A 144179-nucleotide genomic window follows, 5' to 3' on the forward strand; every position below is an offset into this window, starting at 1 on the left:
TTGTAATTATACATTCTATTCAGACAACAGTTTTGTTGATAGCACACTTTTGCATAAAATCGTACTTTTTCTTTAGTGAATATATATGTGTATGGGGTAGTTAAGGAAAACAAAGGTTGGTGAGTTTACAGTTGTAATTTGAACTACAGTCCTGAAATTTTGTTTAAGCATTCTACTGGGGATAATTCAGTATATTAAATGAAAATATATTAGATGTAAAGCATATTTGATATATGTAATATATAGCAATTATTATAAATTATGAGTAGTGAATCAAATGCATAGGGAAAGAATGTATGAATAATTACAAATATTTTCTATGGATAGTTTCAGATAACATTGTGGCTTTGTTGCCAAATTGTCTTTTTCTGCTTTTCCCTAGGTAAAACTTTATCACAAATAGGTCTTTTTTTTGATGATCCAGTCAAGATACAGAATGATTTAGAAGAGAGTCCACAATCTTATACAAGTTTGGTATTTACCTTATACTTAGGTAAATTGAAGGTAGCTTTCCTTATACATTACTAAAATTTGAATATTACAGAACATGATTACTTTAAAAATATTCTAATGGAATACTGTAGCCTTGAACCAGCTTTGAAAGGTCATTAAATATTCCATTATTTCAGAAAACTAACCACACAATCTTGGAAATGAAGGAATCCCTTTCCTGGTAATTACATTCCATAAAGCCTTCTTTACTTCCTTATTCCTGAGGCTATAGATCAGAGGGTTCAACATGGGGATCACCACTGTGTAGAACACAGAAGCCACTTTGTCTTGATCCAGGGAGTAGCTAGAACTAGGTCTCAGATAAGTATAGATGGCGGTGGAATAGAACAGAATAATAGCTGTCAGGTGAGAGGCGCAGGTGGAGAAAGCTTTGTGCCTCCCCTCCCCTGAATGCATACGGAAGATGGAGAAGAGAACATACGTATAAGAGGTGATGATAACCAGCAGAACCCCCACCATATTCACTCCAGCAAAAATGGAAAAGATACTTTCTTTCAGGCGTGTGTCAGAGCATGAGAGCTTAAAAAGTGGAGGGCTGTCACAGAAGAAGTGGTGGATGACATTGGAACTGCAGAATGGCAGGCTGCTTACATAACTTGTGTTCACCATGGAGTTCAAGAGTCCCGCTGTAAAAGCTCCTGCTGCCATTTTAAGGCAGACTGTCCTGGACATGACCAAGGGGTAAAGCAGAGGGTTGCATATGGCCACATAACGGTCATAGGCCATTAACCCAAAGAGGAGGCATTCGGTTGTGGCCAAGGTGATAAAGAAGTACATCTGCAGAAAGCAGCCAGCAAAGGAGATGGTTTTCTCTTCTGACAACAAGTCCACTAGCATCTTTGGAGTGATGGTGGACGAATAGCAAACGTCCACAAAGGACAGGTTAGCCAGGAAGAAATACATGGGTGTGTGAAGTCTGGAATCAGCCCTGATTAAGAGGATCATCCCAACATTCCCCAAAACTGTCAGAGTGTAAATCACAAAAAAGAGCAAAAACAGGATAATCTCTAGTTCCAGAGTGTCTACTAATCCCAGCAGGATGAACTCAGTCACCAAAGTATAATTTGTTTTGGTCATAGGTTACAAGTATAATTTTCTTAAGCTTGTATTAGATTGAATGCTTTATTTTATAAATGTTTACAACAAAAGTTAATCAGGACATTTTTCCACATAAAAATACCTAGGATAATATAGCATACTAAATAGAGGAACTGAAATCTAGAGGAAAGTTAGTAGACTAATGGGCAAGCATCTGAATTTATTAAGCAATTATCTGCATTGAACCTAGGTGGTAGCCTCTAACTAAGGTTCAAGTCCACTTTCTCCACCTATGTTTTTGAAAATGCAACCAACATACGTTCTATTTTTTTCCCCTAGTAATTCACATCCAAAATGTTAAGGATACCAATATCCTTGCTGAAATGTCTCCCAATTTTTAAACAGGTATGTAGTTTTAACTGAAATAAATTTTCTCCTCAAGACCACTCTGTTTATTCTTCAGCTCCCAAGTTAATTCATTGCCTCCTAAAAATAGTTCTTATGTACTCAGGCAGTAAAAATAGTAACCATTTCAAATAACCAATATTTAACACCCTTCATATCCTGAAGAATAATTTTGTGATGTTTTATCAAAATATTGTTCTAGTTACAATGCACATTATCAAAACAATGTCTCTTTATAGCAGTAGCTACTTGTCCATTGTGGTGACTAACAGCACCAAATCTTTACAACAGTCTTCCAATTGTCTTACCTGGGTAGTCTATCTTTTTTTTTCCTTCTTATCAGCAGCTCTCAGTTATAGGTACCAGATTTTTTTTTTTTTATAGAAAATGTTTGTTTTCAAATGAGATGAAATACAGTAAAAAATTGATGACCTATTTGTGAAAATCCGAGACACCTTCTGAATAAATACATGTTGCTCCACTTTTATTTTGTTTTCCTAAAAGAGAATTGGGTGACCATGGGGACTAGATAATAGTGTTTAATTGTGAAGTCAAATCTCCATAGGCAGAAAGTTTCAGTCTCAAAAGAAAAGAGGATATAATCAGTTGCAGATATGTGGAATCAAACCTTGCATCATAAAGTGGTTTCCTAATCTCTGTATTACTTTAAAGTCTTTACCAAAATAAAAAATAACTTAATTACCTACTTATCTTGCCTGTCTTTTTGTATTTTTAGCTTATTCTAAATGAGAATAGCCCATTACCAAATTCTTCTTCCTTCCAGTGTATATGGTGCATGTGTGTGTGTGTGTGTGTGTGTGTGTGTGTGTGTGTGTGATCCTCCCTTTGTCTGCATAACTTGACTTTTAATCCAACCCTGTTCTGGAGTTAAAAAGAGAAGAGAAAACTAATATCCACTGTACAATGTTTAAAGCAAAACTATACCCTGAGCAAATAGGACAGTGAATAAAAAATAAAATTTCTTTGTATAATTTTTAAATTGTGGGTGTTTTTGTAATTATTGTCTATGATTCTTATCCTATGCAGGGGATGAAATTACTTACAGATTTTCTAGACCCCAATTCACAAATAAACAAAGTGAAATAAACCACATTGAGCATCCAGATGCGCAGAGAGTCTATTTGCATAGAGAACTCATAATGCAATTATGAAGTACTGTATTCTAATTTCCCATTTGAATTTGCAATTAACCTCTACACCCGTCTTTGACATTGATATTATCATTTTACATATATTGTAAATGAGGAAAACAAGACATAAAACTATTATATTATTTTTAATAAACGAGCTGTTAGGAAATGGGAGAGTCAACCTGAATACAATCTCATATGAAAGAACGAATACCTAGCTACTTAATTTTCCTGTCCAGTTTAATTTAACATATTATCTTAGTCACTTAGATTATATACATACATATATGTGTGTATATCTTCTAGTAAATCCAATCTTCCAACCTTCAAAGTGGTTAAAGTATCTTTGCATCATGTTAGATACTCTTTGAAAACCTGATTTGCAAAGTTCTCAACATCAAGCCTTAAAACCTACCCCACTGACATCTGTCAAATACATAATATGTATTTACTAATGTATGAAACTTAACAATTTAAAATGTGAATAAACTTAAAAATAATTTGTAATTGAGATACCAGAAATGTGAATTAAGATAGAAAGAGAATCAACATAGTGAGTTATCATAGCAGGGGAAGGAGAGAATGTTATAAAGAAAGAAGAGATTAATATTATTTAACCATAAATAAAACAGGGCCAAAAAGGAGATTGAATTTACTGAACAAGAGATTATAATTGAAAGTCTTGAAAAAAAAGTTTCTTTAGGGAACCAGAAGAAAGAATATTAAATTTTAAAATTCAATTTAAAAATGGTCAAATAGCCCTGGCTGGTTTGGCTTAGCGGTTAGAGCGTTGGCCTGCTGTCTAGAGAGACCCAGGTTCGGTTCCTGCTAAGGGCGTGTAACTCAGTTGCAGTTTGTCCCGGGCCCTGGTTGGGTCGTGCTGGTGGCAACCACTCGATGTGTCCCTTTCACATCGATGTTTCTCTCTCTCTCTTCCTCCCACTCTATCTGAACAAAAAATGGAAAAAAATGTCCTCAGGTGAGGCTTAAAAAAAAAAAAGGTCAAATAAAAAGTTGGAAACTCAGTTTTTTAGTCAGGTTTATTGTGCCATAAGCTTCTTACAGTAAATTATCACTGCTTTTAGGTGTACGGTTGGGTGAGTCTTGACAAACACCTACTGTCTTATAACCACCACCATCAACACAGAATATTTCAAAGCTTAATAACTTCCATTATGCCTCTTTGTAGACAACTCCAGCCCTTCTGCCAGCTTCTGACAATGACTGTGAAAGCATTAGTGTGATTTACATTCTGTGTTTTCCCTGTTCAGAATGTGATCATCGTGTATGGAACCATACAGCCTGGCTTCTGTCCCTTGTTGTAATGTTTTCAGACATAATTATGTTGTTACTTTTTATCAGTTTTTCCCTTTTATTAGTCAGTAGTAGTCCATTCTATAGATGTGTCATCACTTGATGGCCATTAGGTATGTTTCCAGGTGGAAGCGATCATGCACAAAGGCCCTATTTGTGTGGACCTATGTGTTGATGGATCTTTGGTAAATAGGAGTGGAATTGCTCTCTCTTCCTTCCATTTTTTTTTATTCATCCTGTTTACCCCTGCAAAGGTGGAAGTGATCATGCACAAAGGCCCTATTTGTGTGGACCTATGTGTTGATGGATCTTTGGTAAATAGGAGTGGAATTGCTCTCTCTTCCTTCCATTTTTTTTTATTCATCCTGTTTACCCCTGCAAATTGATGCTCATCTGATCTACTACTATTTTTTTCATAACACTATCCTTTTTTAATAGATTTACTTTTTGTGTGAAATTTGGTTGACCATGTATGTTTGGATTAATTTCTAAAATTTTATGCTATTCTTGATTACTGTCATGATTACTGTAGCTTCATAATACATCTGAAATCAGATAGTGTCTGTTATAATGTATTTTCCAAGATTTTGGCTATTTCAGTTCTTTAAATTTACTATTTAGTTTTGGGTTGTAAATTTCTACAAAAGGACTGCTGGAGGTTAATCAGTGATGCTTTGTATTTGTAGATCAGTTGGCACACAATCAATGCCTTAACGAGTCTCTCAACCCATAAACACAATATATCACTTTATTTATATAATTTTAAATTTCTCTCATCATTATTTTGTTGCATATAATATTTTATTATATATACGGTTCTTATACGTATTTCATTAGACTTACCCCTATGTGTTTCATGTTTCGATGCTATTACAAATGATATTTTTTATAGTTAAATTTTTGAATTAATGTGCTATTTTTTTCTTTTTTCCAAACTTAATCATCTTTTTTCTTACTTTGTTTTCCCTTTTTGCCTTATTGCACTGGTAGACCCATCAGTACCATGTAGAATGGAAGTGGTAAGGACACACACATCCATGCCTTGTTTACTATATTGGTGAAAACATTCATTCTTTTTATCATTAAATATTATGTTAGCTATAAGTTCTTATATATTCCCTCTATCAAGTTCAGGAAGTGATACTCTTTTTTAGTTAACTGAAATATTTTGTTATGAATTAATGTTGAATTATATTAAATAATTGTTTCTCCATCCATTGAGATGATTGTTCGTTTTCTTTGTTAGAATGATAAGCTAGTGAATTGCATTGATTTATTTTTGAATGTTAAATATTTATTTACTATCTTCATAGGCAAATCCTACCTGTTAATGAATTTCTATTTTATCTAAGTGATATATATATATATATATATATATATATATATATATATATACACACACACACACACACACATATGTATTTTATTGCTTCAATTGTATAATGTCAAAAGAAAGTCAATAGTCATTAAATGAGTAAAATCTGCTGGACAAGTTATCTCAATCCTCACAAGAATCTGATTAGGTGGGCAATTATTATTCACAATTTCAAATTAATATAAGATGAAGTAGTTCAATGTCTCACAGTTGTAAAATGGCAAAACTAACATTCAAATCTAGGGGCTTCAGTCATAAACTCACTTATTCTTATATCTTATCATTCAGGACATATTTGCTTTGAGTCACTCAAATAATTGAGAAATAAACAAATATCAGGGTGCCTGGGAGTCTTCTTAATAGTACTGAGCTTCTATTTTAGGATTCTTTACATAACTAAATGCTTTAAAGTGTCTTTATGCATCTGATAGACATCATAGACTTCACAAGGTAAATCCTTTCTCCTTATTGTGGTATAATTTAAGGATTTCTGTTGTTGTTGTTGTTTAATTAAAGATCTCCCAGTGAAGGATACATATGTTATATTGTAACTGGCCACGTTATAATCAGTTATGTTACTGTTCTTTATCTTTCTCATTTAAAATAAATTACTCAAGCCACATCACTGGAACAAAAATAATTGTTTATTCAAAGTCCTCCTGGGGTTGGGGATTATCTTGGGGTGATGTCCCTCTTGTTACAAACTACATGATAAATACTCATTCCTTACAACATCTATGAGTAAAAACTGGTAAGAAAATGTTGCCAGTGTCTTGTACAAAATAAACTCTAGAATTCAAAATCCCAGCTGGTACCGAGGTAAGTGGCTGATTCTCTACAACATCAACAATCTTGTGTATCACAAAGGTAAGGATGTCTTAAATATGCATCTTCACTGACTCTCTGTGGGCTGGGGGGTGGGTAGGAGATGGGAGAGCACAATTCTCACTTACCTCAACCATGACAGTTTCCGAAACTTACTGTCTGATTTATCCCGTTCCTTATTATTATGAGGGGAAAGCCGACCGTGCCTCTTTTGGTTCTTGGGAAAATCCAATGTCTAATTAAATTGAGTAAGCTAAATTAGGTAAGCTAAACTTCATCGGTAGGATAAGTCTTCATTTCTGTGGGCACATACACATAGTCACATATAGAAAGCCTATTTTGTGTTTGTTTCATGTTGTGTCTGAAGCAAAAATATGCCCAGAGACTGAGATCGTCTTTGCCAAAAATTTATTTAACACAGGTTCACTGTGGGAATTGTAGTTTATAACAAAAACATTTCACAAGGCAATAGCATATAGGACAACATCTCTTAATGAGTCAACAAAGAAGTAACATACTCCAGACTAACCCTAGATTCATTATGCTATTGTTCCAGACAAAGGGGAAATAAAAGAAATAAAGTCCAACTGCAGTTGATATGTACCTTTCTACCAGTTGGCTCTCAGAAGAGTCAGTTTAGCCACCTAAGAGCTCATGTCCAGCTGCTTGCATTAACTCAAAGTCCTTAGTTGCCAGAGCATGATGCTGTTCTATCAGAACAGAGGTGCTGGTACTGGAAGGCAAGATGACCTCCTTCATGAGACGAGTGCACGTTTTCACCACTGCCACAAAGACTTGCCTTGGCACCATAAGACCTAATGTCTCAAGGTGTTTGGAGAGCTATTTAGGTCAGCGAAGGGTGGCCTTGCCCAGACCAAACACTGTCAGTCAGTCCTCATACACTTAAAAGTTTATTCATGTCATAGTTGCTCCTCCCTATGTTCATATTGATGAGCACTCAGTAGTACAAAGGTTTTGATGACACCATCCAGACCTGGCCTCCCCAAAATAAAGAAATTCACCTTTAGATCAGAACAATTTCACTTAAGCTATAAACAAGTACAGCCAATTCTCCAAGAACACTCCTTTGTTCAACATACTTTCCCAGTAATGTTGATGTGATGCTGTAGGAACTTAACCTAATTTATTTATATCAATTAGTCTAGGGTAAAACTGGTTTTGTTATACCTCATTTCTCCAAAGCTTCAAGAACCTATCTATGATGTTACATGAGGACTTATGTAGATCAAAATAATGTCACTTCAGCCATAAACAAGTAGATCAAAATGAGTTCACTTAAGTCATAAATAAGTGTATTGCAAATTACAACAAACCCCTCCACAACATTTCTGGAATTGTCAACTCAGAGAACTTATGATTTCCAAATCAGATGTTAACTTATCAATGATCATAATGGCATTAATGTAATAATAGATAATTGATATATTTTTATACCTCTGTAATATAACTAGCCCTATAAATTGTGCTGTGTTATCCAGTTTACTCTTGGTTTCAACATTATGGTATATTATTTGGCCAGTTAAACAAAACAAGGAAATTTAGCCATAAAGAAGTTCAGTGACCTGTAGAACATTAGATGTGGTATCTGCATTAAACTCAGTTTTGCCTATCTCTAAATTCTACGTTTTTAACTACTATAGCACAATGTCACTGGAAAACAAGAGCGAGCACATTCTGCAATGATACTTTAGACTGCGAAACAAAAATTTGTTCATGGGCACCAACAACAGCTTTGTCAGATGAGATTTCCTTGGAAACCAGTGGGCTCAACTTCTTTTAGGAGCTTACACTGATCTCAGCTCGAAGTAGTGGGACATAAATCCTTCAAGAGAAGTGGAACTCTTCTGGGGTTTCAGTCTCTTGCTCAGCAAACCCTCTAAACAGTTTTCCGGTTTCTTGGGCACCCAAAGAAGAAAAGTTAGAATTTGATCCCATAATCCACTCATGAAGATAAGGCACACAGAGATTTAAATCACTAGTGAACCTGTCACCTGCTGGATGATATGAATGTGACTTAGTCACCTAATATGAAAAATAAGAATAGATAACTGCTGAGGTTCTTTCCAGCATTAACATTTTATTTTTATATAATATCTCATAACATTCCTACAGCAGTAGAAAATATTTCAACACCACAGGCACCATAGTATTTTGGTGAAGAAGTGAGACCTGGACCCTGGGCAATTTAATTGCATCTCTGTACTTCAGTTTTATCATCTGTGAAGACAGAAATAATAATGCCCATCTCATAGGACAAGATGAGAGTTAAACACAATGAGGTACTTCAAGTGCTTAGAAATTATTATGCCCACTCACCACAATGTTAGCTATTCTTGATTGTTTTCATCACCACCACCACTATCATCATCATCATCATCATCATCATCATCGTTGTTGTCATCATTAATGCAAATATTGAGGTATTATAGCAGAATGTAAAAGTTTATAGAAACCCCCAGTGAAAACTATTCTAAGGAAAAATGTGATGATTTGCCTTTGTTGTGATGGTGCTGATGGTTTTACTTCATTTCTCTTTGGTGAGAGTTTGTGCAATTTTTAACATTCATGTCTGCTCTTTTGTTTGTGTTTCTATGGAAATAGCATGTTTTAATAAATTTGCCTGATTTTAACAACTATTAAAAATATCTGAACAAATATAAAAGTTTATTAAGCAATTATGAAGCTCTTGAATATGCACAGTCTCATTTGCCTCAGATAATAATTCCATATAATAAATACATAGAGTAGGTCAGACTGTGTAAAGGAAGAGATGATGACATAAAGATAAAATGATTTTTAGTAGTGGAACAAGAATTATAGGTCAGGTCTCCATACATTTACTACGTTGTTGATATTCTTTCTTGCTGTGGTCTCTTCTGTATCAGTGATACGAAATCAAGCCTGGTATGCAGGCAAATAAGATGTCCTGGAGGTCTCAGTGTCAGGTCTTGGTACTGTTATCATCAAAAGGCCAATGATGAGACTGACACCTTGCTACATGAAAATCTTTGAGGACCAATGGCATAGAATCTTCTAAATGTAGTATGCTTTTGTTATTTCTTGATTCCTAGAGGAAATATTTTTTATGATTATTGAATTCTTTATTAAATCTGTGCACATTTCTTATATAAGTGCCATATGGAATTTCCCATGTAGCAAATGAATTCATCACAAGTTCTTTAACCACTGAATTGATTTTTCTACCACAATTTTAAAGAGAAGAAAAGAAAGTTCCAAAGTGGGATCTTATATCTCATAAAAAGCTTAGAAATTACATTTGTGTAGCAGGGACATGTACACTTTTTTTTTTTCTCTTTTATTTTATATTGGGTTTCATTCACAATAGTTTAAGATACCCACTATTTATCATTTCCCAGTCAAGTTTTTTCTTTTCAAGGTCTGGTTTAAAAGAAGACTGATTTCTCTTCTCAGTGAATCTAGAAGATTGCAGGTTATTTTGGGGAGCGGGGGTTGAAAGTACTGAGCATGGCAGAGAGACTGGAACTCCATTGTTTATTATCTTCCTATTCACTGCAGTGTTTCTTACTTAAATGACTTCTAACATTACGTATCTTACATTATTTGCTGAATATTTGATCTCACAATAATTCATTTCTTATTTGTAGACATTTTATTTGTTTGTTTTTTCTTGATTATCTCTCCTTCTGGGTATATAATATATATTTTCCCATAAAGTCCCAATTTAGAAATCCATTACTAAGTGCAGAGATATAGTTCTTCAAAACAATGTTCCTGGGACTTCACACCAGGCATTGTCATACCTCAGAGAAAAGAAAGATACATAAATCTACAGAGATAAAAGAAATAATTATAAGGCAGGTTTAAAGGATATGTTGTTGCCCAACAATGCATTTGCACACAGCACACACACAAACAAAACCACAGTGGCTTTTTTTAGGGGGAGAGTCAGATCATATACCTATGATGCCGATGATTTAGGTACATTTTGAGACAACAATAAATATTTCAAACTATTGAGTAAGTAATTAAAAAGAAACACAAACATCACTTTATTTGTTTTAATAAAATTCATATAATAAATACTCATATTAGTGTTTATTATGTACCAGTTACATACATATTTTATAGATGTCTAATCACTTACTCCTCTAACCATCACAGAGTGGTTAAATAATTTCATGAAGATTATACAACCTGTAAGTAGCAAAGATAAGATTTGAACCCAGTTCCTCCATAATAACTGTGCTCTTAACTGTTACACTAAACTACCTTCCAAGATCACAGATGTTCTTCTGTAGAATTCTCTAGTTTACAGTAAAGCTCTTTTCAACCCTCCTTTACATGAAAGAATATGAATTTAGGATTCAAAAAACAGAGCTTTGCCTCTAAGCATTTTGACAAGTGTCATAATTGTAGCAGGTCTTGTCAACTGAGCCACTTTCATCCTCTTTATCTTGAAAGGAACCAATACCATATCATAATGAGCACTGCTTTTATCACGTGTTACTACATCTTGAAATACCACCTCTGAATAACATCCTCTGGTATCAACGATAACTTCTGATAACCTCTTTTAAAGAAAATGACAAAAAAAGAAACAAACCAAATCTTTCAGAGAGGGTGCCATGATTGTCCTTTTATTATCCTTCTATTTGTTTCCTCAGGAGGGAGCATAAAGATATCCTTGGTTCACCAGTCACTCAAGTCAACTCATGTCTTCTGACACCATCTATTTTGGATGAGAAGAACAGGAACACCAAGAAGATGCTGGAAAGTAATTGTACCATGCCAACCGAGTTCCTACTTGTTGGATTCACAGATTATCTCCCTCTCAAGGTCACACTATTCTTGGTATTTCTCATAGTATACACATTAACTGTGGTTGGAAATCTGGGCTTAATGCTTCTAGTTAACATCAATTCAAGCCTGCAAACCCCCATGTATTATTTTCTCAGCAACTTGTCTTTCTTAGACATCAGCTATTCTACAGCAATCACTCCTAAAATGCTGATGAATTTTTTAACCTCCAGGAAAAGCATCTCTCCCTCTGGCTGTGCACTACAAATGTTCTTCTTCAGTTGTTTTGCAGATGCCGAGTGCCTTATCCTGGCAGCAATGGCCTATGACCGCTATGCTGCCGTCTGCAACCCACTGCGATATCCTACACTCATGTCTAGGAGAGTCTGTACCTCCCTCGTTGTGCTGGCATACGTCAGTGGGAGTATGACTTCGATGGTGCACGTTTCCCTCACATTCACGCTGCCTTTTGGTGGCTCCAATATTGTCAACCACTTCTTCTGCGATATCCCACCTCTCCTGGCATTAGTGTGTGCAGACACCCATGTTAACGAGCTTCTGCTCTTTGTCCTGTGTGGCTTCATCCAGACCAGCACTTTTGTGGTCATCTTGATCTCTTACTTTTGTATCCTCAACACCATTTTGAGCATCAAGTCCTCAGGTGGCCGAAGTAAAACATTCTCCACCTGTGCTTCCCACCTCCTCGCAGTCACCTTCTTCTACGGAGCACTCTTGTTTATGTACCTGCGTCCTTCCACCAGCTATTCCCTAAACACGGATAAGGTAGTTGCATTGTTTTATACTGTCATTTTCCCCATGTTTAACCCGATCATCTACAGCTTCAGAAATACAGATGTAAAGAAAGCCCTCCAAAAGCTATTAGAAAGAAACTGGATCTTCAAATGAATGAGGATTTAAATCACAGAAAAATACTGAAGGCACAGCCTGCCCTTCCAAACTCATCATCAATGCGATAGTATGAACATCTTATGTGTCAACTATCCTAAATTTATTTCCAGAAATAAAGATACCTTTCCATCGTCACTTCTTCAAAATGGTTTTGTCCTCTGTTACAGAAATTATTTTACTCTGGGAAACATTCCTGAATTAAAAGAAATAACGTTTACTCTGGAATTAGTATTCTCATAAAGCTTTCTACACTAATACATTATATTCCTTATCATATTATACTGAAGGTCTACATTGACTTGTCTGTCAGCAACCCATGTTAGTAGTGTCTTGGCAGCAGGAAATATATATTGGTTTATTTTTCAATACCTGTGTAGCACCTGGCACAGGGGCTATTTTGAATTGTTCTTTTAATTTTAGTGTACTGTACATTTTGGAAAAACCTTGATGAGAGTGTGCTCAGATGAGCTGACTTTTACTATTCAGCCTTCCGTTGCATTAAGGGACATACGGTTGCACGAGGAAGCACATCAGCCCTTTTAATAGGGACCTATTTAATCTAAGAGTCATTTTTATTTTCCAAATAAATTAGTTTAAAATAAGTAAACTACAATGTATTTGGAAACAATTGATTATTTTTTTACAATTAAAAACATTTTTATTGAATTTATTGGGGTGACATTGGTTAATAAAATTATATAACTGTTTCATTTGTAAAATTCTGTAATACATTATCTGCATGTTGTAGGGTGTGCTCACAAGCCAGAAGTCAAGGCTCCTCTGACACCATTTATGCTCCCTTTACCCTCTTCTACCTCCCCCACCTCTCCTTCCCTTTAGTAACCACCATAAGGTTGTCCGTGTCCACAAGTATTTTATTTTTATTTTTTGCTGAATCGCTTCACCTTTTTTTACCCAACACCTCAACACTGCTCCCCTCAATGAGTTAATACTGCTCAGATATTCTAAAAGCAACACTATTGACATTTTGGGCCAAAACTTCTTTTTGGGGATTGGAGATGGTGTGAGGAGAAGCCTATCCTGCACATTTTAGGGTGTGTGGCAGCACCCCTGCTGTCTACTCACTAGATGCTAGTAGAATCTACCTGTTTATGACAACAAATTAGAGTGATGTCATTGTCTGAACATCAGTCAGAATAATAATTTGGTAACAACATCTCAGCTGTGGTTTTATTAATTTTGTTCTGCATTTTGTCCTTAATTTTTATGCATTTCCAAGATCTACTTTGATAATACCCATAAACAGAGAAAAGAAGAACATAATTTTAATGAAATAAATATAAAATTAAAGCTGAGTATATGTTTATGGAATAAACCACAGTGGAGAAGAAATGAGAATAAAGTAGGATATTTGTGACAATTACATAAATTTAATTAATTTTTCTGCTTCTGTCTATGAGGAGAGAGAATGCTGAGAAGCTTCATGGCATTTCAGTCAAAAAGTAATGCAATGCACAAACTTAAAAAACTAAAATAGTTGTTCCCTCTGTAAAAGATGTGCATTTAATTCAGGTCATAAATAAAGACTATGTGATAACTCTGCATCTTTATTTTCTTTACACTGAGCATTGGAGGACAGGGGAAATGAGTTTTATGGCATGAGTTGAATAATGCCAATTTTCCCACCGACATCAGACAAAAAAATTTGTAGATCATATTTAAAGAACACTAAATACTTATCTTCAAAGGAATACATTCATAAAATATTTCTCTCTGAATGTAAAATGTTTTCTTGAAACACATGAGATGTTTGCCATGTTGATGCCATAAAGATAGAGATTGGGAGTATTGGTTGAGAATCAAACTTGCTCTTAGCTGCAAACACTGAAGTGTGGTGGAGACAACTTGCCATAATTTAAAACTGATACATTGCTATTAGTTCACATCAAGTTTGTTCTCTTATGATATGGTCAGATCCTCCATTTTGTACCCAAAGGCATGCTGATGTTCTATCAATATCTTCACAAGTGTATAAAGTGGCCATCATTCTTTAAATTTTGTACAATATTAGATTGACATGAGAACACTATTTTATTTATCTATATATTATAACTTATGTTAGCTATATGTTAAAATACCTAAGACATGCTAATGACTTAACAACAGAACTGAACAAAACCATCTACTACCCTTTTCAAACACACAAATAACGTGTATATTATTTGTATGGTTGAAAAGAGCTAATATAAAATTATTTTAAAAGCTAATAAATGTATGTGAAATACATACAACATCTCCACACTGTTCACAGCTCTATGATCCCTATTGAATAGTTGAAGTTAAGGAAAGAATACATATTTATTTATTTATTCTATTTATTTATTTATTATTTTTATCTTCACCCGAGAACATTTTTCCATTTTTTGTTCAGATAGAGTGAAGGGGGCGGGGGGGAGAAACATCAGTGTGAAAGGGACACATCTAGTGGTTTTCACCCACACCACCCAACCAGGGCTGGGGACAAACTGCAAACGAGGTACGTGTCCTTAATGGGAACCGAACCCGGGTCTCTCTGGACTGCAGGCTATGCTCTAACTGCTAAGCCAAACTGGCCAGGGCAAGAATACATTTTTATATAAATACCCCCAAAGGATGGCACACGATTCAATTAAATCTCAGTTTACTTGTGTGTGTGTGTGTGTGTGTGTGTGTGTGTGTGTGTGTGTACACAATCATAAAACTTCAATGTGAATTATTGTTAAAATTTTGGGGGTATGATGTCATGCATATCTATTGAGAAGACTGGCTACTCTGATTAGTTTCAGTCCCAAGAGACTGGAAAAGATTCTAATGATCCAGCCTGTGTACACCTGAGATTTTATCTATCTACTCCATGAGACACAGTTTGTGTCCCCAAAAGAAAAAGAAGCAAACAATAAACATCTCTACCCTGTATGATAGGTCTTTCAAGGATGATGAAAATGTGGTCTTCTCTAGACACTCTCCATTCTGTTGACTTTTGTGAGTATGTTTAGAAGTGTTAATGTTGGTTTATTTAAGCTTTTGATATGTCTTGTTATCTCCACAATAAAAGAATGATATCAGCTGTTATGATTTCAGGACTTTTCCCAAATAGTCAGACAATTTCCTGACCTGTGGTATATTTATCTTTCAAATGTTCTTCATATTTTGTAACAAAAAAAGAAAGAAAAAGCACTATATTTACATAATATCTGCATTTAATATGTGTGTGTGAGTGTGTGCATTTTTATGGTATTTAACATTTGGTTTATATAGAATCTAAAGCTACTTGTGTATTTATGAAAAATTTCAGATATTCAATGGGAAATTGGATATCTGAAGATTGTACTTTAGCTATATTACAGGAAAAATGATTTCTTTCAAATCTCATATAATAATACTTTTTGGAAATCTTTTAGATTTGATTTAATTTAATTTAATTTAATTTAATTTAATTTAATGATTCAAATCGTGACATTTTAAGAACTGTGTTCATTTTTCCTGAGTCTGCCACTGCATCCCATCTGTAACAGACCTGGCGTGCACACGGACACTTGGACTGGTTTTGCTACAACAAGCTGCTACTTCTCACTGCAGCACTGGTGAGCCTGAATAAAATGGTCTTCAAAGCAGTGAGCTTTGTTTTTATTTTATTTTTTTATTTTTTATTAATTCACTGTTATTTTTTTAATTTTATTTTTGTTACAGATGTTTCTTCCTTTTTATCCCATTGACACCCTCCTCCCCATTTCCCCCTCCCCCGTCCCCCCGCCCTGCTGTTCGTTTCCGTGGGTTATGCATACTTGCATATAAGTTCTGTGGTTTTTAAATTAATCTGTCTAAGCTACATAGTTTTAGTTCCTTTAGAATGTCAAAGTTGGTGTTGATAGTGCATTATAATTTTTAAATCTGTGACTATTGTTTGCTCTGTGTGTGTGTGTGTGTATTTGTTTTTTTGTCTTGTAGACAAAACGTTTTAACACAAACCATTCAATAAGCACTATTTTAAAGTACAACTATATTCATATATTTATAAATGTATATGTATAACATGTAATATAATACTTGATCAGTTATATATTTATTTGCATATAATACTCTAAAATATCATGAGTATTACTATCAATGTTAAAGGATATATATTATATATAATGTTTTATAATAAATTCAATTATAAATATTATGTCAACATAATCATATTTTGTGGGCAAAGCTCTATGAAATCATATAGTGAGTTCAAGTCTGGTTAACAACTATGGACCTACAGTATGGTGAGATCATATTTTGAGAATCATTAACCCTTTTTAAAATATATTTTTTCTTTATTGATTTAAGGGAGAGGGAGAGAGAGATAGAAACATCAATGAGAAAGAACATGAATTGGCTGTTTCCTACATGTCCCCCACTATGAAATGGGCCTACACCCTGGGCATGTGCCCTGACTGGGGATCAAATCGGTGACCTCTTGGTGCATGGGTCAATGCTCAACCAGTGAGCCATACCAGCGGGGCATCATTAGCTTTTAACTTGAAAATTTTTCTCACCAACATCTTTATCAAGAACTGTGTCTTTGGTCACTAATTATTATTTATTTTCTAATCTCCTTTTGGAGCCATAAATCTAAAATAAATTAATGTGAAAGAATTACATATGCTTTATACAAATAATTGTTTTTTATCCTGACATTTCAAGATACTAATGTGAAAGTTGGAAAAAGTGCCTGTGAGCATACCATTAGGGCATTAAAATGTTATTCTGGTATTTGTTTTCCTCAGAGAATTCTCATGCTTCTTAGTAATAAGAAGCTGTCTCTTATTTTTTCAGGAGAATGACGCTGAGTGCTGTCAGAAGCTCTGCATTTGGTGACAGAGGGATCTGTGTTCTCCTGGTCATTCCAACAGTATGACAGGAAATCATAGCTCCATTCTTGGTAACACTTTTCTCTATTTATAGTTTTCTATTATGAGTTCTACAGACAAAAGTGTTATTAGACATTTTACTGCCAACTTTTTGAGCCACACTTGTTTTTCCCTGTGTCCTGGTGTTGAATCTTTCCCATCAATATCATGTCAGTTCACATCTACCACATGCAACCTACGGTAATTAAAGTAAGCAAAAACTCCATTTTCTCCACCTTTTCTCTAAAGGATAAATGGGAAGATTATACAAATCATTTTGTCTCTGTTTCTTTTTATGATTTGTTGTAGATAGGCAAAATATACAGCTGGTGAAGGTTAAATTATACTGGAAATCAAGCCTTCCTGCTCTCATCTACTCCAGTGATGTGAAGTTCCTCGTACACTGAAGAGCTTTGCAGAAGAACAAGTGTGCCATTAAGAAACACACAAATGCCCCTTCAGCTCCAAAGTTTCCTTTCTTAAATGGAGCTTATTTCCAGGTTATTAAAATCTGATTCTGTTGTACAATCTGGTTATGTTAACAGTTTTTTATAGTATTAAAATATTATATTATACTCTCAAGATTACATCCCAAGTCTACCCCTATCTTGAACTCAGTAGACTTCAAGTTCCATGAGCGCACATCTCATATATTCTTCTTGAGATTTCTAATGCCTAATAGAGTGCCTTGCATCAATTCATGGTTGTTACTCTAAGCCACTGATTTTAGGTGAGTTGCTATATTAGCAATAGAAAAGAAATACATTATATAGTAAAGTATTTACCATCTCTCATGATTCACATCCCCTTTTTTACTTTTCTTCACAATACTTATCATCCTTGTATATAGTATATCAATAGGTATCCATTGATTTCTTAAATAAAATTTTAGTTCTCTACAAGAATGATATTTTTCTTATTCATTGTTTCTTCTCTACCCAACATAATTGTTCTTGGCACAGAGTACTAAGTAATATATATTTACTGAATGTATGAGGGTATATATAAATGAATTGATTTGTTAATATAACCATAAATACTGTTGAATTAGTATTATGTCACATCAGAAAACAAGTGAAACGAAGTAGTAGCATGTATTTTTGAAAGCAGAACATATGTGATACAGTTATATCATGAGAGATATAATTTGGGTACCTGATAATAACATCTTGCTTCTCTTCACCGGGTTTTGGGTTTGTGTTTTAATGCTGATAAACCCCACAGATGTGAGAGAAGTTATGAAAATGAAAAAGAGAAGAGTGTTCAAATTTATTTGCACTGTTGTGTTTTGATAGGTCTAAATACTGAACAGCAAATGATAAGTTTGTTCTACGTTGTCTCTGACTCAGCTCTTTAGAAAGCACAGTCATTGATCTTTAAAGGGGGAAATCTGAGCTGAAGTTCAACTTTGGAAAGGACATGGGTTGAATACTATGGAAATCGGTTTCATTAGTAAACTGGGTGTGAAAAAAATAGATAAAGAGAAATTGCTGTCCCAGAATGTCATTCAGTTTGTAGCTCATAAAAGCAGAGAACTTGTGAATTCCATAGAATGAGTCAGATATCTGGCCTGAGGCATATCTGGGTAAGAAGGTCAGTTTTAACTATTAATAGTTTCATGATTTTAATAATTGTTTCTTTATTTCGATTGTATGTTGTGTGAACTGAAAAGTGAGAAAGAAAATAATCTCTAGTTCTAATAAGGTGAATCACTATAGATGGATAATCTAGTACACATAAAGTCTACTGCTGCAGTTAATTTCTTTTCTTTATCTAACTGCAGGGTAAACCTAATGCTCCATCCAGTTAGGGATACTGGATCATGGAGGAAACACCATTTATTTTTCGTCTGTTGATATTTTTTCCCTACAACTGAAGCCTTATATAAACCTTCAATCATGGCAGTTTGGAATCATACAGTTGTGAAAGAATTCCTTCTGGTAGGTTTGACTGAAAATCCTAATTTGCAGATTCTTCTCTTTTTGCTTTTCACCATTACTTATTTTATCACTCTGATAGGTAATTGGGGGATGATGATCTTGATCTGGTTAAATGTCCGTCTTCATACTCCAATGTACTTTTTTCTTAGCAACCTCTCCTTTTGTGATGTCTGCTTCTCTACTGTCTTTTCTCCTAAGATGCTCATCAATTTCCTATCAAAACACAAGTCCATCACTTTTTCTGGCTGTCTTTTACAGAGCTTCTTTTTTGCAGTTTATGCAACCACAGAAGGGGTCCTCTTGTCTATGATGGCATATGACCGCTATGTAGCAATAGCCAAACCTTTGCTGTATACCGTCATTATGACTCAAAGGGTTTGCATGCAGATGGTCCTTGCATCTTACTCGGGTGGGCTCATTAACTCAATGACACACACAGTTGGTCTGCTCAAACTAGACTTCTGTGGTCCTAACATTGTGAATCATTATTTCTGTGACATCCCCCCTCTTCTGAAGCTCTCTTGCTCTGATACACATAAGAATGAGATGCTGCTTTTGATATTCACTGGAGTCATTGCAGTGTTCACTTTCATTATCATCATGTCCTCTTATATCCGCATCATCATTTCCATCCTGAGAATTCACTCAGCTGAGGGGAGGCGCAAAGCCTTCTCCACTTGTGCTTCCCACCTGACCGCTGTGACCTTATTCTATGGGTCTGGAACCTTTAGCTACATCCAGCCAAGCTCTCAGTATTCCCTGGACCAGGAGAAGATCTCTGCTGTGTTTTATACTTTGGTGATCCCCATGCTAAACCCCCTGATTTATAGCCTAAGGAATAAGGATGTGAAAGATGCAGCAAAAATGTCAACATGGTGGAAAAGAACTTCAACTTGACTCCGTCTTGTCTATGGATTTTTAACATGACACTAACCAGCAAATAGATAATTTCTTTAGAATTGTGTTGCAGATATATGGTCACAAACAGAACTACAATCAAGACACCTAATTGTAGTTTGAGATTTAAATGATAGTTTACTGTTCTTGCATGTAGTATTTTCTTTAATTGTTCTTTAATCGCTTCTGTAAGTTAAAAATGTTTCAAAATAGGCAGGAAAATATAGGTAAATGTTCTTATAAAATGATAGAATAATTTTACTTCTGGATAGATGGAGTAGCTTGTGATGAAAACAGCGTTTGTACAAAAATAACAAGAAAAGCAAGAGAGATAAAGACTTTATCTGTTGATGAAACTGAGTAGCTATTACAGAAAAGAGAAATGGTGTGATTTAGAATTCAAGAAAATCTGCAAGCTCTCAGAGGACTCGGTAGAGCTTTTGCCAGATACTTTGCAGGTTTCAACACATATGGTGCATTTTTTTTTTCAGGGAATTTTCCATATTCTAGGTCTGAGTAGGCCTGGACTCAACACATAAATAGATATAGAGACAAAGAGACAATGGATGATAGATAGATGATAGAAAGATAGATGATAGAGAGGTAAGTGACAGATAGATAGATAGATAGATGATAGATAGATGATATATAGATAAATAGAGAAATAGATTGATAGCTAATACACTGTAGATAGATGGACAGAATAGAATGGAGAACTTGTGAAATCAGGGAGAAACTTCTGGTGGTGTCTTAACTAACACAAATATTTAAGAAGTGATCTACCAAAAGGAGGACCATCTAATTGAACTTAAGCCCAGCGACTGCTTTGGGGGAAAGAAAGAAGAGTGGAGCTGTATGTAAGCAGTTATGTAGGCTCAAAGGTTAACTGGATTGCATGGAAGCTTGAACACTGAGCTATGTTCCCCGACAGGAATATTGGAGGGAAGGGGGTGGGTGGAGAGTCCAGGAAGCAGGTTGGTCACAGAGGCAGTCTGGAATCTCCTGCACTCTTGCTCTGCTTAGAAGACACACAGTCCAGCTGAGGGGCGTCAGCAGCCAATGTAATGGAGGTGTCCTGAGAACATTTCCCAGACTTTGATCCTGCTTAAGTCAGCCTCAGAAGGGCTCTCGTTTTCTTTCTGACTCCCTCTGCAGAGCTCTAGACTGAGCTGGGAAGACTGAAACCTGTTGGGCTTAGAGCTTGGTTGATCATGTTCCCCCAGAGATAAAGACCTGGATCAAACACAAGGTGGCCCCTTCAAGGTGTTTGCTGTGTTTTGAAGATGCATAAAGAAGAGGCTAAATTCATACCTCCATAGAGTTAAAATGGAATTTTCCGCAGTGTTGAAGGTCTGGAGGTACAGAGGCCCACCTCTTGGCACGTTGGGAAGTCCACAACCCTGAAATAGGGACAAGTATAAGGAACATGAAATCTAACTCCAGACTGGTCTAGTCTCAGCCCAATCAATAATTGATTTAACAGTCAGCTCCTCATCCTTATACCTTTTTAGAGAGAAAGTGAAACCTCCCTCCATGGAAAGTAAAGTCATCACCAGTTTGTAGGATCCACTTTTCCCCAGCTTTTATTGAATTTATTGGCACGGCACTCACATTTAAACAGTCAGAAAGTAAACAGAAGAGGCAAAAAAGTGCAAAAAAAACCCCCACACATATAAGCAGAACAACAAAGGTACATGCTGGATTTAGGAAAACAGTTTAAAAATACCATGACTAACATATTAAAAAGCAGAGAAAAAAGTAGAGAAAATCGTTTAAGATAATATATTTCAAGAGATAATTAAATAAGTTTAAACAGAAACATTCTATTATCTACTTCTATGAATTTTCTATTTTAGAAACCTCTTCTAAGCATAAGCACGTGGTATTTGTATTTTTGTGTCTGGCTTATTTCACTTAGTATAATGTCCTCCAGGAGAATGCATGTTATCACAAATGTCAGGACTTCCCTCTCTTTTAAGTCTTCAAAATTCTCTACTGTATGAATAAACCACATTTTCTTTACCGTTCATCTAATGATGGGCATTTGGGTTGGTTCCATACCTTGCCCATTGTTAATAGTGCTACAGGGACCTGGGAGTGTAACTCAGTGGGGGTGGGGCAGGGAGGATGGACAGGGAGCTGCTGTTCCAAGGGTATAAAGTTTCAGTTAGGCAAGATGAGTAAGTTCTAGAGATCTGTTGTATTACATATATAGCATATACTTCACATAGTTAAAAATACTGTAATGTGTACTTAAATATGTGTTGAAAGCCTGGATCTCATGTTAAGTGTTCCTCCAACAAGAAAACAGACACATGAGGAAACTTTGAGAGGTGATGACTGAAGCTATTACCTTGATTGTGGGGATGGTTCACAAGTGTATTCGTATGTCTAAATGAATCAAGTTCTATGCATTTAATATTTGCTGTTTCTGTATGTAAAGTATAACCAATAAATCTGTTAAAAAACAAATGGTATTCTGAGAAAAAAAGTTAAATAAAAGCTGAAAATAAGAAGACAGAAGAAGAATTTAGAGTGAATTAGACTAACCATAAGACAGGATTAATAATTTCAAACACAAACCAATATAAATGATCTAAACTAAAGAACAGAGAGAAAAAACTTCAGAGAATACAGCAGAGCAGAAGAGACATGTGTGTGATTAACTACATGTATGAAATACATGTAGTTAATGTCTTAGAAAAGCTATAGACAATATATACAATACATATTTTAAGATGAAGGGATGAATGGACTAATTTTTTTTTTCAAAACTTATAAATCTTCAACAGACATGTTCAAGAAGGGCAGAATATCCAAAGTCAAAAAATGCAGAAAAGCTCACACGTAAAAGCTTCATGGTAAAAGCATCTACAGTAAGATGCTGGGTCACTTTTTCAAAGAAGTTATAAAATGCAGGGCAAATGAAAGGAAAGGAAGGGAAGGGAAGGGAAGGGAAGGGAAGGGAAGGGAAGGGAAGGGAAGGGAAGGGAAGGGAGGGGAGGGGAGGGGAAGGGGAAGGGGAAGGGAAGGGAAGGGAAGGAAAGGGAAGGAATGAAAAGGAGGAAGGAAAAGGAAGGGAAGGGAAGGGAAGGGAAGGGAAGGGAAGGGAAGGGAAGGGAAGGGAAGGGAAGGGAGGGGAGGGGAGGGGAAGGGAGGGGAGGGGAGGGGAAGGGGAAGGGGAAGGGGAAGGGAAGGGGAAGGGAAGGGAAGGGAAGGGAAGGGAAGGGAAGGGAAGGGAAGGGGGGAAGGGAAGGGGAGAGGAGGGAAGGGAAGGGGGGAAGGGAAGGGAAGGGAAGGGGAGAGGAGGGGAGGGGAAGGGGAGGGGAGGGGAAGGGGAGGGGAGGGGAAGGGAAGGAAGGGAAGGGAAGGGAAGGAAGGGAAGGGAATATGTAATATTCTGTCCTCAGGGGAAAATTTTTCAAGAATAGAGAGGTGAAATAAAAACATTGAAAAGCAAGAGCTGAGAGACTTTTTCAGACTGTATAATAAGAATGACATGGAAGGACCCAGAGAGCGTTAAGCTGAGCAAAATAAACCCATCAGGGAAAGTTATTTATGGCACATTATGAACAAAATAAGCTGTCTATCAAAATAGACCCAGAGTGGTGGAACTAGGGAACAGACTGACAAACCTCAGAGGGAAGGGGGATGAGAGGATAGGGAGGACTGGGAAGAGATTAACCAAAAAACTGTGCAAATATGCACAATTTATGGAGATAGACAATAGTGTGGGGAAGGCAGGTGGGTGGTGGGTGAGGGGAGAAGGGGGTAAATGGGAGAAAAAGGGGGGTAGACATCTGTAATACTTTCAACAGAAAAGATTTTTTTCAAATTCCAAAATGTTTTAAGCATAAAGAAATTATCCCAATGCAAATACAGAACAGAATGAAGCAAAATGTTCACAAGGATTAATTTGCAGAAATATTCAAGAAGGTTGACTGATTAAAAAGTATAAACTTCTAGTTACCAAAGAAGTCATGAGATGTAACATACATCGTAGGGAACAGAGTCAGTAATATCCTAACTATGTATGTTGACAGAAGGGTACTAGATTTATTGTGGTATGGAAATGTCAGATAACGTTGTCGTTAACACTGATATAATATTGTATGCAAATATAATTAAAAATAAATTTTACTAATTAAAGCCACACTAAAAGTGATTTTCGGAGGGAATTTTAACATAGAGAAGCAGAATGTAGGATGAAAATGACAAATGATAGAAAAGAATAAATAAACTGTTGAAAGTGTTTCCCAGTGTTAAGTGTGCTAAATTACTGATTTAAAAAAGATTCTATTCATAGGGAGGAGGGTGTCAAAGGGGGAAAGAGGAGAAACGTCTGTAATAAAAATATTAATAAATAAAGTATTAAAAAAGATTAAAAGATTGTATTCAGCTAGTCTCGGTTGGTTATTCGGTTGACTGTTTTATATTTTAGATGTAATCGAGGTAAAAATTACATTGACATTAAAAATCATCACTGATCTCTTCTTTGTCTTACCTCCCAAACCTACCTACTGTCAAGTAGATTCTGGCTTTTTTTAAAAAAATATTCCCAATAACCGTGTCTCAGCACACTGTGTTTCTGTGAACAGAAGAATGCCCTTCCACAGGTTCATGAGAGACATAAAGCAAAGAAACATAGCTCCTTTATCCACACAATCAAATTATCACCTGAGGTTCTGGAGTCTAAACAGACTTGCATGTAAGAGCCACTTTTAAATATACCTGGAAATTGATCTTTAGTATCAGGAATTAATGCACGATTCATACTGTTTTAATCTTATTTGCACTCTATCTCTTTTCAGAGTATTCCTTTGCTTTTTCATCTTGGATAAATCATTCTCAATAAAATATTTCAGGATTTTTTCACATTTTAATTTTTTCCACTCATATTTAATGAAACACTTAACATAATTATATACAGAGGGCACTACAATAGTAAGAAAAAAATTGCAGAAAATACTGCTACAGAGATGAATTACGTGATTGTCAAACTAGAATGGGGAGCATATGCTATATTTTCCTTGTGATGCTTTAAAATATTTATCAGCAAATGAACACATTTAGAGGGAGGTTCGTTTCAGGGCACAGTCAATGCAAAACACTCACACACACACACACACACACAATAGTAGGTTTTATAAAAGGCTAATGTAACACTGGTCACGGTGTATTATGAAATTTTAGTTATAAAATAAGGATTGGATACTACATATACAGCATAATCACAATTATGCAAATCTGTAGATACACAAATAAGCATTAATGAATGTAAGAAAACAGTTGTGAGAAATTCATCAAAATGTTATAACATGTTTTACTTGTTCTCATTTTGTTCTTTCACTTTTGTTGCATTCTAATTTCTTCTAATGAACATACTTTATTTCTATGATAGCATCAAACTTTTAAACATAAAAGGGTTTCCTTGTGAAAAATGAGTTATTCTAACCTTGATGGTTTCAGTCATAGTCTAATTAAGCATGTCTCTAGAAGTATTCTCCACCAATGCAGTTAAAAATCTAAGAATCACCAAAAAAAAAAAAAAAAAAAACTAAACCAGGCTCTTCCTTGGGTGGTATCTGAGGAAAAACGCAACGATTTCCTCAAAACATAACATGGCTGCATTTAGTCCCTGAGTGTTTGTCCTTGGAAACATGCCAAGCGATCTTCCCTGGAAACTGCTCTCCAGGGATGAGCACCTGCTGCGTTATCCTCCAGCCCCAGTATATGAGGTTCCCTGGAAGAGGGACAAGATACACTCTGCTCCATTTATGTTCACAGTTGCTTCCTGATGTCCCTTTTAGACATAACTTCCTGGCAAATTTTCCATTTGACCAGGACCTTTATCAAAATATCTGTTTATTTATTTAGTTAGTTAGTTATTTAGTTATATATTTATTTATTTACCTCAGAACAAAACAAGATGAATGCACCAAAGTTTACAAAGGATGTTTCTCAAAGAAAAGAATATATCACAGAGATTTTCAACTTGAATCGTTTTCATAGTTTATTTGTGAGAAACACTTGAGGTTGACAAACTTCTAGACAGATCATATTGGCAGACAGGACTTTTTTTCCTCCGTTTGTGGCTCTGGGTAAGTATTACTCTCAGATTTGGACAGTTTTAGTTAGGGTCAGATAAAATGGGGGCATTTTCAGAAAAGTATATACACCTGTATCACTTAGGTCTTATCTAAGTAATGCCAGATTTTACAGAACCAGAAATATAGAATTAATGAAATTATGGGCACTGGGCATGTTTTAGAAATACAATTTTTAAAATAAATTTGATTTTTATGGTCAACTTAGGAAAACATATCTTTTGAAAATTAATACTAATAGATGGTGTATAATTTTAGCCCCCTCAGTTTGAAATTTATCTGTGGTTACCATTAAATAAGTTTCAAAATGAAAGGACAGTATATGAGGCATTGAAACTTTTAAAATCATTGTTTATGATATAGCTAGCATTTTCCTTCAGTTTTGCTCCAATTACAAATAAGAATATAGTGTAATGAGCATGTTCTCTGGAGTCAGACTATCTTGGAGGAATGACAGAGCCAACATTTAATATCTGTGACTCTGCATAAGTTGCTTAAAGTGCCAGTACCTTTCCTCATTTTAAAACTGTGGCTAATAGTAGCACCTTTAGTATATTATTCTCATGTGGAGTAATTATATTAATAAAGGGAGGCATTTAGACCAGTGTCAGGCTCATTCTAATTATGCAATATGTTAGTTTTTATTATATCATGCCTAAGGGTCAATGTATACCTACTTCTATATTTGGCAATCAGATTCATTGTTCTCCATTTTCTGTATACCCTTCATTATTATCAATTTTAGAAATATTAAACTAATGTAAATAAACCCCTTTGAACTTATTCTTGCCAAATATCAGCTTTATTTCTCCACAGTGTGAAGCAGTTGAGCACAATGGATGGAAGGAATAACACTAACGTGTCTGACTTCATCCTTTTGGGGTTGACAGATTCTGAAGAGATCCGGCTGGTCCTCTTCACACTATTTCTTCTGATATACCTGGTTAGTGTGCTGGGAAATGCAGGCATGATACTGATAATCCGCCTGGATCTTCACCTTCACACCCCCATGTATTTTTTCCTCAGTCACCTGTCATTTCTTGACCTCAGTTACTCAACCGTCATCACACCTAAAACCTTAGAGAACTTACTGACTTCCACCAAGTACATTTCCTACATGAGCTGCTTCACCCAGATGTACTTTTTTGTCTTCTTGGGTACCACTGAATGTTTTATTCTCTCCTCCATGGCCTATGACCGCTATGTAGCTATCTGCAACCCTCTGCATTACTCAGTTGTTATGTCCAGAAGACTCTGCTGCTCCCTCATCTCTGTGTGCTATTTAAATGGCTTTATGGACTCCATCATCAATGTGCTTTGCATGAGCAGACTGCATTTCTGTGACTCCAATGTAATCCGTCACTTTTTCTGTGACACTTCCCCAATTCTTGCCCTGTCCTGCACTGACACACAAGATGTCGAAATAATGATATTTATCTTTGCAGGATCCACCCTAATGATATCTGTTATCATAATATCTGTGTCTTATCTGTCTATACTGTCTACTGTCCTGAAAATTACTTCCACTTCGGGGAGGCAAAAAGCCTTCTCTACGTGTGCCTCCCATCTTGTGGGAGTCACTATTTTTTATGGAACTACGATTTTTACTTATTTGAAACCACGTAAATCCTACTCCTTGGGAAAGGATCAAGTGGCTTCTGTTTTTTATACTATCGTGATCCCTATGCTGAATCCACTCATTTATAGTTTAAGGAATAAAGAAGTGAAAAGTGCTGTCATTAGAGTCATACAGAAGAGACAGGGCTCCAGGCTACTAAAGTAACAGTGATGCAAAAGACTTCTCTGTTCTTTTTCCTATTGGGCATTTCCTTGGTCTCTCCAAAAACAATGAAAAACCGTCATTTCTTTGCGTTTCAGTTGAGCCGTCCCTTTTTATTTATTTTTTGATCAAATATAATCTTGGACAATTCCAGCAATATGACTTTTGAAATCCACATTGTAATTGCAAACCATTAAACATGTGTTAAACCCATAGTCCATATATATCTGTTTTTAAGGGCAAGTGAGGAGCAAAGGAGAAAATAGAGATGGCATCTTTGTAACCACAGCATACAAATTATCACACGTAACCCAATGACAGAGCATTTTCTTATGAAAAGGAGATCTGTTTATGGCACAATCATGGCAGATTTAGAAATCATTTTCTTTGTTATATGGAGAAGAGGTCGTAATAGGGTACTTAAGAGCAGTCAGGGCTCTGCATTTCTGGCATAGCCAGCAGGCAGATCCAGAGGCACTCAGGGCCCACGGCAAACTGCCAGTCTCCGTAGAATAAAGTGTGTTAGCTGTAAAACTCCTTTTTGTGTGTGTGGTGTTTCTTCCACCTATTGTCTTTTTTTTTTTTTTTTTTAGTGGTACGTGCCCCTAGCAGGAACCGAACCTGGGACTCTCTGGTCTGCAGGCCGACGCTCAACCGCTGAGCCAAGCTGGCCAGGGCCACCTATTGTCTATTAGTTCCCCCCACTCACTGGTGAATTCTTTTTCCTAAAATTAAATTTATTAGGTGGTGGGTTAATAAAATTATATAGGTTTTAAGTGTATGATTCTATGATACATTGTCTATATATTGCATTGTGTTTACCACCCAGAATCACATCTCCCATCACCATACTTGAGTTTTTAAACATTTAATTTTATCATTAAGAGTATTACAGGTGTCCCCCATTTCCCCCAATTTTCTGCCCTCTACTCATCTCCCACCCCACCCCAGGCTTTCACCTGTCTATCGTCCGTGTCCATGGTCTATGCATATATGCATGTAAGTTCTCTGATTAACCTCATCCTGCCATCCATCCACCTTCCCACTGAGGTCTGTCACTCTGTTTCTGCTCTGTCCCACCCCAACTATCACAAAGCTCAATGGACACAGGACTTTTCTTTGTTCAATGTTACATGCTCAGCACTTGGAATAATGCCTCAATAAATGTATCTGAAAGCCAACTTTACAGGTGATGAAACTGAAGCACAAGGGATAAAATAACTGTTTCACAGTCAGTCCACTAGGTCATATGGGAACCCAGACAGTCTAACTCGAGTTCACTGTCTCCATCACCACTCTATGATAAGAATACTACTGTTATCAGAGGTAAAAAATAGAATTGATTACTACATTAAATGAGACATAAATAAAACAGCAAGGACCTCTGAAAGGTGTAGGTTGCTGGCAAATGTTCTCTGAGCTGCTGATAGAGGACCATGTGATTTTGGCGACATTAGCTCCATCTCCTCAAACACACAGGTGCAGTCTTCTTTGCTGAAAGAATGACCCTGTAAAGGAAAACACAATTTGGCGAGGGAAGAATGCCAGTCAGAGACTCTGTATTAGTGAGAGTGCAGGCTGTCCTGGTGTTACAAGGGGATTGAGAAACAGAGTGTGTCCACAAAGAAAAAAGTATCCTTGGCTATAACCTTGCAGAGTTTAGCTGACTAGGGTTTGTGGATGCTCTTTTTCATGATGAGGTCTCCCTGGAGACTAGGTTTCTTCTATGTTATTGATCTGTTATCTCCCGGATATTGTCCTCTTCTGCATTGTTGGAGAGGGTTCATCCAGCACTCTGCGCATTTTATTCTGAGACAAAAGTGACATTTTCACATTGACAAAACAAGTCTCAAACTTTTGTGCATACAGTGGGGAAAGACTTCCTGCATGGCTTTTAAGGAATATGTTAATGTATGTAATAGATAAAAGACTATCAGATCTCCCATTTCTTCTGATGTGAGCAATTTCAAGCAATTGCATAGTTCATTTCATTATCAAAGTATTGTTTATAATATTCTATTTTTCTTCTAATATTTGTGGGACCAAGTGATTTCCCTTCTTTCATTTTTGATATTGATAATGTGTGACTTTTCTCGATTCAGTGGTGACCTTAGGAATTATAATATTCATGTTAATATATCATTGTAATTATAACATTTATGTTTAATATATCACTGTCAACTAAAAATAATATATAGCATAACTTTTAATGTAATGAACTTAGAGTAGTAGGGACAAAATTCTTCTCTCTCATACTTTGTGGTATTTTTGCCATAAAATATATCTTTATGTATACTTTATACCCACAATGGATCAGCATAGTTTTACTTTAATCATGTATTTTTAAGCAATTTAAATTAAAAATTCAATGTTTGTTTTATGTATCTGCATTTCTATATTTTTGGTATTATTTATTTATTTTGTGTGTGTGTAGACCCTTGTAGTTGTTTCCTTATTAAGTCACATTAAACACAAGTAAAGAGCTAAAAAACAGTTTCTTATATAATTATAACATTAATTTTTATCTCAAAACAAAATAAATATTGAAGGGTAAAATATATTAATAAAATTACATCTTTAAAATAACTTTAAATATAGAATGTGTTGAAGTAGATTGTTTGATGGACTAACAGCTTAAAGAATTGTAATATTTCATGAGAAATTTTTAAAATTTCTAAAAATTTTCCAGTTTCATTAGGTTATTGAAAAAAATTAATCAACATTTTTTTAAGAACATGAACTATGATTTAATAGGAATTATATGACAGTTTATGTTCCATTCCATTTGTTGTTAAAATGCTTAGCATTATATTGTCCTTTTTTGGCAAATACTTGGTCACTTGTATTATTTTTGGACTTCTAAAACTTGACAATGTATGTTTTAATCCAAAAGGTTTGTGGTGAATACTGGAGAATGAGAAGAAAAATTAAAAAATATATAATTTTCTTTCAAAGTATTACACTTGACTGATTATCTATTGCTGATTTTGGATTCAGTTAAACAGCAGTTAGGTAAAAAGTTACAAGTCCATACTGATCACTAATTAAAAATATAACAATAGCAAGATTTAATCATTGTACCCAAACATAAACTTTATATTTAAGAGTAAATAAACAGCAAGAAATCAGTTAGCAATTATAGAAAGAAAAATTTTTTCTGTATAGTTATTTAAATTAGGGGTCAAAGTGAAACCTGAACCTGAATTCAAAGTTTTAGCCTGTAATTTAACACTAGTTAGAGGATAAATTTTATTTAAGTTAGTTATCATGGTCATTTACTTAATTTTTTATATATTCAACCATAGAATATTTGAGTCAGTGTTAAGGGAACATAATCTGCTGAAAATAATATTTGGTGCATTATTTTAATTCATAGTGCAAGTCAAGCTCCAGTTTCAATACATTAACATGATTCCATCAGTGAGAGAGAACCATTTGAATTAGAAATAGAGAATAAAACACCTACAGAAAATCTTGGAAGAACAAAGTCAAGATTCCTTAGAAGAATTGCCAATATCAGGAGAAAACATTTTCATAGAATTATTGGGAAGATTAAAAGCAGAGAAAACAGGAAATACTCATGATAAGTCAGAGAAGGCAGAATTAGGTTGAATCCTTTGTATTGAAAATAAAAGCTACAACAAAACAAATTTGGGCACTTAACTACTTATTTTTATTAACTGCATGTTTTTGAGCTGCTGTAACACAATACAATGCTTTTAAATATGTATATCATTTTCATTTAAGAAATCTTAACAAATTAATTTGAGAAACCATATATATAATTTTAAAAATACCATGGGGAAGGATGACATGACAATTAATCAAAGGGAGGGTCAAAAGAAAGAATTTATATAGATGAGGTCAAAACAAAAATGATAGAAATAACAAAACAAATTTGGATATAATATAATGAAATCAATCTGTTTTAATGCAGCATTATTGACATTTTGGGTCAAGACTTCTTTTTGGGGGATAGAGATGGGGTGAGTAGAAGCCTATCTTGCACATTTTAGGGCATTTAGCAGCATCCCTGGGGTCTACTCACTAGATGCTAGTAGAATCTACCTATTTATGACAACAAATTAGAGTGACGTCACTGTCTGAACATCAGTCAGAATAATAATTTGGTAACAACATCTCAGCTGTGGTTTTATTAATTTTGTTCTGCATTTTGTCCTTAATTTTTATGCATTTCCAAGATCTACTATGATAATACCCGTAAACAGAGAAAAGAAGAACATAATTTTAATGAAATAAATATAAAATTAAAGCTGAATATATGTTTTATAAAATAAACCACAGTGGAGAAGAAATGAGAATAAAGTAGGATATTTGTGACAATTACATAAATTTAATTAATTTTTCTGCTTCTGTCTATGAGGAGAGAGAATGCTGAGAAGCCTTATGACATTTCAGTCAAAAAGTAATGCAATGCACAAACTTAAAAAACTAAAATTGTTGTTCCCTCTGTAAAAGAAGTGCATCTAAAAAACTATGTGATAACTCTGCATCTTTATTTTCTTTACACTGAGCATTGGAGGACAGGGGCAAATGAGTTTTACGGCATGAGTTGAATAATACCTATTTTCCCACTGACATCAGACAAAATAATTTGTAGCTCATATTTAAAGAACACTAAATATTTATCTTCAAATGAATACATTCATAAAATATTTTTCTCTGAATATAAAATGTTTTCATGAAACACATGAGATGTTTGCCATAAAGATAGAGATTGAGAGTACTGGTTGAGAATCAAACTTGCTCTTAGCTGCAAACACTGAAGTGTGGTAGAGACAACTTGCCATAATTTAAAACTGATACATTGCTATTAGTTCACGTCAAGTTTGTTCTCTTGTTATATGGTCAGATCCTCCATTTTGTACCCAAAGGCATGCTGATGTTCTATCAGTATTTTCACAAGTGTATAAAGAGGCCATCATTCTTTAAATTTTGTACAATATTAGATTGACATGAGAACACTATTTTATTTATCTATATATTATAACTTACTTTAGTTATATGTTAAAATACCTAAGACATCTAATGACTTAACAACAGAACTGAAAAAAACCATCTACTACCCTTTTCAAACACACAAATAATGTGTATATTATTTGTATGGTTGAAGAGAGCTAGTATAAAAGTATTTAAAAAGCTCATAAACCAATGTGAAATACGTGCAACATCTCCACACTGTTCACAGCTCCATGATCCCTATTGAATAGTTGGAGTAAAGGAAATAATACATTTTTATATAAATACTCCCAAAGGAGAGCACACAATTCAATTAATTCTCACTGGGCTTTGTGTGTGTGTGTTAGTGTGTACAATCATAAAACTTTAATGTGAATTATTGTTAAAATTTTGGGGTATGATGTCATGCATATCTGTTGAGAAGACTGGCTACTCTGAGTAGTTTCAGTCCCAGGAGAATGGAAAGGATTCTAATGATCCAGCCTGTGTACACCTGAGACTCTATCTACACCATGAGACACAGTTTGTGTCCCCAAAAGAAAAAGAAGCAAACATTAAACATCTCTACCCTCTATGATAGGTCTTTCAAGGATGGTGAAAATGTAGTCTTCTTTAGATACTCTGCTTACTGTTGACTTTTGTGAGTTGTGAGTATGTTTAGAAGTGTTAATGTGGGTTTATTTAAGCTTTTGATATGTCCTGTTATCTCTACAATGAAAGAATGATACCAACTTTATGATTTCAGGACTTTTCCCAAACAGCCACACAATTTCCTGACCTGTGGTGTATTTATCTTTTAAATGTTTTTCATATTTGACTTTAAAAAGGGCTATATTTACATAATATCTGCATTTAATATTTGTATGTGAGAGAGTGTGTGCATTTTTATGGCATTTAATATTTGGTTTATATAGAATGTAAAGCTACTTGTATATGTATGGAAAATTTCAGATATCCAATGTGGAATTAGATATCTGAGGATTGTACTTTGGCTGTATTACAGGAAAAACAATTTCTTTCTCTCATATAATAATACCTTTTGGAAATCTTTTAGATTTAATTTAATTTAATAATTCAAACCATGACTTTTTTTTGTGGTACGTGCCCATAGCAGGAACCAAACCTGGGACTCTGGTCTGCAGGCTGATGCTCAACCACTGAACCAAACTGGCCAGGGCCAAACTGTGGCATTTTAAGAACTGATTTCATTTTCCCTGAGTCTGCCACTGTATCCTATCTGTAACAGTGTAACAGACCTGGTGTGCACACGGATACTTGTTTCCTGAGCACTGGACTGGTTTTGCTACAACAAACTGCTACTTCTCACTGCAGTGCTAGTGAGCCTGAATAAACTGGTCTTCAAAGCATTGAGCTTTGTTTTTAAATTAATCTGTCTAAGCTACATAGTTTTAGTTCTTTAAGAATGTCAAAGTTGGTGTTGATAGTGCATTTTAATTTTTAAACCTTTGACTGTTGTTTTCTCTCTGTGTGTGTGTGTGTGTGTATTTGTTGTTTTGTAGTTTATGTCTTGTAGACAATTTTAGCACAAACCATTCAAGATACACTATTGTAATATGTATTATGTAATATGTATTCACATATTTATAAATGTATATATAACATGTAATATAATACTTGATCAGTTATATATTTATTTGCATATAATACTCTAAAAAACATGAGTAATACTATCAATGTTAAAGGATATATATATATACATATATATATATAATGTTTTATAATAAATTCAAGTATAAATATTATGTCAACATAATCATATCTTGTGGGCAAAACTCCATGAGAGCATATAGTGAGTTCAAGTCTGGTTAACAACTATGGGCTTACAGTATGGTGAGATCATATTTTGGGAATCATTAACCCTTTTAAAAATATAATTTTCTTATTGATTTTAGAGAGAGGGAGGGAGAGGGAGAGAGAGAGAGACAGAAACACTGATGAAAGAGAACATGGATTGGTTGCTTCCTGCATGCCCGCCACTGAGAATTAGGCCTACAACCTGGGCATGTGCCCTGACTGAGGATCAAATCGGTGACCTCTTGGTGCATGGGTCAATGCTCAACCAGTGAGCCACACTGGGGGGCATCATTAGCTTTTAACCTGAAAACTTTTCTCACCAACATCTTTATTAAGAACTGTGTCCTTGGTCACTATTATTTATTTTCTAATGTCCTTTTGGAGTCATAAATCTAAAATAAATAAATGTGAAGGAATTACAAATGTTTTATACAAATAGCTGTTTTTTATCTTGACATTTCTAGATACTAATGTGAAAGTTGGAAAAAGTGCCTGTGAGCATACCATTTGGGCATTAAAATATTATTTTGGTATTTGTTTTCCTCAGAGAATTCTCATGTTTCTTAGTAATAAGAAGCTGTTTCTTATTTTTTCAGGAGAATGACGCTGAATGCTGTCAGAAGCTCTGCATTTGGTGACAGAAGGGATCTGTGTTCTCCTGGTCATTCCAACAGCATGACAGGAAATCATAGCTCCATTCTTGGTAACACTTTTCTCTATTTATAGTTTTCTATTATGAGTTCTAAAGACAAAACTGTTATTAGACATTTTACTGACAACTTTTTGAGCCACACTTGTTTTTCCCTGCATCTTGTTGTTGAGTCTTGCCCATCAATATCATGTCAGTTCACATCTACCACATGCAACCTACGGTAATTAAAGTAAGCAAAAACTCCATTTCCCCACCTTTTCTCTAAAGGATAAATGGGAAGATTATACCAATCATTTTGTCTTTGTTTCTTTTTATGATTCGTTGTAGATAGGCAAAATATACAGCTGGTGAAGGTTAAATTATACTGGAAATCAAGCCTTCCTGCTCCCATCTACTCCAGTGATATGAAGTTCCTCGTACACTGAAGAGCTTGAAAATCTGATTCTGTATTTACAATCTGGTTATATTAACAGCTTGTACTTTTATTTATTTCTTTTTAATCCTCATCAGAGGACATTTTTTCATTTTTATGTTGAGATAGAGTGAGAGGGAGAGAGGGATGGAGAGATGGAGAAACATCGATGTGAGAGAGACACATCCAGTGGTTGCCACCCACATGACCCCAACTGGGGCTGGGAAAAAACTGCAACCCAGGTACATGCCCTTTGCAGGAACCGAACCCAGGTCTCTCTGGTCCACAAGCCGACACTCTAACCCCTGAGCAAAACCGGCCAGGGCTAACAGCTTTTTTTTTTATGGTATTAAAAAATATTACATTAAAAAATAAAAATAATTCTTGCCACTTTCAACAAGTTATTTCCTCTTTTCCTTGGACATAGTATGATATGGATTCATTATGCTTCTCAAAGCTGCTGATCTAAAATATAGACAGGATCTAATGTATAATCTGTCTGTGAGGGATGACCTTGTATACTCATAGAATGAAGATTTTGGTTTGATGGATCCTTAAGAACTGAAGGACAGCCAAGGATGAGTTTCCTGTGTCATCTTGCAAGGGAGACATGCAGATTAAGGAACTGCAAGCAGTTTCCTGAAACAAATTCTTGAAACTGTCTAAAAGGTTCATGAGGCCCATTGTGTTTCCACTATAAACTACCATAAACTTAAAAATTAAATAATAACAGCATTGAAACTAGTCATTGCTTCATTAGCATTATTTGTGCACATATAGTTAAAGGTTAGATATTAATATAAAGATAATCTCTGTTTGCTATGCATTGTTTATGCTAATGTAGTTACTCACATACTTTGCAAATGTAATTTTTAACATAATAGAAGTGATGGTGAGCTTGAGAACAATGCTACATGCCAGAGCTAGCTGTGGCCCTCCCTTCATCTTGAATACATCTTGCCTGCTGATGCTTTCTTCCTGTCTCCAATCATTTTGAATGCAACATTGGTTTTGGTTTAGAAATACCCTCTAGATTACATCCCTATCCTGACCTCAGTCGACTTCAAGTTCCATGAGCTCACATCTCATATACTCTTCTTGAGATCTCTAATGCCTAACAGAGTGCCTTCTATAAATTCATGGTTGTTATTCTAAGCCACTGATTTTTGGTGAGTCGCTATAGTAGCATTAGGAAAGTAATACGTTATATAGTAGAGTATTTACCATCACTTACTATTCACCTCTCCTTTTTTACTTTTCTTCACAATACTTATCATCCTTGTATATAGTACATCAATAGGTGTCCATTTATTTCTTAAATAAAATTTAAGTTCCCTACAAGAATGACATTTTTCTTCGCACAGAGTACTAAGTAACATACATTGACTGAATGTATAAGTGCATAAATTGATTTGTTAATAATAACCATAAATATTGTTGAATTAGTATTATGTCACATCAGAAAACAAGTAAAATTAAGTAGCAGCATGACTTTTAGAAAGCAGAACATATGTGATAGAATTATATCATGTGAGACATGATTTGGGTACCAGATAATAACATCTTGCCTCTCTTCATGGGTTTTGGGTTTGTTGTTTTAATGCTGATAAACCCCACAGATGTGAGAAAAGTTATGTAAATACAAAAGGGAAGAGTGTTCAAGTTAATATGCACTGCTGTGTTATGATTGGTCTAAATACTGAACAGCAAATGATAAGTTTGTTCTACCTTGTCTCTGACTCAGCTCTTTAAAAAGCACAGTCATTGATCTTTCAAGGGGGAAATCTGAGCTAAAGTTCACCTTTGGAAAGAAAATGGATTGAATACTATGGAAATCTGTTTCAACAGTAAACTGGGTGTGAGAAAATGGAAACAGTTTTGGCACAGGATAAAGAAAAATTGCTATCCCAGAATGGCATTCAGTTTGTAGCTCATATACACAGAGAACTTGTGAATACCATAGGACGAGTCAGATATCCGGCCTGAGGCATATCTGGGTATGAATGTCAGCCTTAACTATTAATAGTTTCATAATTTTAATAATTGTTTCTTTATCCCGATTGTATGTTGTGTGAACTGAAAAGTGAGAAACAAAATAATCTCTAGTTCTAATAGGGTGAGTCACTGTGGATGGATTATCTAGTACATATAAGGTCTACTGCTGCAGTTAATTTCTTTTCTTTATCTAACTGCAGGGTAAACCTAATGCTCCTTCCAGTTAGGGATACTGGATCATGGAGGAAATCATCATTTATTTTTCATCTCTTGATATAATTATTTTTTCTGCAACTGAAGCCTTATATAAACCTTCAATCATGGCAGTTTGGAATCATACAGTTGTGAAAGAATTCCTTCTGGTAGGTTTGACTGAAAATCCTAATTTGCAGATTCCTCTCTTTTTGCTTTTCATCCTTATTTATTTTATCACTCTGGTAGGTAATTGGGGGATGATGGCCCTGATCTGGTTAAATACCCATCTTCATACCCCAATGTACTTCTTTCTTAGCAACCTCTCCTTTTGTGATGTCTGCTTCTCTACTGTCTTTGCTCCTAAGATGCTCATCAATTTCCTATCAAAACACAAGTCCATCACTTTTTCTGGCTGTCTTCTACAGAGTTTCTTTTTTGCAGTTTATGCAACCACAGAAGGGGTCCTCTTGTCTATGATGGCATATGACCGCTATGTAGCAATAGCCAAGCCCTTGCTGTATACCGTCATTATGACTCAAAGGGTTTGCATGCAGATGGTCCTTGCATCTTACTCGGGTGGGCTCATTAACTCAATGACCCATACAGTTGGTCTGCTCAAACTAGACTTCTGTGGTCCTAACATTGTGAATCATTATTTCTGTGACATCCCCCCTCTTCTGAAGCTCTCTTGCTCTGATACACATAAGAATGAGATGCTGCTTTTGATATTCAGTGGGGTCATTGCAGTGTTCACCTTCATTATCATCATGTCCTCTTATATCCGCATCATCTTTGCCATCCTGAGAATTCACTCAGCTGAGGGGAGGCGCAAAGCCTTCTCCACTTGTGCTTCCCACCTGACTGCTGTGACCTTATTCTATGGGTCTGGAACCTTTAGCTACATCCAGCCGAGCTCTCAGTATTCCCTGGACCAGGAGAAGATCTCTGCTGTGTTTTATACTTTGGTGATCCCCATGCTAAACCCCCTGATTTATAGCCTAAGGAATAAGGATGTGAAAGATGCAGCAAAAATGTCAACATGGTGGAAAAGAACTTCAACTTGACTCCGTCTTGTCTATGGATTTTTAACATGACACTAACCAGCAAATAGATAATTTCTTTAGAATTGTGTTGCAGTATATGGTCACAAACAGAACTACAATCAAGACACCTAATTGTAGTTTGAGATTTAAATGATAGTTTACTGTTCTTGCATGTAGTATTTTCTTTAATTGTTCTTTAATCGCTTCTGTAAGTTAAAAATGTTTCAAAATAGGCAGGAAAATATAGGTAAATGTTCTTATAAAATGATAGAATAATTTTACTTCTGGATAGCTTGTGATGAAAACAGCGTTTGTACAAAAATAACAAGAAAAGCAAGAGAAATACAGACGTTATTTGTTGATGAAACTGAGCAGCTACTACAGAAAAAGAGAAATGGTGTGATTTAGAATTCAGAGAGGACTAGATGGGGAGAGGTCAGCTGACTTTTATTTCACTGATTCAGGGCACTCTTGACAATGCAGGCCTGTGATGCATGGAGAGTCTGCAAGCTCTCAGAGGACTTGGTAGAGCTTTTGCCAGATACTTTGCAAGTTTCAACACATATGGTACTTTTCCTTTCAGGGAATTATTTGTATTCTGGGTCTGAGTAGGCCTGGATCCAACACATAGATATAGAGACAAAGAAACAATAGATGATAGATAGATAGATGATAGGGAGATAAATAGGAAAATAGATTCGTAGCTAAAACATTTTCGATAGGTGGAAGGAATTGAATGGAGAACTTGTGAAATCAGGGAGAAACTTCTGGTGGTGTCTTAACTAACACAAATATTTAAGAAGTGATCTACCAAAAGGAGGACCATCTAATTGAACTTAAGCCCAGCGACTGCTTTGGGGGAAAGAAAGAAGAGTGGAGCTGTATGTAAGCAGTTATGTAGGCTCAAAGGTTAACTGGATTGCATGGAAGCTTGAACACGGAGCTGTGTTCCCCCACAGGAACACTGGAGGGAAGGGGGTGGGTGGAGAGTCCAGGAAGCAGGTTGGTCACAGAGGCAGTCTGGAATCTCCTGCACTCTTGCTCTGCTTAGAAGACACACAGTCCAGCTGAGGGGCGTCAGCAGCCAATGTAATGGAGGTGTCCTGAGAACATTTCCCAGACTTTGATCCTGCTTAAGTCAGCCTCAGAAGGGCTCCCGTTTTCTTTCTGACTCCCTCTGCAGAGCTCTAGACTGAGCTGGGAAGACTGAAACCTGTTGGGCTTAGAGCTTGGTTGATCATGTTCCCCTAGAGATAAAGACCTGGATCAAACACAAGGTGGCCCCTTCAAGGTGTTTGCTGTGATCTGAAGATGTATAAAGAAGAGGCTAAATTCACACCTCCAAATAGTTTCTGCCATGTGTAAGATCTGGAGACAGAGACGCCCACCTCTTGGCACCTTGGGAAGTCCACAACCCTGAAATACGGACAAGTAGAAAGAAAAGAAACTCTGACTCCAAATTGCTTCAGTCTCAGCCCAATTAATAGTTGAATTAACAGTCAGCTTCTCATCCTTATACTTTTTTAGAGAGAAAGCAAAACCTCCCTCCATGGAAAGTAATGTCATTTCCAGTTTGTGTGATCCCTTTTCCCCAGCTTTTATTGAATTTATTGGCACGGCACTCACATTCAGACAGTCAGAAAATACACAAAAAAGCCAAAAAAAAGTGCAAAACATAAGCAGAACTACAGAGATACATGCAGGATTTAGAAAGAGAGTTAAAAAATACCCCGATTAACATATTAAAAAACAGAGAAAAAAGTAGGGAAAATTGTTAAAGATAAAATATTTCAAGAGATAATTAAATAAGTTTAAAGAGAAATATTCCATTATCTACTTCTATGAATTTGCTATTTTAGAAACCTCTTCTAAGCATAAGCACGTGGTATTTGTATTCTTGTGACTGGCTTATTTCACTTAGTATAATGTCTGCCAGGAGAATGCATGTTATCACAAATGTCAGGACTTCCCTCTTTTTTAAGGCTTCAAAATTCTCTACTGTATGAATATACCACATTTTTTTATCATTCACGTAATGATGGGCATTTGGGTTGGTTCCACACCTTGCCAATTGTTAATAGTGCTACAGGGACCTGGGAGTGTAACTCAGTGGGGGTGGGGCAGGGAGGATGGACAGGGAGCTGCTGTTCCAAGGGTATAAAGTTTCAGTTAGGCAAGATGAGTAAGTTCTAGAGATCTGTTGTATTACATATATAGCATATACTTCACATAGTTAAAAATACTGTAATGTGTGCTTAAATATGTGTTGAAAGCCTGGATCTCATGTTAAGTGTTCCTCCAACAAGAAAACAGACACATGAGGAAACTTTGAGAGGTGATGACTGAAGCTATTACCTTGATTGTGGGGATGGTTCACAGGTATATGCATATGTCTAAATGAATCAAGTTCTATGTATTTAATATGTGCTGTTTTTGTATATAAATTATATCCATTAAATCTGTTTGTTTTTTTTTATAAAAAAACAGTAACAAATGGTATTCTGAGAAAAAATTCAATAAAAGCTGAAAATAAGAACTCAGAAGAAGAATTTAGAGCAAATCAGACAAAGCATAAGACAGGATTAATAATGTCAAACACAAGCCAATACAATTATTTAAACTAAACCACAGAGAGAAAAACCTTACAGAGTAAAGCAGAACATGAGAGACGTGTATGAAATACATGGTGTGAAATACATGTCGTTAACGTCTCAGAAAAACTAAGGACAATATATACGATAAATATTCTAAGATGAAAGGATGAATGGATTAATTTTTTTAAAATTATAAATCTTCGACAAACATGTTCAAGAAAGGTAGACAGACTTTCCAAAGTCAAAAGCAGACAAGCTCACACTCTACAGTAAGATGCATGGTCACTGTTTCAAACAAGTTATAATATCCAGGGCAAATGAATTGACATTTTTAAAGTAGGAAAGGAAAGAAAATACGTTATATTCCGTCCTCAGAGGAAACGTTTTCGAGAATAGAGAGGCGAAATAAAAACATTATCAACAAGCAAAAGCTGAGAGACTTTTTTAGACTGTAAAAGAAGAATGGAGGGACCTGGAGAGTGTTAAGATGAGCAAAATAAGCCCATCAGAGAAAATTATTTATAGAACATTATGAACAAAATAAGCTGTCAATCAAAATAGATCCAGAGTGGTGGAACTAGGGAACAGACTGACAAACCTTTGAGGGATGGAGTGTTGGAGGCGTAGGAAGAGATAAACCAAAGAACTTATATGCCTATATGCACAACCAATGGACACACACAACAGTGTGGGGAAGAAAAGGGGGGTGGGGGCATCTGTAATACTTTCAATAAAAATATTTTTAAAATTCCAAAAAAGTTTTAAGCATAAAAAAATTATCCTAACGCAAATACAGAACAGAATGAAGCAAAACATCCACAAGGGTAAATTTGCAAAAAATATTAAAGAAGATTGACTGATTAAGAAGTATAAACTTCAAGTTACAAAATAATTCACTAGATATAAAGTACATCGTAGGAAATAGAGTCAATAATACCCTAACTATGTATGTTGACAGAAGGGTCCTAGACTTTTTGTGGTATGTAAATATCATATCCTGATGTTGTTAACTTAACACTGATATAATATTGTATGCGACTATAATTAAAAATAAATTTTCAAAAAGAATAGTTACTGATTAAAGCCACACTCACAGTGATTTTCTGAGGGAATTTTAACACTGAGAGCAAAATGTAGGATGAAAATGATATAAATAATACAAGAGAATAGATAAACAGCTGAAAGTGTTTCCCAGTGTTAGGTGTGCTAAATTACTGATTTGAAAAAGATTCTATTCACAGGGAGAAGGGTGTCAAAGGGGGAAAAAGAGGAACATCTGCAATAAAATATTAATGAATAAAGTATTTAAAAAGATAAAAAGATTGTATTCAGCTAGTCCTGGTTATTCGGTTGGCTATTTTATATTTTAGTTGTAATTGAGGTTAAAATGACATAGACATGAAAAATCATCACTGGTCTCTTTTTTGTCTTGCCTCCCAAGAATACCTACTGTCAAGTAGATTCTGGCTTTTTTATTTATTTATTTATTTATTTTTATTTTAAATAACCCTGTCTCAGCAGTACTGTGTTTCTGTGAACAGAAGAACGCCCTTCCACAGGTTCACGAGAGACATAAAGCAAAGAAACATAGCTCCTTTATCCACACAATCAAATTATCACCTGAGGTTCTGGAGGCTAAACAGACTTGCCTGTCAGAGCCACTTTTAAATATACCTGGAAATTGTTCTTTAGTATCAGGAATTAATGCACGATTCACACTGTTTTAATCTTATTTGCACTCTATCTCTTTTCAGAGTAATCCTTTGCTTTTTCATCCTGGACAAATTATTCTCAGGAAAATATTTCTGGCATAGCCAGCAGGCAGATCCAGAGGCACTCAGGGCCCACGGCAAACTGCCAGTCTCAGTAGAATGAAGCGTGTTAGCTGTAAAACTCCTGTATGTGTGTGGTGTCTCTTCCACCTATTGTCTTTTTTTTGTTGTGGTACGTGCCGTAGCAGTAACCGAACCCGGGACTCTCTCGTCCACAGGCTGATGCTAAACCGCTGAGCCAAGCTGGCCAGGGCCCCCTATTGTCTATTAGTTCCCCCCACTCACTGGTGAATTCTTTTTTCTAAAATTAAACTTATTAGGGTGGTGGGTTAATAAAATTATATAGGTTTTCAGTGTATGATTCTATGATACATTGTCTATATATTGCATTGTGTTTACCACTCAGAATCACATCTCCCATCACCATACTTGACTTTTTAAAAATTTCATTTTATCATTAAGAGTATTACAGGTGTCCCCCATTTCCCCCAATTTTCTCCCCTTCACTCATCTCCCACCCCACCCCAGGCTTTCACCTGTCTATCGTCCATGTCCATGGTCTATGCATATATGCATGTAAGTTCTCTGATTAACCTCATCCTGCCATCCATCCACCTTCCCATTGAGGTCTGTCACTCTGTTTCTGCTCTGTCCCCACCCCAACTATCACAAAGCTCAATGGACACAGGACTTTTCTTTGTTCAATGTTACATGCTCAGCACTTGGAATAATGCCTCAATAAATGTATCTGAAAGCCAACTTTACAGGTGATGAAACTGAAGCACAAGGGATAAAATAACTGTTTCACAGTCAGTCCACTAGGTCATATGGGAACCCAGACAGTCTAACTCGAGTTCACTGTCTCCATCACCACTCTATGATAAGAATACTACTATTATCAGAGGTAAAAAATAGAATTGATTACTACATTAAATGAGACATAAATAAAACACCAAGGACCTCTGAAAGGTGTAGGTTGCTGGCAAATGTTCTCTGAGCTGCTGATAGAGGACCATGTGATTTTGGCGACATTAGCTCCATCTCCTCAAACACACAGGTGCAGTCTTCTTTGCTGAAAGAATGATCCTGTAACGGAAAACACAATTTGGCGAGGGAAGAATGCCAGTCAGAGACTCTGTATTAGTGAGAGTGCAGGCTGTCCTGGTGTTACAAGGGGATTGAGAAACAGAGTGTGTCCACAAAGAAAAAAGTATGCTTGGCTATAACCTTGCAGGGTTTAGCTGACTAGGGTTTGTGGATGCTCTTTTTCATGATGAGGTCTCCCTGGAAACTAGGTTTCTTCTATGTTATTGATCTGTTATCTCCCGGATATTGTCCTCTTCTGCATTGTTGGAGAGGGTTCATCCAGCACTCTGCGCATTTTATTCTGAGACAAAAGTGACATTTTTATATTGACAAAACAAGTCTCAGACTTTTGTGCATACAGTGGGGAAAGACTTCCTGCATGGCTTTTAAGGAATATGTTAATGTATTTAATAGATAAAAGACTATTCAGGTCTCCCATTTCTTCTGATGTGAGCAATTTTAAGCAATTGCATAGTTCATTTCATTATCAAAATTATCATCAATATATTGTTTATAATATTCTTCTTCTAATGTTTGTGGGACCAAGTGATTTCCCTTCTTTCATTTCTGATATTGATAATGTGTGACTTTTCTCTATTCAGTGGTGACCTTAGGAATTATAATATTCATGTTAATATATCATTGTCAACTGCAAATAATATATAGCATAATTTTTAATGTAAGGAACTTAGAGTAGGAGGGACAAAATTCTTCTCTCTCATACTTTGTGCTAGTTTTCCCATAAAATATGCCTCTATGTATGGTTTAAACCCACAATGGATCAGCATATCATGTATTTTTAAGCAATTTAATTAAAAATCCAATGCTTGTTTTATTTATCTTCATTTCTATATTTTTGGTATTATTTATTTATTTTTTGCGTGTGCAGACCCCTGTAGTTGTTTTCTTATTAAGTCACATTAAGCACAAGTAAAGAGCTAAAAACCAGTTCCTTATAATTATGACATTGATTTTTATCTCAAAACAAAATAAATATTGAAGGGTAAAATATATTAATAAAATTACATCTTTAAAATAACTTTAAATGTAGAATTGTTGAATTAGATTGTTTGATGGACTAACTGCTTAATGAATTGTAATGTTTTATGAGTTAATCTCTCTAAAAAGTTTCCAACTCCATTAGATTATTGAAAAAAATTAATCAAGATTTTTTTAAGAACATGGATTTTGATTTAATTTAAAATCGTATGACAGTTTATGTTCCATTCAATTTGTTGTTAAAACACTCAGGATTATATTGTCCTTTTTGGGCAAATACTTGGTCACTTGTATTATTTTTGGACATCTAAAAACTTGATAATATATGTTTTACTCTAAAAGTTCTGTGGTGAAAATGGGAGAATGAGAAGAAAAATTAAAATATATTTTTTCTTTCTAAATATTACACTTGACTGATTTTCTATTGCTGATTTTGGATTCAGTGAAATAACAATTAGGTAAAAAGCAACAAGTTCATAAAGATCAGCAATTAAAAATATAATAATATCAAGATGTAATCATTGCACCCAAATGTAAACTTAACATTTAAGAGTAAATAAACAGCAAGAGATCAGTTAACAATTATAGAAAAAAAATCTTTCCTGTATAGTTATTTAAATTAGGGGTCAAAGTGATACCTGAACCTGAATTCAAAGTTTTAGCCTCTAATATAACACTAGTTGGAGAATAGATTTTATTTAAGTTAGTTATCATAGTCATTTATTTAATTTTTTATATAGCTAACCGTAGAATATTTGAGTCAGTATTAAGGGCAAAAAATCTGCTGAAAATAATATTTTGCACATTATTTTAATTCATAATGCAAGTCAAGCTTTGGTTTCAATACATTAACATGATTCCATCAGTGAGAGAGTACCATTTGAATTAGAAATAGAGAATAAAGCATATACAAAAAATCTTTGAAGAACAAAGTCAGGATTATGTAGAAGAATTGCTAATATCAGGAGAAAAAAAAATTTTCATAGAACTACTGGGAAGATTAAAGGCAGAGAAAACAAGAAATAGTCATATAACATGTCAGAGAAGGCAGAATTTAGGTTGAATCCTATGTATTGGAAATAGAAGTTACAACAACACAAATTTGGGCACTTAGTCACTGATTCTTATTAACTGCATGTTTTTGAGCTGCAGTAACACAATGAAATGATATACATATTTAAAAGCATTTTATTGTATTTCATTTTAAAAATCTGAACAAATTGATTTGAGAAATTATATATATATATATAATTTTTAAAATACCATGGGGAAGGATGACTTAACAATTAATCAAGAGGAGGGTCAGAAGAAAAAATTTAGATGAGGTCAAAACAAAAATGATAGCCCTGGCTGGTTTGGCTCAGCATTGGAGCATCAGTCTGTGGACCAGAGGGTCCTGGATTTGGTTTCCGCTAGGGGCATGTACCAAAAAGAAAAAAAAAATTAGAAATAACAAAACAAATGGATAAATATGATTAAATCAATCTGTGTTTTAATGCAATCAGGAATCACAAGAAAAATCTCAACCCCAATGTAGTTGTTGCCATCAGTTCAGTGATAATCTGGTACAAAGAATACGACATAGTGTTTGGGATCTGAAAGTGTGTGCTCAGCTGCATAATTAACAGTCATGTGTGAGGTTTGGCTTGCCCTCCAAATTTACTCTTCCTTCAAATAGTAGTACATTTAAATGACGAAGCAGACACAATAATGCACAGCTAGCAGATTAATTAAATATGTAAAACAATAACTATTTAAAGTAACTTCTTTTAAAAATATCAATTTTTGTTGTAAATTTAAGGTGCTTACATAAGTTAACTTTTTGTCATTAAATGTGTGTATGTGTGGGTGTGTGTATATGTATATATATTTTTTCACCTAAGGATATTTTTTCCATTGATTTTTAGAGAGAGCGAAAGGGAGAGGGAGTGTGAGAGAGAGAGAGAGAGAGATAAACATTGATGAGAGAGAAACACATGGATTGGTTGCCTCCTGAGATCCCTAATATTCAAAAATTTCCTGACTGTTTTACTTTATCCTGGTCTGTCTTCTTCCATCAGGAAAAACAGAACTACACTCTATTTGGAGCACTCTCTCATTTTACCTTGAGACATAAATTCAATATTTTCTATATTTTGTTTGTTTTATTCTAAGAAGTATCGTCTTTCAATTCTTTGACAAACTGCACAAATGCAGACTGTGATGAATTCACCTATGCAATAGGCAACAATTAAAGAGTTTAATACTGGAGATTTCATAACATATATTTTACCTTGATATTTTAGGTCTCACCTATTAAAATAGTCTACAAATTATCTGAAAATCTCTCTTACCCATAGAACAGCAAATGCATGTTTAGGTACATTATGAATATGGTTTATTTAGATCGTTTATACTAATTTATTCAACTTTGATAAAACCCACAGGGGATGACCCAAGGGGAACATGCCCAAATTACCTTCTGGTTTAAAATAGCAATATGATGATTTACACAATAATAAAAAAAGATAAATGATTCTGGAGTAATGCACTACATATTGATCTTTATAAAATGAATGAAGTTATTTGGTCTTTGGTTTAAAATGATGCCTTATGAAACACCTAAATATTTTTTAAATTTTTACTGAATATATTGTGGTAACATTGGTTAATAAAATTATATAGATTTCAAGTATACAGTTGCATAATACAGTATTTGTATATTGTATTGTATGTTCAACATCCAAAGTCAAGCCTCTTTTTATCACCCTTTATCTCTCCTTTACCCTCTACTATCTCCACTCCCCACCCCCTTTGGTACATTTACACAATGGAATACTAACAGCTATTTAAAAAGGAGGAAGTCTTACCTTTTGTGAGAGCATGGGTGGACTTGAGTATTATGCTAAGTGAAATAAGGCAGTCAGAAAGACAAATACAATATGATTGTACTTACTTGTGGAATCTAATAAACAAAACAAACAAACAAAATAGAAACAGACTCATAGATGAAGAAAACAGATTGACAGCCATCAGAGGGGAGGAGATTGGGAGGCTGGGTGAAAAAGATGAAGAGGCAAACTCATAGACAGACAACAGTATGGTAGAAACCCAGATATTGTGACATTAGATAAAAAAGCTTAAACTATAAGATATACTCATATCATGGCTCTGACGCTGGATTAGCATGAACTTCTCTAAGAACCAATGTCCTTATATGGCAAAATTAGCCATTTTATATTGCAACAATCAGCAAATATGGCAAAGTATAATAATGTAAAACCACAATATATATCGTGCATAATCTAACAGATACATCTATAGTCAATCAAATTCATTTCACCTTTACTCTGTTCAAAGTATAAAGTGCTGTGTCTAAAATATATAAAGCACATATTTGAACTTATTAGAAGATTATTATTCAAGTTGATAAGACCCCCAAAATGCCATAGAAATGTGAAGGAAACATCAAAAGTTTAATCTCTGTAGGACTTTATAAGTCCTGTCATTTTGTGAATCCTGAATACTATCTATAGTTGAGTTGGATTAAATGAAAAACATATTTTGATTAATCATAGCTATAGACACAAAAAACTATGTGCATGGATGCACTTAGGACTGAAATAGAAAAGTTTAGCATTGGAAGACAGCGAGGCCCAGTAAAAATTTTATTTTTCTTCAGTTTTCCAGAAGCTCCCTACTAAATCAGGCTAAATCACAGTGTCACAGAAGGATGGTGGGACTGGGAGCAACCCAAGTGTCTGGCGGTATATGGGTGGATAAAGAAGTTGTGGTACATTTGCACAACGGTACACTATGCGGCTATAAGAAAGAAAGATCTTTTACCCATGGAGACAACATGCAGGGACCTGAAGAGTATGATGCTGAACGAAATAAGCTAGACAAATACTACACAATCTCACTTACTTATGGAATATTATAAACAAAAGAAGGTATTGATTAAAATAGATCCAGAGACATGGAAGTAAGGACAGACTGACAAACCTCAGAGGGATGTGGGGTCTGGGGGTGGGAAGAGATAAACCAAAGAACTTATATGCATATTTGCACAAACAATGGATACAGACATTAGTTTGGGGAAAGCAGGAGGGGGGTGGAAGCAGGGAAGAGGGGGTCAATGGGGGGAAAAGAGGAGGGCATCTGTAATACTATCAACAATAAAAAAAAAAGGTAAATAAAAGGACTGTGACAGCCTAATATGACGTTATATGTCTCTGGGGAATCTCAGCAGTAGGCAGCACATACTGCCTGTCAACAATTCCTGTTCTTGTATTCTTATCTCCTCTATCAAATACTTATTAATGAGTTTAACTGTATCTCTCATACCACAGTGAAGTGTAGTACATTAACATTTAAATAGGTGTAGTAGCATTTGTTAAATTATTATGAATTCTGTCATAGCTTATGCTTTCAGATTATTTCATTATGTCCATGGTTAGAGGATTTTGAGAGATGTAGATTGGTTAAAGTCCCAGGAAGAGGAACCTGGATTTTAGAGAATTTCTTACTCAAGTTATCAACCCATGGCACACAGTTATTTAGTGTCAGAGCTAGGTCTCTGTTCTGTGTCATTCAATTTCTTTTCCAATCTTGCTCATATTCTTTTTCCACTGAAATGTCATTGTATACCAGAGGCCAAAGTGCACTCATGTAATCATTTTTAGCATATTGTTTATTGCTCCAGAAGCAATTTTGTTGTTTACAATGGAAAACAACAAAGTCACCTTGCTACTTTCTCTGTCCCAGAAGACAATTAGTATGTTTCCTCCTTGGAGTATCCCTGTGGACTTCCAATAAGAGCTTGAGAACCTGGTATAAGTCCAAGTCCTTAGTATTCATTGGATACTTTAGCTGAGTGAGCAGTTCATTTCCACAGGTAAGAGGGAAGGTTTTTCATTCTTTAAAAATATCACCTATTATAATCTTGAATCTCAAACTAGATTATATGCTTTAATATTTAATCTGAGATAGAAATTTTTAGTTAACTTAGAATTAAATTAAAAATTGAATGAGAGAAATCCAGGAAAATAGCAGGATAATAAAAAAAATAATAGATTTAGGTCAATAGATTTATAAATTAGAAATTTGATATAATTTCCTTGATGGAAGATAACAAAATTAAAGTAGTAGAAAAAGAGACTATGTAACAAATTTAGGAAAATTATTCAATAAAGCGAAAATTAATTACCAACCAACCCTTGAGTATATGCCATTTTGAAATCATAATTTTCTTCTCATGAAAGGATATACATGAATTTTAAAATTATTTTACTTGGTATCTATTGATCTAGATGCTACTTTAACTTGTGTGTGTTTTTTTAAACATATAATGCTCTATTTAAACTTGTGGCTTTGTGAAAAATGTCAGATACATGAGTATGTTACTTTGTGTTATTTCCTGGGGATAACATTTCTAAATTTATGGCATATCACAATGAGTCTGTGATGTGGTCTAGTGAAAAGAGCTTAGATTGGAGATGGAGAAACCTGGAATTGAATCTTGGCTCTGCTAGTAGCTACGTGACTTTGATCAAGTTATAGGTGAGGCTGGTTCTCAGTTTTCTCATCTAGGAAAGGGCGCTGAATCACTCTGCAGGTTGCTGTGTAGATTACATGAGATAATGTACACACGATTTCTAACACTAGTCGCTACTTAACAACATGCCCTAGCGGCTGCCATAGCTTTCCCTGCTTTCCAGCTCAGTGTTTGCATCCTGTTCTCAGGGATGTATGGTGCTTCATGACTGTATGAAGGTTGAGGAACTCTTCTGATTGCAGTTTTCCAGAATGGTCATGTTTTGATACATTTTAAAATCTAGTATTTGTCTTTCTAATTTCTATCTCTTAAAGTGAAATTAGTTAGGTGTAAACACAATCAGTTGTAATGTCCTTACGTGTTAATTGACAGAAATGCCCATTTGCAGAGCATCATCAGAGAAGTAGATGAACCCCATGCATTTTGTTCATCATTCCTGCGGTGCCCTACGGTGGAGTAGATGACTGCTCTAATGGGACACAATTTGAATTAAACATACCTTCATTCATAAACCACCTTCTTCAAGAGCTATGAGTAAGTTATTATGGTTAAAATTATCAGAGGGATTTAAGCCAAATTGTTATTATTTTACTGTTATGTCCAGAGTCATAGTGCAATGACAGAAATGTAGTTTTAAGGTTCTTGATACCACAGAATATTGAGATTCAGTGGATTTAATCTTATGAGAAAGGTATATAAAATCAGGGTGTCCCAAAAAATGTATACCCACTTTGAATATTTTTTAATTCCAATGGGTTAAATCTGAAAAGAAAGAAACTTCAATTGAGCTATTAAAGTGTATATACCTTTTTGGGGGAACCCCATGTATATCTGAAGTGTCACATAGCAAACATGTATAACTAAAAGAAGACACCTTAGTATCTGGTTAGGTGCTCATTTAGTGCTCAATGTTTTGAAGAAAAAAACTGATTTTATAACTTCCTACTTATATTTTGTAGTTAAATAAAATTTGGAAGTCATAGATCATTTGGATGTATCCTTTATGTATAACTAGAACACGTTAATTTAACAAACATTTAATGCATCTCATAAGTAAGCACTCTGCAGTCACACCGCATTCATGTAGTTAAATGAGATATGCCTGGAAATTTGGTTTATCTTAGCTTTCTTTTGGTTTTGAAAGATAAAGTTACTTTTTCAAGGTTACACACTGTCATTAGGTGCTAAATCTGAGATATTAGTAGTACAGTGTTTTAGAATGCAACTATAATGTTCTTAATCTTCCACAATTGTATTATCACAGACATTATCAATTAAGTTAGACTTGTAATGTTGCTGAAATTTCTCCTGTGTGTAACAGTCAACATGAATTTTGTTATGGATATCTTTAGTAGACTACATATGGGTATATTTTTCTAAGGTTGTTTACATATGTTCTTATTGTTTCCACTGTGCTTCTTCTTATCTGCCTGATTTACATTTTGTCCCTGAATGTCTTTCATAAACTTTTTTTTATATATATTATCCATGGGGGAGGGGGGAAAGAGAGAGAGAATGAAGGGACAGAGAAAGAATGAGACATTTTTTTTTAACAGAAATAAATTTGTTTTGATGCCCAAAGAATACATTAATACATACTTATATTATTAATTGATTGTTTCATGTTATTTTATCTGTTACCATTCAAACAAAACTGATAATTATTATTAGGGGTGTGTGTGTGTGTGTGTGTGTGTGTGTGTGTATTCTTCTTTTTTGTTTTTGTTTTTAATCCTCACCAGAGGACATTTTTCCATATTTTGTTCAGATAGAGTGGGAGGGAGAGAGAAAGAGAGAAATGTCGACCTGAAAGGGACAGTGGCTGCCACCCGCATAACCTAACCAGGGTCGGGGACAAACTGCAACCTAGGTACATGACCTTAGCGGAAACCGAACCCTGGTCTCACTGGACCACAGGCCTGCGCTCTATCCGCTGAGTCATATGGGCCAGGGCTGTTTTTGTGTATTCTCAAGAGTACTGTGAGTTGTCTGTATATACACAATAGTTGAAATTTAGCTTAATTACATATTTTTTACCCTAGAATTCTCTAAGGATTAAATGAGCTTTTTTTTTTGTGGAGGGTCCTGTTATCTCCACATTTGAAAAGCTATTTATTCTCTATATTTAAAAAGTCTTCTGCATAGCCCTGGTGTGTGTGGTTCGGGAGGTTGGGCAGTCCCCTGGCACCACGGGGTTGCTGGTTCACTACCTGGTCAGGGCACAGGCCTGGGTTTCGGGCTGGGTCCCTGGCGTGGGGAGAGCAGGAAACTCCAGATCAGCGTGTCAGTCTCACACGGTGTTTTTCTCTCTCCCTCTCCCTCCCTCTTTCTCTCTTAAAATCCATAAAATCTTATTCAAAATTATCTTCCTCGTAGATCAGAAATGATGTTTCTAGGATAACAAACACATGTAGCTTCCTTTTTTCCCCCCTAAGATTAGTTTTAAGCAGATTTTTCTCATTTCTTCTCAATGTGTGAACATTTCAATATGGCACACATGTAGTGTGTTTCATCTCACAAATATAAATCCTTGGTATGTCCCTGGCCCTGCACACTGCAGATTGTTCACTTCTACAGAAGGGACAGTCTGTGACAGAATGAAGGAAAAAGAAGAATCGTAGTCCTGAAATCTTACCCTTAAATATGGTAGAGGAAATACTTTCTTTTGCTTAAATCATGAGCCCCGGTCGGTTTGCCTTAGCCATTCATTAGAGGGTCGGCCTGCGGACCAAGGAGTCCCAGGTTCGATTCCCACTAAGGGCATGTACCTTGGTTGCAGTTCGTCCCTGTCCCCGTTGGGGTTGTGTGGGTGGCAGCAAATCGATGTGTCTCTCTCTCTCACGCCAGTGTTTCTCTCCTCTCCCTCCTGCTCTATCTGAAGATAAATTCAAAGAAACTATCCTCGGTGAGGATAAAAAAACCAACAAATCACAAAGACTTTCAGTCTAGATACAGGTGACACTTCAACTATTTTTATACATGTTCCTTTTTTTTTTTTTTCATATTTCACTAATTACGAAACAGTCTGGAGCATAGGGAAATATACCAAAAATAAAATACTACTTTATGGCTGATATTGTAATTTTAGTTTTCTAACAATAGCTTCTGTAAATTGCATTATCTACTAGTGGGTAATTTTTCTTTTATCACAATTGTAGCAACGTCTTAAGAAACTATAATGTATTAAAGAAATAGCCATAATTTATTTTTGACATACATAGGTCTTAAAAATACACCCAAGGATTGTGCAAGGACAATAAATATATCAATAGAAAAAAAAAACACCTTACATTGTTGCATGGGGTAACCTTTTCCATCCAAAACCTTGTATACCCTTGTTATTCTTCAATTGTCACCCCAAAGATGTTGGTTCGGCAACACTGGTGAACAGACAGCAGATATTAGGAAGTCTAACTGAGCCCATTTCTAGTCGTCTGGGAACAATGTCAAAATAAGTTACTTTTACATTGTTTTTCTCATTTAAAGACAATGCTTATTTATATACAATCTTGTGATATTAGTGTGGTTCTTTTCCCTCAACACTGTAAACATAAAGGAAGGGCATTTTATGCACACCTTAGAAACAGAATAAGTATTAAGATGTGTACTTTCTGTTATAATATTATTGGACAAAAATTTTCTATATTTATTAATCTTTGTATATTTTAAGTTGATGAGATATGCAACTAGGTGATACAAAATTTGACAGAAAATTAAGTGGAAATTAAAGCATTTGAATTGACATAATTTTCAACATGACAAATTTAGCCAACCATTTCATAAACATTTCTTTAATTTAACAGGGCAGTGCATTCATCGCTCCAGCTCCTTCATCATCGCCTCTTCCCTCAATGCCAAGGATTTCAATCTGTCCCTCTAAGAAATAAGTAAGAGGATATAATAGGGTGGATTCTATTTTCAAAAATATTGCTTTAAGATCTATAAATAAAAATAAAATGTCACAGCTGACATCAGACTTAGATTCACACAGAATTTACATGAACAATGTGACTGAAGTCACTGTGTTTATATTGATGGGCTTCACAAATAATTCTGAGGTGCAAGTATTCCTGTTTTTACTGTTTCTAGAAATCTACCTTTTTACTCTGATGGGAAATTTGGGAATGGTTTTCTTGGTCACTAGGGATTCTCGGCTCCACAACCCCATGTACTATTTTATAAGTGTGTTATCTGTCTTGGATGCTTGTTATTCTTCAGTTGTCACCCCAAAGATGTTGGTCAATTTTCTGAATGAGAATAAAGCCATTTCCTATCTTGAGTGTGCAACACAAATGTTTCTTCTTGTTACTTTTGGGACCACAGAATGCTTCCTCTTGGCTGCAATGGCATATGACCGCTACGTGGCAATCTACAACCCTCTCCTGTATCCAGTTAGCATGTCACCCAGAGTCTACGTGTCACTCATGGTTGCTTCCTATGCCGGTGGCATTGTGCATGCTTCTATACACACAGTGGCCACATTTAGCCTATCTTTCTGTGCGTCCAATGAAATTAGACATGTCTTTTGTGACATCCCTCCTCTCCTTGCTATTTCTTGTTCTGACACATACACAAACCAGCTTCTACTCTTCTACTTCGTGGGTGCAATTGAGATCGTAACTGTCCTGATTGTTCTGATCTCCTATGGTTTCATTCTGTTGGCCATTCTGAGGATGCACAACAGTGAAGGGAGGAGAAAAGTCTTCTCTACATGTGGCTCTCACCTAACTGGGGTGTCAATTTATCACGGAACCATTCTCTTCATGTACGTGAGACCGAGTTCCAGCTATGCCTTGGACCATGACATGATAGTGTCGACATTTTACAGCATCGTGATTCCCATGCTGAATCCCATCATCTACAGTCTGAGGAACAAAGATGTGAAAGAGGCAATGAAACGAGTGTTTTGGGAAAATAGATGTATCAATAAAATGTATTTTCCCCCTAGCCATTAAATTGAACCAATGTAAGACTAATGTTCATTGTCTCACTAACAAAATAATCATTTTTTTGTGTGTGTATTATTTTCTTTCCATTATTCCTCAAACTTTTATTGGAAAAATTAAAGTCTTACCTCCACCTGTACCATTTCCACACATGCAGAAAAACTGTGTCATTGTTTGCTTTTTACTTCACTCATTCTCAGATACACACACACATGCACACACACACACACGCACACACATATTTATGTATATGCTGATAGTGATTGTATTAGTTTGTCAGTTCTGCCTTAGCAAACCAACACTGATTGGTGGCTTAAACATCAGAAATTTACTTTTTAGTATTCTAGAATCTGGGAATCTTAGGTGAATTCAAGGCAGAGCTGATCTTTTCTGAGGCCATTTTCTCTCTCTCTTTTTTTTATTAATTAATTAATTTATTTTTGTTACAGATGTTTCTCCTTTTTCCCCTACTGATTCTCCTTTTCCCCACCCTCCCTCTCTGCCCTGTCCCCAACTTTGTTGTCCATGTCCATTGTTCATGCATACATGCATATGAGTTCCTGGTTTATCTCTCCCCCACCACCCCCTCTTCTGGGGATTGTCAGTCTGTACCTCACTTCCACGTCTCTGGGACTACCTCATTCCTCAGACTGTTGTGTTCATTATATTCCACAAATAAGTAAGATCATGTGGTATTTGTCTTTTTCTGTTTGGCTTATTTTGCTTAGGATAATACTTTCCAGGTCCCTCCACGTAGTCTCAAAAGATAAGAGATCTTTCTTCCTTGCAGCTGCGTAGTACTCCATTGTGTATATGTACCACGGCTTACTGAGGCCATTTTCTTTCACTTGTTGATAGCCATCTTCTTCCTCTGTCTTCACATCGTCATTTCTCTGAGTGTCTTAGCTCCTCTTCTTATGAGGACACCAGTCATACTGAATTAAGGGTCAAACTGAAGACCTCATTTTGTTTATTTTTATTTTCACCTGAGGACACTTTTCCACTCTTTTAATTGGATAGAGCGGGAGGAAGAGAGAGGAAGAGAGAGACAGAAACATCAACGTGTAAGGGATACATCAAGTGGCTGCCTCCCACACGACCCAACCAGGGCCGGGACAGACTGCCACCGATGTACGTGTCCTTAGTGGGAACCAAACCCCGGTCTTCTGGACCACAGGCCGACGCTCTCACAGCCAGGGTTGAAGACCTCATTTTAATTTAATTGTTGCGACGAAGACCCTATCACTTAGAAATAGCCACATTTTGAGGTCAGAATATCAACATATGAGTATTGGAATATAGGACATATACAAACACAGTTGCTGTTGCACTTAATCATTGCTTTAAAATATAGAATACAGACTTTTATCTCATATTAGGAATATGGTCAGTGATACTGAGAGACATAGGTAGGGGGCCAAATGCGTACTAGAAGGAGGTGGGGACCACTCTGTAACGTACATATTTGTCTAACCACTTTGCTGTACATCTAAAACTAACACAAGGTAATATTGAGTGTAAACTGTAATTAGTAAATAAAATAATTTTTTTGAAAAGAGAAAGAATTGTAGAAAAATCTTAAGGTAGCAAATGATACTTCACGAAGAATAGACATTTAAGGGACAGAATTGAGTGAATAGCAGCAGGGAGAGAATTCAAAACAGGAGAAAAGAAAAGCAGAAAGAATTGTTGAGGGGAGATATATTATAATAAGTGATGCTCTGTGTTTATACTACTGAAGTGTTAAACTTAATAATTCCACTTTAGAGAAATATTCTTAGTACTCTGTTCCAAAGAGATTTCTATTTGTTTTTGGAATGAAAAGTTTTTTACAAAATAAAAATGCAATAATAATACCAATAGAAGGAAGGACGAAAAGCAAGAAGGAAGGGCCATTGCCACTTAAAATTATTCTTAAAAGACACATGTTCTAAAATAAAAATTAGGGGGTTGTGGAGCAGCAAATCTCCTATGACCAATGCAAAAAGCCCTAAATTTCCCATCAGAGTAAACCGGTAAATTGCTAGGGAAAGAAGAATAAGAGGATCTGCAAATCAAACTTGTCCATGAAGCCCTTCAGTACAAACATAGTAACTTCAGTGACAAACCGGAGCCATTCATAAAATAATTTATATTGCTCTGACCAAAGTGAGCAACATTGTGAGTCAGTTAAAGTGAACTAGGTCTGCATATATTTTCCTATTCAATGAATATTTCCTCAGCTGCAATTCAGGGGCGAGGAACATGACCATGGGTCAAAGGTTGATACCACTCACTACAAAGTAAAATGGAAATTTTTGGTTTTAGCTCACAGGCTCAACTCATGTTATTTACAAAAACACGAAGTCAAATGATTAATTCACTATTGAATTCAATTAGTTGTTTTCTTATTAAGTCACATTAAACTCAAATAAACAGCTAAAAACAAGTTTCTTATATAATTATGACATTAATGTTCATCTCAAAACAAAATAATTGTTGAAGGGTAAAATACATTCATAAAATTAAATACTTAAAATAACTTTAAACATAGAATGTGTTGAATTAGTTTGATGGACAAGCAGCTTAATTAATTGTAATATTTTATGCGTTAATCTCTCTAAAAATTTTCCAACTTCCTTTTGACCCAGTGATCCCACTTCTAGGAATTACACTAAGAAACCTGAAACACCAATCAGAAAATATATATGTACCCCTATGTTCATAGCAGCACTATTTACAATAGCTAAGATCTGGAAACAACCCAAGTGTCCATTAGTAGATGAGTGGATTAAAAAGCTGTGGTACATTTACACAGTGGAATACTATGCAGCTGTAAGAAAGATCTCTTATCCTTTGAGAAGACATGGAGGGACCTGGAGAGTGTTACGCTAAGCAAAACAAGCCAAGCAGAGAAAGACAAATATGACATGATCTCACTTATTTGTGGAATATAATAAACTAATCAAACTGCTGAACAAAATTAACCCAGCAACATAGAGGTGGGGTACAGACTGAAAAGACTCATAGGAGGGCGGGTGTGTGGGGGAAGAGATAAACCACAGAACTTCATGCATGTAGGCATGACCAATGAACATAGACAACAAAACTGGGTATGGGGTAGGGGGGAAGGGAAGGAGGATGTCAATGGGGAAAAAATGAAAAACATCTGTAACAAAAACAAATTAATAAATAAAAAATTATAAAAAACAGCCCTGGCCAGTTTGGCTCAACGGTTAGAGCATCGGCCTGCGGTCCGGAGAGACCCGGGTTCGGTTCCCGCTAAGGGCACGTACTTTGGTTGCAGTTTGTCCCCGGCCCTGGTTGGTCGTGCGGGTGGCAGCCACTCGATGTGTCCCTTCACGTCGATGTTTCTCTCTCTCTCCCTTCCTCTCTCTCCCTCCCACTCTATCTGTACAAAAAATGGAAAAATATCCTCGGGTGAGGATAAAAAAAAAAAATTATAAAAAACAGAACAACAAAATAAAAACAGACTCATAGATGCAGAAAACAGATTGACAGCCATCAGAGGGGAGGGGGTTGGGAGGCAGAGTGAAAAAGGTGAAGGGGCAAACTCATAGACAGACAACAGTATGGTAGAAACCCAGATCTTGTGACACTAGATAAGAAACCTTAAGCTGTAAGATGCACTCATATCATAGTTCTGATGCTGGGTTAGCACTAACTTCTCTAAGAACCAACGTCCTTATCTGGACAAAATAAGCTGTTTTATATTGCAACAATCAGCAAATATGGCAAAGTATAATAATGTAAAACCACAATATATATCGTGCATAATCTAACAGATACATCTATAGTCAATCAAATTCATTTCACCTTTACTCTGTTCAAATTATAAAGTGTTGTGTTTACATTTTATTTTTAATTATTTTTATTAATTTGTTTTTGTTGCAGATGTTTCTCTTTTTCCCCCCATTGACACTTCTTCCCTATCCCCCCCACCCCATCCCCAGTTATGTTGTCTATGTCCATTGGTTACGCATAAATGCATATAAGTACTGTGGTTTATCCCTTTCCTCCCAACACCTCCTCTCTGAGGTTTGTCAGTCTGTAATAAAGTGCTGTGTTTAAAATGAATAAGATACATATTTTAACTTAGAAGATTATTATTCAAATTAGTAAAACCCCAAAATGCCATAGAAATGTGAAGGAAACATCAAAAGTTTAATCTCTGTAGGATTTTATAACTCATATAATTTTGTGAATCCTGAATACTATCTATAGTTGACTTGGATTAAGTAAAAAACATATTTTGATCAATCATAACTATGCACACATACAAAAACTACATGCATGGATGCACCTAGGACTGAAATAGAAAAATTTAGCATTGGTAGACAGCAAGTTCCAGTAAACATTTTATTTTTCTTCAGTATTCCAAAAGTTCCCTACTAATCCAGGCTTAATCACGGTGTTACAAAAGGATTATGGGACTGGAAGCAACCCAAGTGTCCATCAGTAGATGAGTGGATAAAAAAGCTGTGATACATTTACTCAATGGAATACTATGCAGCTGTAAGAAAGATCTTTTAACCTTTGAGATGACAGTGGAGGGACCTGAAGCGTATGATGCTGAGCAAAATAAGCCAGTCAGAGAAAGACAAGTACCATATGATCTCACTTATTTATGGAATATCATGAACAAAAGAAGCTGTCGATCAAAATAGATCCAGGGACATGGAAGTAGGGCAAAGACTGACAAACCTCAGAGGGATGTGGGGTCTGGGGGTGGGAAGAGATAAACAAAAGAACTATTTATATGCATATATGCACAAACAATGGATACAGACATTAGTTTGGAGAAAAAAGGAGGATTGTAGGAGCAAAGAGGAGGGGGTCAATGGGGGAAAGGAGGAGCATCTGTAATACTATCAAAAAAAAAAAAAAAAGTTAAATAAAATAAAAGTACTTTGAGAACCTAATGAAATATTGTAGGTCTCTGGGGAATCTCAGCAGTAGGCAGCGCATACTACCTGTCAATAATTCCTGTTCTTGTTTTCTTACCTCCTCTATCAAATACTTATTAATGAGCTTAACTGTATCTCTCATACCACACCAAAGTGTAGTACATTAACATTTAAATAGGTATAGTAACATTTATTAAATTATTATGAATTCTGTCATAGTTTATGCTTTCAGATTATTTCATTATATACATGGTTAGAAAATTTTGAGAGATGTAGATTGGTTAAATTCCCAGGAAGAGGAACCTGGATTTTAGAGAATTTCTTACTCAAGTTATCAACCCATGGCACGCAGTTATTTACTGTCAGAGCTAGGTCTCTGTTCTGTGTCATTAAATTTCCTTTCCAATCTTGCTCATATTCTTTTTCCATTGAAATGTCTTTGTATACCAGAGGCTAAAGTGCATGCATGTAATCATTTTTAGCATATTGTATATTGCTCCAGAAGCATTTTTGTTGTTTGTTTACAATGGAAAAAAGCAAAGTCACCTCGCTACTTTCTCTGTCCCAGAAGACAATTAGTGTGTTTCCTCCTTGGAGTGTCCCTGTGGACTTCAATAAGAGCTTGAGAACCTGGTATAAGTCCAAGTCCTTAATATTCATTGGATACCTCAGCTGAGGGAGCAGTTCATTTCCACAGGTAAGGGGGAAGGTTTTTCATTCCTTAAAAATATCACTATTAGCCCTGGCCGGTTTGGCTCAGCAGTTGGAGCTTCGACCTGCGGATCAGGGAGTCCTTGGTTCAGTTCCCGCTAAGGGCACGAACCTCAGTTACAGTTTGTTTCCACCCCAGTTGGGGTTGTGTGGGTGGCAATCACTCGATGTGTCTCTCGTGTCAATGTTTCTCTCTCTCCCCCTCCCACTCTATCTGAAGATAAATGCAAAAAGAAAAAGTCCTTGGGTGAGGATTAAAAAAAAATTATTTAAAAAGTATCACATATTATAATCTTGACCTCAAACTAGATTATATGTTTTAATATATAAATCTGAGATAGAAAACTTATAGTTAACTTAGAGTTGAATTAAAAATTGAATGAGAGAATTCCAGGGAAACAGCAGCGATAATAATAATAATTAAAAAATAATAGATTTAGGTCAATAGATTTGTAAATTAGAAATTTGATATAATTTCCTTGATGGAAGATAACAAATTAAAAGTAGTAGAAATAAGAGACTATATTTCAAATTTAGGAAAATTATTCAATAAAGAGAAAATCAATTACCAAGCAACCATTGGATATATGCCATTTTGAAATCATAATCTTCTTCTCATGAAAAGATATACATGAATTTTAAATTTATTTTACTTGGTAGCTATTGATCTAGATGCTACTTTAACTTGTGTTTGTTTGTTTGTTTTTAATATATAATGCTCTATTTAAACTTGTAGCTTTGTAAAAATATCAGATACATGAGTATGTTACTTTGTGTTATTTCTTGGGGATAACATTTCAAAATATATGGTATGTCACAATGAGTCTGTGATGTGGTCTAGTGAAAAGAGCTTAGATTGGAGATGGAGAAACCTGGATTTGAATCTTGGCTCTGCTAGTAGCTACCTGACTTTAATCAAGTTATAGGTGAGGCTGGTTCTCAGTTTTCTCATCTAGGAAAGGGCGCTGAATCACTCTGCAGGTTGCTGTGTAGATTACAGAAGATAATGTACACACGATTTCTAACACTAGTAGCTACTTAACAACATGCCCTAGCGGCTGCCATAGCTTTCCCTCCTTTCCAGCTCAGTGTTTGCATCCTGTTCTCAGGGATGTATGGTGCTTGATGACTCTGTGAAGGTTGAGGAACTCTTCTGATTGCAGTTTTCCAGAATGGTCATGTTTTGATACATTTTAAAATCTAGTATTTGTCTTTCTAATTTCTATCTCTTAAAGTGAAATTAGTTAGATGTGAACACAATCAGTTGTAATGTCCTTATATGTTAATTGACAGAAATGCCCATTTGCAGAGCATCATTAGAGAAGTAGATGAACGCCATGCATTTTGTTCATCATTCCTGCGGTGCCCTACGGTGGAGTAGATGACTGCTCTAATGGGACACAATTTGAATTAAACATACCTTCATTCATAAACCACCTTCTTCCACTAGATAAAATCAGAGAACTCAGGAGCTATGAGTAAGTTATTATGGTTAAAATTATCAGAAGAATTTAAGCAAACATGTTATTATTTTACTGTTATGCCCAGAGTTATAATGCAATGACAGAAATGTATTTTTAAGTTTCTTGATAGCATAGAATATTAGGATTCACTGGATTTAATCTTATGAGAAAGGTTTTTAAAATCAGAGCGTCCCAAAAAATGTATACCCACTTTGAATAATTATTAATTCCAGTGGGTTAAATCTAAAAAGAAAGAAACATCAATTGAGCCATTAAAATGTGTAAACCTCTTTGAGGGAACCCTGAACGTTGGGGGTGCCATATAACAAATATGTATAAGTAAAGGAAGAGTACTTAGCTTCCAGTTAGGTGCTCATTTAATGCTCAATGCTTTGAAGGAAAAACTGATTTTATAACTCCCTATTTATATTTTGTAGTTAAAATTTGGAAGTCATAGATCATTTGGATATACCCTTTACATATAACTAAAACATGTTAATTTAATAAACATTTAATGCATCTTATAACTAAGCACTCTGCAGTCACTCCACATTCATGTAGTTAAATGAGATATGCCTGGAAATTATGTTCATATTAGCTATCTTTTGGTTTTGAAAGATAAAATTATTTTTCAAGGTTACACTGTCATTAGGTGCTAAATCTGAGATTTTAATACAGTATTTTAGAATACAAGTATAATGTTCTTCATCTTCCACAATTGTATTATCACAGACATATCAATTCAGTAAAGGTTAGAATTGTAATGTGGCTGAAATTTCTCCTGTGTATAACAGTCAACATGTATTTTGTTAGGGATATCTTTAGTAGACTACATATGGGTATATTTTTCTAAAGTTGCTTGATATGTTTTTGTTGATTTCACTGTGCTTCTTCTGATCTGCTTAATTCATGTTTTGTCCCAGAATCTTTTTCATAAACATTTTTTTGTATATAAACCAGAGAGAGGTGGTTAGGGGAATGAGGGACAGAGAGATAGAATGAGAATTTTTTTAATCAGAAATAAATTGTTTTGATGCCCAAAGAATACATCAATATATATTCATATTATTAATTGCTTGTTTTATGCTATTTTATCTATGTTACCATTCAAATAAAACTGAAAATTATAAGATGTGTGTGTGTGTGTGTGCGTGTGCATGTGTGTATTCTCAAGAGTACTGTCAGTTGACTGTATTTACACTGAAGTTGAAATTTAGCTTAATTACATATATTTTACTCTAGAATTCTCTAAGGATTAAATGAGTATTCTGCGTGTGGGGTGCTGGCATCTCCACATCTGAAAAGGTATTTATTCACTATATGTAAAAAGCCTTCCTCATAGCCCTGGCAGGTGTGGCTTAATTGGTTGGGCTATGTCCCAGGCACCAAGGGGTTGCTGGTTCAATTCCTGGTCTGGGCAGGTGCCTGGATTTTGGGCTGATCCCTGGTGGGAGGCAAGCAGGAAGCACCTGATCGATGTATCACTCTCACATGGTGTTTCCCTCCCTCTCCCTTCCTCTTTCTTTCTAAAAATCAGTAAAAAATCTATTTAAAAAATGTCTTCAAGCCCTGGCCAGTTTGTTCAGTGGTTAGAGCACCGGCCCGCAGATCAGAGAATCCTGGGTTTGGTTCATGCTAAGGGCACGTACCTCGGTTGCAGTTTGTCCTTGGCCCGGTTGGGGTAGTGTGGGTGGCAACCACTTGATGTGTGTCTCTCATGTCAATGTTTCTCTCTCTCTCTTCTTCCCTCTCTCCCTCCTGCTCTATCTAAAGATAAATGCAAAAATATCCTCAGGTGAGGATAAAAAAATATAAAAAGGTCTTCCACATAGATCAGGGATGACCTTACCAGGAAAGCAAAGAATGTGGCTTTCTTCTTTTTGTAAGAATAGTTTAAAGCATATTGTCTCATTTCTTTTTGATGTATGAACATCTCAGTGTGACAAACATGTAGTGTGTTTCATGTCACAAATATAAACCCTTGGTATGTCCCTGACCTTATACACTGCAGATTTTTTACTCCTTTAGACTGTGACACAATGAAGGAAAACAAGAATCTTTGTCTTCAAATCTTGCTCTTAAACATGGTAGAGGCAATATTTTATTTTGTTTCAATCACGAAGACTTTCAGTCTAGATATAGTTGACACTTCAATTTTTTTATGCACTTTCCTTTTATTTCATATTTCACTAAATGCAAAACAGTCTGGAGGCATAGGGAAATATACCAGAAATAAAATACTACTTTGTGGCTTATATTGTAATTTTACTTTTTTAACAATAGCTTCTATAAATTGTATAATCCATTATTGGGTAATTTTCCTTTTATAACAATTTTAGTGACTTCTTAAGAAACTATATTAATGAAATGGCCATGATTTATTTTTGACATACATAAGTCTTAAAAATACACCCAAGGATTTTGCAAGGATAATGAGTATATCAATAGAAGAAAATCTTACATTGGCATTCAGTTAAATTTGGGGAAACTTCAATTGTATAACAAATTGTGTAGGTCTAAGTAAACAACTTGGTGATAGGCATATCAAGAACGAAAACTGAAAAACCAAACCAAACCAATTCTCTGTTATGATTTGCATACAAGATGTATCTGCCTCCAGAATTATATCTGCTGTCTCTTCACCAGTGTTGCAGAACTGCTAGGGGAAGGGACACTAACCAAAAGGAAGGGATACAAGGGTTTGGTTGGAATAGGTTGCCCCATGCAACAAGTTGAAATGCAAGTCTAACTTAGCCCGTTTTCTAGTCATCAGGAAACAATGGGAAAAAAAAGATAGACTGACAATCCTCAGAAGAAAAGGTGTGTGTGTAGGGTAAACCACAGAATTATATGTATGTATGCATAACCGATGTAGATAGAAAACAAAGCTGGGAATTGGGAGGGGTAGGGGATGGGGAGTAGGGTGTCAGTGGGGGAAAAAGGAAAAGCACCTGTAACAAAAGTAAATTAACAACGAATGAATGAATAAATAAATAAATAAATAAATAAATAAATAAATAAATAAAGTAACTTTAACACTATTTTTCTCATTTAAAGACAATTATCATTTATATACAATCTTCTGATATTAGTGTGATTCTTTCCCTTCAACAGCTGTAAACATTAAGGAAGGGCAATTTATGCACACCATAGAAAACCCAGAATTAGTATTCAGATGGATATCTTCTGCTATAATATTATTGAACAAAATTTTCTATATTTTTTCATCTTTGTAAATTTTAAGATGATGGAATATGCAACTAGGTGATACAAAATTTGACAGAAAATTAATTGGAAATTAAAGCACCTGCGTTGACATATTTTTCAACATGACAAATTTAGCCAACCATTTCATAAACATTTCTTTAATTTAACAGGGTAGTGCATTCATTGCTCCAGCTCCTTCATCATCGCCTCTTCCCTCATTGCCAAGGATTTCAATCTGTCCCTCTAAGAAGATAGAAGAGGGTGGATTCTATTTTCAAAAATATTGCTTTACAATCTATAAATAAAAATAAAATGTCACAGCTGACATCAGACTTAGATTCACACAGAATTTACATGAACAATGTGACTGAAGTCACTGTGTTTATATTGATGGGCTTCACAAATAATTCTGAGGTGCAAGTATTCCTGTTTTTACTGTTTCTAGAAATCTACCTTTTTACTCTGATGGGAAATTTGGGAATGGTTTTCTTGGTCACTAGGGATTCTCGGCTCCATAACCCCATGTACTATTTTATAAGTGTGTTATCTGTCTTGGATGCTTGTTATTCTTCAGTTGTCACCCCAAAGATGTTGGTCAATTTTCTGAATGAGAATAAAGCCATTTCCTATCTCGAGTGTGCAACACAGATGTTTCTTGCTGTTACTTTTGGGACCACAGAATGCTTCCTCTTGGCTGCAATGGCATATGACCGCTACGTGGCAATCTACAACCCTCTCCTGTATCCAGTTAGCATGTCACCCAGAGTCTATGTGTCACTCATGGTTGCTTCCTATGCCGGTGGCATTGTGCATGCTTCTATACACACAGTGGCCACATTTAGCCTATCTTTCTGTGCGTCCAATGAAATTAGACATGTCTTTTGTGACATCCCTCCTCTCCTTGCTATTTCTTGTTCTGACACATACACAAACCAGCTTCTACTCTTCTACTTCGTGGGTGCAATTGAGATCGTAACTGTCCTGATTGTCCTGATCTCCTATGGTTTCATTCTGTTGGCCATTCTGAGGATGCACAACAGTGAAGGGAGGAGAAAAGTCTTCTCTACATGTGGCTCTCACCTAACTGGGGTGTCAGTTTTTCATGGAACCATTCTCTTCATGTACGTGAGACCGAGTTCCAGCTACGCTTTGGACCATGACATGATAGTGTCGACATTTTACTGCATCATGATTCCCATGCTGAATCCCATCATCTACAGTCTGAGGAACAAAGATGTGAAAGAGGCAATGAAACGAGTGTTTTGGGAAAATAGATGTATCAATAAAGTGTATTTTCACCCTAGCCATTAAATTGAAACAAAGTAAGACTAATGTTCATTGTCTCACTATCAAAATAATAATTGTTTTTGTGTGTATTATTTTCTTTCCATTATTCTTCAAACTTTTATTGGAAAAATTAAAGTCTTACCTCCACCTGTGCCATTTCCACACATGCAGGGAAACTGTGTCATTGTTTGCTTTTTTCTTCATTCATTCTCAGATACACACACACACAAACATGCACACACATATTTATGTATATGCTGATAGTGATTGTATTAGTTGGTCAGTTCTGCCATAGCAAAGCACCACTGACCGTTGGCTTAAGCATCAGAAATTTAATTTTCAGCATTGTAGAATCTGGGAATCTTAGATGAAATTAAAGGCAGAGCTGATCTTGCCTGAGGCCATTTTCTTGTTGATAGCCATCTTCTTCCTCTGTCTTCATCATCATTTCTCTGAGTCTTTCTGTGTCTTAGCTCCTATTCTTATGAGGACACCTGTCTCACTGGATTAAGGGCCAAACTAAAGACCTTATTTTAATTTAATTATTTCTACAAAGACCCTATCACCAAAAAATAGCCTCATTTTGGGGTCAGAATATCAATATATGAATATTGTCATAGGACATATATAGTTACACACAGTTGCTGTTGCACTTAATCATTGCTTTAAAATATAGAATATAGACTTTTATCTCATATTACTCAAATCAGATAGGTTCTAGTAACCACAATTATTGGTAACTTTATAAATTATACCTGACTACCTAGAGTAAATACCACCCAATCAATAGCAAAAATCACTGCTCACATATTCCCAGACTACTTTTCATAGAATTACTGGTTTTGATCCCAGTTCAAAGCACTGTGCTCCATACTTGGATCTATGCCTTGGCAGCAATATGTACTCACAGACCACAGACGAGTTTAAATTTCTGGCGTCATTACATACTGATTTACGAGGTTGCTTTTCTCTCTTTTATTATTTCATCCTGAACATGAATACAAATCCCATTCTTTAATTTCTCACAGAATACAAAGACTTCTGGCATTTATAAAGATTACACATAAACTCAAAAATGATCAAAGAGAAGCATAATTCTCAGAGTCAGTACTTGGCTGTCAGGTTGGCTACTTCCACACCTTAGCCACAGCCCATCTTCATAAACAAAAAACAACAAACTTGTACAAATATTTGCTTTAATATTTAAGCAAAAGAGAACTCGTAACTAGAATATATAAAGAACTCTATAACAAAATGTAGAAAAAAACAATTATAAAAGGGCTTACACTTAAACAAACATTTCAGCACAGAAGACACACAGGTGGTTAATAAGTCCATGACAAAGTGCTAAATAATATCTTATGTTAGGGAAAAAATGCAACTTAACAATGTGACCCCATACTCCTAATACAATAATTAAAGTTTCCACGTATAATAATGACTGACCATATGAGGATGCAGAGTAACTGGAACTCTCATCCACTATCACTAGGAATGCAAATGGTGTAGGCACTTGAGCAAACACTCACAGTTTCTTATGAAATGAAACATACACTCATCATATGACCCTGTGACCTCATTCTGCCATTTACCCAAGTGAAATGAAAATATAGATGAACACAAAGATCTTGGTTTCACATTTTATAGTGGCTATATTCACCATATTTCCAAACTGAAAGCAAGCCAAATGTCCATCAAATAGAGAATAAATAACTGTGGTACATCCATAAAATTGAATACTGCTCAGCAACTTAATAGTATTAATACCATTGCTGTAATCAAGTACACAGATGAATTTAAAATATCGTGTGCCCATTGGAAGAAGGCAAATTCAAAAGATGACGGACAATGTGATTCCACGGATATCGCATTCTGCAAAATGCAAAAAATCTAAAAATGGAGAACACACCTGTGGTTTTGCCAGACTGATTACATAGTGCATGATGGGATTTTTTGAAATAATGGAAATAGTCTAGAATTTGATTTTAGTTACATAAGTCTATGTGTTTGACAGTCACATAACTGGCACTATAAATAGTGGGTTTTTATTAATTTATATTAAAATTTAACCTTAACTTTAAAAACTAGATATTATATAAATTAATCTTTGCTCAGAATAGAGATTTCTTTTGTAGAGGAGATATGACTAGAAATTAGTATAAGGGAGGTATCTGTGTACCATCAATATCTCACTTCTTAGTCTTAGTTTTGTTTATAGTATTATGGTCAGATTGTGGAAATTTATCAAACTGTATACTTCATACAAGCACTTTTCTATATGTCTATTTTATCTGTTGAAATTTAAAGGAGAAGTCAAACTCATATTTGTTGTACATTTTCTGGTAAACTCAGTAAGCCTTTGATACTTAAATGTTCTTTTAATGTCGTATGTTCTTATTGATAGTCCTGTTTTTGAGAAAGTTAATACATTTTTGCTATGTGTCATTTTATATTTGTATAAATGTTTTGGGTATTTTGAAAATTATAGTTTATGATTTTTCCCAGTTTCTCTCAAGTTCTTAACTGTCTTATTTCAAGTAGATTTTTCTCCTACCTCTCTTTTCCATCTTCTCTTCCTTAACTCTGCTTTCAGCAGTTGCAGGCACCCTCATTCACTGCTAGTGGGAATGTAAGTTAGATGGAGGCTCCTCAAAAAATTAAGAACAGAGTTACCATATGACCCAGGAACCCCTCTTCTGGGTATCTACCCAAAATATTTGAAAACATTTATTGGCAAAGATATATGCACCCCTATATTTAGTGAAGCACTATTCATGGCGAAAACATGGAAACAACCAAAGTGTTCTTTGACAGATGATTGGACAAAGAAAATGTGCTACAACCCTGGCCGGGTGGCTCAACCAGTTGGAGCATTACCTTAATACATCAGAAGGTTGTGGGTTTGATATCAGGTCAGAGCACATACCTAGGTTGCGGTTTTTATCCTTGGTCAGGGAGTGTACGGGAGGCAATCAATCAATGTTTCTCTCTCTCTCTTTCTTTTTACCCTACTGTCTCTCTCTAAAATCAATAAACATATCCTCAGGTAAGGATAAAAAAAAAGAAAGAAGATGTGCTACATATATACAATGAAATACTTCTCAGCCATAATAGGAAATGAAGTACTGTCATTTGTGACAACATGGACCTTGAGAATATCATGTTAAGCAAAATAAGTTGTCAGAAAAAGCTAAGAATCATACCATTTCACTTACATGTGGGATGTGAAATTAAAACTCATAGATACAGACAACAGAATGGTGGTTATCAGAGGGAAGGTGCGTACGGTAATAAAGGGTAAAGTGAGCCAAATATGTGGTGACAGAAGATGATTTGACTTTGGGTGGTGGGCATACAATGCAACATGCAGATCACATATCATAGAAATGTAAGCTTGGAACCTATGTAACCTTATTAATCAATGCCACCCCAATAAATTTATTTTAAAATAAAATAAAAATAAATACAATAAGTATAGATAAAAAATACTTAATGTCACTAATTATCAGGAAACTGCAAATCTAAAGCATCATAATCAGAGGACTAAGAACTCTGATTATTTAATAAACATCAACATGTAGTAAAGTATTACATAACCATTTTAATTATTGAGTAAATCATCATGTTGCTAATTTGAACCAGAAGATAATTGGGGCATGTTCCCGTTGGGGAAACTCTTGTCGTTTTCATCAACAGTTGAGTAAGGGGATATAAATAATCTAAATTAATCATATTCATAGTATATCTAAACCTGCTTTTGCTGTTACACAGGTAAGAAGAGAAAATTTATGCCATTTTTTAAATATTTTATGAGATGGGACCTAGAATGTCAAGGTCGACTGTTATAAAATCCCCAGTCTAAACTCTTTAGTTGTTGCCTATTGCATAGGTAAATACATTCAACAAAGAAAATATAAACTATTGCATTTCGATTTGTAGAGTTAAGTGAGATTTTTCCAAATTGATTCTATGTTTTCATTTTTCTGATGGAAGAAGAAAGATCAGGTTAAACAAGAACTATAAAGAAAATTTATCAGTGGTATGCAAGAAAACATTCGACCAATTCAATTATCTGAGGGCTTGAATGAGGAAACAATCAATTATCCTTTATTTTGCTAGTTTTGTGATATAGAAGCCACTTCAGGATAATGCTATTTTTTTAACGTTTCTCTAGTATTAATGTTTGAAATTTATCTAAATATACATCTAGAATCATGTTCTATTTCACTGGGAGCAGCAAGTGGGGAGGTCAGTTACAGAATAAAGCCATGGTATTAAAGAAGGTAGGGTAAAATTGTGAAAAGTTCATGCACTCTGAGGAAGACCCAGGATTGAGTCTTGGTTCTGGTACTTGTTAGCTGTGAGAGATGCTAGAAAGGTGAGTCAAATCAAGGTACACAAAAGCCTCCTTCTGCTGCATGTGCTCAATACCCGGCAGTTATTCTCCTTCTCCTCCTTTGACAACTTAGTGTGTTTCAATGTTGAGGCAAAGACGTCTTTTAAGTCTGTGCTTTTTATTAACACTGCACTTTTTATTTTTTTTATTGATTAATTTTTGTTACAGATGTTTCTCCTTTTTCCCCCCACTGATTCCCCCCTCCCTCTCCCTCCCAGCCCCTTCCCCAGATTGTTGTCCATGTCCACTGTTCATGCATACATGCATATAAGTTCTGTGGTTCATCCCTCCCCCACCTCCCCACTTTTTAGGGGATTGTCAGTCTGTACCCCACTTCCGCGTCTCTGGGACTACCCCATTCCTCAAACTGTTATGTTCATTATATTCCACAAATAAGTGAGATCATATGAAATTTGTCTTTCTCTGTTTGGCTTGTTTCACTTAGGATGATACTTTCAAGGTCCCTCCTTGTAGTCTCTCAAAGGATAAGAGATCTTTCTTTCTTACCGCTGCGTAGTACTCCATTGTGTATATGTACCACATCTTTTTGATCCATTTGTCTACTGATGGACACTTGGGCTGTTTCCAGATCTTAGCGATTGTAAATAGTGCTGCTACAAAGATGGGGGTACATATATTCTTTCTGATTGGTGTTTTATGCTTCTTAGGGTATATTCCTAGAAGTGGGATCACTGGGTCAAATGGAAGATCAATTTTTAATTTTTTGAGGTGACACCATATTGTTTTCCATAGTGGCTGCACCAGTCTGCATTCCCACCAGTGCACTAGAGTCCCCTTTTCTCCACACCCTCGTCAACACTTGTTGTTTGATGATTTGTTGATGGCGGCCATTCTGACAGGTGTGAGGTGATACCTCATTGTTGTTTTGATTTGCATCTCTCTGATGATTAGTGATGATGAGCATTTCTTCATATGTTTCTTAGCCATTTGTATGTCCTGTTTGGAGAGGTGTCTATTTAGTTCCTCTTCCCATTTTTTAATTGGATTTCAGGTTATACTACAAAGACACTGTGATCAAAACAGCCTGGTACTGGCACAAGAACAGGTATACAGACCAGTGGAACAGAATAGAGAACCCAGAAATGGACCCAAGGCAATATGCTCAATTAATATTTGACAAAGGGGGCAAAAGCATACAGTGGAGTAAGGACAGCCTCTTTAATAAATGGTGCTGGGAAAATTGGACAGCTACTTACAGAAAAATGAAACTAGACCATCAACTTACACCCTACACCAGAATAAACTCAAAATGGATAAAATACTTAAATGTAACTCATGAATCCATAAAAATCCTAGAGGAGACTGTGGGCAACAAAATTTCAGACACCATACACAGCAGAATTTTTACTGACACATCACCTAAGGCAATAGAAACAGGAGAAAATGAACACATAGGACTACATCAAACTCAAAAGCTTCTGCACAGCGAAAGATACAATCATCAAAACGGAAAGGGTACCCACTGTATGGGAAAGCATAATTGCCAATGATATATCAGATAAGGGGTTAATTTCCAATACATATAGAATGCTCATACAACTCCACAAAAGGAAGACAAAGAATCCAATTAAAAAACACTGCACTTTTATAACTAGCTTTGCATTAATTTTAAAATCTCAAGTTATACTATTAAATTTTTAATATTTGTTTGTTATTTAATACTTTAATTATAAGTATTTTCCTTGATCTCTACAATATGATTTAGAAATCTAACTTTTTATTTTTTAAATTAATTAATTTAATTTTGTTACAGATGTTTCTCCTTTTTCCCACACTGATTTCCCCCTCCCCTTCTCTCCCTCCCCACCTTGTCCCCAGCATTGTTGTCCATGACCTTTGTTCATGCATACATGCATATAAGTTCTGTGGTTTATCTCTCCCCTACCACCCCTCTTCTGGGGATTGTCAGTTTGTACCCCACTTCCACATCTCTGGGACTACCCCATTCCTCAGACTGTTATGTTCATTATATTCCACAAATAAGTGAGATCATATGATACTTGTCTTTTTTTGTTTGGCTTGTTTCTCTTAGGATAATGCTTTCAAGGTCCCTCCATGTTGTCTCAAAGGATAAGAGATCTTTCTTTCTTACAGCTGCATAGTACTCCAGTGTGTATATGTACCAAATCTTTTTTATCCATTTATCTACTGATGGACACTTGGGCTGTTTCCAGATCTTAGCTATTGTAAATAGTGCTGCTACGAATGTGGGGGTACATATATTCTTTGTGATCAGTGTTTCAGGCTTCTGAGGATATATTCCTAGAAGCGGGATCACTGGGTCAAATGGAAGTTCAATTTTTAAGTTTTTGAGGTAATACCAATTTGTTTTCCATAGTGGCTGCACCAGTCTGCATTCCCACCAGCAGTGTACTAAATTACCCTTTTCTCCACACCCTCGCCAACACTTGTGTGATGATTTGTTGATGGCGGCCATTCTGACAGGTGTGGGATGATACCTCATATTTGTTTTAATTTGCATCTCTCTGATGATTAGTGATGTTGAGCATTTCTTCATGTTTTCTAACCATTTGTATGTCCTGTATGGAGAGGTGTCTGTTTAGTTCCTCTGCCCATTTTTTAATTGGGTTCTTTGTCTTCCTTTTGTTGAGTTGTATGAGCACTCTATATATTTTAAATTCTTTAAGAATCATAGACATTTCCTTTTTATACGTCTGAGTTTATTCAATATATTTTAATATTGACTTAGCTATACCCAGTATAAATTATTTTTGAATCTAGTAGAAATAAGTAATTCAAGTAAAATTTAGCTGAATGTTTAGCATTTTAGTCTTGCACTCTCTTATCTAAGTAAAATTAAGCCCACAGCAAATGGAATCATGGTGAGCTGTGTGTGGTTAGAAAAAAGAATTATAATCAAAATATGATTCATTGGATTTAATCCTGATAGAATAAGTTTCAGTGTGTATTAATAATCACAAAACAAATATATTAAATATAGTTACAGAATAAAACATCTGGCTCAAGTCTCTGGTCACAAATAGTTTTAAATGATTACTTGTAATAATAATTTTTTTGACCCAATATTTGCTAATGTTTTAAAAATAAACATATCTGATGAAAAAAGTTTAATTATATAATCAATTTAAATTTGAAACAAAAAATTGACATATTTAAAGGAAATTGCTTTATGTATTTATTGCTTTACACATTTAATTAGTCAGCCTGGCTATATACTAGCTTGGTCATTGAAACATATTACTATTTTATTTGAATTTATTTCTCTTTTTCTTTATTGATTCTAGAGAGAGAGGAAGGGAGAGAGATAGAAACGTTGATGAAAGAGAACATTGTTTGGCTGCCTCCTGCATGCCTTCCACTGGGGATAGGGCCCACAATCTAGGCATGTGCCCTGATCAGGAATCAAACTGCAGACCTCTTGGTACATGAGCTAATGTTTGACCACTGAGCCACAGTGCTCATGCTATATTACTATTTTAAAGAAGAATAACTAAGAGAGGGGGAGGCAGCAGTGAGGGAGGTGTGCTAAGGGGGGAAGAAAAAGGGGACACATGCAATATTGTCAACATTCAAATTTTTTAATTTAAAAAATATTTTAAAAAATAAAGACATACTTTCAGATCTGAATCCTGTTATTTGTCTTGAACAGGTTTATCATTGAACTGATGTCAAGAATCTTTTTCTTGTGACTCTTGTTCACATTTAAAAAAATAGATTTCACCATATTTATGAACGTTTGTATTTATTTCCTAATTGGCTTCATTCAATCATGGGCCATCATCTTTAAATAATGTTAATTTGTTCATTCAGACACAACCAAAATCTAATAGAGTTTTTTAAAAATTTAGAGATTAGCTCATAAAATGGTGCAAGGTTACTCTGTAGAGCCAACCTAATTCAGCACATTCTCTACTGAACAGCATCATCAGGATTCAACTTCATTAACATATTTTGTCTATTCCAATATTGTAGAATATATATTAATCTTCTCATTCTACAGGTGAGTAGATTATAGCAAATCATTTTATACCATAATGGAAAGGTCTAGAGTGCTGGAATGTATCATCAATGCTTCATACATTGATGTACTAGATGTACTAGCTCATGTGTATTTATGTCAAAAGGAAATTCTTTTTTAATCAACCACTTGGTGTTTTACTGTGATTGAATATGAAAATAGCTAGTAGAATGCATTTGTAAATTACTCAGTTAGCCCAATGGTTTTAGAAATGACATGAATTCATAAAGTGAGTGGACATCTGTCTTTTCTACTTGATTTTCCAGTGAGTGCACGGACACTTGGCCCATTGTGTTGTCGCTGTCTCCTGAACTGCACTTGGGAAATTTTACATTGCCAACAAATAAATATGAGGACATAATTCATGTTCCCTAGTGTCACAATGTTGACTGAGTCACAGTTCTGTTTATTCATGTTGTAGTAAATGAATTGTAACTTTACAAATACTTTTATGTTTGTTTCATGAGGTTTTAACATGAAGAATGTCACTGAAGTTACTATGTTTGTACTGAAGGGCTTCACAGACAAGCTGGAACTGCAGATCCTCTTATTCTTCCTGTTCCTAGCAATTTACCTGTTTACTCTGATGGGAAATTTAGGGTTGGTTGCATTGGTGATTGGGGATTCCCAGCTCCACAACCCCATGTACTATTTTCTGAGTGTGTTATCATCCGCAGATGCTGGCTTTTCCTCCGTAATTACACCGAATATGTTAGTAGGTTTCCTGTCAACGAATAATGTCATTTCATTCCTTGGATGTGCAACACAGATGTTTCTCGCTGTTACTTTTGGGACCACAGAATGCTTCCTCTTGGCTGCAATGGCATATGACCGCTACGTGGCAATCTACAACCCTCTCCTGTATCCAGTTAGCATGTCACCCAGAGTCTACGTGTCACTCATCGTTGCTTCCTATGTTGGTGGCATTTGGCATGCTTCTATACACACAGTGGCCACATTTAGCCTATCTTTCTGTGCGTCCAATGAAATTAGACATGTCTTTTGTGACATCCCTCCTCTCCTTGCTATTTCTTGTTCTGACACATACACAAACCAGCTTCTACTCTTCTACTTTGTGGGTGCAATTGAGATAGTCACCATCCTGATAGTCCTGATGTCCTATGGTTTCATTCTACTGGCCATTCTGAGGATGCATTCTGCTGAAGGGAGGAGAAAAGTATTTTCTACATGTGGCTTTCACCTAACTGGAGTGACAATTTATCACGGAACAGTTCTCTTCATGTATGTGAGACCAAGTTCCAGCTACACTTTGGAACATGACATGATAGTGTCGACATTTTACAGCATCGTGATTCCCATGCTGAATCCCATCATCTACAGTCTGAGGAACAAAGATGTGAAAGAGGCAATAAAAAGAGTATTTTGGGGGAAACAGGTGTATCAACTAAGTGTCTTTTTACAGTAAAATATAGATTGAGAAATAGAGAGTGATGTTCTATGCCTCAATGTCTAAAAGATATGATGAAAATGTTTTGTTTCAGTTTATTAATGTATTTCTGTTTCCCTGAATATTTTAAAACAAAGATCATAGTCAACCCTCTACCTATACTGTCTTCAGATATGACAATATTGTTATCAACTTACTTCTTAATATGTTCTCACTGATACATGTATATAGACATATATGTATGTGGATGCAGATAATGATTGATATATTGCAAAAGCACACATACAGACTTATATATATGTAATCAATATTGTAGAATGTTGTATATTGTTTCCTTTTATCTCCATGTAATATAGAGGCCCTAATGATGGCAATTATAAATAATATTATAAGTTTACCTGACTAGTTTGATCACATATCACCTAATCAATAACACAACCACAGCTCACATTAGCCCAATCCAATTTCTGTGAAGACGTTGGTATCTGATTCCAGTTCAAAGCACCCTGCTCCATCCTTAGGTCCATGCATTGGTAGGATCTATTCACAGCCTGTATTTTGGGGACCACAGAAAATGTGTTTAAATTCCTAGTGTCATTCATTACCTTGCTGTTTGTGAAGGTGCTTTCTCTCCATTTTGTTATTTCACCCAGAGCATGGATATCAAATTCATTTTTATGTCTTACAGAAAACCAACTCTAGGCATTGTCATTTATCAAGAATGACATAAGAAAAACACAATTCAGAGAAAGGTATAAATGGCTGGCAGATTGGGCTCTTCCCAGAACTAAGCCCCAGCCCATCTTTATAGGATTTTTTACAGGCCTGGTTCTGACTCAACTTTTAGCTCTTTTTTTCTTTGACCTCTGCCCTTCTGTACATGTCACCACTAGTCAGTGTCCAGGCTCAAGAACCAATGTACAAAAAAGTCTCTCCTATGCTCCTTTTTGGCCCAGCTTCCAACAGACCTCATTTGCATTGCAAAGGTATGTCTACATAAAAAAAAAAAAAAATGTTTTTAAGTTGTAGTGTTCTTTCTTCTTTCTTTACTTTAAAATTTTTTAATTTAATTTTAATTGTTATTTTATTAAAACTTATTATCTTCCTCAAAGAGCGTCTTCTTTTTCAATTCAACAAGATGACCTCCTTAGAATTAGAGTCCAACATAAGAATGTGTCCCTAAATTGGAATTATTATGTTTAAATAACACCTCAACAAGTATGCAGAATACCTCTTACTATCATATATTCCTAACACAGTATCCCTGAATTTATTTTCTCCTCTTTAGAAGGTTTACTCCTCCATAAATCCTTCCTTAAAATGTCAAAACTAAACCATAGTTACTGCTATTCATTATCTTTGCATATCCAAACCAACCAAATGAGAATAAGGATTGATTGTGTGTGTGTGTGGTGTGTAGTGTGTGTGTGTGTGTGTGTGTGTGATATACTATTGAAGGGATCCTTAAACACAGCTAAAATCATAAAGATGGATATATTTTATGCTTTAAAATTGTAAAGGTCTGAATGAAAAAATAATCACAAATACGGTGAAAGAACTAGCCATAAACAAGTGAAAATAGATACATTATGCATTTATTAAATTAAATAATAGGCCAGAATTTTGTAGAACTATGGGCAAAGAATGTATATGGGCCCTGCCGATGTGGCTCAGTGGTTGAGCATTGACCAATGCACCAAGAGGTCACCAGTTTGACTCCCAGTCAGGGCACATGTCCAGTTCGTAGGCCACATCCCCAGTAGGGGGCATGGAGGGGGTGGCCAATCAGTATTCTTTCTCACTGATGTTTCTATCTCTCTCTTCCTCTCCCTGCCTCTCTCTTTCTGAAGTCAATAAAGAAAAAAATTATTTGAAAAAAAATAAGTGCACATGGACACTTCACAAAAGAAGTAACTTCTAGGCCAATGAATACACTAAACATTAATAATGATCTGGAAAATGTATGTGTAACATGATATAAAATGCTTCTAACACTCATAACCCTGGAAGAAATAAAAAAGTCTGGCACTGCCCAATGAGGAATAAAAATATGTAAATAATATTATTGTTTGTTACAGAGTCAATTTAGAAGCTATTAAAATGCTCATCTACTCTAAATGCTTGAACCAAATCCATAACAATCAAGATAATTAAATCTCAAAATATGATGGTTGAGCAATTTACATATATATGTGTGTGTGTATATATATATATATATATATATATATATATATCAAGTACAGAATGATGTAAACATTTTAAATCCACTTATAAATTTTAAGACCACGTAACTAGCAATTATAAGCATATATAACATAAATATATATACATATAATAATGTATATGTATATATAATGTGTATATTTTTATATAATGTTCATGTGTGTATATGTTCTGTGTGTGTATATATATACATACATATACATATATATGTGTGTGTGTATCAAAGAACATAGGAGTAAATGAATTATTTTTTAAAGAACATGATAAACCTTGAGAACATTAAACTAAGTGAAATCAGCTAGTCATAGAAGGACAAACACTGCACGATACCATTTATGTAAGGTATATAAAATAGTAAAACACATAAAGGCAGAGAGTAAAATGGTAGCTGCCAGAGACTAGGGGAATGGGGAAAATGAGAATTGCTACTAAATAGGTATAAAATTCTAGTTATGAAAAATGATTACATTCTAGAGATATTTTATACAACATTGTGCCTATAGTTAGCATTACTGTATTTGTATACTTAAAAATTTGTTAAGAGGGTAGATGTCACACTAAGTATTCTTACCACAAAAAAACTAAGTACAAATATTTGGAAAACAGGAAAAGGTTGAAATACTTAATAGTTGTTGCCTCTAGATGGGGTGGAGGGAATGGAAATGGGAGAGGTTGAATCAGTGGAAATTTAGCTTACATGTAATATGTGTTACTCTAAAATGCCGAATCTCATAAGATAAAACTATTGTTTAATGAGGGTAATGAAAATATGGTATTTATAATGCCATTTTTCTTCATATGTATGTGTGTGTATGCATGTAGACATGTATGTGTGTTTTTTACAAATTCTGAAAGGTGAAATCTTGTGATCCAATGATGGTGTTGTCTTAGAGTTCTGTCTGTTTGACCAAGGTAAGTTTATTAAACAGCCTAATCAAGACTTAGGAGATGGGAAATACTTGTGTATAGTAAATAATAAGACTAGAATGAGAGATTAAGTTGTAAAATAAAGCATCAATAACAAGAGAAAGGGAAAAGTAGTTTTTTAAATCTTTACAATGTTATAGGAATGCTAAATAGATGGGGAAGTTGACAAAGCTGATGAGGAAATGAAAGTCTTGTTAAGTGAGCATAATACAAACTGACTATGTCTTTGTTGGTGTGAATGACAATATATAATGGACATTACAGAGGAATCTGTCCCATAACCTTCATGGGGCTATTTGGACTCTGGACAGAACCTCAAGGATTTATTTTTATTATTTTTTTTTTATTGATATTAGAGAGAGAGGAAAGGAGAGGGAGAGAGAGATGAAAACATCGATGAGAGAAAATATCGATTGGCCACCTCCTGTATGCCCCCCACTTGGGACTGGGACCACAACCTGGGTATGTGCCCTGACTGGCAATTAAACCAGCGACCTCTTGGTGCATGAGTCGATGCTCAATCACTGAGCCACACCAGCCAGGCGAAACTCAAGGATTCAAATCATTGTAATGATAACATGAAATTGGTAAATCTTTGTAATTTCTTCTTTATTGTTCACAACATGTCTGTTACTTCATTAATTTTAGAGTTTAGAATGTGTCATAACTTCTTAAATGTACCAGGATGAAGAAACCATTGTGTCCTGCCTAAAGTAAAGAATATACTAGAGAATGATATGCAAGTTATCACTGTTTCTTTACAAAAGTTAAAATTATATTAAAGGGAGATTATGGCACTGGAAACAAAAACCTCCTATTTTACCTGACAATTTCAAAGTGGATATTGGATTTACTCATTCATTTATTCACCATTTTATCAGCCAGTTGGTCTTCTGAAATCTTTTGAACATGTACCTTTTCCTCCATATTATTTTAGCAGCTCTTAATACAAAGGTGAACTATATAGACATGTCTTTTTCACATACAAAACATAAAGACTAGCTCTTTCACTACCACCCAACACCTGTAAAGACTGAGAGTCACCTCCCTGGAAGTGGAAGTAGGGGGTAGAACAAGCTACAAACTGCCTTTCTAGCTTACTTGCCTTTCTAGCTCAGACCCCGGCCAGCTGAAAATTCCAAAATGGCAGCAGAGTAAATGGAAGCTACAAAGACCATCTCCCAGGACCAAACTGGAATTACAACTAAAATAAAGACAAATCGTCAGGGAACAGCAACAGAAAAGCAGCTGGAGAGGACCCATATAACCAGGGAAAGGTAAAAAGGACACTGAATCAAGCCTGGTAGGATCTGTGGAGGCATGGAAGGGTGAGCTGGGAGCCTATAGACAGCATCTGTTTTAGCTGTGAGCAGCTCCCTCAGGGTTAAAATCCCAAGCCAGCTCTACAGCACAGAGGGCTGAGACAGAATACTAAATTCGATAGAGCCACTCAACCTGGGACCCGGCAGAGGAAGGGCAGACTGGACTGGAACTGTGTGGACACTCGGGAGCTTGGAGACCTTGGAGGGCACTGGGAGTTTTCTGCTGAATCACTCCCTTGTGGGACAGTAGCCATCTAACTCAAAGAGCCCATTCCCAAAGACACTAGAATAAACAACAGCCCCTCCCTCAGAAATTTAATTCCACCCAGCTAGGCCAGAGGAAGGCAAATTGAGGCTCATTAACAGCCAGCATCAGCCCCACCCTCTAGAAATCTTCTTACCCTGAACACCTGAAAGATATTTTTATTCAGCTAAGGGCTACAACTCAAGGCTTATCAAGTAACTGAGACTAATAGCCTCCAGGCAAAAAGCTAGAAGAACTGAACCTTTCCTGACCTTGTAAATATACCCAGGGAAGTACGACTTGACAGTGATGTTTAACATGGGTCCTCCCACACTCATCCAAACTTAGTAGAGGGATCCACAAACAGAAGAACACCAACACCCACAGGGAAAATTTGGCAGGCTGCAAAAGCCACTGAGATAGCCAACATGGTGAAACAAAAAAAAACAAATCCCAAATGAAAGAACAAGAGAACTCTACTGAAGATGAGATAAATGAAATGCAGTTAAGGAAGCTATCAGAGGTAGAGTTCAGACTGATGATAATGAGGAAGCACAACAGCATGAGTAAAGAGCTCAGCACCATGAGCAAAAATATAGAAATGTTGAAAACCAACCACTTGGAAATGAAGAAAGACATAGAAGAAATAAAGAACACATTACAAGGGCCCTGGCTGGTTTGGCTCAGTGGTTAGAGTGTCAACCCATGGACCAGAGAGTCCTGGATTCAGGCATGTACCTCAGTTGCACTTTGTTCCCAGCCATGGCTAGGGTTATGTGGTTGCCAACCAGTCAGTGTGTCTCTCTCACATCAATGTTTCACTCTCTCTCTTCTTCCCTCTCTCCCTCCCACTCTGTCTGAAGATAAATGCAAAAAATATCCTCAGATGAGGATTAAAAAACAAAACAAAACAAAACACACATTACAAAGCATAACCAGCACAGTAGAGGAAGCTGAGGACTAAATCAGTTAGAGAACAGGGTAGAAAAAAATCACCCAATCAGAAAACCAAAAAGGAAAAACAATGATAAAACAGGAATACAGCTTAAGAGAACTGTGGGACACCTGGAAACATAACAACATTCAAATTGTAGGAATTCCAGAAGAAGAAAATAAGCTAGGGCTAGAGAATATATTCAAAGAAATAGTGACACAAAACTTTCCTAATGTGGTGAATGAAGAAGGCATTCAAGTTCAAGAAGCACAGAGAGCCCCAAGTAAGAAGAACCCAAAACAGGCCCACACCAAGACACATAATAATTAAAATGCCAAAAATTAAAGACAAAGAGAGAATCCTAAATGCAGCAAGAGAAAAGCAACAGGTTACCTACAAAGAAACCCCCATAAGGCTATCAGCTGACTTCTCAACAGAAACACTATAGGCCATAAGGGAATGGCATGAAGTAATCAAAGTAATAAAAGAAAAAGATTTGAATCCAAGACTACACTATCCAGCAAGGTTATCATTCAAAATAGAAGATAAAATAAAGAACTGCTCAGACAAAAAACAGGCTAAGGGACTATATTAGCACTCAACCAGCACTGCAAGAAATGTTAAAAGGACTGCTATAATTAGTAGAAGAATAGAAAGAAAAATATAACCACAATAAATAAAAATGCCAACAAATAAGTACATATCAATAATCATCATAAATGTAAATGAATTGAATGCTCCAATCAAAAGACACAGAGTAGCTGATTGGATAAGAAAGCATGACTCATATATATGTTCTTTACAAGAGACCCACCTCACAACAAAAGACTCACATAGGTTGAAAGTGAAAGGATAGAAAAAAATCCACCCAACAAACGGAAAGGATAAAGAAGCTGGGGTAGCAATACTCATATCTGATAAAATAGATTTAAAAATGAAGGCCATAACTAGAGACAAAGAAGGCCACTACATAATATTGAAAGGATCTATCCAACTGGAAGATATAACCTTGGTAAGTGTATATGCATCCAATACAGGACCATCAAAATATATTAAAAGTCTTCTGGAGGACTTCAAAGGAGAAATCAATAGCAATGCAATCATAGTAGGGGACTTCAACACCCCGCTGACATCACTGGATAGATCCTCTAGATAAAAAAAGTAACAAGGAAACAGAGACTCTAAATGATACAGTAGATCAAATAGATTTAATAGATTTCCACAGAGACTTACATCCCAAAAGTGCAGAATTCACATTCTTTTCAAGTGCATATGGGACATTCTAAAAGATAGACCACATGTTAGGGCACAAACTAAGTCTCTACAAGTTCAAGAAGATGGAAATCATATCAAGCATCTTATCAGATCACAGTGGCATGAAACTAGAAATCAATTACACCTGAAACACGCAAAAACATTCAAACACATGAAAGCTAAATAGCATGTATTAAACAATCAATGGGTTACCATGGAGTTCAAGGAATAAATTAAATACTTCCTGTAAACCCATGAAAATAAACACACAACAGCACAAAATTTATGGGATGCAGGGAAAGCAGTCCTGAGAGGGAAGTTCATAGCACTACAGGCCTACCTGAAGAAACAAGAAAAATTTCTAATTAACTATCTAACTTTACAATTTAAAGAACCACAAAGCAAACAAAAAGAAAACCCCAGAGCAAGTAGAAAGAAAGAAATAGTAAAGTCATAGCTGAAATAAATGACAAAGAGACAAAAAACAAAACAAAACAAAACAAAAAAACAATTCAAAAGCTCAATGAAATGAAGAGCTGGTTCTTTGAAAAAATAAACAAGATTGATGGATCCTTAGCTACACTGACCAAGAAACAAAGAGAGAGGACCCAAATAAACAAAATTAGAAATGAAAGAGGAGAAGTAACAACTGACACCACAGAAATACAAAGGATCATTAACAAATACTATAAACAATTATATGGCAACAAACTGGACAATCTAAGCAAAATGGACACATTTCTAAAAACACATAGTCTCCCAAAACTGAACCAGGAAGAGAGAGAAAACTTGAACAGACCAATAATAACTAAGGAAATTGAAGATATAATCAAGACACTCCCAGCAAACAAAAGCCTATGCCTGGACAGCTTCACCGGGGAGTTTTACGAACATTCAAAGAAGAAGACCTATTCTCCTTAAACTATTCCAAAAAAATCAAGAAGAAGGAAGACTTTAAACCTGTTTTATGAGGTCAGCATAATTATAAAAAAAAAAAAAAAAAAAAAAAACAGAAAAAGACACTACAAAAAAAGAAAACTACAGGCCACTATCCCTGATGAACATAGATGCCAAAATCCTGAACAAAATACTAGCAAATCAGATCTAAAAATACATCAAAAAAATTATTCACCATGACCAAGTGAGATTCATCCTAGGGATACAAGCCTGGCTCAATATTTGCAAATCAATAAATGTGATACACCACATAATCAAAATGAAAGATAAAAACCATATAATTATATCAATAGACGCTTAAAAAACATTTGACAAAATCCAGCACACATTTCTGATAAAAATGCTCAGCAATGTGGGAGTAGAGGGATTTTATGTCAATATAATGAAGTCCATATATGAAAGACCTACAGCCAACATTATACTCAATGAGCAAAAACTAAAAGTATTTTCTGTAAGAACAGAAATAAGAAAGGGATGCTCACTTTTGCCACTCTTATTTAACATAGCACTGGAAGTCTTAGTCACAGCAATTAGATATGAAGAAAAAGTAAAAGATAGCCAAATTGAAAAGGAGGAAGTGAAACTGTCATTATTCACAGATGACATAATATTGTACTTAGAAAACCCTAAAGGCCCTGGCTGGTTTGGCTCAGCAGTTAGAGCGTCGGCTTGCAGACCAGAGAGTCCTGGGTTTGGTTCTTGATATGGGCATGTACCTCGGTTGCAGTTTGTCCTCAGCCCCAGTTGGGGTTGTGTGGGTGGCAACCACTCGATGTGTCTCTCATTGATGTTTCTCTCTCTCTCTTTGTCCCTCTCCCCTCTTGCTCTGTCTGAAGATAAATGCAAAATGTCCACGAGTGAGGATTAAAAAAAATTTTTTTTTAAAGAAAACCCTGAAGACTCATTTAAAAATCTTCTAGACTTAATAAACAAATTTGGCAAGGGAACAGGATTTAAAATTAACATCAAGAAATCCACTGCATTCTTATACACCAATAATGAACTCACAGAAAGAAAAACTAAAAAAAAATCCCATTTACCATTGTCACAAAAAAATTAAGATACCTAGGAATAAATTTAACCAGAGAGGTAAAGGACCTCTTCACAGAAAACCACAGGATATTGAAAAAAAAAAAAAAAAATAGAGGAAGATATAAAAAGTGGAAGCACATAACTTGTTCATGGATTGGAAGAATTAACATCATTATAATGTCCACACAACCCAAAGCAATATAGATTCAATGCAATCCCCATCAAAATACCAAAGACATATTTCAAAGAACTAGAACAAATACTTCAAAAGTTCATATGGAACCAAAAAAGAATAGCCACAGAAATCTTGAAAAAGAAGGACAAAGTAGGTGGGATCACAATACTGGATATCAGGTTATACTACAAAGCCACTGTATTCAAAACAGCCTGGTACTGGCACAAGAACAGGCATATAGATTAGTGGAACAGAACAGAGAACCCAGAAATTGACCCAAGACATTATGGTGTGGAGAAAATTGGACAGCTACATACAAAAAAATTAAACTAGACCACCAACTTACACCATGCACAAGAATAAACTCCAAATGGATAAAAGACTTAAATGTAAATCGTGAATCCATAAAAATTCTAGAAGAAAATGTAGGCAACAAAATTTTAAACATCGTACGTAGCAGAATTTTCACTGATATAATGCCTAAGGCAACAGAAACAAATGAAAATATGGACACATGGGACTAATCAAACTCAAAAGCTTCTGCACAGCAAAAAAAAAAAACAAAAAAACAACAAAAAAGAACAAAACAAAAAAAATAACCATCAAATTGGAAAGGGAACTCACTATATGGGAAAGTATATTCGCCAACGATACATCATATAAGGGGTTAATTTCCAAAATATATAGAGTACTTATACAACTCAAAAGGAAGACAAAGTACCCAATTAAAAAATGGGCAGAGGACGGACCTAAATAGATACCTCTCAAAAAGGACACACAAATGGCCAAGAGACATGTGAAAAAATGCTCAACATTGCTAATCATCAGAGAGATGCAAATTAAAACATCTATGAGGTATCACCTCACACCTGCCAGAATGGCTGCCTTCAACAAATCATCAAACAATAAGTGCTGGTGAGGGTGTGGCAAAAAAGGGACTCTAGTACACTGCTGGTGGGAATGCAGACTGGTGCAGTCACTATGGAAAGCAGTATGGTGTTGCCTCAAAAAATTAAAAATCGATCTGCCATTTGACCCAGTAATCTCACTTCTAGGAATATATCCTAAGAAGCCTGAAACACCAATCAGAAATAATATATATACTCCTATGTTCATAACAGCACTATTTACAATAGCTAAGATCTGGAAACAGCCCAAGTGTCCATCAGTAAATGAATGCGTTAAAAAAGCTGTGGTTCATATACACAATGGAATACTATGCAGCTGTAAGAAAGAAAGATCTCTTATCCTTTGAGATGATATGGAGAGACCTGGAGAGCATTATGGTAAGCAAAATAAGCCAATCAGAGAAAGACAGATACCACATGATCTCACTTATTTGTGTAATATATTGAACAAAATAAGCTGATGAACAAAATAGACTCAGAGACATAGAAAGGAGTATGGTTCAGACTGACAGACCTCAGAGGAGGGGGTTGGAGGGGATGGATGAGATAAACCAAAGAATTTATATGCATGTACTCATAGCCAATGGACATAGACAACAATGTTGTGTAGGGAGGGATGGCGAGGAGGGTGTCTAGGGGGAAAAATGGAGAAATATCTGTAACAAAATTAAATTAATAAAAATTGAAAAAGTAAAATAAATATAAATGGAAAAAGCAACTTAAAGACTAGACAACTCTACATAAAAAGTAAAATAAAAAATATTATTATATTTAATGACAATATTTATATATGCTTGCGTGAGGAATGATCACAGGATTGTACTAAAAACGTATTTTTCATTTAAATAATTTAAATTAAAAACTAGAAATAGGACTAAGTTTTTGTTGGGTGCCTTATTAATTCTAATAAAAAAACTTATATTTAGTCTTCTTACAACCATTCATAATTTGAATGTATGTTGTATATCACCTGATACTTAAGGCAAATCCACCAGGACTTACTCTTGATACATGAACAGAGACTTTATATTCAGTCTACTCTCAAATATTGCCATTAATATTGAACACTGGGGCTTGAATCCTGTGCTTTCTAACTGATTGATTCCCTCCATTTCAAGGGCCAGCAACACTCCCCAAATATGGGGTGCAATTCAAAACAAACAGAGAATGGAATCATTATACGTGGTTGTTATTCAATGCGATTATCTAAAGAGTCCCTAGGTTAGCTCCAAGACTTTCATTCTTTGGGTGAGATTTTTGCATAGAGACGTGATTAATGAGCATTTAATTTGTCTTTCTTTCCAGGAGGAATTAGGACTTTATCTGGGAATTCTGATCCTCGTGTTTGGGGACTGGGACGACATACCACCGTATTTCAGTATGAAGGCGTTCAGGGACTTCAGACTCTTGTAAAGCTCCTCAGCACGCTTCCTGCAGCAACCTTAGGAGGGAGTCTTAGCTGATCTCTGTGTTCAGGTAGGTTAAAACAAACACTTTACTTATTGCTAATTCTAGAGGTGTGGACCAGGCCTCTTGGAAGCTGATGAATTCAAATCAGACCTGGGACTGAACTAATATCTGCTCTGCTGTCTTTTCTCAGCTCTGCCCACTAACTGCTAAGTGAAAGTGATGAAAATATAACTTAAACAACAGTGTCCAGCATCCGTACTCGTAAATGAGGCTGCTTGAGCATTTATACAGAATAATGAATAGTCATTACAGGGAGTATGTTTCACCTTAACATAAAAAGGATTTTTTTTACAATGGAACTGGCAGAATTGATGGATGTTTTAGAGGGCACTCTACACTGGATGGAAACTTCTTAAGTGTCTTTGTCATATGAGGTCTATGTCTTCAAGAAAGACCTGCTAAATTACTTGACATCAATAAAAACAAGTTTTTCTCCCCTTCCTGCTTTTGGTATTGCCTAGGAGGACAAACCTGAGGATGAAAAGTGTCCCTGATGTCAACAGTTAGTCTCTGTGTTGGTGGTGGACCTGAGAGCTCATATCAGGATGCAGTGTTTGTTCCTAAAACAACCAATGTGTAAACAAATTTAAGACAGTCTACATTTAGAGATTCATGAAACATAGTCCTGAAATCATACCTGAAAATAATTAAAAAATGAATATGCACTATCATTTATTATTAAAATTATAAGATAAAATGATTAAAATCAGGTACATTTTAAATTTTTTATTTGCTGAGAATGTATTATCTTGGTAGACCTATAAAATATTTATATTCAAAAACATTTTAAAAATTATTGGTAAAAATTTTAAATTGCTCTTTTCAGGAGCAATGCTAAATCAGACAAGAGCTGAAGAAACAAGAGAAAACAGAGGCTGTTCTGGAGAACTTTTTTCAGTGACTATATGTACTGAACTAAAAAGCAATCCTAGCTTTACCTTTAGTTATACTGCAGTAGAAGAGCAAATACAGAATAGGTAAGTATATTTTCATATACTCTCCTTTTCAAAAGCTAATTGCACAGATTCTTAGTAGATAATCAATAATTGCTATGGTTGATGCTCTTTTTTGTTCTTGTTAAGTGAAGGATAAATTTATCAAATACTTTATCTTGGAGTAAAACATGCACTGAGTCACTTGGTGTGGAGCAAAGAAATGGAATTATTTGGTCAGTGACTGTTGCCTCCATGTTTTCCACCGAAAGCTAACCGATGCAATTCTTTTACATGTAGTGCAACACCATCAGATTAGCTCACCAGACGCACACCCGATGTATGGAATTAAGCATCTTTAAATGAAAACAAACAAACCCAACAGTTTCAAGAGCTGTATGTTGTGGGAGAGCCCAGCCTGATTTGCTTGTTAAGTACATAGCTGGAATCCTGTGTCTAGGTTTCTTAAATATGCAAAATTATAATGCACTTGCTGTTTCTCTGTTAACTATAAAAGCCCTCAGTAAGGTAGATAGGTTACCAGGGCTGAAATAATAAACCACATTTGAAAAATCATCCAAAAGATGCTAACAAGATTAACTACTGGTACCAATTATTTTGCATTCATTGTTATTAGGAGCTGTGCTAATTAACCTATACATATGTATTATCTCATTTAAACCACACACTATAAAAATAGAAATACTTGAAAAAATTCACACAGCTAGTAATTAGTGAACTAACAAGCAAACAACCAACTAACCAAGCAAACAATACACATAAAAATATAAAACCATACTATTAACCAATATCTTATGCAGATTCTGTGATTAAATTAATCTTATTAAAACTCAATAGTCTCATCAAACACAGAAATAATTACATCTTCTAGTGCTTTCTTGCAGAATAATGAGATCATGGTTTCCAAATGCCTAGCACAGCTCTGAGCACAGAGTGGGTACACACTAAATAATATTAGGGCTCTCCCCCATTCACTTTTCTATCCAGTTAAAACAAGGTGATCAAGCTTTAACAAATCAAACCTGTAAGTCATAACTTAAAAAAATCAAAACAGGCTTTAAATAATTTAAAGGAAGGCAGTATAAGCTGGAAAGGGAAGGAAAGGCGACCAGAACAAAACAATAGAGACAAGTCTGAACAACGAGAGGTCAGAGCAATAGGGCAGGACCGGCTTCATTGGTCAAAAAAAGGAAATGTTTCTGAACAATCTAAGATGGAACAGTGTTGAGGTGTGGTCTGTGGGAAACTGAAGTATAACTGTGAGGTAGAAACTGATAGGAAAAACCCAGGATACTGACTGTTTTCCATAGGAATATTGAAATTCTCAAGAACGATGATGACAAGATATGGGCTGGAAAGAAGGCCTGTGGCAGCGTAAGAAAAAATTACTGGGCCCTGGCCGGTTTGGCTCAGCGGTGGAGCATCAGCTTGCAGACCAGAGAGTCCTGGGTTCGGTTCCCTCTAGAGCTACTTAGCAAAAAGAAAAAGAAAAAATTACTGGAAGCGACTCTGGCTCATCTGTTTCTTATAGGTAACTCTGTTTTATCATAGGAAACATAAACACAAACATACACACACACAGAGTTATGTGTGTACACGTAAATATATGCATGCATGTACATATATTAAAACAAAAGTAAATATTAATGTAATTAATATATGCATATACATCTTAATACATCTAATAATATAAGAAATTAATCTATATTCACCCAATGCAAACTATATCCACCAGTGAATAAATAAGTTAGTATCTTAGTCATGAAACAACTCTAAGATTTTGCAATTGGTTTCTGGAGAGTTCGGATTTTTGAATTTTGTGAAAAGATAGGGAGAAAACAAGATCTGAACAAAAATAAACTGATCGATATACAGATGATATATCATAGAATCATACACTCAGAACATACATAATTTTACTAACCAATGCCACCGCAATAAAATTAATAAAAAATAAATTTAAAAATAAATAAAAGGCAATAAAGAACAATAAATAAATAAATACACTGATTTTAAATGAAACTTGTAACAATCTGGCTTCAAACAGAGAAACCATTTTATTGTCTATTAATTTCTTTTCCTTTTCCTCATTCATTGATGAAAGCAACAAAATCAATGGCTCCAGCAAATCTCTCCCAGGTGACTGAATTCGTCCTCAGGGGCGTCTCAGACCGTCCGGAGCTCCAGATTCCACTCTTCTTTGTCTTCCTGGTCCTCTATGGGCTGACGGTGACAGGGAACCTGGGCATCATCACCCTCACCACTGTTGACACTCAACTGCAGACTCCCATGTACTTCTTCCTCCGGCACTTGGCTATCATCAACCTTGGCAACTCTACTGTCATTACCCCTAAAATGCTGGTTAACTTCCTGGTTTTGAAGAAAACTATATCCTACTATGGATGTGCAGTGCAAATGGGTGGATTCATAGTTTTTATCGTGGCTGAGATTTTCATGCTGGCCGCAATGGCCTATGACCGCTACATGGCTATTTGCAACCCCCTGGTCTACATGGTGGTAGTGTCTCCACAGGTCTGCCTTTTGCTGGTGTCCCTCACGTATGTCTACAGTCTGATCACAGCACTGACAGTCGCTTCCTGTGTGTTCTCTGTGTCCTATTGCTCTTCCAATGTAATCAACCATTTTTACTGTGATAACGTCCCCTTGTTAGCATTGTCGTGTTCTGACACCTACGTTCCAGAAACAGCTGCGTTTGCCTTTTCAGGAGTCAATTTGATTTTCTCTATGATTGTTGTTCTCATATCCTACCTTAACATCATCCTTGCCATCTTGAGGATACGTTCCTCAGAGGGGAGACAAAAAGCCTTTTCCACTTGTGCTTCTCACATGATGGCGGTCACTGTGTTCTATGGGACTCTTCTCTTCATGTACCTGCAGCCCAGGACCAACCACTCATTAGATACTGACAAGACAGCCTCTGTCTTCTACACCCTCGTGATACCAATGCTGAACCCCCTCATTTACAGCCTACGTAACAAGGATGTGAAGGATGCATTGAAGAGATTCCTGGATAACCCATGTCAATCATTCAAACTAAAGTAAATTTAAAATGACAACTACCTTAATTTAAGGATTTTCTTTTGCTTCTGAAAATTCTGCTATTGAGAAGCAATAAATAGTTTAAAATTCCATTAATTTCAGTGGGGAAAATTCTTAATCCCTTTGATCCCACCCCCAAATACCCATTTTCCCTTTAGAAAAATGCATTAGTTGCAGAGTTACATACGTAATAAACAATAATATTAAAATAAACACACTTTTAAAATGAAGTTTAAGTTATTAAAGGGTTTTTATAATTTATTTTATTTTAAGATATTTTTATTAATTTTTTTTAAGAGAGAGAGGAAGGTAGAGGGAGAGAGCAACATCGATGTGAGAGCGAAACATCAATCAGTTGCCTCCTGTACACCCTCTATGGGGGTTCGAGCCTGCGATCCTGGCATGTGTCCTGACCAGGAATTGAAACGGCAGCCTTTTGGTGCACAGGACAATGCCCAACCAACTAAGTCACATGGCCAGGTTGAGTTTTTATAATTTCTAAATAAGAACAGTAAATCCTGATGGTTGAAGGTGAAGACATGCACGATGCATTTCTGGGAAAGTGGTTGAGTGAGCTCATCTTTCTGGCTACAGATACCTTTTTTTGTCTTGAGCTTAAAATAAATTTATATCACAGAGGAAAAAAATGAACCATTAAAGGAAAATAAAAACTAAACAAAAAATGCTTAGGTAGACATGAAAATAAGAAATAGGACATCGGGTAAAACAGACTGCAAAAAATATGTAAAATGGGATTCTACTTTTTTTAATCCTTTTCACTTTGTCCCTTTCACTTGGCTTATATATATACAGCAAAATGTTGCTATTCATTCAAATGCAATGTATATTCAATTTTTCCAAATTATAGTCTTATACTAAAAACTATTATGTGAGTTGTTGTTGTTATGCAATCATAACAATAAACACTTCTTTTAGCATTTTTATTATTGGGTTTTAGAGTGAAATGTTAGACAAAAAAAAATGTTGTCCTCAAAGTGACACCAATTCTTAAGGGCACTCATAGCCCTTCCCCCCAAAATGTTGACAGTCATCACGTTGCCATGTCTTTGTCTGTCTGTGTAAAACATCCCTAACATTTCATGGAGTAAAGGAGGGTGGGCGTGACATGCAAAGTAAAGACAATAGAAATTGGCACAATTCAGAATTTTTTAAATTCAGAAGCAAAATTGAGAAATTTTAAGGTTTGCGATGGAGATTTTCTGGTCCCTGAAGTTCCAGATGAGTTTGGTTTGAGCAGCTAACGCTCTCTCAGTGGAAGTCCACAGGCCTTCACACCCGGCACCCGTTGTCCCAGGTCACATCTATCATCACTTTCTGAAGGGCAACCTGCAATAGCCACGTCCATGGGGGGAAAAAAGCCCTTTCAAAGAAATCCTAAGAAAGTGAACTCACTGCAGACATGGGTGGAGGAGGCCAAAGAAAGGTTATGGTGTAGCATCAAGCCTCCTCCTCACAGTAACTTAACTACTGGGTTCCCCACTTGCCCTCTGTATTCCCCAGCCTCACACCATTATGATGACTCCTCTCCTACCCCTTCTTCTTGCTCTTCCTTTCTTTTCTCTTTATTTCAATTAAAGGTATACATTGTTTCCTTCCTTCTTGTAAACAGAGCTATTACTTTATGAAGCTTGAGAGCCTTCCATAAAGCATGCCCCCAGATGTCGCCTTCTGTTCCAAGCTTCTGTCCAGGATTGCTTTTGACCCTTTCAATACTTGTAAAGTATTTTTATATTATCTTGGAGTAATTGTATTGACAAAAAGAGCCATGAACGTAAACTCTTCACTTCCTCTCACAAAATGTAGGTGCATTGGGGTTAACTAAAACATTAAACTAAATATTAAAATATAAAATTTTTAACTAAATATCGAAATAGATACTTCTTATAAAGTGATCCTAACCACAAAAGAATTTTGAGGTAGAATGGTCAGAAGAGGTTATTAATGATTTTTAAAAAACACTTTATAACATTTATACCTCAAAGATCCAATAGAATATATTACTGAATGATAAAGATTATTAATGCTTCCACAATCATGAAACATGATTATTTTATTTATTTATTTTTTTCAATCCTCACCCAAGGACATTTTTCCATTTTTTGTTCAGGTAGAGTGGGAGGGAGAAAGAGAGAGAGAAACATCAACGTGAAAGGGACACATAGAGTGGCTGCCACCCACACGACCAACCAGGGCCAGGGACAAACTGTAACCAAGGTACGTGCCCTTAGGAGGAACCAAACCTGGATCTCTCTGGACCACAGGCGGATGCTCTAACCAGGGAGCCAAACTGGCAGGGCGCAACATGATTATTTTAAGACATGGACTCATGTGACTATATAACACATTAGTTTAAAACACTTTATGAAATATCGAGTAAGAAACTTTTTCATTTTATTTTAACTTACCTTTATTGTTGAATGTATTACAGATGTCCTCCCCCTTTTTCCCATTGACCCCCTCCTCCCCAATCCCACCCCACTCCTGCCTTCCCCAGACTATTTTCGGTGTCCATTGGTTATGCATATATGCATAGAAGTTCTTTGGTTTATCTCAACCCACCCTCTTTCCCTCCTTCCCTTTGAGGATCATCAGTCTAAAAACCAAGTTGTACTTCCTAATCCTTTCATCTTTTTCACCCAACTATTCTCCCATCTGGCAACCAACAAAATGTTCTCTGTATCTATGAATAAGAAACTTTATGTTATGATGTGGATGCACAAAATATTGCTTCTTAGTCACTGAATAATCTAAATAGCTGTCAACACATCCTTGATCGAGGTGGCATCTTCACTTCTGTTGGAATCATTTTTCTTCCTCTCTCACAATGTTGCAACATGTTACCAACACTTTATGACTTGACAATAGAAAACCAGAAGCTCTACAACAGAAAGTCACTCTGGAAAGTCACTCAGGACAAGTATACCACCAGGCTTATGAAGAAGAAGGTGCTGTGACACCTCCCATGAGTTAGGCTGCAACCCAGCCTACAAGGAAGACAAGCAACAGCCTAGCCATGTGCTTAACAGGAAAAGGAAAAAGATCTGGTGGTCATCCAGCCCCCTCTGCTACTGGGTGTCAGTGTTCTGGGGCACTTCGATGGCTACTTCATCAGCATTACCCCAAAGTGTCAATCTTGTTCCTATTATGGACATTCAAATATTAAAATATTGTGTTCATTCATCTGTTATAATTTATGAACTTTTGTGTTGACATAGACTGTGCTTAACGCATCTTTCTATTTCAAATCCAAACCCCAGTTATTTTTTAAAATTATATTTTAAGACAAGTAAAACAATTTTAGTCTTAAAGCTAAAATTATTCAGCTCTCAAATTAAATCTGATGTAATTGTTTATTGTAATCCCTTACTATATGTACAATCAATATGTATTCATAAATTTCCAGAGTATGAAACTCTAGGGGTATTGATGGTGGAATGTATATTGACAAAAGAAATATTGAAGGAGATCTGTGTTTATTTAAGTAAGTTAAATGTGCAATTTTTTTCCCAAATTGGGCACCCACTTCAGGAGATATTTCACAGAGATATTCATTTATGCATCAGTGGGGACCATACACACAATTATTAATTTTTTTCACTCACTCTTTTGTTTTATTTAGTGAAATAAAATACAGATATGAACACAGTAGCAACAGAGCATACCTTTTGAAAAGTAGAAATAGACTTATACAGTGTTGTGTCATTCTCTGGCACTACACTTAAAATATATATATATATATATTTTTATCTATCAACAATTACTTTATTTATTTATTTTTTATTAATTAATTTATTTTTGTTACAGATGTTTCCCACTGATTCCTCCCTCCCCCTCCCCCCTCCCTGTCCCCAGCTTCCTTGTCCATGTCCATTGTTCATGCATACATGCATATAAGTTCTGTGGTTTATCTCTCCCCCACCACCCCCTCTTCTGGGGATTGTCAGTCTGTACCTCACTTTCACATCTCTGGGAGTACCCCATTTCTCAGACTCTTATGTTCATTATATTCCACAAATAAGTGAGATCACATGATACTTGTCTTTTTCTGTTTGGCTTGTTTCGGTTAGGATGATACTTTTCATGTCTCTCCATGTCATCTCAAAGGATAAGAGATCTTTCTTTCTTACAGCTGCATAGTATTCCACAATTGTTAATTTTGATGATGCTTAAAAAAGACAAGAGTTGGCACTTAATAAATGCCCATTACTATGGAAACAAACATATATGAAATGAGGGTAGACCCAGATAATAGCAATTTTATTAAACAGAAATCAGCCAAATATTGGTTTGTATGTAGTAAATGAATGTACTTCAAAACTATATAGTTGAGTGAGAACTTTTAGGTACAAGTTATATAATAACATATTTGCACATTAAAATGTATATTACATTTACTTTAGAAGTCTGTATTCTTTTTAAGGACGTATATCAACTTCTGTAGAGAAAATTCCTGTGTGTGGTAGAGAAATTGAAGATAGGAAATGAAAACTGATGATCATTATGAGTATGGAATTAGGGTATCATTAACTCAATGTAGTCCCTTATATTAAGAAAAATAAAAGTAAGGGTTATACACATATTCTCAATTTTTATTTTTTCTGAATCTTTTAAAACACTATAGAATATGTTTAAAGAGTTTTGTCTTCATTCGCAGACACAACATTGGGAAGAACTCACTGTGGGAAATATAGTGATAAAAGAAGATAATAATGAAGAAAAGCAGGTAAATTGTAGAAAAAAACACCCCCAAAATATTTTCTCAATAAAAAAAAAATTAAAGGTACCCTGAGTAATTAACAAAAACCTTGGAATAATTGCCAGGTCTCTGATACTTTGGGAATAACCAAGAAAATGCAATCAAGCTCCCAGGGGAGTGTCTCAAAGGAGAGAGACGATCATAAATTCTTCTGACTTCAGGTAGGTTTGTAACTACATCGGGGAATAAAAATTCATTTCCCGTTTGAGGTGAGAATATGGCACTTAATCTCTGATTACTAGATTAGCTGTGTGATTTTTGATGACTGCCTTTAATTTAAATTTTAGACATGAGTATAATTACCAATGCCAGACTCAGTACGTATACCATACAGATTAGTAAGCTCTTTCTATAAGTATGTTTTCTGGAGTAATGATATGTTTTGACCACTATATTTTGTCCTTTAAGGATAGAAAGGGCCCTCATTTCTATTTGTTATGACTTCTATATTTATGCTGGGATTCTAATGAACATTTTCTAAACTGTAAAATGCTTTCTCTTTTCTGAAGAAAGAGCAAGTATTTTTTCAAAGTTTCACCTGGAATGTTGTCTAAGCAAAGACACTGATGGTCAGGTCAGGGTTATGGGTGCTAAGTGAGTGTCTGTGTCTCAAATACTAACACTTTAAGGATCTTGCTGTCAGGACTGGGGACCTTAGCACTCCTTAAACATTTCAGAGTCCTAGGCTTGGTTACTCTTTCTCCTCTCTTATAACATACCTATATGCATTAAGGGAGGTTTTCTTCATGATCTGTTGTTCTATGTGTTAGAAACTACACCTTCCCATACATCCCCACAAGTCCCAGTTGTATGGCACAGGTACAACATGAACCATGTTACTCAGCTCATAGAATTTTGTCAATAAGTTAAAGAACCTAGCATCATGGGATATAAGAATTACTGTTTTGTTTTAATCTTCAACAACTATGACAGGCCACATAATAGTGGTTTGGGGATTGGCACTGAATCACAGAGCTCTGGTGAGTAAATACTGCATATCTTTGGCTACAAAATGTTGGTATTTGCTAAGTAAGATGTGGCAAGCAACACATTTTGTCAGATTCCAAAGGTGCAATTAGGAAAGATATATATGAACTTTATGTCCTTCACAGATGCCACATTATTACAGAGTTGTATTCCCTTATTGAGATGATGCAGTGTATTTTACACAGTAAGGAATGGACACATACATAAAGGATGTGTTGGATAAGAGAAGTATGGTGTCCGTCCTTTTTAATAATTTTAAAATAAATGTGTGTGTATTTCTGTTGATATTGACTTACCCAAGGACTGCTGAGCCTGACATTTTAGAACTATTTAAAATTCTTCCCTTGTTGTATTTCCCCCCTTTTTTTCTCTCCCGTTTATGAATGGTAATACAATGTTCACAGTTTCACCAACCCATTCAACTCGGTTCAAGTCATTTGCACAATTTTATAGTTAAGATTGGATGTTTGCATTTGCAAAAGAAGACATCCTTGGGCTTCAGCTCCATTCCCCAAGTCCTGGTGCAATTCTGAAGACTATGCCTCCATCAGAGAAAAGGTCACGCTTGTTGCTCAGTTTCCTTGTTTTCTGTTATTCCAAATCAATGCTTGAGCAGGAGTGGTGGGGGACAAGTCAGATAAAAATATCAACTCAGTTGAGCTTCAGAACTCCAGAGATTTGTAAAATAAGGCAGATGTTGGAACAAAGAGGCTTGCCAACCTATACAAACTGCTGTGGGATCTTCCTTTCCTTGGGTATAACTTTTGTTGCTTAAGGAGTTAGACTTGGCCATTTTTCTTGTTCTGTTGTTTCTAATGAATGTTTATATTTACTTTTTGGAAAATATTTTGTGAACATTGTGAATAAATTTTTGGATAGAGTGAGTTTTGTGAGGTATATTTAATCTTCCAAATTCATTTTGAATGTCTATGCTGATTGTCTTGAAATGTATGTTTATTTAGTTAGTGACATTCAGAATTTCTAGTTTTTAAGACTATAAGAGTTTGAACTTATTTTTCACATTAATTTCTTGACCAGTAGAGGCCTGATTTTTTATTTTGATGAGCTAAACATCCAATTTCATCATCTTCTATAGAGATGATCAATTTCTCCAGCTCTATTTCTTGAAATGACCATTTTTGTCATATTTTCCTAATATGACAGTTCTACACAATTGTGGATTTTCTGAGTTCTCTATTTCTCCATGAGCATATTTTATTTGCCCATTGTGCCTATGCATATTGTCTCAGCAGCTCTAGTTTGATGTTTTAATATCAGACAATATCCTGCTTATTCTTTATAATTTACATTTTATAAATACATGCTAAATATAAGTCAAATTCTACAAAATCTCCTAGTGAGATTCTGATTAAAAAGTCATTGAACAAATAGATTAATTTGAACAGAATTGACATTTTTACAACACTGAGTAGTGCAATCCAGGAACATAGTATTCCTACCAATTTACTTAAGACTTCCATATTTCTCAAAAAGTTTTAATTTTCTTTCTTTCTGTCTTTCTTTTTTTTCTTCCTTTTTTTTTTTTCTAGGGAGAGAGAGATAGAAACATTGATGTGAGAGAGAAACATCAAATGGCTGCCTCTTGCACACCCCCCAATGTGGACCAAGCCCACAACCTGGGCATGTGCCCTGACTGGGACCTCTCAGTCCACGGGACAATGCTCACTCCACTGAGCCACACCACTTGGGCTAATTTTTCTCCTTTTACGGGTGTGTTCAATCTAGTTTTTATAAGATATTTTATCAAGTTATGGAATTTTTCTTTTAGTCTTAATTCTATTGTTTTTTGTTCATTCTAAACAATACTTTTTATTCATCTGTACTAATTTTCATATTTTTCTAATTCAATCTAATAATGTGGAAAATTATATCTATAGATTTTTCTAAACTCAACCATTCAGCCAAATTTGGGATCAACATGGTTTGATCAGAGTGAACTATATTATTTTGTTGCTGTTGTTACTCCTCACCCGAGGATATATTTCCATTGATTGTTTTAGATGGAGTAGAAGGGAGGGAGGGAGGGAGAGAAAAAGAGAGAAAATTGATGTGAGAGAGATGCATTGATTGGTTCTCACTTCCACGACCCTGACCTGGGCTAGGAATTGAACCTGCAACCCAGGTACATGCCCTTGACAGGGAATCAAACCCAAGACCCTTCGGTCCATAGGCTGATGCTCTAATCGGTAAGCCAAACTGGCCAGGGCAGAATTGTATTTCTATACATTTTTCGAATTGATATCAATGATATGTTAATACTGTTTAGAAAATTTACATCTCTGAAAAGGAAATGGTTGTCATAGATATCTTACCTTTTACTTTTAAATCAGAATTTTGTTGCCCTCCCAGGATGAGTTGCAGTGTGGTGCTCATTTTTTATACTCTTGAAGGGCATGAAAAAATTTAGATAATAATTTTCCCATGAAAGTTTGGAAGCACCTGCCTTAAAAACAATCTGAAGGGGAAAGAAGTTGGGAAAATAGAGGTAAAGAAAATGTAATCTTTAAATTAAAATGTGTTAATTAAAAACATTTGATATATACTTGATGGAAGATGAAATAAAGGAATAAGACTAGTATTCAAAATATAATAAATATACTCCATTTTTATCAATGTCATGTCCAGGTGGTTTTATCTGCATTAAATAGTTATCTGACCTACCCACATAATTTTAAACAAGTTTGAATACTTAAAATCATGCAATCTTATTTCCCCCTGTTCCCTGTTATATTATTTATCTTTCAACTCTTATACTTCATGCAATGATATTGCTTCCAGCCCCTGAATCATTTAAGATAGCATTCTCCAGAGTGATGTTTCTTTTTGTGGATAATAATTATATTCATAGTATTTATTAGATAATTTTAGGTGGTATGTCATCAAATGTGTTTTGATATTTTTTTGCTTGTATCAAAATATGCTAGAAAAATGTAACTACAATATTAAATCCGTCATTTTAGAGATATTAGTGCTAAGGTCAAAGCTAATGTGGGAATGCCAGCTAATTGTTTTTTCTAGGGTTTAGTAAATTACAGATTCAGGGCTTGTTTGGTATGGAACACAGGAAAATCAGAAACTTAAAAAATCAGCACACAATTGCCAAAGTTTTAGATACACTTTTCTAGAGAAAATAAATTATTTATGTGCATTAAAGTGAACATGTTGGGCACCTTTGTGAGGTAACTAAATTATTTTCTATCCTTGGAAAAATCATTAAATAGTGTTTAAAACTCATGAAAGAATAGTGCAATGCAAATACAATTTTAAAAAGTCAAACATATACTAGAATGAGAATACTATTTTGATATGGGTGTTATAAGGAAGAGACATAAATCAAAGTCTGTTAATATAATTAATACTGCTTTTCTTTGGAGATTGACACTGAAGCTGCAGGGTCAAGAAGCAGAGGGCTATCTTACTTCTTATTCCAATTCCTGCTCAAATTTGATATGTTAACATAATTAAATATATTTTAAATGAAAAATATTACAAAAATATCAGAATTTCCACTGTAGGCAAAACTTTTCTAACAATACATTGGTGACAGTTCACAAATTGTGCATACCTGGTAATGATAACCAGTTCATGACACATACACACACAAAGTGTCTACTATATCAGTTAGGTTGTAATGGTTTCTATATTAGGTTCTAGGTTTAACAATGGGGGTAGGTCTTACTTTAAATTATTGCATCTAAAAGCCTGGAGTTTCTGTTACATGTAATGGCTTTACCCACTAAAAGTTTACCAGATGATGTCTCCTGAAATCTACTGACTCTTCTCATGGTTCTTCCCACAGTAATTTTCCTTAATGGCCTGGAGGGACAAACAAAACCTAACAGTGCTAAAAGAATTCATTCTAATGGGAATCACAGACCATCCTGTGCTGCAGGCTACCTTCTTTGGGGTGTTCCTCGTCATCTACGCAGTCTCCATAGTAGGCAACTTGGGCATGATCATCCTCACCAAGATGGACTCCAGGCTTCAAACACCTATGTACTTCTTTCTCCGACACCTGGCTTTCATTGATCTTGGTTATTCAACAGATGTGGGACCCAAAATGTTGGTAAACATTGTAACTAAACAAAAGACTATTCCCTTTCACTGGTGTGCAGCCCAGCTAGCTTTCTTCATCTTGTTCATCATTAGTGAACTTTTCATTCTGTCGGCAATGGCTTATGACCGCTATGTGGCCATCTGTAACCCTCTACTCTACACTGTTATCATGTCACCAAAGGTATGCTGGATGCTGGTGGCAGTCCCCTATCTCTACAGTGCTTTTCTCTCTCTGATAACCACGATAAAGATTTTCGTTTCATCCTTCTGCGGCCATAATGTCATTAGTCATTTCTACTGTGACTCTCTTCCCTTGATGACATTGCTATGCTCAAGCACACGTGACATTGAGTTAATAATACTGATCTTCTCAGTGTTTAATTTAGTCTCATCTCTTCTGGTAGTCCTTGTGTCCTACATACGGATCCTTCTGGCCATCCTCAGGATGAACTCTGCGGAGGGCAGACACAAGGCCTTCTCCACCTGTGGATCTCACCTGACAGTAGTGGTTGTATTGTATGGGACTCTATTCTTCATGTATGTGCAGCCCAAGTCCAGTCATTCCTTTGATAGTGATAAAATGGCCTCTGTATTTTACACTTTGATCATACCCATGCTGAATCCCTTGATCTACAGCTTGAGAAACAAAGATGTGAAAGTTGCCCTGCATAGGACATGGAAAAATCTGAGCAAACTCCCCAGGTGAAGTTCAATATAGAATGCATATACAATAGATTAGGTTATAGAACCTGTTTATGATATAAGATAAGCCTTAGAAAGTAGTGATGTGTAAAAGACATGAGAAACTGAACACATTTTTTTATTTATTTTCCACTTATAGATGTTCAAGTACTGATTATACATCTGGTATCAACTCTGATTTGTCCTCAGATTTTGCTGTAAGAGAACCAAGTTCCAATAACTGTCCTGACATTGCCAAGTACTTATTTAACTTGTGTCAAACACATCATTTAAATACAGGTGCCCATCATACTGCCACAGTGACATGCAGTTACTGTTATCTGTGCTCAGCATACATACAGCAATGAATAACATATTTAAAAATTGCTTTTCCCTGGCCAGTTTGGCTCAGCTGTTAGAGCATGGGCCTGCGGTCCAGAGAGACCAGGGTTCGGTTCCCACTATGGGCGCGTACCTCAGTTGCAGCTTGTCCCCGGCTCTGGTTGGTGGTGCAGGGGGCAGCCACTCGATGTGTCCCTTTCACGTTGATGTTTCTCTCTCTCTCTCTCACTCTCTCCCGTTCCCACTCTATCTGAACAAAAAATGGAAAAATGTCCTTGGGTGAGGATAACAAAAAATAAATAAATAAATAAACAAATAAATAAATAAATAAGTAAAAATGGCCTCAATGACACTTTAACCCTATCTTCCTTTTGCTGGGTGGCATCTCAGATTCCGTTTAAGACACATGTGAACATACATATGCTTGGGGAAGCAGAAAGAATAGTGTAATTATTTTCAATTGGCAGTATTGTGTACATTAAAAATCCAAAAGGATTTTCAACCTAAAACATTAGAAACAATAAGTGAATTTTGCAAGGTTTGGTGGATATAAGGTCAGCATGTAAATGATCAATTTCCTGTATACTATTAAAAAACAGATAAAAATAAAATTTTAAACTATCCATTACATAACAAAGAAATCAGTAAAATATTTCAGGAAAAATATAATGAGTTCTTTGCATTACTTCATTGCTAGAAGCTACAAAAACAATACTGAGTTATTAAAGAAGACATAAATGTAACAATACACCATGCCCATTGGTTGGAAATAACAAATGAGATGAAATTAGTTCTCCCTAAATTTTTCTATAGATTTACTGCAGTAACAATTAGGATTCCAGTAGTATTTTTTAATACTTAAGTTAATGTCAAATTTATGTGGAAATTAAAAAAATCTAGAGTAGATAGGGCAATATCTTAAAAGAAGAAAAAAGACAAAGTGCTTTTAATTACAGATATTAATACCTTTAATAAACTGTCATATTTTAAAATTGTACCATCAGGCCCAGGCTAGTGTGGCTTGATTGGTTGGATATTTGCATGAGCACTGGAAGGTCATGGGTTTGATTCCGGTTGGGACACATACTGGGGTTTCAGGTTTGATCCCAAGTTGGGAAACTTATGGGAGGTGACTCATCAATGTGTCTTTCTCACATATATGCTTCTCTCTCTTTTTCTCTCTCCCTCTTTCCCCCTCTTCCCTCTCTCTCTCCTTCTCTCTCCCTCTCTCTCTCTCTCTCTACCCCCTTCCTCTCTCCCCCTCTTCCTCGATCACCCCTCTCCCCCTCCCCCTCTCTTTCTTCCTCTCCTTCTCTAACATAAATTTTAAAAAATGTGCATCAGTGCAAGTAGGTAGATCAATAAGAGCAATAAAAATAAATAGTCCAAAAATTGACTCTCATGTGTAATTTCACTTGATTTAAACAAAAGTTCCACTGCAACGTAATGAAGAAAGGGGGGTTTCTTGATAAACTGACCTAGTTCAATTAGGTTTCTTATATAAAAAATAAATCTTGGTAATTTACTTGCATAAATTATAAGATTAATTGAGATGTATTATGAATACAAATGTGAAAGCTAAAACTATAAAATCTCTTTAAAAAAAGTAAAATAATATCTTCATGACTTGGGATACACAAATATTTATTTTAAAAGGTATAAAAATTATAACAATAATAGATAAATAGCACTATATCCAAAATAAAAACTTGTATTTATCAAAATATACCCCAAAATAAAATCACCAGAGAACACATTTGAAACAATATACTCTACAGAGCACTGACATCAGTAATTTTTTAAAAACAAAAGAAAACAACAAACTGCCTGTTAAAATTAGTATGATCTAGAAAATCAATGTGCTGGGGAAAGAGGGAGAGGGCAGGATGGGTAACACATCTGAAGAAATAAATCACAAAAAAAGATATGAAAACAGCCCCAAATTCACAAAAATATTTAAAATATAATTAATCATTAGATAAATGCATTAAGACCATACTATGATATCACTACACACCCACCAAGATGGCTAAAACGCAAAAGTTTGTTTGAACAATAGTTCAAAATGTTGATGACCATGTGGAAAACTAAAATTATTTTACTTGCTTGAGAGAGTGTACAGTGTTATAAAAACTTTGAAAAGCTAAGGGCAGAAATTACTAAGTTTTACTCTGTGTATTCTCTATGACGCAGCCATTTCACTCTTGAGTAATTATGCTCCTTGGAGGATAAATATAGAATGTGTTTGGCAGACGTGGTCATTGTAGATGTGAAATGCTTACTAAGGGTAAAATGGGTGCATATACATAGGTTGGCATAAAGGACATCCACAGTTTTGATTGCATGAAGAGTTTATTCTTGTTTTTAAAAGATTATCTTTATCAGGTAATTATGGTATGTATGGGGCAATAGTTTTATAAATAATAAGTGATTATCTTTAATAAATCTAAATGTTATTTGATAAATACCCAAGATGTGAAAAAGGTTTATTTTCAAAGCATAGAATGGAATACAGTGTTAAAAATATCACTAATCCATAAAACTTCTAAATTGGAACAGATTCTAATATTCAAAAATAGAATAGTGGATAAATAATTTGTGATATACCTATGAAATGGAATTGTACACAAAATAAGAATGAGCACTCTCGAAATACCTATGACAATATATCAAGTGAAAGAGCCCAGACACACAAAAAACAATGTGTAGGATTTCTTTTATATAAAATAATTTATGCTGTTAGAAGTCAGAATAGTGTGTGCATGCATGTGTGTGTGTGTGTGTGTGCGTGCACACACGTGTGTTAAGGGTATAGTTCATAACAGAAAGGAGAATGAAAGATTCCTTTGGGAACCCTGATAATATTTTATTTATTTTGGTGGTTGTAATTGCTGTTTAATCTGTATTTTGGCTGTACAACTGTGTTAATTTTGTAAACATTTATTTAGGATTCATGTATTTGTTAGCATGTATATTATACTTCAATAATAATTTTAATAACCACAATAAAGGGAAAGAGCTACACACACACACACATATATATATTTCCCCAACACCCCCACCCTGAGAATTTAAAAACAATGCAAGAAACATTGTTTTAACTTTTTTCCATTATGTCCTCAGCCGTAGAATCATAGGAAGATACTCCTTTTAGAGAAGATGAATAAGGCTTGCAAAAACAATAAAATGTTTCTTCTACAGAAGCAATGTTTTGATTCCAGATGTCTGGGTGCACTGGAAAAGACTTCACCAAGAGAAACTGAGGAAGGGGAACTAACATAACTTTATTTGATGGAAATATAAAGATAGCCTGTGTCATTAGCGGATATCCCATTGGCTTTGTTTGAGCTTTCCAACGCTTTAAGCCTAATTAACTAATTGTATCTTTTCTGCTCAGGGAGGATCTCAAAGGACCAAAGAAACCTATAAATTCCTCTGTTGGATTATGTTCGGAACACATGGGGAGCACAGAGAGATTCCAAATTAGAGGTGAGTGGACTGTGCCTGCTTCTGTAACCTGCTCTGGGAACCAGGGACTCTTCACGAACCTTCTCCCATTTTAACTGTTAATTTCCAATACCTTTAACCACCTGCTTTAATAATTGAAGTTTCAAGGGCTACCTGATGTTGTAAACATCTTTATTATGATTTGTGATGAAAGCTAGACATTTACGTTGATGTCCTAAGTTTACACTCTTTGAATGATAAAAAAAAAAAAAGGAACCTCTAAAGAGTGAATTAGCATTAAAAATGTCCACCCATAAGACCTTAAAACTTGTTTTAACTTGGTTTCTTAAACCAGATATAAAATATGATGATGTTATTTGGAGTTAATTAGATGTGTTTCCAAATGTTTAATCTCAAATAACAACATATATTCATAATGTTTATCAGTTAGCTCTAAATTAAAAGTATTTTTTCAATATTGTTATAAACCGTGTAATTTCTCTATTTAAAATTTCCCATGCGTAACCCAACTTTACAAATATTGTTGAAAGGATCAATGTCATTTGAAAGTCACCACCTTTAGTGGGAGGTGAGGCCAAAGAAAACTATTAAAGCATAAATTGCACTTCATTGTACCTCTGTCCAACCTGTCTGATAAGAGGATTTTCCCTGCCCCTCATATGCAAACCTTGGAAGAATCTTAGACATGCCATAAAATTGTATCTTGAGTAACTAAATGCACATCTAATGCAGATTGGAAATAAAATTAAAGTGTACACAAATACATGTTTAAGTAAAGAATAGTCTTTGCAAAATGATAAAGCAGGAATGTGCATCATGCCTAAAACAAGGATTTCTTTTCCACACTTTATTTAGTAGTTCTTTCTAAAACTTTCTTCCCACTCAGAAATAACGTGGGTGTTTAAATAGTTGTATTTAAATTAATATTTTGTTGCTCTCTCATTGTAGAATTTATTTATTGTCACTTATTTTAGTGTTGAAAGCTGTATTTGGTACAAAAGTTGGGGAATAATTTAACTTGTCTGAACTCCTAGGATAGCTTTATAGTGAAGGTCCAACGCTAAGCTCTGTCTATTGCATTTGTTACATATTTTGAGAGTCTTGAGTAAAAACAAATTTAAGAGGTCAGAAGCAAGTAATCTTTAATTATCATATAAAATAATAACATAAATATAAACAGAGATCCATGTAAAAAAAGAGTTCAGTGTTTAACTATCTCCTATGGTTTCTCACACAAAGGAGAACTGATATTTAGTAGCATAGATTTAGGAAACAGTCCACTTTTTAAACTCTTATTTATTCCATGAGATTGATAATGCTTTTTATATCTACTAAAAATAGGCCCCTACATATATTGTATTGAGAATTAATTCAGTATTGCTGAAGAAGCCACAAATATTCTGGTTTCTGTCTATGAATTTTGTTATTCTGGATGTTTCATATAATTAAATTGTATAATATGTGGTCTTTTATAATTGGCTTCTTTCACTGAGCATAATGTTTTAAAGGCTCACCCATGTAATGGCATGTATTGATACTTCTTTTATGATTATTAATATTTCATTGTATGGATATACCATTTTGCTATAACCTTTGGCAAATTGATGGACTTCTAGGTTAATTCTACTTTTGCATATTATGAACAAAATTGCTATGAACATTTACGTATACATTTTTTGCGTAAACTACCCAAAGTTTTCCATGCTTTTCAGTATATGTCTAAGAGTGGAATTACTGGGTCATACCGGAAATTTTTTGATGAGCTTATTGAATAACCCTTACAATATTTTCATAGTGGCTATTCCATTTTAAATTACCTACAAAAATGTTCAAAGGTTCTCATCTCTCCATACCTGTCAGCATTTGAAATTTTCCCTTAAAAAAAAAAAAATCCTAGGGTATGTAAAATAATATCTCATTATAGTTTTATTGTGTATTTTTCTAGTGACTAATGTTGTTAAACAACTTTTCATGTGCTTATTGGCTACTTGTGTGTTTTCTGTAATAAATGTCTGCTCAAGTCATTTGCCTTTTCTAAAAAAAATATGTGGGTTGTTTGCCTTTTTGTTGTTGAGTGAGTTGCATAAATCCTTTGTATGTTGCGTATACTAGAAACTTACCAGATATACGTTTTGCATCTTTCTTTTGTGTGGGTTACCTTTTAATTCTTTGATCTTTTTTTTTTTTTTTTTTTTTTTGGTGCAGAAAGTTTATTTTTTAAATTTTGATAAAACTCCAATTTATTTATTTTTACATTTGTTTGTGCTTTTGTGTCAGATCTAATAAACCTATCAAGAGCTGAAAGATGCCTTTGAGCTGCCAAATGTCAGGGGAGCCAATGAAAGCAATAAGCTGTAATGAAAGACTTTTGTCTGTAATCACTAATTACAATGGTAATCTCAGTCATAGCTCATGAAATGTGTTGATTAGGTTTATCTTTCTATCCATTATAGGTTTCCTGAATGGCTTGGATGGAAAAACACAATCGAACAATGTTGAATGAATTCATTCTAATGGGCATCACGGACCTCCCAGAGTTTCAGGCTCCATTGCTTGGACTCTTCCTCATTGTTTACATGGTCTCTGCAGTGGGTAACCTGGGTTTTATCTTCCTCACCAAGATAGACTCCAGACTACAAACACCCATGTACTTTTTCCTTAGGCACTTGGCTCTCAGTGATCTCGGTTATTCTACAGCAGTAGGGCCTAAAATGCTAGCAAATTTAGCTGTAAATCAACGTACAATCTCTTATAATTGCTGTGCTACCCAACTCACTATCTTCAGTATATTTATCACTTGTGAAATTTATATACTGTCAGCAATGGCCTATGACCGCTATGTGGCCATCTGTAACCCTCTGCTCTACACAGTCATCATGTCACAAAGATTATGTCACTTGCTGGTGGCAATACTCTATCTATACAGTGTCTTTTTATCTTTGCTGGTCACCATTAAAATTTTCACTTCATCATTTTGTGGCTATAATGTCATCAGGCATTTCTACTGTGATAGTCTGCCATTGATAACTTTGCTCTGTTCAGACACACATGAAATTAAGTTGATCATTCTGATATTTTCAGCTTTTATTCTAGTTTCATCTCTTCTGATAGTCCTTGTGTCCTACATTCTGATCCTGGTTGCCATCCTCAGGATGAACTCCTCGAAGGGCAGGCACAAGGCTTTCTCTACCTGTGGCTCTCACCTGACGGCCATAGTCATATTGTACGGCACCCTATTCTTTATGTATGTGCAGCCCAAGACCAGTCATTCCTTTGATACTGATAAAATGGCTTCTTTATTTTACACTTTGGTCATACCTATGCTGAATCCCTTGATTTACAGTTTAAGGAATAAAGAGGTAAAAAATGCCCTAACTAGAACCTGGAACATGTGTGCAAATTTTCTACTTAAAATTCACTGTAACATACACTAGCAATAGATTATGTATAAACCAATGTAACCTATAATGTGATTGCTTTAACCTTGTACTATTGCCTCCATGGGATGGGCAATAATATATGTATGATAAGTCTAGAAATAAACAAAATTCTTCATTGTTGTCAAACTTTAAATATGTCACTAACAGATAGCTATTTCCTGCTCATACTTCAGACATTAACCTACATTTAATTTCAAATAAGATCGATGCAATTCCCCATATGTAGCCAGTTGCATTTCTCTACTACTAAATATTTATTTTTATAAAAACAGGGACTCTAGATATTACATTCACAGTTGTATCTTTAGTGTCTGACATGGTAAAAGGCATTAAAAAGAATGCATGATTAATTTTATATAAACTCGGTAAGCAAATATTACCATCCATTCCATGTAATACTTACTCAGCAACAATACAGAACAAATGATACATACAAAATCATAAATGAATCTCCAAGACGGCAAGATATGCTATTATTCATAAAACATTCTTCAAGTGACAAAATATAGTGATGGAACTAGATTATTATCTGGGAAATTGGAGTATCCTGTTCCCCACTGAATGCTGGGGGGGATTTCTGAGACTAGCACAGGAGAATGAGTGATTTTCAGTTGTGTGGAACTACATCTCTGTGTTTCTAAAGCCCCACTTCAGTCAAAGCAGTGCAGCTGAGGTTTCTCTAGAGCCAGAAACAAAGTGTCCAGAGTTTCAGTCGCATCTTTCAGTCAGGTCCAGTTCAGCATCAAGCTTGTTATAGTCCATTAGTCCATTGTGTGTAGACTCCACATGGTCATGGACCATGTGGGTAAATTCAGGGAGCCAAGAGAGGACAGCCCCTGAAACAAGAGCCCCCAGAGAGCCAAGAACACAAAAGCACAAAAGAGAACTCCTTTGTTTAGGGGATTAAATAGTCCAAGTTTCTCACTCCTGCAGTGGCCACGCCCTTTCTGGCCAACAATCTATTCCCAAGTACCTTCCCAATGTCACCTAAACTTCACAGGGCATCTTTCTATTTTCCTCTCTTTCCAGCCCCTTCCCTCAACCACCTTTGGGAATAGACTGGTGGCTCCCTTGGGAGTGTAAAGCTGTAGTTTCGAGGCGAAGCTGCCCAAATAACATGCCTATAATAGTTGGCTTTCCCTTTCCTCCTTTCCTGTTATTAATAATTAGGTTCATTACAACAGTACCAATATTAGTGATTGCCAGGGTTTGGAAACAGTTGAAGAGAAGTAGCAGGAAGTAGGCATAGTATAGTGTAAACCCTGGAATTTATTTTATTTTTTCTAAACAAGTACCTGATTAAAGCTTTGATTGCCCCAAGCCCATGTTCTTCTCTTCTTTCTCTTCCCTTTTCACCCTCCTCTCCTGTCTCCTCCCCTCCCCGCCCCTGCATTCACCTCCCCTTCCCTTCTATTATCTTCTCTTCTTACCTTCCCTCCTCTCCCCTCCCCTTTTCTCTCCCAGCTTCCCTAGACTTTACCATATGGCCCAGGTATGTTGTGTAATTTCCAGGTCTTGTAAACAATAAACCTTTATCTTTTCAAAGTTTCCTGGAGGTTATTGATGAAGGGTATCTCAGAATCAGTCATATAAACCCCAAGGGCTTCTTCAGCCACAACTATGCTTTTTAATAGGCTGAGATTGGTATAAACTTGAGCATATTAAGGAGTAGCCAGAGGGCACTTTGTGGTGATAAAATATATCTTCATTGGAGTGTGTTTGTACAGAATAGTATTACTAAAACGGTTCATGAAATTGTAAAAGGAAAAGGAAAACAAGCAAAAGAGAAGTGTTGAACTCTCACAGTGAAATGAGAAATAACAGTAACTAGTTTCTGTTCCCAAGGTACTAAAAAAGCAAACACTACATTGTACCAAAATGAATACTGTCTCTTTCTGATTCCATCTAGTTCAAGCCTGCTTTGTGCCCATGGCCTTCAGGTGAATACCTCCTGCTTGTCTTGCATACAGACATGCTAATCATTAGAGGAATCCAGTTTGAGGCTTGAGTTTTCCAAAAAACAGCTGGTTTTATTTTCCCTTCCTTGACATAAAAGAAGCCTGAACTCTGTAGTTTCTTTTTTTTTTTTTTACCATTTAATCTACGTTTTTTTATTCATTCATTTAATACATTGTTTGAGGACCTAGTAAATACAAGACACTATTTTAAACACAGCAATATAAAGATGAATAAAAGTCATTTCCATGAAGAAAACTATAAGGAGATGTGATCTTAACCAAATAAGGACAGTAGTGTTATCTGTGGGGCACAAAGGGGGGTAATCACATTCAGGTCAGAGGTGAGGGTCACAGGAAGGGCTATGGGGAGGGAAGGCAAGTCTGGGACGCAGGTCAAAGCCATGAGGAGAAAGACCTGACGTCTTCAGAAACCACTGGTCAGGACATTGGCTTTCTCCAGCCGCCTGAAGTCTCCCAATGCAGACGTTCTAGATATTTTTTATTTTCTAATATGTGATATATATGTTTTTGTATTTCATGCGTCATCCTTACCAACAACATGCTTTTTTATAATCCTTGCTTCTTTCCTAGTGATCCTCTAAATCAATGCATATTGTTAAATTATTATAAAACACATCATTTTTAAAAATAAAAATGGCCCATAGCAACCTGCTTCTGTAACGATAGAAAACCATGACTTCAGATCTTGCGATAAGCCCTGTTAGATATTTAATCCAAAGGTTTCCTTAAATTACAGTGCTAAAAGAGAAAAGGGCAGAAAAATCTGCAGATTTTGTCAAACTATTAGAGTATAGTGGATTGTAACTTCTTGAGACATAATCTTCTATTGACTACTAAATATATCTAGCACTAATCATAGGTTCGGGCTTATTTAGTAATGATGACAATACCACCACCTACTTTTTTTGAGAATCATCTATGTGTCAGGCACTCTTCAAAATTCTCCACACAGATTACCTCCATTAACCGTTATACCAACCATGCAATACAGAAGAATCTTCTACTCCTCATTTTACCAGTGGCTAATTGTAAAAACGCCTTTTGTGCTATTTTCATTAGCCACTTGATATAACCAGGAAACAACATCAGACATACTCTAATGGATGAAGCAGTTTCTAAAGAAATTATTTAGTTCAGAGTTGGCTCAAATCTTTAGTTCAAACACCATAGATTCTCCTCAATGATCAGAACCCACGAACTCTTAGTTAAGCATTTACACATGGCAAATATAAGAAACCTTAGGCTCAGGACAAATTAATTGCTTCTTTATACATTTATAAAACATTCTGCCTCCCAGAGGGGCTGTAGTAAAGATATTTTTACAATGATCCATATTAAAAAGAACGTGGTCCTCAGAAGTGACCGAACAGAAATAACCAGGTGAAAGGGGAGAGGCAGGGCGGTCCAGGAGGGTCCTCACCCCTGCTGCTGCATCGCTGGTACCGGGCCCTTCCAGTCACTAACTCCGGGCTGTTTTCAGGAACCGCCAAGTACACTGAGCCCAGGGATCTCCTTTTTTCCTATTTACTTGATTATAATAGTTTACAGGATTAATAAACAAACTCAGAGTTTGGCAAAGAAAGCAGTTGTCACATAATGAATCATAATACCCACAACGTTGCCATCTAAATATAGGGCAGGGCAAAAATAGATTTACTTATGTTTCGTGAGTACACTGTACTTTCTTAAGTTGGATCTGGACTCCTGTCTTCTCGGTGGCACCTTCTCAAGTGATAAAACATCCTTACTCCAAACTCTGATGCTTTGAGTTGTGGCCTTTAAAAGTGTCAGGCACATGGACATTGGACCAGTAATAACATGAGCAACAAATCAAGAAAGCAAGGTACTATTTTAATTCCCTAAAAGTTTTAAAATAGTAGAATAGTATCTAAACATTTCTACAGTATAGTTTCCCTCATTCAAGGAGACCACTGTAAATGCAGATTCTTGATTGGCATGTATATAGATACAATGTGGTCAAGAGTCCTGTATGCAACAAAAGGAACATTAACCAAGAGTGGAAAATTAAGGAAGGAAGGGAGGAAGGGAGGAACTGGGGAAGGAAAGAAGGAAGGAAGGAAGGAAGGAAGGAAAAAGGAAGGAAAAAGGAAGGAAAACCATAGTGAATATAAATTATCCATGACAATTAAAGGACAACCTCCAGGCATTTAATTGTGCTATTAAATACTGTAGGGACAATCAACAAATTGCTTGGCATCTCCTCAGGGACAGCCTCAAAAGGTGAAAAAAATCCATAAATTGTTCTCACTCAGCCATGTAAGAAACACATGAGGGAGTCAAGAGAGAGGCTTCATTGAAGGTAAAAAGAACATTTCTTGTGGTGTTTTATGTTACCAATATTGACGCTGCTTCAGTGATACATGCAAAGTTTCACTTAGTTAAATGACAAAGCTCTTGGAAAATGTTTGCACTTCTGATTTAGTTCTTTTTGCTTTCTACTTCTCCTTAATACCTGAGCTCGAAGGGGACCCCTCCTCATCTCAGCATACTAATGTTTTTGAATATTTTCACATGAGTTGACAGACTAAATATCCAAAAGCATCTTTGAGATACCACCATAGTATTGCTTATAAAAGATTTGTTTTATATGAGTAATTATATCTGTAATGCAGGCCAAAACAGTGCAGATGAAGCCTAACTAAAAAGACATGAAGTTTTAAAAATCTGCAGTTACAAAGCTGCAGGTATTCAATCTATCATTTTTTTTTAAATCAATCATTTTGATGTCCTTCGAAATTTTACTTAATTAGTGGTTCTAGGCTCTTTTTTTGTGACACTCTAGATGTAATATAATATTTAATAATTATTTAAATAAATGTATAAATATGATTCTTTCCACCTCATGTTGACATGTGAAAGGCATTATGTGGATAATAGAAGACTTTTAAGTACCCAGTTTTATGACAATACAAAATATTCAGCATGTTTTTTAATTTCAAGTGAAATCTGACAGAAAGCTATAATGATCTCAAAGGGTATAACTTTAAAGAAAAAAAAAAGTAAGCTTGTATTTAACAAAGATGTAAACTATGAAAAAGCAGTTTGGTTCTTTCTATACAACACTAAAGCCTGTTAGAAATAAACCCCAAACACTTTTATCTTTCCTATGCGCATAGAAAAATTGGAACTTATAAAGTATGATTTCTCTCCATCTTTCATATTGCCAAAACAAAACAAAACACACAAAAACAAGATTTATACAGGTTCATATAAAGCTTACTGAGGATATCTTTCTGAAATGACTGTTTACTGATTACATGTCCACCTTTCTGATACAAGGAAGTTGTCTTCATCACAGCAGGTAGACTTGTGAGGTGACAGAATCATAAACTGTATTTTAAGTGATTTAAATGCAAATTTAATGTAATTATTTTATATTTAATGTTATAAAAATAAAGGTTTATTTTCTTTTAGACCACCCAGAAACTGCTGTCACTGTAACTTTTTTTGTAACCAGTATTATTTCTGGTTTTTAAAGGTAGCATTCATGCTCACAATCTTTTTAAATCTAATAATTTTTTTAGCTTAATCTGCCACTCAGCACTCACCTGGTATATCCTTAATCTGTGTATTATTAGGAGCATTCATATACATTTTTATTTGAGTATATAAAATGCTTATGTGTGTTCTATATTATGTTGTAGTTTGAAGGCATTCCTGTGGCCTTAAGATGTAGAAGAATTTAAAGCAATATCCAAGAATCCATAGATAGCTCATCTTTAGTGTCTTTTATTTCACCTCTATAGTACTGTGTCACACAATGACTTTAAACTATTACACTTGATGCATAGACCTTTAAGTTTCATTAAAGAATGTAGTATCTCTTCATCCAAAGAACATTTTTATAAAACTTCATTATATGAAAGCAATGCCAATACTTTCTTACAGGGTTGTTGTGAGAGATGAATGAAGATTAAATGATCTAAAGTATTGGTTTTGTATATAAGAATAAAGAGTTTGGAATAAGTTAAATTTTTGGCCAAATTTTTGTTCATACCTTATATGAAGATATAGCTGACATTATATAAAATGTCTGTCCATTTTATTAGCTGTTTCACTGTTTCAGCCTGTGTCACCTGTAGGCTTAAGAAAGTTTGCAGGCCCTGGCCGGTTTGGCTCAGCGGTTAGAGTGTCCGCCCGCGGTCCGGAGAGACCCGGGTTCGGTTCCCGCTAAGGGCGTGTGCCTCAGTTGCAGTTTGTCCCCGGCCCTGAATGGTCTTGCGGGTGGCAGCCACTCGATGTGTCCCTTTCGCATCGATGTTTCTCTCTCTCTCTCTTCCTCTCTCTCCCTCCCACTCTATCTGTACAAAAAATGGGAAAATGTCCTCGGGTGAGGATAAAAAAAAAAAAAAAAGAAAGTTTGCAGGACCAACTGTTGAGGTAGTAGGTTCTACACATTTTTGGAATTTCTAATTTAAAATTATTATATTTTGGATTAGATATTGGATATTGTAGGATATTTAAAAGCATAACTGACTTCTAACCCTACACTTCATACCCTACCTCTGAGTTCTGACAACCATAATGTCTTCTAGAAATTGAGCAATACTCACTGCTCAGTAAAATCCCCTCCAGTTAGGAACCACTGACTGTCTCTAGTTCTATTTATAAATATTAACTTTTCTGCACTTAAGTTTATTTTATATATTTAAATAGTAAATTTGGATGTATCTTATTTATATTAGCGTTGCGGACTAAAAATCTCACAGGTAGAATACATGAAACCTATTGACTATGCTGATGTCTCTTTCCAGAATAGGTTTCCTGAAAAACCTGCATGGAAACACAAAACCTAACAGTGTTAAACGAGTTCATTCTCATGGGGATCACAGACCGCCCTGATCTGCAAGCTCCATTATTTGGACTCTTCTTGATCATCTACATGATCTCAGTGGTGGGCAACTTGGGCATAATCATCCTCACCAAGGTGGACTCCGGCCTCCAGACACCCATGTATTTCTTTCTCAGACACCTGGCTTTCACTGATCTTGGTTATTCAACAACTGTAGGGCCCAAAATGTTAGTAAATTTTGTCGTGGATCAAAATACAATCTCCTATTATTTCTGTGCTCTACAACTGGCTTTTTTTCTTGTGTTTATTGTTAGTGAAATTTTTATTCTATCTGCCATGTCCTATGACTGCTATGTGGCCATCTGTAACCCTTTGCTCTACCCAGTCATCATGTCACAAAGGCTATGCCAGCTGCTGGTGGCTGCCCCCTATCTCTACAGCACATTTGTTTCTCTTCTGGTCACTACAAAAATTTTCCATTTATCTTTCTGTGGCTAAAATATTGTCAGTCATTTCTACTGTGACACTCTCCCCTTGTTAACTTTGCTCTGCTCAAATACACAGGAAATCGAATTGATTATTCTGATTTTAGCCAGTTTTGATTTGATTTCATCCCTTCTGATAGTCCTCGTGTCTTACGTCCTCATTCTTGAATCCATTCTCAAGATGAACTCTGCTGAGGGTCGGCACAAGGCTTTTTCTACCTGCGGATCTCACCTGGTGGTGGTCATAGTGTTTTATGGGACGTTGATATTTATGTATGTGCAACCTGAGTCCAGTCATTCCTTGGACAGTGATAAAGTGGCTTCCATAATTTACACCCTCGTTATTCCCATGTTGAATCCCTTGGTCTATAGCTTGAGGAACAAAGATGTAAAATGTGCACTAGAAAGAGTCTGGAAAAAACTACGTAATACTTTTTGTTAAGGTTTACACACTATAATATTTCTGTAAGCAAGGGTATGGACTTTAAATGATGCTATATGTGCCTCCTAGAGAAATAGCAAGCACAGATGAGTTCAACAGATATTCATTGACTGTCTTATAGGTACTCGGCACTTCTAATTCCTGTATATAGATTAATGAACAAAATAGTAAAAGTATTTTCCTTTCATGAGGGGAAAGATGGATTATATACTTATATTACATAAGTAGTATAGTGTATATATAGTAGAATGTGTTAGGTGGATAGAACAAAAAAGCTGTCAAGGATTCCTGTATTTCATCTATTAGAATAAAATCACAGCCTGTTTATGTGTGAATGTGAGTGTGAGTCTGTGTGTGTGTGTGTGTGTGTGTGTGTGTGCACGCATGCCCTTTACTTTTTTTTGGTTTTAGCCTTAATACTCTTCCTGGTATGTTTTAGAATTTTACTTGCTAATGGTTGTGTCTATGGTATCTGTTGTTTTGAAGTACTCAGTGATATTACTTTGCGCAAATACCCTCTCCAAATGCCAGAGTCCCATTTTTTCCTCGTCATTGGCTCTCTTCCATATTTGAATCTATTAACTGATCATAGTTTGCGATTCAGCAATCCAGGGCTTCTGATTGGCACCTAATTTTGCCATAATTAGTCCATTTTGTTGATATCAGATGATACTCAAGTTGAGAGATATTTCTGAGGCCACCTAGAACCTCCTAGGTTAGTACTCTTCCCCCCACCCCAAATAGTTGTACTTAATAACTGGCTCTTTGGTGTTTGAGATTGTACTATTTCCTTATCTCTGATTTACAAAAAAAAAACAAACTAATTTTCTATTTTTAAAGTTGCTTTTTTGTATTCATGGGAAAGGGGACTATCCTATAATAAATTAACTGTACTGTCTCTCTTTTCTCAGGTCATTTCCCAGTTTTTATCAATATTGATTATGCACTGTGTTTTAACTGACTTCATTGTTTAACATTGATCATCATAATTGTGGGAAGCAAAGGGAAAGAATCCTGTTGCTCACACGATGTCATATTTCTAATGTAGGTGAAGCCTGATACATGACAAGGACATAGTTATCTTGCCTTTGTGCATAGTTGTCCCAAGTCACTCTCTACATTTTCCTATATGCTTACTTTTATTTTTATTACTTTTATTCTTCTTAACATTTCTGAGACATTATTAAAGCTATTTTTCTACAATATTTGCTTTGTTCACTATCATACAATTAAAATTGTGTTCAGCCAATGAAATGTAATAAAAATATTTCATTGGAATAAAATTTAGAAAGTGCATAATATAAAGCAACCAGGATGTCCTTTAGTAGGTAGAGGGACAAATAAACTATAGCACATCTGACAATGATATTTTATTCAACACTAAAGAAATGTGCTATCAAGCATGAAAAGATGTGTAGTGAAACCTTAAATGCTTGCTACTAAGTGCAAAAAGCTAACCTGAAAAGGCTACATACTGCATGATTCCAACTATGTGACATTCTGGGAAAGGCACAACCATGGAGACGGTAAAAAGTTTAGTGGTTGCCAGGGGTTAGGACATAGGGAAAGATGGACAGGAGGAGCTTGGAGGATGTTTACGGTAGGGAAAATACTTTGAATAAAACTATAATTGTGGATGCAAGTCATTATATATTTCTTTAAATCAATAGAATGTACAGCACCAAGAGTAAACCAAATGAAACTATGGTGTTTGGGTGAAAATGATGTGCCATGTAGGCTCATGGACTGTAAAAAATATACAACTTTGTGAGGGGCTGCTGATAATAGAATGGCAGAGGCTACACATGCGTGGGTCAGAGAATAGGTGGGAAATCTCTGCACCTTCTTCTCAATTTTGCTGTGAACATAAAACTTCTCCAAAAAATAAAACATAATCTCACAATACAAAAAAGTACATGATACAATGTCATGTGAAGACAATTATCAAAGTGTTAATGTAGCTAAAAGTAATCTTTAAGACAGTCATTATTACTACCAAGTAATAATATCTCAGACTCTTGAGCATTCTTCATGTCTTGATGAAGTCGATTATCACAAACAACTCTGTGCGATACGTCCTATTAAAATCTCTGTTGTTTTTTTTAGATTAGAAAAAGGTGATTCAGAGAGACTGAGTAAATGAGAGTCCACCAAGGTATTAGGTGTTAGAACCAGATTTCAAACCAGATAGTCAAGGTAATGCTTAAGACTTTGTGCTCTTAACAAGGTCCCTAAGTTGTTTCTAAATATAATTTTTATACTTCACTGATGTCATCCAGAGATGACAGGGAGTAAAGCTTCACTTTGTCAGATGCAGTACTAGAAGAGGAGATATAGCAGAAACATTAGAACAACAGTGAAAGTCATGTCTGGCAACAAAAATGAATTCAAGGAAGATATAAGTATTCAATTATAAATAAATAAATGGATTCACATACATATAAATTATTTAGTCCTTTTTTAATTAGTGTTTTTACTCAAATAGAAAGCCAAAACAAAGTAAAGGCAGGGCATAGTCTGAGAAATGAAGATTAAGGGGAAGCAGTATTCCAAAACAGCCAAATGTCTATTGCTAATAATTTGTAAAAGAAATTCTTCCAGGGAAAATATCATATAAATGTTCTTAAAAAAAAAAAAAAAAAAAAAAAAACATTGGGATCTATGAGGGGAATATTTATTCTCTATTACCTTTTGCTTCTCAGACTTTGAAAAACCTTTTTATGAGCACTTCATGCATTTGGAAGAAAAAATGTAAGTGCAATAGAATATGTTGACTCTGATACTGCTGAGCTACTAAACCAATAAATGCCATGAGGCCCAACAGGAGATCATTTTCTATTTTATTGTAATTTATTTACTTTTTTCTCCAATTTTTATTAGTTCATTTTTGTTACAAATGTTTTTCCTTTTTCCCCCCCTAGACACCCTCTTCCCCATCCTGCTGCACCCCCACCAGCATTGTTGTCTGTGTCCATCGGTTATGCATATATGCATATAAGTTCTTTGGTTCATTTCTTCTATCCCCTCAGACCCCCTACTCTGCGGTTTGTCAGTCTGAACCACAGTTTTTTCTATGTCTCTGAGTCTATTTCTATTTTAAATTAAACCTTCTCTCTTGCACCAGTGTTTTTTTTTTTTTTTTACCTCTTACATGCATGGGAAAAACAATCCTTAAGTGATACAATGAAAAATGGTAGAGCAATTGTGAAGGTCGAACACCATGATATTTTGGAGTGTGCCATTCATATGGACAAAGATGTGAAAAACTCCTCCCCAAAGACATACAATTCATAGAGTGTTGTCTTGATTCTTGTACACACTCAATGATTGTCCATCACAATGGTAAGACTGATAAAGGGAAGAACAGACTTCTCAGAAATATGTATCAACCCTACGAGGGGAAACTTCACTAATCAAAATCTAGAGTTTGTCATTGAAAGAGCCCCTGAAATACAAGAGAGAGAGAGAATGCTAAATGATAAGTATGAGTATGAAAGTTAAATATTATCTTTAGAATAAGAAATGACCTGTGATTCATTAAATCTTTAATGATTCACAATAATCATAATATTGCCAAGTGTCAAATTACGTCTACATATAGTTTCTTATTGGAGAAAGGAACCATTGTATTCCCTGAAGAATATCTCTTACTCTGTCTGTATCTATCTCTCTATCTCTATCTCTGTCTCTGTCTCTATATCTATTTCTCTCTATATCTATAATCTGTCTATATCTTTATCATCTATAGCTATCTATTTCTTTATCTATAGATTCCCTGGTGAAGTAACCACTGGAGAGCTGAAAAGAAATGCTATGAGGTAGAGAGGTCTCAGAAGTCAGGTAACAGGAGGAGCTATATTCTAACGTCTAGTGTGTGAGTGGTACACGCTGAAACAGTGAGGTCAATGCCCTTCACAAAGCTACCTGGTGTTTCTCCCAAGCCCTCTTGTGTCAAAGTTGAGCAGAAGTTTACAATGTATTTACAATCTTACCTTTATTAGCTCCTTGATGATAAGGATTAAAATATTTATATGTTATTCTTTAAATCACAACAAGCTTGCATGAAATAATACATGAAATAATAGCAAGATATATGATCCAGTGTATCTGTCTATGTGATTCATGACTCAATACATTTGTTTATATCTCAGAGTAATAGAAATCAGTCAATCATAGAGTAGAAAAGTAAAATTCAGTTTTTATTAAGTCATAAAAAAATGTTGACATTTAAAGAACTTACCTCTTCATGGAATTATTTCTTAGCTATCATAGTCAACTTTTATTCTATACAAATTACAAAATCGTTTTTAAAAATTAATTTGGAAGTATAATAATACAGAGATTTCTTTCAAGGCTTTAGTTTTTATTCAATACATTTTATACATTTTGTGTAGTCACAAAGCATTCGATACCTATTGAATAAATGTGGTCTCAATCTCTTGTAAGGTAGTTATACGTAGATTAACCTCTCTATTTCAGATTTTTAACAGTCACATAAATTGATTTTTCCCTTGTTGCTAATTTTAATTTCACAGAAATATTCACAGATTATATATGAGGTTTATTTTAGGAATGCAATCCCAGCTCAACATTCAAATATTGTTAATATAATTTATCATATCAACAGAATTAAGAAGAAAAAGTATGGATTTCTCAATTGGTACAGAAAAAGCATTTAATGAAATTTAGTATCAATTTATCATATATAATTAAACTTTCAGCAATCTAAAAATGAAAAGAAACTTCCTAAAAATTGATAAAAGGCATCTACAATAAAACTTACCATGAAAGAATGAATGCCTTCTCACTAAGACTGAAAAAAGAGAAGGCTTTGTTTTCTCAACATGACTATCATATATCATAATGGAGATCCCAGCCTGTGCAATAACATGAGAGGAATAAATAAAAGACGTAAAGATTTTTTTTAAATAAATAAAATGGTCTCTATTTGAAGATGATACAATCATTTGTGTAGAAAGGGAATCAGTTACTATAACTAATAATTGAATATAACAAAGTCCCTGTAGGGCAGACCAACACACAGAATTCTATTTCATTTCAGTATATAAGCAATAAACAGTTGGAAGTTTAAATAAATATATAATTTATTACTCTAAAAAAAAACAAATAAAAAAGTGTGAAATATATATATAAAGCTTAAAGTTTACTCCTGGGTTACCAGTTTATTACAAAGGATATCAAAGAAAATGAATCAACCACCAGATGAAGAAATACATAAAACCAGTTCCAAGTGCAAGAGCTTCTGTCCTTGAATTTGAGAGCCAACAGGGTGGCACATGGAAGCATACCCCTCCTTGTGGGTTTTTAGGAAGGTTTCATTACATAGGCACAATTGATTAAAACATTTGGCCATTGATGATTGACTCAACCTCCAGCCCTCTCCCCTCCCTAGAAATCACGGGGTGAGACTAAAAGTTCCAACTACTAATTCATCAAGTGGAATTGTACACAATAAGAATGAGCACTCCAGAGATACCTATGACAATATATCAAGTGAAAGACCCCAGAATCACAAAAAACAATGTATAGGATTTCTTTTACATAAAATAACAAACATAAGTGAAAATAATTTATGCTGTTAGAAGTCAGAATAATGCATGTGTGAATGTGTGTGTGTGTGTGTGTGTGCATGCAAATGCCTGCACATGCATGTTAAGGGTACAGTTTAATAGAAAGGAGAATGAAGGATTCTTTTGGGAATCCTGATAATATTTTATTTATTTTGGTGGTTGCAATTGCTGTTTAATCTGGATTTTGACTACACAGTTGTGTTAATTTTGTAAATAGTTATGATTCGTGTATTAGTTAGTATGTGTATTATACTTCAATAATAAGTTAAGTACACCACAAATAAGGGGAAAGAGCTACACACACACACACACACACACACACACACGCACACGCAGCCATATATTCCATCCTCTTGCGCCTTGAGAATTTTAAAACAATGCAAAAAACATTGTTTAAACATTTTCCCATTATGTCCTCAGCCATAGAATCATAAGAAGACACTCCTTTTAGAGAAGACAAATAAGGCTTGCAAAAACAATAAAATGTTTCTCCTGTAGAAACAATGTTTTGATTCCAGATATCTGGGTGCACTGGAAAAGACTTCACCAAGAGAAACTGAGGAAGGGTAACTAACATAACTATCTTTGATGAGAATATAAAGATGGCCTATGTCATTAGCAGATACGAATCCCATTAGCTTTGCTTGAACTTTCCAACGCTTTAAGCGTAATTAACTAATTGGATCCTTTCTCCTCAGAGAGATCTCAAAGGACTAAAGAAACCCATAAATTCTTCTTGTTGGATTATGTTAAGAACACATGGGGAGCACAGAGTGATTCCTCATTAGAGGTGAGTGGACTGTGCCTGCTTCTATAACCTGCGCTGGAGTCCAGGGACTCTTCATGACCCATCACCCTTTTTTTCCCTTTATTTATTTTAGAGAGAGAAGAAGTGAAAAGTAGAGGGAGGTAGAAATATCGATGAGAGAGTATATCAATTGGCCGCTTCCTGCGTGCCCCTCACTGGGGAACAGGCCCACAAACTGGGCATGTGTTCTGACCAGGTATCAAATCGGTCAACCACTGAGACACACCGGCTGGACCTATCTCCCATTTTGACTGTTAATTTCCAATACCTTGCCTCAGTGACTTAGCCATACCTTAACCACCTGCTTTAATAACTGAAGTTTCAAGGGCTACTTGATGTTGTAAACATCTTTATTATGATCTGTGATGAAAGCTAGACATTTATGTTGATATCCTAAGTTTATACTCTTTGAATAATAAAAAAAAAATGCAACTTCTGAAGAGCGAATTAGCATTAAAAATATTCACCCTCAAGACTAAAATTTGTTTTAACTTGGAACTTTAATCAAAATATCAAATACGATATAGCTATTTAGAGTTAATTGGATGTTTCCGAATGTTTAACCTCAAATGACAACATATATTTATAATGTTTACCAGTTAGCTCTAAATTAAAAGTATTTTTTCAATATTTTTATAAACCGTGTAATTTCTCTGTTTAACATTTTCCATGTGTAGCCCAACTTTACAAATATCGTTGAAAGGATCAATGTTATTTGAAAGGCACCACCTTTAATGGGAAGCGAGGCCAAAGCAAACTATTAGAACATAAATTGCATTTCATTGTACCTCCATCTAACCTGTCTGATCAGAGGATGTTCCCTGCCCCTTTTGAGCAAGCCTTGGAAGAGTCTTAGACATGCCATAAAATTGAAACTTGAGTGACGAAATGCACATCTAATGTAAATTGGAAATAAAAAGTTAAAGTGTACACAAATACAGATTTAAGTAAAGAACCGTCTTTGCAAAATGATAAAGCAGGAATGTGCATCATGCCTAAAAACAAGGTTTCTTTTCCACTGTTTATTTACTAGCACTTTCTAAAACTTTCTTCCCACTCAGAAATAACTTGGGTGTTTAAATAGTTGTATTTAAATTAATATTTTGTTGATCTCTCATTGTAGAATTTATTTATTATCACTTATATTAGTGTTGAAAGCTGTATTTAGTACAGAATTGGGGAATAATTTAACTTGTGTAAACTCTTGGCATAGTTTTATAGTGAAGGTCCAACGCTAAGCTCTGTCTATTGCATTTGTTACATATTTTGAGTCTTGAGTAAAAACAAATTTAAGAGGTCAGAAACAAGTAATCTTTAATTATCATATAAAATAATAATATAAATATAAACAGAGATCCATGTAAAAAAACAGTTTAGTGTTTCACGATCTCCTATATTTTATCACATATAGGGAAACTGATTATTTACTAGCATAGATTTAGAAAAGAGTTCCACTTTTTTAAACTCTTATTTATTCCATGAGATTTATAATGCTTTTTATATCCACTAAAAATAGGTCTCTACATATATTGTCTCTTGAGAATTAATTCAGTGTTCCTGAACAAGCCACAATTATTCTGGTATCTGTCTATGAATTTCCTGATTCTGGATATTTCATATAATTCAATTGTATAATATGTGGCCTTTTATAATTGGCTTCTATCACTTAGCATAATGTTTTAAGGGTTCACCCATGTAGTGATATGTATTGATACTTCTTTTATGGTTGTTAATAATTCATTGTATGAATATACCATATTTGCTATATCTTTTTGCAAATTGATGGACTTTTATGTTATTTCTACTTTTGAGTATTATGAACAATGTTGCTATGAACATTTACATATACGTTTTTGTGTAAACTATCAAACATTTTCCATGCTTTTGGGTATGAATCTAAGGGTGCAATTGCTGTGTCATACTGGCAATTTTTTGATGATCTTATTGAATAATCTTTAAAATGTTTTCATAGTGGCGATTCCATTTTAAATTACCTAAAAAATGTTCAAAGGTTCTCATCTTTTCACACCTTTGCCAGCATTTGTAATTTTCCCTTAAAACAAAACCTTAGGGTATGTAAAATAGTATCTCATTATAGTTTTAATGTGTATATTTCTATGACTAATGTTGTTAAACAACGTTTCATGTGCTTATTGACCACTTGTGTGTTTTTTGTAATAAATGTCTGCTCAAGTTTTTTGCCTTTTCTAAAAAAAATATGTGGGTTGTTTACCTTTTTGTTACTGAGTTGTATAAATCCTTTGTATCTTTGTATGTTGTGTATACTAGAACGTTCCCATATATATGATTTTCATCTTTCCTTTGTGTGGGTTACTTTTAATTCTTTGATCTTTTTTTTTTTTTTTTTGGTGCAGAAAGTTTATTTTTTAAATTTTGATGAAACTCCAATTTATTTATTTTTACATTTGTTTGTGCTTTTGTGGCAGATCTCATAAACCTATCAAGATCTGAAAGGTGCCTTTGAGCTGCCAAATGTCAGGGTAGCCAATGAAAGCAATAAGCTGTTATGAAAGATTTTGTCTGTAATCACTAATTACAATGGTAATCTCAGTCATAGCTCATGAAATGTGTTGATTAGGTTTATCTTTCTTTCCATTATAGGATTCCTGAATGGCTTGGATGGAAAAACACAATCGAACAATGTTGAATGAATTCATCCTAATGGGCATCACGGACCTCCCAGAGTTTCAGGCTCCATTGCTTGGACTCTTCCTCATTGTTTACATGGTCTCTGCAGTGGGTAACCTGGGCTTGATATTCCTCACCAAGATAGACTCCAGACTACAAACACCCATGTACTTTTTCCTTAGACACTTGGCTTTCACTGATCTCGGTTATTCTACAGTGGTAGGACCTAAAATGCTGATCAATTTAGCTGTAAAACAACATACAATCTCTTATAATTGGTGTGCTACCCAACTTACTTTCTTCAGTATATTTATCACTTGTGAAATTTATATACTGTCAGCAATGGCCTATGACCGCTATGTGGCCATCTGTAACCCTCTGCTCTACACAGTCATCATGTCACAAAGATTATGTCACTTGCTGGTGGCAATACCCTATCTATACAGTGTCTTTTTATCTTTGCTGGTCATCATTAAAATTTTCACTTCATCATTTTGCGGCTATAATGTCATCAGGCATTTCTACTGTGATAGTCTGCCATTGATAACTTTGCTCTGCTCAGACACACATGAAATTAAGTTGATCATTCTGATTTTTTCAGCTTTTAATCTAGTTTCATCTCTTCTGATAGTCCTTGTGTCCTACATTCTGATCCTGGTTGCCATCCTCAGGATGAACTCCTCGAAGGGCAGGCACAAGGCTTTCTCTACCTGTGGCTCTCACCTGATGGCCATAGTCATATTCTACGGTACCCTATTCTTTATGTATGTGCAGCCCAAGACCAGTCATTCCTTTGATACTGATAAAATGGCTTCTTTATTTTACACTTTGGTCATACCTATGCTGAATCCTTTGATTTACAGTTTAAGGAATAAAGAGGTGAAAAATGCTCTAACTAGAAACTGGAACATGTGTGCAAATTTTCTACTTAAAATTCACTGTAACATACACTAGTAATAGATTATTATGTATAAGCCAATGTAACCTATAATGTGATTGCTTTAACCTTGTACTGTTGCCTCCATGGGATGGGCAAGAATATATGAATAAGTCTAGAAATAAACAAAATTCTTCATTGTTGTGAAAGTTGAAATGTGTCACTAACAGATAGCTATTTCCTGCTCATACTTCAGATATTAACCTACATTTAATTTCAAATCAGATTGATGCAATTCCTCACATATAGCCAGTTGCATATAAAAACAGGGACTCTGGATATTACATTCACAGTTGTATCTTTAGTGCCTAACATGGTAAAAGGCATTAAAAAGAATGCATGATTAATTTTATATAAACTGGGTAAGCAAATATTACCATCCATTCCATGTAATACTTACTCAGCAACAATACAGAACAAATGATACATACAAAATCATCAGTGAATCTCCAAGATGGCAAGTGGTATGATATTATTTATAAAACATTCTTCAAGTGACACAATATAGTGATAGAATTAGATTATTATCTGGGAAATTGGGGTATCCCGTTCCCCACTGAATGCTGGGGGGAATTTCTGAGACTAGCACAGGAGAATGAGTGATTTTCAGTTGCGTGGAACTACATCTCTGTGTTTCTAACGCCCCATTTCAGTCAAAGCAGTGCAGCTGAGGTTTCTCTAGAGCCAGAAACAAAGTGTCCAGAGTTTCGGTTGCATCTCTCAGTCAGGTCCAGTTCAGCATCAAGCTTGTTACAGTCCATTAATCCATTGTGTGTAGCATCCACATGGTCATGGACCATGTGGGTAAATTCAGGGAGCCAAGAGAGGACAGCCCCTGAAACAAGAGTCCCTAGATAGCCAAGAACACAAAAGCACAAAAGAGAACTCCTTTGTTTAGGGGATTAAATAGTCCAAGTTTCTCACCCCTGCAGTGGCCACGCCCATTCTGGCCAACAACCTATTCCCAAGTACCTTCCCATTGTCACCTAAACTTTACAGGGCATCTTTCTATTTTCCTTTCTTTCCAGCCCCTTCCCTCAACCACCTTTGGGAATAGACTGGTGGCTCCCTTGGGAGTCTAAAGCTGTAGTTTCGAGGTGAAGCTGCCCAAATAACATGCTAATAATAGTTGGCTTTCCCTTTCCTCCTTTCCTGTTATTAATAATTTGGTTCATTACAACAGTACCAATACTAGTGATTGCCAGGGGTTGGAAACAGTTGAAGAGGAGTAGCAGGAAGTAGGCATAGTACAGTGTAAACCCTGGAATTCTTTTTCTTTTCTAAACAAGTACCTGATTTAAGCTTTGATTGCCCCAAGCCCATGTTCTTCTCTTCTTTCTCTTCCCTTTTCATCCCTCCTCTCCTGTCTCCTCCACTCCCCGCCCCTGCATTCACCTCCCCTTCCCTTCTATTATCTTCTCTTCTTCCCTTCCCTCCTCTCCCCTCCCCTTATCTCTCCCAGCTTTCCTTGACTTTACCATATGACCCAGGTATGTTGTTAATTTCCAGGTCTTGTAAATAATAAACCTTTATCTTTTCAAAGTTTCCTGGAGGGTATTGATGAAGGGTGTCTCACAATCAGTCATAAAAACCCAAGGGCTTCTTCAGCCATAACTATGATTTTAAATAGGCTGAGACCAGTATAAACTTGAGCATATGAAGGAGTAGCCAGAGGGTACTTTGTGGTGATAAAATATATCTGCATCGGAGTGTGTTTGTACAGAATAGTATTACTAAAACGGTTCATGAAATTGTGAAAGAAAAAGGAAAAGGAAAACAAGCAAAAGAGAAGTGTTGAACTCTCACATGGAAATGAGAAATAACAGTAACTAATTTCTTTTCCCAAGGTACTAAAAAAAGTAAACACCACATTGTACCAAAGTGAATACTGTCTCTCTCTGATTCCGTCTAGTTCAAGCCTGCTTTGTGCCCATGGCCTTCAGGTGAATACCTCCTGCTTGTCTTGCATACAGACATGCTAATCATTAGAGGAATCCAGTTTGAGGCTTGAGTTTTCCAAACAACAGCCGTTTTATTTTCCCTTCCTTGACATAAAAGAAGCCTGAACTCTATACTTTCTTAAGTTGGATCTGGACTCCTGTCTTCTCGGTGGCACCTTCTCAAGTGATAAAATATCCTTACTCCAAACTCTGATGCTTTGAGTTGTGGCCTTTAAAAGTGTCAGGCACATGGACCAGTAATAATATGAGCAACAAATCAAGAAAGCAATGTACTATTTTAATTCCCTAAAAGTTTTAAAATAGTAGAATAGTATCTAAACATTTCTACAGTATAGTTTCCCTCATTCAAGGAGACCACTGTAAATGCAGATTCTTGATTGGCATGTATATAGATACAATGTGGTCAAGAGTCCTGTATGCAACAAAAGGAACATTAACCAAGAGTGGAAAATTAAGGAAGGAAGGGAGGAAGGGAGGAGCTGGGGAAGGAAGGAAAGAAGGAAGGAAGGAAGGAAGGAAGGAAGGAAGGAAGGAAGGAAGGAAGGAAGGAAGGAAGGAAGGAAGGAAGGAAGGAAGGAAGGAAGGAAAAAGGAAGGAAAACCATAGTGAATATAAATTCTCCATGACAATTAAAGGACAACCTCCAGGCATTTAATTGTGCTATTAAATACTGTAGGGACAATCAACAAATTGCTTGGCATCTCCTCAGGGACAGCCTCAAAAAGTGAAAAAAATCCATAAATTGTTCTCACTCATCCATGTAAGAAACACATGAGGGAGTCAAGAGAGAGGCTTCATTGAAGGTAAAAAGAACATTTCTTGTGGTGTTTTATGTTACCAATATTGACGCTGCTTCAGTGATATATGCAAAGTTTCACTTAGTTAAATGACAAAGCTCTAGGAAAATGTTTGCACTTCTGATTTAGTTCTTTTTGCTTTCCACTTCTCCTTAATACCTGAGCACAAAGGGGACCCCTCCTCAACTCAGCATACTAATGTTTTTGAGTATTTTCACATGAGTTGACAGACTAAATATTCAAAAGCATCTTTGAGATATCATCATAGTATTGCTTATAAAAGATTTGTTTCATATGAGCAATTATATCTGTAATGCAGGCCAAAACAGTGCAAATGAAGCTTAACTAAAAAAACATGAAGTTTTAAAAATCTGCAGTTACTAAGCTGCAGGTATTCAATCTATCATTTTTTAAAAAATCAATCATTTTGATGTCCTTCGAAATTTTACTTAATTAGTGGTTCTAAGCTCTTTTATTGTGACACTCTAGATGTAATATAATATTTAATAATTATTTAAATAAATGCATAAATATGATTCTTTCCCCTTCATGTTGACATGTGAAAGGCATTATGTGGATAATACAAGACTTTTAAGTACCCAGTTTTATGACAATACAAAATATTCAGCATGTTTTTTAATTTCAAGTGGAATCTGACAGAAAGCTATAATGATCTCAAATGGTATAACTTTAAAAAACAAAACAAAAGTAAGCTTGTATTTAACAAAGATGTAAACTATGAAAAAGCAGTTTGGTTCTTTCTATACAACACTAAAGCCTGTTAGAAAAAAACCCCAAACACTTTTATCTTTCCTATGCTCATAGAAAAATTGGAACTTACGAAGTATGATTTCTCTCCATCTTTCATATTGGCAAACAAAACAACACACACAAAAACAACATTTATACAGGTTCATATAAAACTTACAGAGGATATCTTTCTGAAATGACTGTTTACTGATCCACATGTCCACCTTTCTGATACAAGGAAGTTGTCTTCATCACAGCAGGTAGACATGTGAGGTGACAGAATCATAAACTGTATTTTAAGTGATTTAAATGCAAATTTAATGTAATTATTTTATATTTAATGTTATAAAAATACAGTTTTATTTTCTTTAGACCACCCAGAAACTGCTGTCACTGTAACTTTTATTGTAACCAGTATTATTTCTGGTTTTTAAAGGTAGCATTTATGCTCACAATCTTTTTAAATCTAATAATTCTTTTAGCTTAATCTGCCACTCAGCACTCAGCACTCACCTGGTATATCCTTAATCTGTGTATTATTAGGAGCATTCATATACATTTTTATTTGAGTATATAAAATGCTTATTTGTGTTCTATATTATGTCGTAGTTTGAAGGCATTCCTGTGGATTTAAGGTGTAGAAGAATTTAAAGCAATATCCAAGAATCCATAGATAGCTCATTTTTAGTGTCTTTTATTTCACCTCTATAGTACTGTGTCACACAGTGACTTTAAACTATTACACTTGATGCATAGACCTTTAAGTTTCATTAAACAGCGTAGTATCTCTTCATCCAAAGAACATTTTTATAAAACTTCATTATATGAAAGCAATGCCAATACTTTCTTACAGGGTTGTTGTGAGAGATAAATGAAGATTAAATTATCTAAAGTATTGGTTTTGTATATAAGAATAAAGAGTTTGGGATAAGTTAAATTTTTGGCCATATTTTTGTTAATACCTTATATGAAGATATAGCTGACATTATATGAAATGTCTGTCCATTGTATTAGCTGTTTCACTGTTTCAGCCTGTGTCACCTGTAGGCTTAAGAAAGTTTGCAGGTCCAACTATTAAAGTTGTAGGTTCTACACATTTTTGGAATTTCTAATTTAAAATTATTATATTTTGGATTAGATGTTGGATATTGTAGGATATTTAAAAGCATAACTGACTTCTAACCCTACACTTCATACCCTACCTCTGAGTTGTGACAACCATAATGTCTTCTAGATATTGACCAATGCTCACTGCTTAGTAAAATCCCCTCCAGTTGAGAACCACTGACTGTCTCTTGCTCTATTTATAAATATTATTTTTTCTGCACTTAAGTTTATTTTTATATATTTAAATAGTAAATTTGGATGTATCTTATTTATATTAGCGTTGCAGACTAAAAATCTCACAGGTAGAATACATGAAACCTATTGACTATGCTGATGTCTCTTTCCAGAATAGGTTTCCTGAAAAACCTGCATGGAAACACAAAACCTAACAGTGTTAAATGAATTCATTCTCATGGGGATCACAGACCGCCCTGATCTGCAAGCTCCATTATTTGGACTCTTCTTGATCATCTACATGATCTCAGTGGTGGGCAACTTGGGCATAATCATCCTCACCAAGGTGGACTCCGGCCTCCAGACACCCATGTACTTCTTTCTCAGACACCTGGCTTTCACTGATCTTGGTTATTCAACAACTGTAGGGCCCAAAATGTTAGTAAATTTTGTTGTGGATCAAAATACAATCTCCTATTATTTCTGTGCTCTACAACTGGCTTTTTTTCTTGTGTTTATTGTTAGTGAAATTTTTATTCTATCTGCCATGTCCTATGACCGCTATGTGGCCATCTGTAACCCTTTGCTCTACCCAGTCATCATGTCACAAAGGCTATGCCAGCTGCTGGTGGCTGCCCCCTATCTCTACAGCACATTTGTTTCTCTTCTAATCACCATAAAAATTTTCCAGTTACCTTTCTGTGGCTACAATGTTGTCAGTCATTTCTACTGTGACAGTCTCCCCTTGTTACCTTTGCTCTGCTCAAATACACAGGAAATTGAATTGATTATTCTGATTTTAGCCAGTTTTGATTTGATTTCATCCCTTCTGATAGTCCTCGTGTCTTACGTCCTCATTCTTGAATCCATTCTCAGGATGAACTCTGCTGAGGGTCGGCACAAGGCCTTTTCTACCTGTGGATCTCACCTGATGGTGGTCATAGTGTTTTATGGGACGTTGATATTTATGTATGTGCAACCTGAGTCCAGTCATTCCTTGGACAGTGATAAAGTGGCTTCCATAATTTACACCCTCGTTATTCCCATGTTGAATCCCTTGGTCTATAGCTTGAGAAACAAAGATGTAAAATGTGCACTACAAAGAGTCTGGAAAAAACTACGTGATACTTTTTGTTAAGGTTTACACACTATAATATTTCTGTAAGCAAGGGTATGGACTTTAAATGATGATGTATGTGCCTCCTAGAGAAATAGCAAGCACAAATGAGTTCAGTAGGTATTTATCGGCTATCTTATAGATGCTTAGCACTTCAATTTCCTGTAAATAGATTAATGAATAAAATAGTAAAAGTATAATCCTTTCTTGAGGGGAAAGATGGATTATATACTTATATTACATAAGTAGTATAGTGTATATATAGTAGAATGTGTTAGGTGGATAGAACGAAAAAGCTGTCAAGGATTCTTGTATTTCATCTATTAAAATAAAATCACAGCCTGTTTATGTGTGAATGTGAGTGTGAGTGTGTGTGTGTGTGTGTGTGTGTGCACGCATGCCCTTTACTTTCCATTGGTTTTAGCCTTAATACTCTTCCTGGTATGTTTTAGAATTTTACTTGCTAATGGTTGTGTCTATGGTATCTGTTGTTTTGAAGTACTCAGTGATATTACTTTGTGCAAATTACCCTCTCCAAATGCCAGAGTCCCACTTTTTCCTCGTCATTGGCTCTCTTCCATATTTGAATCTTTTAACTGAACATAGTTTGTGATTCAGCAATCCAGAGCTTATGATTGGCACCTAATTTTGCCTTAATTAGTCCATTTTGTTGATATCAGATGATACTCAAGTTGAGAGATATTTCTGAGGCCACCTAGAACCTCCTAGGTTAGTACTCTTCCCCCCACCCCAAATAGTTGTACTTAATAACTGGCTCTTTGGTGTTTGAGATTGTACTATTTCCTTATCTCTGATTTACAAAAAAACTAATTTTCTATTTTTAAAGTTGCTTTTTTGTATTCATGGGAAAGGGGACTATCCTATAATAAATTAACTGTACTGTCTCTCTTTTCTCAGGTCATTTCCCAGTTTTTATCAATATTGATTATGCACTGTGTTTTAACTGACTTCATCGTTTAACATTGATCATCATAATTGTGGAAAGCAAAGGGAAAGAATCCTGTTGCTCACATGATGTCATATTTCTAATGTAAGTGAAGCCTGAAACATGACAAGGACATAGTTATCTTGCCTTTGTACATAGTTGTCCCAAGTCACTCTCTACATTTTCCTATGTGCTTACTTTTATTTTTATTACTTTTATTCTTCTTAACATTTCTGAGACATTATTAAAGCTATTTTTCTACCATATTTGCTTTGTTCACTATCATACAATTAAAATTATGTTCAGCCAATGAAATGTAATAAAAATATTTCATTGGAATAAAATTTAGAAAGTGCATAATATAAAGCAACCAGGATGTCCTTCAGTAGGTAGAGGGACAAATAAATTATAGCACATCTGACAATGATATTTTATTCAACACTAAAGAAATGTGCTATCAAGCATGAAAAGATGTGTAGTGAAACATTAAATGCTTGATACTAAGTGCAAAAAGCTAATCTGAAAAGGCTACATACTGCAAGATTCCAACTATGTGATATTCTGGGAAAGGCACAACCATGGAGACGGTAAAAAGTTTAGTGGTTGCCAGGGGTTAGGACATAGGGAAAGATGGACAGGAGGAGCTTGGAGGATGTTTACGGTAGGGAAAATACTTTGAATAAAACTATAATTGTGGATGCAAGTCATTATATATTTCTTTAAATCAATAGAATGTATAGCACCAAGAGTAAACCAAATGAAACTATGGTGTTTGGGTGAAAATGATGTGCCATGTAGGCTCATGGACTGTAAAAAATATACAACTTTGTGAGGGGCTGCTGATAATAGAATGGCAGAGGCTACACATGCGTGGGTCAGAGAATAGGTGGGAAATCTCTGCACCTTCTTCTCAATTTTGCTGTGAACATAAAACTTCTCCAAAAAATAAAACATAATCTCACAATACAAAAAAGTACATGATACAATGTCATGTGAAGACAATTATCAAAGTGTTAATGCAGCTAAAAGTAATCTTTAAGACAGTCATTATTACTACCAAGTAATAATATCTCAGACTCTTGAGCATTCTTCATGTCTTGATGAAGTCTATTATCACAAATAACTCTGTGCGATACGTCCTATTAAAATCTCTGTTTTTTTTTTTTGTTTTTTTTTTTTAGATTAGAAAAAGGTGATTCAGAGAGACTGAGTAAATGGTCAGAGTCCACCAAGGTATTAGGTGTTAGAACCAGATTTCAAACCAGATTGTCAAGGTAATGCTTAAGACTTTGTGCTCTTAACAAGGTCCCTAAGTTGTTTCTAAATATAATTTTTATACTTCACTGATGTCATCCAGAGATGACAGGGAGTAAAGCTTCACGTTGTCAGATGCAGGACTAGAAGAGGAGATATAGCAGAAACATTAGAACAACAGTGAAAGTCATGTCTGGCAACAAAAATGAATTCAAGAAAGATATAACTATTCAATTATAAATAAATAAATGGATTCACATACATATAAATTATTTAGTCCTTTTTTAATTAGTGTTTTTACTCAAAAAGAAAGCCAAAACAAAGTAAAGGCAGGGCATAGTGAAGATTGAGGGGAAGCAGTATTCCAAAAAAGCCAAATGTCTATTGCTAATAATTTGTAAAAGAAATTCTTCCAGGGAAAATATCATATAAATGTTCTTAAAAAAAAAAAACAGAAAAAACATTGGGATCTATGAGGGGAATATTTATTCTCTATTACCTTCTGCTTCTCAGACTTTGAAAAACCTTTCTATGAGCACTTCATGCATTTGGAAGAAAAAATGTAAGTGCAATAGAATATGTTGACTCTGATACTGTTGAGCTACTAAACCAATAAATGCCATGAGGCCCGACAGGAGATCATTTTCTATTTTATTGTAATTTATTTACTTTTTTCTCCAATTTTTATTAATTCATTTTTGTTACAAATGTTTTTCCTTCCCCCCCCCAGACACCCTCTTCCCCATCCTGCTCCACCCCCACCAGCATTGTTGTCTGTGTCCATCGGTTATGCATATATGCATATAAGTTCTTTGGTTCATTTCATCTATCCCCTCAGCCCCCCTACTCTGCGGTTTGTCAGTCTGAACCACAGTTTTTTCTATGTCTCTGAGTCTATTTCTATTTTAAATTAAACCTTCTCTCTTGCACCAGTGTTTGTTTTTTGACCTCTTACATGCATGGGAAAAACAATCCTTAAGTGATACAAAGAAAAATGGTAGAGCAATTGTGAAGGTTGAACACCATGTTATTTTGGAGTGTGCCATTCATGTGGACAAAGATGTGAAAAACTCCTCCCCAAAGACATACAATTCATAGAGTGTTGTCTTGATTCTTGTACACACTCAATGATTGTCCATCACAATGGTAAGACTGATAAAGGCAAGAATAGACTTCTCAGAAATATGTATCAACCCTACGAGGCGAAACTTCACTAATCAAAATCTAGAGTTTGTCATTGAAAGAGCTCCTGAAATACAAGAGAGAGAGAGAGAATACTAAATGATAAGTATGAGTATGAAAGTTAAATATTATATTTAGAATAAGAAATGATCTGTGATTCATTAAATCTTTAATGATTCACAATAATCATAATATTGCCAAGTGTCAAATTACGTCTCCATATAGGTTCTTATTGGAGAAAGGAACCATTGTATTCCCTGAAGAATATCTCTATCTCTGTCTGTATCTATCTCTCTATTTCTATCTCTATCTCTGTCTCTGTCTCTGTCTCTATATCTATTTCTCTCTATATCTATAATCTGTCTATATCTTTATCATCTATAGCTCTCTATTTCCATATCTATAGATTCCCTGGTGAAGTAACCACTGGAGAGCTGAAAAGAAATGCTATGAGGTAGAGAGGTCTCAGAAGTCAGGTAACAGGAGGAGCTATATTCTAATGTCTAGTGTGTGAGTGGTACACGCTGAAACAGTGAGGTCAATGCCCTTCACAAAGCCACCTGGTGTTTCTCTCAAGCCCTCTTGTGTCAGAGTTGAGCAGAAGTTTACAATGTATTTACAATCTTACCTTTATTAGCTCCTTGATGATAAGGATTAAAATATTTATATGTTATTCTTTAAATCACAACAAGCTTGCATGAAATAATACATGAAATAATAGCAAGATATATGATCCAGTGTATCTATGTGATTCATGACTCAATACATTTGTTTATATCTCAGAGTAATAGAAATCAGTCAATCATAGAGTAGAAAAGTAAAATTCAGTTTTTATTAAGTCATAAAAAAATGTTGACATTTAAAGAACTTACCTCTTCATGGAATTATTTCTTAGCTATCACAGTCAACTTTCATTCTATAGAAATTATAAAATCGTTTTTAAAAATTAATTTGGAAGTATAATAATACAGAGATTTCTTTCAAGGCTTTAGTTTTTATTCAATAAATTTATACATTTTGTGTAGTCACAAAGCATTCAATACCTATTGAATAAATGTGGTCTCAAACTCTTGTAAGGTAGTTATACGTAGATTAACCTCTCTATTTCAGATCTATAACAGTCACATAAATTGATTTTTCCCTTGTTGCTAATTTTAATTTCACAGAAATATTCACAGATTATATATGAGGTTTATTTTAGGAATGCAATCCCAGCTCAACATTCAAATATTGTTAATATAATTTATCATATCAACAGAATTAAGAAGAAAAAGTATGGATTTCTCAATTGGTACAGAAAAAGCATTTAATGAAATTTAGTATCAATTTATCATATATAATTAAACTTTCAGCAATCTAAAAATGAAAAGAAACTTCCTAAAAATTTATAAAAGGCATCTACAATAAAACTTACCATGAAAGAATGAATGCCTTCTCACTAAGACTGAAAAAGGAGAAGGCTTTGTTTTCTCACCATGACTATCATATATCATAATGGAGATCCCAGCTTGTGCAATAACATGAGAGGAATAAATAAAAGACGTAAAATTTTTTTTTAAATAAATTCAAATTCAAATCTCTATTTGAATGAATTGAATTCAATGAATGAATTGAAGATGATACAATCATTTGTGTAGAAAGGGAATCAGTTACTATAACTAATAATTGAATATAACAAAGTCCCTGTAGGGCAGACCAACACACAGAATTCTATTTAATTTCAGTATATAAGCAATAAACAGTTGTAAGTTTAAATAAATATATAATTTATTACTCTAAAAAAAAACAAATAAAAAAGTGTGAAATATAAATAAAGCTTAAAGTTTACTCCTGGGTTACCAGTTTATTACAAAGGATATCAAAGAAAATGAATCAACAACCAGATGAAGAAATTCATAAAACTAGTTCCAAGTGCAAGAGCTTCTGTCCTTGAATTTGAGAGCCAACAGGGTGGCACATGGAAGCATACCCCTCCTTGTGGGTTTTTAGGAAGGTTTCATTACATAGGCACAATTGATTAAATCATTTGGCCATTGGAGATTGACTCAACCTCCAGCCCTCTCCCCTCCCTAGAAATCACGGAGTGAGACTAAAAGTTCCAACTACTGATTCATCAGATGGAATTGTACACAATAAGAATGAGCACACCAGAGATACCTATGACAGTATATCAAGTGAAAGACCCCAGAATCACAAAAAACAATGTATAGGATTTCTTTTACATAAAATAACAAACATAAGTGAAAATAATTTATGCTGTTAGAAGTCAGAATAATGCATGTGTGAATGTGTGTGTGTGTGTGTGTGTGCGTGCAAATGCCTGCACATGCATGTTAAGGGTACAGTTTAATAGAAAGGAGAATGAAGGAGAATGAGGGAATCCTGATAATATTGTATTTATTTTGGTGGTTGCAATTGCTGTTTAATCTGGATTTTGACTACACAGTTGTGTTAATTTTGTAAACAGTTATGATTCGTGTATTAGTTAGTATGTATATTATACTTCAATAATAAGTTAAGTACACCACAAATAAGGGGAAAGAGCTACACACACACACACACACACACACACACAGAGCCATATATCCCATCCTCTTGTGCCTTGAGAATTTTAAAACAATGCAAAAAACATTGTTTAAACATTTTCCCATTATGTCCTCAGCCATAGAATCATAAGAAGACACTCCTTTTAGAGAAGACGAATAAGGCTTGCAAAAACAATAAAATGTTTCTCCTGTAGAAACAATGTTTTGATTCCAGATATCTGGGTGCACTGGAAAAGACTTCACCAAGAGAAACTGAGGAAGGGTAACTAACGTAACTATCTTTGATGAGAATATAAAGATGGCCTATGTCATTAGCAGATACGAATCCCATTAGCTTTGCTTGAACTTTCCAACGCTTTAAGCGTAATTAACTAATTGGATCCTTTCTCCTCAGAGAGATCTCAAAGGACCAAAGAAACCCATAAATTCTTCTTGTTGGATTATGTTAAGAACACATGGGGAGCACAGAGTGATTCCTCATTAGAGGTGAGTGGACTGTGCCTGCTTCTGTAACCTGCGCTGGAGTCCAGGGACTCTTCATGACCCATCACCCTTTTTTCCCCCCTTTATTTATTTTAGAGAGAGAAGAAGTGAAAAGTAGAGGGAGGTAGAAATATCGATGAGAGAGTATATCAATTGGCCGCTTCCTGCGTGCCCCTCACTGGGGAACAGGCCCACCACCTGGGCATGTGTTCTGACCAGGTAACAAATCGGTCAACCACTGAGACACACCGGCTGAACCTATCTCCCATTTTGACTGTTAATTTCCAATACCTCACCTCAGTGACTTAGCCATACCTTAACCACCTGCTTTAATAACTGAAGTTTCAAGGGCTACTTGATGTTGTAAACATCTTTATTATGATCTGTGATGAAAGCTAGACATTTATGTTGATATCCTAAGTTTATACTCTTTGAATGATAAAAAAAAAATGCAACTTCTGAAGAGCTAATTAGCATTAAAAATACTCACCCTCACGACTAAGATTTGTTTTAACTTGGAACTTTAATCAAAATATCAAATACGATATTGCTATTTAGAGTTAATTGGATGTTTCTGAATGTTTAACCTCAAATGACAACATATATTTATAATGTTTACCAGTTAGCTCTAAATTAAAAGTATTTTTTCAATATTTTTATAAACCGTGTAATTTCTCTGTTTAACATTTTCCATGCTTAGCCCAACTTTACAAATATTGTTGAAAGGATCAATATCATTTGAAAGGCACCACCTTTAGTGGGAAGCGAGGCCAAAGCAAACTATTAGAACATAAATTGCATTTCATTGTACCTCCGTCTAACCTGTCCAATAAGAGGATTTTCCCTGCCCCTTATAAGCAAGCCTTGGAAGAGTCTTAGACATGCCATAAAATTGAAACTTGAGTGACGAAATGCACATCTAATGTAAATTGGAAATAAAAAGTTAAAGTGTACACAAATACAGATTTAAGTAAAGAACCGTCTTTGCAAAATAATAAAGCAGGAATGTGCATCATGCCTAAAAACAAGGTTTCTTTTCCACACTTTATTTACTAGCACTTTCTAAAACTTTCTTCCCACTCAGAAATAACATGGGTGTTTAAATAGTTGTATTTAAATTAATATTTTGTTGATCTCTCATTGTAGAATTTATTTATTATCACTTATTTTAGTGTTGAAAGCTGTATTTAGTACAGAATTGGGGAATAATTCAACTTGTGTAAACTCTTGGGATAGTTTTATAGTGAAGGTCCAACGCTAAGCTCTGTCTATTGCATTTGTTACATATTTTGAGTCTTGAGTAAAAACAAATTTAAGAGGTCAGAAACAAGTAATCTTTAATTATCATATAAAATAATAATATAAATATAAACAGAGATCCATGTAAAAAAACAGTTTAGCGTTTCACTATCTCCTATATTTTATCTCATATAGGGAAACTGATTATTTACTAGCGCCGATTTAGAAAACAGTTCCACTTTTTTAAACTCTTATTTATTCCATGAGATTTATAATGCTTTTTATTTCCACTAAAAATAGGTCTCTACATATATTTTCTCTTGAGAATTAATTAAGTATTCCTGAACAAGCCACAAATATTCTGGTTTCTGTCTATGAATTTCCTGATTCTGGATATTTCATATAATTCAATTGTATAATAGGTGGCCTTTTATAATTGGCTTCTTTCACTTAGCATAATGTTTTAAGGGTTCACCCATGTAGTGGTATGTATTGATACTTCTTTTATGGTTGTTTATAATTCATTGTATGAATATACCATATTTGCTATATCTTTTTGCAAATTGATAGACTTTTATATTATTTCTACTTTTGAGTATTATGAACAATGTTGCTATGAACATTTACATATATGTTTTTGTGTAAACTACCCAACATTTTCCATGCTTTGGGTATGAATCTAAGGGTGCAATTGCTGTGTCATACTGGCAATTTTTTGATGATCTTATTGAATAATCTTTAAAATGTTTTCCTAGTGGCGATTCCAAATTAAATTACCTACAAAAATGTTCAAAGGTTCTCATCTTTTCACACTTTTGCCAGCATTTTGTAATTTTCCCTTAAAACAAAATCTTAGGGTATGTAAAATAGTATCTCATTATAGTTTTAATGTGTATATTTCTATGACTAATGTTGTTAAACAACGTTTCATGTGCTTATTGACCACTTGTGTGTTTTTTGTAATAAATGTCTGCTCAAGTTTTTTGCCTTTTCTAAAAAAAAATATGTGGGTTTTTTTACCTTTTTGTTACTGAGTTGTATAAATCCATTGTATGTTGTGTATACTAGAACGTTCCCATATGTATGATTTTCTTCTTTCCTTTGTGTGGGTTACCTTTTAATTCTTTGATCATTTTTTTTTTGGTGCAAAAATTTTATTTTTTAAATTTTGATGAAACTTCAATTTACTTATTTTTACATTTGTTTGTGCTTTTGTGTCAGATCTAATAAACCTATCAAGAGCTGAAAGATGCCTTTGAGCTGCCAAATGTCAGGGTAGCCAATGAAAGCAATAAGCTGTAATGAAAGACTTTTGTCTGTAATCACTAATTACAATGGTAATCTCCGTCATAGCTCATGAAATGTGTTGATTAGGTTTATCTTTCTGTCCATTATAGGTTTCCTGAATGGCTTGGATGGAAAAACACAATCGAACAATGTTGAATGAATTCATTCTAATGGGCATCACGGACCTCCCAGAGTTTCAGGCTCCATTGCTTGGACTCTTCCTCATTGTTTACATGGTCTCCGCGGTGGGTAACCTGGGCTTGATCTTCCTTACCAAGATAGACTCCAGACTACAAACACCCATGTACTTTTTCCTTAGACACTTGGCTTTCACTGATCTCGGTTATTCTACAGTGGTAGGACCTAAAATGCTGATCAATTTAGCTGTAAAACAACATACAATCTCTTATAATTGGTGTGCTACCCAACTTACTTTCTTCATTATATTTATCACTTGTGAAATTTATATACTGTCAGCAATGGCTTATGACCGCTATGTGGCCATCTGTAACCCTCTGCTCTACACAGTCATCATGTCACAAAGATTATGTCACTTGCTGGTGGCAATACCCTATCTATACAGTGTCTTTTTATCTTTGCTGGTCATCATTAAAATTTTCACTTCATCATTTTGTGGCTATAATGTCATCAGGCATTTCTACTGTGATAGTCTGCCATTGATAACTTTGCTCTGCTCAGACACACATGAAATTAAGTTGATCATTCTGATTTTTTCAGCTTTTTCTCTAGTTTCATCTCTTCTGATAGTCCTTGTGTCCTACATTCTGATCCTGGTTGCCATCCTCAGGATGAACTCCTCAAAGGGCAGGCACAAGGCTTTCTCTACCTGTGGATCTCACCTGACGGCCATAGTCATATTCTACGGTACCCTATTCTTTATGTATGTGCAGCCCAAGACAAGTTATTCCTTTGATACTGATAAAATGGCTTCTTTATTTTACACTTTGGTCATACCTATGCTGAATCCCTTGATTTACAGTTTAAGGAATAAAGAGGTGAAAAATGCCCTAACTAGAAACTG

At 35.3% G+C, this 144179-nt stretch overlaps 11 protein-coding genes and 4 pseudogenes across 11 annotated transcripts in view; 14 read left to right on the forward strand and 1 right to left on the reverse strand.

Annotated features, from left to right (window-relative positions):
• LOC118628094 (olfactory receptor 5F1-like) overlaps positions 1 to 1590 on the reverse strand; it is a 12438-nt gene extending 10848 nt beyond the window's left edge. Inside the window, 1 exon segment of the mRNA XM_036258825.1 lies at positions 1000 to 1590. Within this exon segment, the coding sequence (XP_036114718.1) occupies positions 1000 to 1590 (591 nt within the window).
• Positions 1591 to 11388: 9798 nt separating this feature from the next.
• On the forward strand, positions 11389 to 12327 carry LOC118627549 (olfactory receptor 5AS1-like). Its single transcript, XM_036257777.1, has one exon. The coding sequence runs from the start codon at positions 11389 to 11391 to the stop codon at positions 12325 to 12327; it is 939 nt and encodes a 312-aa protein (XP_036113670.1).
• A 6781-nt stretch (positions 12328 to 19108) lies between these two features.
• LOC118628836 (olfactory receptor 1052-like) lies at positions 19109 to 20047 on the forward strand. The gene has a single exon (XM_036259813.1). It carries the CDS (start codon positions 19109 to 19111, stop codon positions 20045 to 20047), a length of 939 nt encoding a protein of 312 aa, XP_036115706.1.
• Positions 20048 to 26989: 6942 nt separating this feature from the next.
• On the forward strand, positions 26990 to 27937 carry LOC118628680 (olfactory receptor 8H1-like). Its single transcript, XM_036259620.1, has one exon. The coding sequence runs from the start codon at positions 26990 to 26992 to the stop codon at positions 27935 to 27937; it is 948 nt and encodes a 315-aa protein (XP_036115513.1).
• A 10171-nt stretch (positions 27938 to 38108) lies between these two features.
• Positions 38109 to 39047, forward strand: LOC118628818 (olfactory receptor 1052-like). The gene has a single exon (XM_036259782.1). It carries the CDS (start codon positions 38109 to 38111, stop codon positions 39045 to 39047), a length of 939 nt encoding a protein of 312 aa, XP_036115675.1.
• Positions 39048 to 54969: 15922 nt separating this feature from the next.
• Positions 54970 to 55968, forward strand: LOC118628681 (olfactory receptor 1086-like). Its single transcript, XM_036259622.1, has one exon. It carries the CDS (start codon positions 54970 to 54972, stop codon positions 55966 to 55968), a length of 999 nt encoding a protein of 332 aa, XP_036115515.1.
• Positions 55969 to 64518: 8550 nt separating this feature from the next.
• Positions 64519 to 67558, forward strand: LOC118628682 (olfactory receptor 1094-like). The gene is made up of 3 exons (XM_036259623.1): positions 64519 to 64543; positions 66220 to 66284; positions 66602 to 67558. The coding sequence occupies exon 3, from the start codon at positions 66602 to 66604 to the stop codon at positions 67556 to 67558; it is 957 nt and encodes a 318-aa protein (XP_036115516.1). The 5' UTR covers positions 64519 to 64543; positions 66220 to 66284.
• An 8817-nt stretch (positions 67559 to 76375) lies between these two features.
• On the forward strand, positions 76376 to 77360 carry LOC118628527 (olfactory receptor 5T2-like). The gene is given in 2 exon segments (XM_036259515.1): positions 76376 to 77332; positions 77334 to 77360. Coding segments are annotated over 2 exon segments (933 nt in total). The 5' UTR covers positions 76376 to 76426.
• A 14513-nt stretch (positions 77361 to 91873) lies between these two features.
• LOC118628683 (olfactory receptor 8J2-like) lies at positions 91874 to 92821 on the forward strand. Its single transcript, XM_036259624.1, has one exon. It carries the CDS (start codon positions 91874 to 91876, stop codon positions 92819 to 92821), a length of 948 nt encoding a protein of 315 aa, XP_036115517.1.
• Positions 92822 to 102414: 9593 nt separating this feature from the next.
• LOC118628684 (olfactory receptor 8K3-like) lies at positions 102415 to 103365 on the forward strand. The gene has a single exon (XM_036259625.1). It carries the CDS (start codon positions 102415 to 102417, stop codon positions 103363 to 103365), a length of 951 nt encoding a protein of 316 aa, XP_036115518.1.
• A 6256-nt stretch (positions 103366 to 109621) lies between these two features.
• LOC118628685 lies at positions 109622 to 110505 on the forward strand (annotated as a pseudogene).
• A 6862-nt stretch (positions 110506 to 117367) lies between these two features.
• LOC118628686 lies at positions 117368 to 118325 on the forward strand (annotated as a pseudogene).
• A 9023-nt stretch (positions 118326 to 127348) lies between these two features.
• On the forward strand, positions 127349 to 128232 carry LOC118628687 (annotated as a pseudogene).
• Positions 128233 to 133279: 5047 nt separating this feature from the next.
• Positions 133280 to 134221, forward strand: LOC118628689 (olfactory receptor 8K3-like). The gene has a single exon (XM_036259626.1). It carries the CDS (start codon positions 133280 to 133282, stop codon positions 134219 to 134221), a length of 942 nt encoding a protein of 313 aa, XP_036115519.1.
• A 9044-nt stretch (positions 134222 to 143265) lies between these two features.
• Positions 143266 to 144149, forward strand: LOC118628690 (annotated as a pseudogene).
• The last annotated feature ends 30 nt before the right edge of the window (positions 144150 to 144179 follow it).

This window comes from Molossus molossus, unplaced genomic scaffold (genome assembly GCF_014108415.1).
Source record: "Molossus molossus isolate mMolMol1 unplaced genomic scaffold, mMolMol1.p scaffold_m16_p_13, whole genome shotgun sequence".
Lineage (NCBI taxonomy): Eukaryota > Metazoa > Chordata > Mammalia > Chiroptera > Molossidae > Molossus > Molossus molossus.

Coding starts and splice junctions, on each gene's coding strand:
- LOC118628836 (XM_036259813.1), top strand. CDS start 19,109: ATGGCAGTTTGGAATCATACAGTTGTGAAAGAATTCCTTCTGGTAGGT.
- LOC118628684 (XM_036259625.1), top strand. CDS start 102,415: ATGGCCTGGAGGGACAAACAAAACCTAACAGTGCTAAAAGAATTCATT.
- LOC118628689 (XM_036259626.1), top strand. CDS start 133,280: ATGGAAACACAAAACCTAACAGTGTTAAATGAATTCATTCTCATGGGG.
- LOC118628682 (XM_036259623.1), top strand. CDS start 66,602: ATGAACAATGTGACTGAAGTCACTGTGTTTATATTGATGGGCTTCACA.
- LOC118628680 (XM_036259620.1), top strand. CDS start 26,990: ATGGATGGAAGGAATAACACTAACGTGTCTGACTTCATCCTTTTGGGG.
- LOC118627549 (XM_036257777.1), top strand. CDS start 11,389: ATGCTGGAAAGTAATTGTACCATGCCAACCGAGTTCCTACTTGTTGGA.
- LOC118628681 (XM_036259622.1), top strand. CDS start 54,970: ATGTCACAGCTGACATCAGACTTAGATTCACACAGAATTTACATGAAC.
- LOC118628818 (XM_036259782.1), top strand. CDS start 38,109: ATGGCAGTTTGGAATCATACAGTTGTGAAAGAATTCCTTCTGGTAGGT.
- LOC118628683 (XM_036259624.1), top strand. CDS start 91,874: ATGGCTCCAGCAAATCTCTCCCAGGTGACTGAATTCGTCCTCAGGGGC.